At 47.3% G+C, this 143,050-nt stretch overlaps 6 protein-coding genes across 7 annotated transcripts in view; 2 read left to right on the plus strand and 4 right to left on the minus strand.

The window, feature by feature from the left end:
* The first annotated feature begins 7,736 nt into the window (after nucleotides 1-7,736).
* On the plus strand, nucleotides 7,737-12,291 carry LOC116968639 (zinc transporter 1-like). Its single transcript, XM_033015400.1, has 2 exons — nucleotides 7,737-8,384; nucleotides 11,266-12,291. Exons 1-2 carry the CDS (start codon nucleotides 7,904-7,906, stop codon nucleotides 12,018-12,020), a joined length of 1,236 nt encoding a protein of 411 aa, XP_032871291.1. The 5' UTR covers nucleotides 7,737-7,903; the 3' UTR covers nucleotides 12,021-12,291.
* A 2,414-nt stretch (nucleotides 12,292-14,705) lies between these two features.
* LOC116968640 (histone H3.3A) lies at nucleotides 14,706-30,546 on the minus strand. 2 transcript variants are annotated; one of them, XM_033015401.1, is made up of 4 exons: nucleotides 30,424-30,546; nucleotides 22,968-23,124; nucleotides 20,861-21,014; nucleotides 14,706-17,970 (listed from the first exon to the last, which is right to left on the minus strand). In XM_033015401.1, exons 2-4 carry the CDS (start codon nucleotides 23,093-23,095, stop codon nucleotides 17,842-17,844), a joined length of 411 nt encoding a protein of 136 aa, XP_032871292.1. In that variant the 5' UTR covers nucleotides 23,096-23,124; nucleotides 30,424-30,546; the 3' UTR covers nucleotides 14,706-17,841. The 2 variants fall into 2 exon arrangements, with proteins under 2 accessions (XP_032871292.1, XP_032871295.1); XM_033015404.1 differs by having other exon boundaries at nucleotides 30,441-30,470.
* A 10,865-nt stretch (nucleotides 30,547-41,411) lies between these two features.
* Nucleotides 41,412-46,582, minus strand: LOC116968472 (LRRN4 C-terminal-like protein). Its single transcript, XM_033015239.1, has 3 exons — nucleotides 46,392-46,582; nucleotides 44,673-44,989; nucleotides 41,412-43,881 (listed from the first exon to the last, which is right to left on the minus strand). The coding sequence occupies exons 1-3, from the start codon at nucleotides 46,435-46,437 to the stop codon at nucleotides 43,321-43,323; spliced, it is 924 nt and encodes a 307-aa protein (XP_032871130.1). The 5' UTR covers nucleotides 46,438-46,582; the 3' UTR covers nucleotides 41,412-43,320.
* A 15,680-nt stretch (nucleotides 46,583-62,262) lies between these two features.
* On the minus strand, nucleotides 62,263-100,313 carry fermt3 (FERM domain containing kindlin 3). Its single transcript, XM_033015162.1, has 16 exons — nucleotides 100,162-100,313; nucleotides 99,856-99,969; nucleotides 89,616-89,775; nucleotides 82,321-82,554; nucleotides 80,372-80,506; nucleotides 77,815-77,980; nucleotides 75,522-75,624; nucleotides 74,298-74,405; nucleotides 73,389-73,520; nucleotides 72,835-72,884; nucleotides 70,948-71,069; nucleotides 69,762-69,868; nucleotides 67,611-67,832; nucleotides 66,572-66,696; nucleotides 64,477-64,618; nucleotides 62,263-62,497 (listed from the first exon to the last, which is right to left on the minus strand). Exons 3-16 carry the CDS (start codon nucleotides 89,761-89,763, stop codon nucleotides 62,318-62,320), a joined length of 1,974 nt encoding a protein of 657 aa, XP_032871053.1. The 5' UTR covers nucleotides 89,764-89,775; nucleotides 99,856-99,969; nucleotides 100,162-100,313; the 3' UTR covers nucleotides 62,263-62,317.
* Nucleotides 100,314-112,900: 12,587 nt separating this feature from the next.
* stip1 (stress induced phosphoprotein 1) lies at nucleotides 112,901-138,393 on the minus strand. Its single transcript, XM_033015163.1, has 14 exons — nucleotides 138,307-138,393; nucleotides 132,475-132,684; nucleotides 131,303-131,444; nucleotides 130,456-130,597; nucleotides 127,111-127,282; nucleotides 126,888-127,014; nucleotides 126,081-126,183; nucleotides 123,473-123,593; nucleotides 122,554-122,650; nucleotides 120,164-120,288; nucleotides 118,784-118,820; nucleotides 116,812-116,915; nucleotides 114,656-114,828; nucleotides 112,901-113,323 (listed from the first exon to the last, which is right to left on the minus strand). Exons 1-14 carry the CDS (start codon nucleotides 138,319-138,321, stop codon nucleotides 113,251-113,253), a joined length of 1,641 nt encoding a protein of 546 aa, XP_032871054.1. The 5' UTR covers nucleotides 138,322-138,393; the 3' UTR covers nucleotides 112,901-113,250.
* Nucleotides 138,394-142,077: 3,684 nt separating this feature from the next.
* macrod1 (mono-ADP ribosylhydrolase 1) overlaps nucleotides 142,078-143,050 on the plus strand; it is a 369,433-nt gene continuing 368,460 nt past the window's right edge. Inside the window, exon 1 of the mRNA XM_033015165.1 lies at nucleotides 142,078-142,394. Within this exon, the coding sequence (XP_032871056.1) occupies nucleotides 142,151-142,394 (244 nt within the window). The 5' untranslated portion in view covers nucleotides 142,078-142,150. The remainder of the gene's footprint in view (nucleotides 142,395-143,050) is intronic.

Consider the following 143,050-nt stretch of genomic DNA (forward strand, 5'->3'; position numbering starts at 1 on the left):
GGCTTGTACACTCTGGAGTTTAGAAGGATGAGAGGGTATCTTATTGAAACATATAAGATTATTAAGAGTTTGGACATGCTAGAGGCAGGAAACATGTTCCAGATGTTGGGGGAGTCCAGAACCAGGGGCCACAGTTTAAGAATAAGGGGTAAGCCATTTAGAATGGAGACGAGGAAACAGTTTTTCTCACAGAGCGTTTTGAGTGTGTGGAATTCTCTGCCTCAGCGGGCGGTGGAGGCAGGTTCTCTGGATGCTTGCAAGAGAGAGCTGGATAGGGCTCTTAAAGATAGCGGAGTCAGGAGATATGGGGAAAAGGCAGGAACGGGGTACTGATTGGGGATGATCAGCCATGATCATATTGAATGGCGGTGCTGGGTCGAAGGGCCGAATGGCCTACTCCTGCACCTATTGTCTATTGAGCATTGGAAAGAAACAATTAAAACCTAGATAGACACAAAGTGCCGGACTAACTCAGCAGGACAGGCAGCATCTCTGGAGAGAAGGAGAACGGTGCCAGTTGGGGCCGAGACCCTTCCTCAGACTGAGAGTCAGGGGAGATGGAAGATAAAGCTACACAATATGATAGAACTTTATTTATTTATCCCAGGAGAGAAATTGATCAATTGAAGGGTAAGGTGTGAACACGACTGATCAAAGCAGGAAGGGTCTCGAGCCAAAACGTTATTCATTCTTTCTGTCTGGAGGTGCTGTCTGTCCCAGTGTGTTACTCCAGCAATTTGTGTCTTATCTACAAGATACATTTATTTGTCACATGTGCCAGATGGCACAGTGAAATGTGATTACCTGCAGTGTAAACCAGCACCTGCAGTTCCTTCCTCCATATTAAAACCTCCCATTGTTTCCTACGTGAAGGAGAAGGAAATCCTGGCCTGGAATAGCTCGGGGCCTAGTAGCGAGCAGGCTGATGGACTGAGCAGGAGTAGCTCAGACACCAGGATCCCGCGGAAGTGCGAGGGCTTTGGGGAGCAGCCCCTGAAGATCCACAGGCTCACCCCGGAGGAGTACAAGATGGTGTTCAGCGCGGTGGTGGGCAAAGCCCTGACCAACACTGCCTCCCGGCCCACCCGCAAGTGCAGCCTGGAGCTGGCCAGGAAGATCAAGGAGCAGCTGTACAACGCGGTCAACCGGCCCACCTTCAAGGAGATCGTGCACACGGACGGCAGGGTCGAGTTCATCGAGCGCTACAACACGTCCAGTCGCAAGAGGGTCCCGCCACACTTTGAGCTGGACACCACCGGAGAGCCCGACTCCGAGGAGAAGGCCTCGGAGTGGTCGGAGTTTCCCGGGAAGAACTTATGAGGCGGAAACTGCTGCCCTCAGTCTACCCCCTCTCTCTCCATCCCCAAAATCCTCCCTTCCAAACTGGAAGCTATCTCCCACAATCTCTCCCCCCCTCCGTCCCTAACCCCCCTCTCCCCCCACCCAAACTGGAAGCTGTACCCCTCAGATTCCCCCCCCTCACTTTCTGCCCCCCCCCTCCACCCAAATTCAAAGGTGCCTCCCTCCATTCCCCCCCTAACCTGGAGCCACCCCCCCCCCAGACTCTTCCCCCCTCCATCCTCACCTCTATCTCCCCCTTCTGTACCAACCCTCCCCCTAAAATGTAGCTACATCTCTCAAACCCCATCCATCGCCACCTCCCCCCCCAAACTGGAAACTGCCTTCCTCAGTCTCCCCCCTGTTCCCTCTCCCAAACCAGATTCCCACCCCCACTCCTTTCCCCCCAAACGGGAAGCTGCTTTCTTCTCCACGCCTCCCCACAGCCTCCCCGCCCCCCCCCCACCAACCCCTACCTACCACCTTCTCCCCTCCCCCCCTCCCCCCCACCAACCCCTACCCACCACCTCACCCACCCCCCGCCCTTCCCCACCCCCCAAACTAAGCACCAAATGCAATCATTTTTTTAAATTGTATTTGATGGTCCAGAGTTTATTAATTGATTAAAGCTAAAATTTAAAAAAGGTTTTCTGTTTTTCCTCCACGGCGCCACTTTTGATTCTGTCATGGGGAGGGGAGAAGATTGAAATGAGCGGGGTCGTACAGCACAGGAAGAGGCCCTTCGGCCCAGAATGTTCGTGCCAAACACGAGGGTGGGTGAATGTGGAATTCATTGCCACAGACGGCAGTGGAGGCCAAGTCATTAGGTATTTTTAAAGCGGAGACTGACGGGTTCTTGATTAGTATGGGTGTCAGGGGTTTTGAGGAGAAGGCAGGAGAATGGGGTTGAGAGGGAGAGAGATAGATCAGCCATGATCGAATGGCGGAGTTGACTTAATAGGCTGAATGGCTTAATTCTGCTCCTATGTCTTATGAACATGTGATGCCAAGTTAAACTGTTCTCATTTAGTTTTTTAGGGTCTATAGAAGGGACCCGACCCGAAACGTCACCCTTTTTCTCCAGAGATGCTGCTGACCCTCTGAGTTACTCGAGCACTCTGTGTCTATCTTCGCATCTAGGTTTCGTTTTGTTTTCATTTTGGAGATATAGCACATAAACAGGCCCCTCGGCCCACGCCGACCGACCATCCCATACACTAGCACTGTGCTACATATTAGGGGCAATGCACAATTTTTACCGAAGCCAATTAACCTACCAACCTGTACGTCTTTGGAGTGTGGGCGGAAACCGGAACACCTGGAGAAAACCCACGCCTGTCACGGGGAGAACGTACAAACTCCGTACATACAGCAGCCGCAGTCAGGATCGAACCCGGGTCTCTGGCGCCGTAAGGCTGCAACTAAGGCCGACTCGGTTTGTACACGCTAGAATTTAGAAGATTGAGGGGGGATCTTATAGAAACTTACAAAATTCTTAATGGGTTGGACAGGCTAGATGCAGGAAGATTGTTCCCGATGTTGGGGAAGTCCAGAACAAGGGGTCACACAGTTTGTTTAAGGATAAGGGGGAAGTCTTTTAGGACCGAGATGAGAAAATCATTTTTTACACAGAGAGTGGTGAATCTGTGGAATTCTCTGCCACAGAAGGTAGTTGAGGCCACAGTTCATTGGCTATATTTAAGAGGGAGTTAGATGTGGCCCTTGTGGCTAAAGGGATCAGGGGGTATGGAGAGAAGGCAGGGATGGGATACTGAGTTGGATGATCAGCCATGATCATATTGAATGGGGGTGCAGGCTCGAATGGCCAAATGGCCTACTCCTGCACCTATTTTCTATGTTTCTATGACCCGAAACGTTGCCCTTTCCTTCTCTCCAGAGATGCCGCCCGTCCCGCTGAGTTACTCCAGCATTTTTGTGTGTGTGTGTGTCTATCTTCGGTGTAAGCCAGCATCTGCAGTTCCTTCCTGCACAATTCAAGGAAGAGGCGACCGAGAAGTCCCAGTATAGATGTCAGTTTGTCAGGCTGACAGGCCACAGCATCCTGTCACACCGCGTATACAACAGCGATAGCTGCACCTATTTTCTATGTTTCTATGTTTACCGATGCGCCAAAGTGCCGCCTGTACATGATCCATCTGTCTGTACATGAACTATATCCCTTCCACGTTGCCCCATCTAATGCATTTCAGGTCCCCACCAATCTCGGTGTTAAAAAAAACTTGCCCCGTACATCTCCATTAAACTTTCCCCCAATCACTTTATAGCTGTGCCCTAAACTAAACTCTGGCAGTCCGGTCGTTAAGATCGAATCTCGACCCTGCTGGAGAATTTAAATATACCATTAAATAAATCTCCGTGACGATGTTAGTAACCATGGTAACAGTGACCAAGTAACTCTGGACTATCGTAGAATAACCGTCCGGGTCACTATTGTGCCCCAAGAAAAATAATGAGGCATTCACTGCCTTGGAGGTTTTACGATCCATTGGACCGAGGGCAATTGTGGATGGGCAATAAACGTTGGTGCAGCCATCTCTGTCCGGGGAACACCATAAGGGGAAAGACAAAGTGTTTAAGAAGGAACTGCAGATGCTGGAAAATCGAAGGTAGACAAAAGTGCTGGAGAAACTCAGCGGGTGCAGCAGCATCTATGGAGCGAAGGAAATTGGCAACGTTTCGGGCCGAAACGTTGCCTATTTCCTTCGCTCCATAGATGCTGCTGCACCCGCTGAGTCTCTCCAGCACTTTTGTCTGCAATAAGGGGAAATCAGTTTTCAACAGCTTCAGCAGTTTGCATTTGGATGCCAAGTTACCGGATTATCAAAGACTGCTTGGCCCCGACTCAAGAGGTTGCTCTTGGAGTGTTTTAAAAAGAAAAAAAAAGGATAGAGATGTGTAGAAAGGAAATAAATGTGCCTTGCCTGTTTGTGTGTATGAGAGTGTGGGCGGTTCAGTGTGATGTTGATCAGAACTGGTTCACCTACAAACCATAGAACACACACACACACACACCCTCACTAACACACACCCTTACCCACATACATGCACACCCTCACTCACTCACACACACACACGTACCCTTACTTGCACACATGCATGCACACCCTCACACTCATATCCTCAACACTTATACATACACATATATACACACACATACCCTCAACTCTCACATACCCTCACACACACCCACACCCTCAATTGCGCTCACAAACACCCTTTAACTCACTAGCACGCAGATACACACACGCACACAAACTCATTCGCACACACTCACTCACATAGTATGTCAACTGCTATCATTCACATTTGGTAATGCCGCAAGTGTCAAACTTCACACGGGTAGGTATAGGAGAGAGAGTGGGGGAGAAAGAAAAAGAGTGAGAGAGATTCTGGGAGGGGCAAGGATAGAGCAGGAGAAAGAGAAAGGAGGGGGGGAGAGTGAGAGGGAGGTAGGGGGAGGGAAGGAGAGAGGGGGAAAGAGGTAGAGAGAGATGGAGAGAACGAGAGAGAGCGGGAGGCAGAGAGGGGGAGGGGCAGGGAGAGAGGGGGGGAGGAGGTAGGGGGAGGAGGTAGGGAGAGACTGAGAGAGGTAGGGGGAGGCAGGGAGAGAGGGGGAGAGAAAGAAGGGGGAAGGCGGCAGGGAGAGAGGATGAGGGAGATGGAGAGAGGGAGGTAGCAAGAGAGAGATAAAAGAGAGAGAAGGGGGAGCAGTACCCTACATTCTGGAACGTTCCGTGCAGCATTAATGAGGAAACACATTGCTACCATTGTGCTCTCTGTTCCACTGACAGAGCACACAATATCGCACTGTGAATTAGCTGACCCATTCAGGCAGACCTCCCAGCTGCTGCTGACGTCACTACAGGCCTCGTACTTAACCCCTTCACGCAGTTTCTGGACCGCATCCCTTCTTTTGTTGGCTTCATGCTAACTCAGCAGAGACAGAGCATGTACATGAGCCCTGGGACAGTGAAGAGAGAGCTGCATTCTGTGTGTCCGAGCGCAGGAGCGTGTGACGTTCAGGGAAGAGAGAGCTGGAGTAATGCGTGTGTCTGACCTGTGTCCTGGGAGGCTGTGGCAGGGAGAGGATGTTTCCACTAGTGGGAGAGTCTAGGATCAGAGGCCATAACCTTAGAATAAAAGGACATACAGTGCCCGCCATAATGTTTGGGACAAAGACCCATCATTTATTTATTTGCCTCTGTACTCCACAATTTGAGATTTGTAATATTTTTAAAAAATCACATGTGGTTAAAATGTACATTGTCAGATTTTAATAAAGGCCATTTTTATACATTTTGGTTTCACCATATAGAAATTACAGCAGTGTTTATACATAGTCCCCCCATTTCAGGGCACCATAATGTTTGGGACACAGCAATGTCATGTAAATGAAAGTAGTCACGTTTAGTATTTTATTGTATATCCTTTGCATGCAATGACTGCTTGAAGTCTGCGATTCATGGACATCACCAGTTGCTGGGTGTCTTCTCTGGGTGATGCTCTGCCAGGCCTGTAATGCAGTCTTCTTTAGCTTATGCTTGTTTTGAAGGCCAATTCCCTTCAGTTTTCTCTTCAGCATAAAAATGTGATTTCAGGTAAAAATTGTGAATTGTCCCTAATATATAGGATAGTGCTAGTGTGCGGGAATCGCTGGTCGGTATGGACTCGGTGGGCCGAAGGGCCTGTTTCTGTGCTGTATCTCCAAAATTAAAACTAAACTAAAACTAGATGAGAAGATAGACACAAAGTGCTGGAGCAACTCAGCGGGTCAGGCAGCATCTTTGGAGAAAAAGGCCAGGTGACTTTTCTGAGCAGGACCCTTCTTTAGTGTTTAAGAAAGAACTGCAGATGCTGGAAAATCAAAGGTAGACAAAAGTGCTGGAGAAACTCATCGGGTGCAGCAGCATCTATGGAGCGAAGGAAATAGGCAACGTTTCGGGCCAAAACCCTTCTTCACACTGATGGGTTTCAGCCCGAAACGTTGCCTATTTCCTTTGCTCCATAGATGCTGCTGCACCCGCTGAGTTTCTCCAGCACTTTTGTCTCCCTTCTTTAGTGTGTCTACTGAAGGCTGAGGAAGGGCCCCGACCCGACCCAACCCGACCCGAAACGTCACCTAGCCTTTCCCTCCAGAGAAGCTGCTTGACCTGCTGAGTTACTCCAGCACTTTGTGTATATTCTTGGGAATAAACCAGCATCGGCAGTTGCTTGTTTCTACATTCTAGGCAACGGAGGGACTTAAAGAATGAATTAATGAATGAATAAGTTTATTGGCCAAGTATTCACATACAAGGAATTTGCCTTGGTGCTCCGCCCGCAAGTAACAACATGACATACAGCGACAGTTAGGAATGACACATAAAGCATTAAACGTACAAAGGTATGTATACAAAAAGGATGTTTGATGAACAGCTGGATCTTGGGGTCCAAGTGATGTTTAACAGGCTTTTTGAGAGGCACATTGATATGCAGGGAATGGAAGGATATGGATCACGTGCAGGTAGTGAAGAATAGTTGTTCACATTTTTGGCAACATGTTCAGCATGGACATGGTGGGCCGAAGGGCCTGTTCTTGTGCTGAACTGTTCTATGTAGAAACAAGGAATTGCAGCTGGTTTATGCAAAAGGCTTATTCAGTCTGAAGAAGGTTTGACACCTGAAACGTCACAAATTCGTTCTATCCAGAGATGCTGCCTATATCCCGCTGAGTTACTCCAGCATTTTGTGTCCATCTTCGATTTAAATCAGCCTCTACAGTTCCATTATATAAAAGATGGAGGGATATATATAGATGACGTGGAAGCTGGATCAGTGTAACTTGGCATCTTGTTCGGGACAAATATTGTGGGCCGAAGATCCTACTCCTGTGATGTGTTCAAGAAGGAACTGCAGATGCTGGAAGATCGAAGGTGCACAAAAATGCTGGAGAAACTCAGCGGGTACAGCAGCATCTATGGAGCGAAGGAAATAGGTGACGTTTCGGGCCGAAACCCTTCTTCAGACTGACGCATCAGACTTCAGCATCAGTCTGAAGAAGGGTTTCGGCCCGAAACGTCACCTATTTCCTTCGCTCCATAGATGCTGCCTCACCCGCTGAGTTTCTCCAGCATTTCTGTCTACCTTCGATTGTTCCAGCATCTGCAGTTCTTTCTTAAACACGAAGTGCTGGAGTAATCTCAACTGGTCAGGCAGCATTTCTGGAGAGCATGGGCAGGTGACGTTTCGGGTCGGCACCATTCTTCAGACTGCACTGTTTTTGTTTCGAAGTTACACACAGCGTAAAGTTCCCGCGAGTTGGAGATGGGTTAAATATTTTAATTATCTGGGCTGGTGAGTAGGAGTTGCAAGCTAGCAGAGGCGGAAAATCACAACCTTGGAGGAAAAGGATGAAGTTTTCAATGCACGAAGGAACTCCGTGATTTGGTTTTGCAAGTGTTGTTATTTACTCCGTCCTGAGCCCTGGTTTCGTGCGGAGAGGGCTTGCTTTGGACCCGTGTGCATCCGACACCGGGTGCATAAACTTCGAAGGAGAGAGTGGAGAATGCAAAAGAGGCACCGCTCGTGTTCGGGCGCCGTGGCTCTGCATCTGATGCTTGCATTTACGCTGGCGGTCTGGCTGTTGCAACTGAGTGCGAGCAAAGTGTGCTGCTCCCTCGCCCTGCTCTCTCAGTCCTTTCACACCTTCTCCACGCTGCTGGGTCTGAGCACGCTGCAGGTGTCTCGGAGGCTCAACGGGGCCGGCCGGGTCCACAATCGGGCCAAGAACACCTTCGGCTGGCTGAGGGTGGAGCCGCTGGGCGCCCTGGTGCAAGGCGTGTTCCTCACTGGCCTCTGCTTCACCGCCCTGGGGAAAGCGGTGGAGAGCGTGTTGCAACCTCGCCCAGTCCGGCGCCCCGAGGTCCTAGTGGGGGTCTGGTTAACCAGTCTCCTGATCGACCTGGGCAACTTCTACATCTTCAGAGGAGCAAACAACGCACAAGACTGGCCCTCCGCAGACACGGATTGCAAGCGCGAAAACAAAGGTCAGATTTTACCGGGGGAAATGGTTAATCGCTGTTACTTTTAACACAATAGACAATAGGTGCAGGAGTAGGCCATTTGGCCCTTCGAGCCAGCACCGCCATTCAATGTGATCATGGCTGATCATCCACAATCAGTACCCCGTTCCTGCCTTCTCCCCATATCCCCTGACTCCGCTATCTTTAAGATCCCTATCTAGCTCTCTCTTGAAATCATCCAGAGAACCGGCCTCCACCTGAGGCAGAGAATTCCACTGACTCACCACTCTGTGTTGAGTTTGGTTGAGTTACAAGTCACACCACACGCCGCCTCGGCAAGGCTAGCAGCATAATCAAGGGCCAGACCCACCCCGGTCACTCCCTCTTCTCCCCTCTCCCATCAGACATGATGTACAGAAGTGTGAAAACGCACACCTCCAGATTAAAAACATAGAAAACAGGTGCAGGAGGAGGCCATTCGGCCCTTCAACCCCTGATCTTTCACTCCAGCATTTTGTGTCTATTTTCCATGTTCATTCTGTTGGGTTGTAATCTACCCAAGTGGAATACCAGACGCAGTCCTTCCAGTTTGCTTCACTCTGGCAATGGAAGCGACCCAGGACAGAAAGGTCAGTGTGGGTAGACAAAACGCTGGAGAAACTCAGCGGGTGCAGCAACATCTATGGAGCGAAGGAAATAGGCAACGTTTCGGGCCGAAACCCTTCTTCAGACTGATGGAGGGTGGGGGGCGGGGAGAAGAAAGGAAAAAGGAAGATGAGGAGCCCGAGGACTGAGGGAGAGCTGAGAAGGGGAGGAGACAGCAAGGGCTACCGGAAATTGGAGAATTCACTGTTTATGCCGCTAGGGTGCAGACTGCCCAAGCGGAATATGAGGTGCTGCTCCTCCAATTTCCGGCGGTGCTCACTCTGGCCATGGAGGAGGCCCAGAACAGAGAGGTCGGATTCGGAGGTCGGAGGGGGAGTTGAAGTGCTGAGCCACCGGGAGGTCGGGTTGGTTAATGCGGACCGAGCGAAGGTGTTCGGCGAAACGATCGCCAAGCCTACGCTTGGTCTCACCGATGTAGATCAGCTGACATCTAGAGCAGCGGATTCAATAGATAAGGTTGGAGGAGGTGCAGGTGAACCTCTGTCGCACCTGGAACGACAGCTTGGGTCCTTGAATGGAGTCAATGGGGGAATGTATACAGCAATTCGTTCTTGCAATTAAAGCATGGAATAATCTCCACTCAACTATAGTTACCCAACCAGATGCAACTAAATTTAAAGTAGCTCTTTCTTCCCAATAACCCTTTCTGGCTTAAGCCCTCCCTCCACCACCTCCAGTTTAAATTCCATTTGGAATATTTTGGAGGTGCAAGAAACCAAGAACCAAGAGGTAAAGCGACAAGTGTAGCATTCTCTAAGGTACACAAAATTGCTGGGGAAACTCAGCGGGTGCAGCAGCATCTATGGAGCGAAGGAAATAGGCGACGTTTCGGGCCGAAACCCTTCTTCAGACTTCCATCCGGCACTCCAATACACCTGGACGATTTCCGACACTTCCCTACCATTCCTTGACCTCACCATCTCCATCGCAGGTGACAGACTCCTGACCGACATACATTACAAACCCACTGACTCACATGGCTATCTGGACTACACGTCTTCCCACCCTGCCCCCTGTAAAGACTCCATCCCCTACTCCCAATTCCTCCGCCTACGCCGCATCTGTTCCCAGGATGAGACATTTCATACCAGGGCATCGGAAATGTCCTCGTTCTTCAGGGAACGGGGATTCCCCTCCGCCACCATAGATGAGGCTCACACCAGGGTCTCATCCATACCCCGTAACACTGCTCTCTCTCCCCATCCCCGCACACGCAACAAGGGCAGAGTCCCTCTGGTCCTCACCTTTCACCCCACCAGCCGGCAAATACAACACATAATCCTCCGCCATTTCCGCCACCTCCAACGTGACCCCACCACTCGCCACATCTTCCCATCTCCCCCCATGTCTGCCTTCCGCAAAGATCGCTCCCTCCGCAACTCCCTCGTCAATTCTTCCCTTCCCGCCCGCCCCACCCCCTCCCCGGGCACTTTCCGTTGCAACCGCAAGAAATGCAACACCTGTCCCTTCACCTCCCCCCTCGACTCCATTCAAGGTCCCAAGCAGTCGTTCCAGGTGCGACAAAGGTTCACCTGTATCTCCTCCAACCTCATCTACTGCATCCGCTGCTCTAGATGTCAGCTGATTTACATCGGTGAGACCAAGCGTAGGTTGGGCGATCGTTTCGCCGAACACCTCCGCTCAGTCCGCAATAACCTACCTGACCTCCCGGTGGCTCAGCACTTCAACTCCCCCTCCCATTCCCAATCCGACCTCTCTGTCCTGGGTCTCCTCCATTGCCAGAGTGAGCAACAGCGGAAATTGGAGGAACAGCACCTCATATTCCGTCTGGGGTCCTTGCGTCCTTATGGCATCAACATTGAATTCTCCCAATTTGGCTAGCCCGTGCTGTCTCCTCCCCTTCCTTAACCCTCTAGCTGTCTCCTCCCATCCGCCCGCCCTCGGGCTCCTCCTCCTCCTCCCTTTTTCCTTCTTTCTTTCCCCACCCCCCATCAGTCTGAAGAAGGGTTTCGGCCCGAAACGTCGCCTATTTCCTTCGCTCCATAGATGCTGCTGCACCCGCTGAGTTTCCCCAGCAATTTTGTGTACCTTCTTCAGACTGATGGGGGGTGGGAGAAAGAAGGAAAAGGGGAGGAGCACAGTGTAGCATCTCTTGCGGTTGCAAGGGAAAGTGCCCGGGGAGGGGGTGGTACGGGAAGGAAGGGAAGAATGGGAATGAAAATGGTTCGCAACCGGGAGACACGGTAGGCCTGACGTCCCCGCTCTGCTGTTGTTGCAGAACTTCTCAGTGAGACGCTGACCGATGTCCCGGGACGAAGCAAGAGCTGGTGGGGAGAGGATTTGGAGGAGCCCGGGGCCGTGGGCGAAGAGCTGCGCCTGGATTGTCAGAGGGCTTCACCGCGGGTGCTGGGGGATGCTCCGATCTCGGTGCTGTTGCTGTTGAACGCGTTGGCTCATTACACAGCCTGGTCCTCCTGCTCCGTGGGACAGTGCAAGGGGGAGGAGGAGAGTGCCTGGCCCTGCTGGCTGCTGCTGTACCTGGACCCGGCCCTGGGTCTCGGTGTGGTCTCCAGGGCCATGTGGGTGTCCTGGCCCCGGCTGAAGGAGTCGGCGCTGCTGCTGATGCAAGCAGTGCCCGGGGGGCTGGATGTGCGGCGGCTGCGGGAGCTGCTGCTGAGACAGGACGGGGTGGAGGCCGTGCATGAGTTGCATGTGTGGCGGCTGGCTGGCAGGCGGCTGGTGGCCATGGCCCATGCCCGGTGCCGGGAAGCGGGCACGGCCGGGAGGCTCGCCGCCTTCCTCCGGCGGGAGGGGATGGCGGCCGTCACGGTGCAGCCGGAGGTGGGCGAGGACTGGGGGCTGGGGCTGGGGTGTGAGCTGGCGTGCGGGCAGCGCTGCGCCCACAGGCTGTGCTGTGCGGGGGACCGGCAGCCCCACCATGACGGGGGAAGCCTGGCATCGAGGCACAACTCACTGCTCGCCGAGTCTCCTCTCTCAGCCTACAACAGCACTGAGTGTGAGACAACCGTCTAATGCAGCACCAGGGCACTCGTGGGGATATGGAGCAAGTATATTCAAACTAACAATGCACACATGCAGAATTGGAGCACATACTGTCCCACTGTTTAGTTTCCTTATGATTCAACCCTCCCCCTCAAACAGTGGCAGCTTCTAGATGAACTACCGTAACATTTTTCACACAGAGTGGTGAATCTGTGGAATTCTCTGCCGCAGATAGTAGTTGAGGCCAGTTCATTGGCTATATTTAAGAGGGAGTTAGATGTGGCCCTTGTGGCTAAAGGGATCAGGGGGTATGGAGAGAAGGCAGGTAATCAGCCATGATCATATTGAATGGCGGTGCAGGCTCGAAGGACCGAATGGTCACCTCCTGCACCTATTTTCTATGTAACCCAAAATGTTGCCGACAAATTTCCCTGAAATCAGATGCTGCCCTAATCAGCCGAATTCCATCAGCTGTCCTCATAATCATACATGGAAACAGGCCTTTCAGCCCAACTTGTCCATGCTGACCAACATGCCTCATATTAGCCCCTTCCATTTGCTCCCATTTGGCCCACATCCCTCTAAACCTTTTCTATCCGTGTACCCGTCCAAGTGTTTGCGGTTTCTTGTGCCACCAGTTTTCTCATTATTCTGATTAAAGTGGATAACCTCACATTATACTCCATCTGCTAATTTATTTTTACCCATTCATTTAAACTCTGAATGCACTTGCGCACTTTTGTAGCCTGCTTCACCAGCCACCTTTATACCACTCGATTTCAGTCGCTTCCTCTCCATCATTAACGTTGATTGTACATAGTTGAAGGTACCATCACATCCATCACTGTGGCACCTCACTTGCTACAGCTCGTCAACTTGGAAAATAACCAATTCATCCCAACTTTCACTTTTCTGTCGGTTATCCAGTCATCCATTCATGCTGATATATTACCCACAGCACACTCGAGTTCCTTACCTTGAATAGTCACCTAAGGTCACAGCCATACAGTATGGAAACAGACCCTTCGGGTCAACTAGCCCATGCCGGCCAACATGCCCCATCTACGCTCGTCCCAACTGCCCCGCGCTTGACCCATAACCCTCTAAACCTGCCCTATCTATGTACCTGTCCAAATGTCTCTTAAGCGTACGATAATATCTGCCTCAACTACCTCTTCTGGCAGCTCAACCCATATACCCGCCACCCTTTGTGTAAAAAAAGTTACCCCACAGGTTCCTATTAAATCTCTCTCCCCCCCCAGGTTCCTATTAAATCTCCCCTGCCCCCACCCCACCCCCAATTTAATCGGATGTCCTCTTGTTCCCGATTCCCCCAATCTGGTTAAAAGACTGCATTTGCCCCATCTATTCCTGTCATGATCTTGTACATCTCTGTAAGATCACCCCTCATCCTCCTGAACTCTGGTTATATAGCACCTAATGAAATTGTTTTTAGAATCCAATATACTTATTAGTTTACTGACTCCCTTTTCATATACCTTGCAACGTGTTCAAATAATGCTAATAAACTTGTCAAATATGATTTCCCTTTTATAAAAACACACCGACTGATTGTTATTTTAATAATGGGTTGCACATTTTTGCCTTTGGCAGATATCAAGCTAACTGGCTGTGGTTTCCCAAGAGCAGGTTGGAGACCCTCACCACATTTAACACCATGGCTTTGTACCCAAAGAGTGTCCATCTACTGACTGCCGCAGACCAAGGAGGATTAGGCTGGACAGCAAATGTTCTCAATTAGGATGAACCTAATTGTTCTCAAATAGGCTGCACCTATTTTCTATGGGTACAGGTTATTGATTGGTGCCGATCAGCCATGATCACAATGAATGGCGGTGCTGGCTCGAAGGGCCGAATAGCCTCCTCCTGCACCCATTTTCTTTGTTGCACACAATGGTCTTTCAGAAAGTTTCACGCCCCCCTGCACTCTGAAGGGTCCCAGCTCGAAACGTTATCTATCCATGTTCTCTAGAGATGCTGAGTCACTCTAGCATTTTTGTAATTCTTAAGTGATAGGATTTGTGTAAACCAGCATCTGCAGTTCCTCGTTGCTATAGAAACCGGCAGCCCACCGAATCCACGCCAACCGTCTGTCAGTTCTATGTTATCCCACTTTCACATCCACTCCCCACACGCAGAGCAATTTACAGAGGGCCAATTAACCTACAACCTGCACGTCTTTGGGATGTGGGAGGAAACCAGAGCACCCGGAAGAGATCCACACGGTCACAGGGAGAATGGACAAACTCTGCAAAGGCAGCAATAGAGGCAGCAAATTGAACCTAGGTCTCTGGTGCCATGAAGCAGGCAGCTGTGTTGGTGCTGGAAATCTGAAAGACTCTATAGAGTCCCTACTCAAAACGTGTATTCTCCGGGGATGCTGCCTGACCTGCTGAGTTACCCCAGCATTGTGTCTTTTAGAGAAACCTGAATATACTCAATATAGCAGGCAGCATTTGGGGGAAAACTAACCTTGAGTTAATGTTTCAGGTCTTAATATAGACTTATTTTCATTGTTTATCAGGTAGGGCGAGCCCCAGACAGATCCTGATCTAGTTTGATGGCAGGAACAGGTCAAGTTTTGATGGGATGGGAGAGGGAACGACAAGCTCGAGCAGTGGTTGCAATCTCAGTGTCGAAGAGCTTGGGGAAAGGCGATTGAACGGGTGAAAAATAACGGACCACAACTCAGCCTTCAGATTTCACGCTTTTAATAGTAATGTGTACAAGATAGTCAGAGGAAGAAGACAGCAGTCAAAGAAGAGAGAGCAGACAGGTCATGAATACGAATGAAGAAATCTCTTCAGAAAGACATACAAACAGGTTTAGATTTTTCTTCTTTTAAAACACAAATAAAACCCTTTCTACAAACATTTTTCTTTTTCTACAGTGTAGTTGATATGAAAGATTTAAAGACTGGATTATAAAATACCCTGGACTGTGCTGTGAACTAGAGAAACTCGTGCTGCAAGTGTGGGAGGCGTTTTAATCTTTTTTTCCACTGTAGAGGGAAGGGAGCGCGGGCAGGAGGGGAGCAGCCTAGAGGCGAGATGGCAGACAGTATTCTTTAAAACAATGGTTATGCTTGCTCAGCAATCATGATGATGATGGGGGGGGGGGAGAGTTTCGCAAAGCAGAGACAAAACTACACCTCTCTCTCTACTCAGTCCCTGAATGCATTCCCAAGGCAGAGATAGAACACAGGTTAGATAGAGTAATGGTTCTTGTACACTTTCCTAGGGCAGAGATAGACTAAATACTATCCCCCGCACCTTGATTCAGCTCTAATCTCGTTTCCACACTGCCAAACACCATCACTAATAAACACTGGGTTTATGCTGATAAACCCATGCCCAACTTGAACCATGATCACACAGTTTCCTCATCAGTGCAGCCCGAACAGTCAGCAGACCAAGGAGACCTCCATTTTATGTGCAAGGGGCTCACATCCATTCAGGACCCTAAATGGTGGGATTATGGCTGATCTTGCCCATATCTTGCTGAGCGACCCCCCGAGAGACACTCACACACTGTGCATCTGGTGGGCGAGAGATTTTCTTTTAAAGCCAATCAACCACACAGTCAAAAGTTTACAGACAAGCTTGGGTAATCCAGATTCTGAAATAATCTCATTCAACAATGAAGAACTAGGTTCTTTGCTCCCCAACCACCACAGAATTCAGACACTGGTTTCACATAGGAAACAGTAATTTTGAATGAATCGCTTCCCCCCCCCCAGAGATTTAGTTCACAGAGAGAAAGGGGAGGGGGGGGGGGAGGTGTTAAAAATATATTGGGACGAGCCGCCCTCGAAAAAGAACTCTTCCAAACAAAAACAGAAGAGAGAGAGAGGCCGAAATGTTTTTTAAAAAAAGTCCATGCAACAGGTTTCATTAAAAAAAAACCCGGCACGAATAGAAACTCAAATATTATCCCAGTCCACCAGACCTATCATGGCGGTGGAACGAGCAGATGGCCATGAGAAGCAGTTTAAAAAAAAAGCTTTGTCATCCCACGGCTTGGAGGTAAAATGTAAGCACCATTTGTCATTGCTTTTTTTTTTGTCCCTTTAAATTACCGCAGTTAATATCAGCAATGGAAAAAATAGTTTTTGCTTTGCCATAGTATAAAATTTATTATAAAACTCAAGGTGGTACTTTGGGCCCACTTCACCATGGCGAGAGTGACAAATCTGGGCAAAATAATTTGGTGCTGGGGGTGGGGGAAGCGTTTCTGATTCTTGGGGTGTTGAGGGGAGGAAAATGCAAGGATAGACATCCTGTTGACATCTACTTTCCCTTCCCGACTAACATCCCACTAAGGTATGATTGAATGCAATGTGCAGCTCTGGGGGGGGGGGGGGGGGGGGCGCAGATGCTTGTTTACACAAAAGGTAGATATAAAATGCTCGAGTAACTCAGCGGGGCAGGCAGCATATCTCTGGAGAAGGTGGAATGGGTGACGTTTCAAGTCTGAAGTAGGGTCTTGACCCAAAACGCCACCCATTCCTGCTCTCCAGAAACGCTGCCTGTCGTGAGATCCTCCAGCATTGTTTGTCTATCTGAGGAGGAATGGCATGAGATAAGATATTCAATGCCCCAGCTCAGACTTCTTGATGGCCCTCCAATGCATAGGGTATGGGATGGGAAGGGGGGGGGGGTGAGAGGAAAGAAGGGGATGCATATACATCGAGGGCAATAGCAAAGGGGGGGGGGGTGAGAGGAAAGAAGGGGATGCATATACATCGAGGGCAATAGCAAGGGGGGGGGAGGTGAGAGGAAGGAAGGGGATGCATATACATCGAGGGCAATAGCAAAGGGGGGGGGGGTGAGAGGAAAGAAGGGGATGCATATACATCATGGGCAATAGCAAAGGAGGGGGGGGTGAGGAAGGGATATTGAACCATCCAGATTGGCCTCCCTCCTGCAGTACTGACCCCGGCCAGTGGATGTCTACAGCGAGCATCCACACACACGCGCCCTCACATGGCGGGGCCGGGGTACTGCGCCCTGGGGGATCACGTGAGGCGCCGCTCGTCCCCGTCCCTCCCCCCCTCAACTCGCCCACCGCCGCCGCCATTGCCGAGCTGCACCCCGACTCACCCGCCCGGCGAGAGAGAGCGACGAGGGTTGCAAGCAGAAGGGGAGGAAGGCCTTAAACCCCCCCCCCCCCCCCTCCTCCGTCTTAACAATCCCCAGGAGGAGGTCTCCATCCGTCAGACGACGACGACGGGAGCGTGTCGTCTCCTCCACCTCGGGGCCAAAATGGCGGCCGGAGCCGGCGCAAGCGCGGGGAGTTGGCAGTTGGTGATGGCGGGAATGGGGCGCGCAGGCGCATGCGCAGACGGCGAGATCCCCGCGGGGAGGGTGCTGAGCGCACGCGCGGGGAGCTGGCAGTTGGCGATGGCGGGAACTGGGGCGCGCAGGCGCAGAAGGCCGGCCCGCGAGTGCAGGGCGCATGCGCAGACGGCGAGATCCCCGGCGGGGGCGCTGAGCGCATGCGCGGAAGGCCGGGGGGGGAATGGCGGGAACTGGGTTTGGGGTGCGCGCAGGCGCAGTGGGCGGCCCAGCACGACGACCCCCCCCCCCCTCACACTTGGGCCGAAGCACCGAGCCCTAATTCACCAGCGTGGACAGACAGAAAAAGAGAGAGAGATAAAAATAAAAATCATACAATTCAGCCCCAAACCCCAACCCCCCCCCCCCCCCCCAAGGAAGGAGTTTCCTCAGAGAGAGGGGGGGGGAAATATTCTAGAACAGTCGACAGAACTACTGGACGAGGGCGGGAGGAGGAAAGGCCACCCCGGCCTCCTCCCCTCCTGGGAGCCGCCTCAGGCCCGCTCGCCGCGGATGCGACGCGCCAGCTGGATGTCCTTGGGCATGATGGTGACTCGCTTGGCGTGGATGGCGCACAGGTTGGTGTCCTCAAAGAGGCCGACAAGGTAGGCCTCGCTCGCCTCCTGCAATTTGTGGGGGGAAGAGAGAATAACACACCATGAATGAAACTCAAAACATAAACATCGCAGTGTGGCACGGGGGCACAGTGGGTAGAGTTGAGGCCCCTAAGTGCCAGAGGCTCGGGTTTGATCCTGACTACGGGTGCTGTCTATACGGAGTTCTACGCTCTCCCTGTGAAAGTAAGGATTTCATTGTTCTATCTGGGACATATGACAATAAAACACACTTGACCGCGTGGGTTTGCTCCAAATTCCTCCCACACTCCAAAGACGTACAGTTTGTAGGTTAATTAGCTTCGGTAAAATTGTAAATGATCCCTAATGTGTGTAGGATAGCAATCACATGTTGGCGCAGACTCAGTAGGCCAGTTTCCACGCTGTCTCTAAACTAAACTGCAAGGAAAAGGTCATTCGTCCTTTCGAGTCTGCCCCCCAACACCAAGCAGCCCACATTCTGGAGTATCGCCGGTAACGTTCCACCCTTTGCAACTCAAAAATCTGCCTTAAAGGTATCTAAATACTTTGTTTCAACTAGTCTTTGAGGAAGAGAGTAGTCGAGGCAGGTACTATGAAACAGTATTTAAAAGGCATTTGGACAGCTACATGGATAGGAAAGGTTTAGAGTGATATGGGCCAACAGCAGGCAAGCAGGAGCGACTAATTTAGATGTGGCATCTTGATGGGCATGGATAAGTTGGGCTGAACGTCCTGTTTCCGAACTGTATGACTCTTAATAAAGCCCCCCCCCTCGTTCTTTGAACCACACCTCTGCAAGGCGCACACAAATGAACTAGACAGCATTTTTTTAGAATCGGTGCATGGAATAAGGTACGTGCAATTTCTGGCATTGAATGTACATCTCGAGTTGTCCCTTGCTCTAATGGCAGTTAAAAGTGACATCAAGCTAATTATCTTGGAGTTTGCAAGTTCTCTTCTTGGCCGCTTGGGTTTCCTCCCATGTCCCAAGGACATGCGGGTTTGTAGGTTAATTAGCCTCTGTAAATTGGATGCTTTCAAGAGAGAGCTAGATAGCAGAGTCAGGGGATAAGGGGAGAAGGCAGGAACGGGGTACTGATTGGGGATGATCAGCCATGATCACATTGAATGGCAGTGTTGGCTCGAAGGGTCGAATGGCCTACTCCTGCACCTATTGTCTAATGCTCTAATTGTGTCGGGAGTAGATGCGAAGGTTCAAAACGGAACTAGTGCAAACAGATGATCGATGGTCAGTGTGGGCTGACTGGCCAGTTTCCATGCTGTATCTCTAAAGTAAACATTCGTGAACAAGATTGTATTTTACAAACATCTGGTAGTTGCCGAAACTTTTCAACAGTTCCAGACGTATATTCAAATACTTAAATTTAGAAGTTGCAGCTGCTCTGGTGGGATTTGAACTAATATTACTGGTCAGGAATGCTGGCTGTCAGCCACCACCTACGCCACCCTATCCCCTACGGTGCTGCGTTTGGAGACGTTTAATTCCCAGTCAGACATGTCAGCCAAAAATTGCTTACTCGGGTCACGCCAGAGAACCTTCATGGCTTGGCAGATCTGACATTCTGGGGATCTGACATTCCAGCTACGTTCTTTGGCAGGAAGTAGTTTCCATCCAACCCAAACAATGAGAGTACAACAGAGAAAGCCCCAGAACTTGAATGGAAAGATGCAACAGATCGGAGACTTATTCAACAGTCTCCGAATTCATTCATTTTTCTAATTTTTAAAATCAGTGCTGGAGAAACTCAGTGGGTCAGGCAGCGTCCCCAAAGAACATGGAGAGGTGACATTTCAGGTGGGGACATTTCTGTGTGAAGAAAAGTCCAGACCCAAAATGTCATTTATCTGTGTTCTCCTGGGATGCTGCCTGTCCTGCTGGGTTATTTTGCAATTTATTTTGTAAGCCAACATCTGCAGTTTCTTATTTCTTTATTTCTAGTCAACTTTGATTAAGATACGAGAAGTTCTCAGTTCTTCTACCACACATAATCCACCCCAGCCTAGACCCCAAGGGAATCAAACTCTTCATTGTTTTAGTGCTGTGATGGAAACAGGCCCTTCGGCCCACCGAGTCATTCACCCATTAATACTAGTTCTGTTATCCCACATTCGCATCCACCTCTTCACACCACGGGCATATTTTTAGTTTACAGAGACCAATCAACCTACAAGCCCAAAAGGACACAAACCACTGGAGTAACTCAGCAGGTCGGGCAGCATCTCTGGAGATAAGACTCAAAAAAGCTGGTGTAACTAAGCGAGTCAGGCAACATCTCTGGAGAAAAGGAATAGGTGATGTTTCGGATCGAGACTCTGGAGAACTTGGATAGGTGCATGTCGTTTGTATGTGTGAGAGAACCTGGAGCATTCCGAGGAGCAGGGAAAATGAGCAAACTCTACACAGACAGCACCCGATGTCAGAATCCAATAATGTTTCCCGGCGCCGTGAAGCAGCAGCTCTATCGCCCTCCTACGCACTAGGGGCATGTTTTTAGTTTAGAGGCCAATTAACCTACAAACCCAAAAGGACACAAACTGCTGGAGTAACTCAGCAGGTTAGGCAGCATCTCTGGAGAACTTGTATAGGGGAGGTTTCGGGTCGAGACCCTTCTTCAGACTGACAACAACATTCCTTGTTTCTACAATCTACAAACCTGCATGTCTTTTGTATTTGGGAGAGAACCTGGAGCACTCTGAGGAGCAGGGAAAATGAGCAAACTCCACGCAGACAGCAACAGAGGTCAGAATCCAATCCAGTTCTCTGGTGCTGTGAAACCGGCTGCAGCACTCCGCCTCCCTCCATGACCACCTCTAGACCGACAGTGGAAGGAGTGTACAGCCCACCCAGGAATGGGTCAGTCAGTCCCCACCCCAACCCCAGGGCTGAGCAATGTACCTGGAGGGCGCCGATCGCTGCACTTTGGAAGCGCAGGTCCGTCTTGAAGTCCTGGGCGATTTCACGCACCAGGCGCTGGAAGGGCAGCTTGCGGATCAGCAGCTCCGTCGATTTCTGGTAACGGCGGATCTCGCGCAAGGCCACAGTCCCTGGCCTGGGAAAGACAAAAGGAGATTAAAAGCAACAGGCCACCAGAGGTCCACCACTCCACCCGTGGGATAGCCCATCCACACCATCCCGTAGTCATTAGATTCCAACAGCCGCTTGGCTGAAGCATGGCATTCATCTCATTCATTCACCATCATTGAAAACATTAGCGACGCAATGGTGCTGGTTTCCGACGGGAACGGTGACGGGCGCACCACACATCTCTGTCCTCCTGTTCCTGCGGACTTCCGCCGCTGGAAGTATCGGATTTTGGTGTGTGTGTGTGTGTGTGCTTTATCATCATTCCTTACAATGCTATGTACGACAGTGATCGCAACTTCTACTGAAGTGTGGATGGCTGTTGGCTTGCTAGAAGCTCATCCGCCCTTTGACAGGTCGTGTTTTTGGTCCTGCTGGGGATCCAGTCCCCTCCTCAGCCGGCAAACCAGGTGCGGGAGACTGTTTAGTGAATAGACAATAGGTGCAGAAATAGACCATTGGGCCCTTCGAGCCAGCACCGCCATTCAATGTGATCATGGCTGATCATCCCCGTTCCTGCCTTCTCCCCATATCCCCGGACTCCGCTATCTTTAAGAGCCCTATCTAGCTCTCTTGAAAGTCGCCGTCTATCCAACCATGGAGCAGGTACCATGTAATCCCGTGCAACCTGAAGCATGGCGGGCAACAGTAAATTATCAAAACCTTTAGTAATTGTGCAGGCCAAAAATGTTTGGTCTAATCCTTCAATATGTAGCCATGCTAGTCTCAACTTTTAAGCAGTGAATTCCAAATTCCCGTTAGTCTCTGGATTAAATTTATTTGCTCGTCTTCCCCTCTAATCTGTCCACCCTATTGACATCCCCTAGTTAAAAGACTGATGAACGATAGGACCCTCTTCACCTCATCTAGCCCTCTCAATCTTATACTCCTCAATCAAATTATTTCTCAGTCTCCTGTGTCTTCCCCTCTTAAAATAAGGAAGCTGAGTTAATCTTCTTTCGTGACTGCAATTCTCCAACTTGCAACACATAAATCTCCTCTGTAGTGCTAACACCCCCTTCCTGTGGCGAAGTGACCAGACCAATATACAGTGCTACAGTCGTAACTACTGTTATTTTATACTGGTCCTTCATGACCTCCTTGCATTCTGTGCCTCAACCATTAAAGACAAACACCCCTGTTTGTCCTTCCAACCACCTTGCCCACCAAACCCATTACATTGTGACCTCTCAGCAATTACTCCAAGATTCAACTATCCCTTGCACATGCTCTCCTCATTTGTCATCAGAAAACATGAAATACCAATGTTATCCTGCATTCTTGAAATATCATCCTCCAGCTAAAATTCCATTAATCATGTTTGTCACAAAAATAAATTCCTGTTGCTCCGACCATGTTAATCAGGCCACGGGCCCTCTAGATTGGTCATCAGAGTGATCAAGAGTTTGCTAAGAGGTCACGAACAATAAAAAGGATTGCAATAGCTCAGTAATTACAGGGAGGAGCTATCCCTTTCTATTGCCCAGCAATGAGGGCAATAAATAAGGAGAATTTACAGATTATTTTGCCCAGCTTGCCAGGGTACCCAGGGTAAGTAAATCAAGAACCAGATGTCATAAGTTTATGAGGGGAATGATTTAATAGGAGCATGAGGGGCAACATTTTCAGAGGGTGGTGGGTCCGTGCAACAAGCTGGAGGAGGCAGATGTATAACAAACAGCATTTAAAATGCATTTGGACAGGTACTTGGGTAGGAAAGGTTTTCAGGGATATGGGCTAAAGGCAGGGACTAGCGTAGATGGGGGCCATTTTGGTCGGCATAGGCAAGTTGAGCCGAAGGGCCTGTTGCCTGGTATGACTCTATGTTGGTACAAAGTGGGCTCGATGTTTTTTTTTGCTCTTGTAACGGATCACTGTCCGGCCTCCTAGCCCCACAAACCAAGCCAGCACCGTGCCTTACCTGTAGCGATGGGGTTTCTTGACACCCCCAGTTGACGGCGCACTTTTGCGCGCTGCTTTGGTGGCCAGCTGCTTGCGAGGGGCCTTGCCGCCGGTAGATTTACGAGCTGTCTGCTTGGTACGTGCCATGTTCCACCTTCAGTATTCCACACACCTTCCTACGTAAGCGCAAGGAGAGGGAATTAAAGAAAGAAAGCACCACTGGCACCCCCTCCCCCCCCTCATCCAAGCACCGATCCAAAAAGCAGCAAACAGCATCATGTCAGGGGAAAACAAAATCATGGATTTTTGTGCTCCTTCCAAAAATAGTTACGCTGAATTGATACAAATGCATTAATTTGCACACATTGGTATTTCAAGTCATTTGATGTCGAAACGGGTATTAGATTTCAGAGTTTTTTTTTTAATATAGTCATTCACATGATGTTGATGTCACTACTCAAGCCTACATTTATTGTCCACCACTATTGCCCTTGAACTCGGTGGCAAGGAACCAACCAGGGTCCGTATTCACCTTAGAGCGCTTCGAGCGGCTAGAAACCGCAGATTTCCATCTTTAAAGGATCGTGCGGCAGATGGCTTTTTCACAACGTGCAGGTTTCATCGTTACATGTACTTAGTCAGAGAGTCTTTCAGCGTGGAACTTGCCCACACTGGACAACATGTCCCATCTACACTCGTCCCACCTACCTGCGTTTGGCCCATACCCCTCCAAACCTGTCCAAATGTTATTTAAAAGTTGCCTCAACCTCCTCCTCTGACAGTTTGTTCCATACACCTACAACCCTTTGCATGAAAGTTACCCCTCAGATTATTATTGAATCTTCCCCCCCCCCTCACCTTAAACCTGCTTCTCGATTTCCCTACTCTGGGCAAGAGACCGTATGCGTCTACCAAATCTATTCCTCTCAAGATTCTAACTAGTAAATTAGCTGAATTTAAATTCCCCGAGTGCTGAATTTGTTGTTGCTGCAATATCATTGTGGCAAACTGACGAAAATACGAGATAACCCACGGTACCAACTATGATCCTGGTGTAGGACATTCTTCTCCAAGAAATCTAGTTTAGAGATATAGTGTGGAAACAGACCCGTGGCCCAAACGAGGCCGCATCGACCAACAATCACCCCGAACGCCAGTTCTATGCTGGACACTAGGGACAATATGCAGAAGCCAATTAACCTACAAACCTGGTAAGACACAAAATGCTGGAGTAACTCAGCGGGACAGGCAGCATCTCTGGAGAGAGGGAATGGGTGACGTTTCAGGTGGAGGAAAACTAGTGACATGGACGGGTAAGGTGTGAAAAGAACAGATCAAAGCAGACGAAGATCAAGGAGACGTAGAATGGTTCATTGTTGCCCGAGGGGAAGGACAGGAGGACAGTGAAACTAGTCGGACAACTAGGGTGGAGGAGGGAAAGCAGGGTTACTTGTAGAGAAATCAATATTCATACCACTGGGTTGTAAGCTGTCCATGAGGTGCTTTTTCTCCAATTTACATTGGGCCTCAATCTGACTGTGGAGGAGCACCAGGACCGAAAGGTCAGTGTGCGAATGGGAGGAGGAGTTAAAATGGTTAGCAACCGGGCGAGATCGCGTAGGACTGTTCAGCGTAACGATTGTCAAGTCTGCGTTGAGTCTTGCTGATATGCAGGAGCCCACACCTGGAACAGTAGATGAGGTTGGAGGAAGTGCAAGTGAACCTCTGCCTCACCTGTAAGGACTGTTGGGGTCATGGATGGAGTAGGTGTTGCATCTCCAGCGGTTGCAGGGGAAGGTTTTGTGTGGGAAGGGAAGGGATGAGTTAACCAGGGAGTTGCAGAAGGAACGATCTCTGCAGAATGGGATGGAGATGGGAAGATGTGGCTCGTGGTGGGATCCGTTGGAGGAAATGCAACCGATTGATTTTGTTTACAAATTTAAAATAAAGACAAGCATCGAGGGTTGTGCCTCACCCTAACCCGACATCCAACGTTGGTCTAGTTTTAGTTTAGAGATACAGTGCGGAAACAGGCCCTTTGGCCCATCAAGTCCACACCGAACAGCAATCCCTGCACACTAACACCATCCTACACACACCAGGGACAATTTACAATTATACCAAGCCAATTAATCTACAAACCTGTACATCTTCAGAATGTGGAAGGGAACCAGAGCACCCAGTTAAAACCCACACAGGTCACTGGGAGAATGTACAAACTCCATACAGCATAGCTGCAGATGGCACCATTGGCAGCGATTGGACTTCCCAAGACTGCGACAAGAGATCCAGGATAATCGCAGAGCAACACGAGCCAGTGACAGGCACCGCCAACATCTGGCAGTGATAACAGTTTAACCCTGCCCCACCCCCCGTCAGCATTAGTCAGCCAAGATCAGCACTGGTCACAACGCAGAAAAAACTACAGACCATACAGTTGGTTTCAGTTCCACCGTTATGCACAGGGGTGGGCCTCCTGCTGTTAGATAAAGAGGGCATTTCTAGAATGCTCTATTAAAATGTCACGAGTAGTGCCAAAAAAGATTGAGGAAGCAAGACACTGTCGATGTAGTGGCGAGGAACCGACTGTGGGGCGAGGGCAGGAGATGGGGGCCAATCAACAGTGATACTCCAAAGGCCCCAGCTACTCTGAACTATGTTTATTACACAAGCAAATTGCATTAATCAGGCTGCCTTGCGAAATCGGCCCCACCCAGCCTGCAGCAAAACCTTCTGCGTAGACACCATGGAGACTTGTGCAATTGAAACAACTGGGAGCAAACACCTCCCTCAACACCAAGAGGCAACCCGATTGGCCAAGCTGGCCATCCGCGAGTCACGGCGCCAGACGGTGGAGGGCTCTACCCGAGCCAGCTGCCTGCCCCTTTTCCGGGGTTACGTCCGTGCCCGGGTGGGATTAGAAAGGGAATACGCCCTGTCTGCGGGCACCCTGAGGGAGTTCCGGGACCGCTGGGCTCCGCAGGGTGTTGAATGTATCCTCAATAAGGATTGTATCATAGTTGTATAGTAGTTTATTACACGTTTGTATTGTATTATGGTGGTGGGTTCTGGCTTGTTTTATTGTAGTGTAATATTATTTTTTAATAATTGAATAAATTTATTAAAAAAAAAAAAAAAAAAAAAGAGGCAGCCCGACTTAATGACAAGAGAAACTGTATTGCCTAGCTCCACCCTTGTGTCGGATATTCAACCCAATCACACTTGCAACACCTGCCAGTTTATTCTTTACTCGTGGTCCCCAGACTGGTTTAGTTTATTGTCACGTGTACCGAGGTACAGTGAAAAGCTTTTGTTCTATCCAATTAACAATGACCCAAGGCACTGCAGATGTTGGTTTACAAAAGAAGTGCTAGGCGTCACGATGGCACAGCGGTAGAGTTGCTGCCTCACAGCGCTAGAGACCCAGGTTCGAACCTGACTACCGGCACAGTCTGTACGGAGTTTGAACATTCTCCCCGTGACCTGCGTGGGTTTTCTCCAGGTGCTCCAGTTTCCTCCCACACTCCAATTATAGTAACATAGAAAAATAGGTGCAGGAGTAGGCCATTTGGCCCTTTGAGCCAGCACCGCCATTCAATACGATTATGGCTGATCATTTAAAATCAGTACCCCGTTCCTGCTTTTCCCCATATCCCTTCATTCCTTTAGCCCTAAGAGATGGATGTACTGGTATGTAGGTTAATTGGTTTGGTATAATTGTAAATTGTCCCTAGTGCATGTAGGATAGTGTAAGTGTGCGGGGATCGCTTGTCGGCGTGGACTCGGTGAGCCAAAGGATCTGTTTCCACGCTGCATCTGTAAAGTAAACTTAGCAGGTCAGGCAGCATCTTTGGAAAAGCAATATTTCTGGTTGGGACCCTTCAAGAATCGTGTCCCAGCATTTATTCCCTGGAGACAATATTAATGGACATGTGTCCCATGAGCATTGCATGTTTCCCCTGTGAGTTTCCCCTGGGTGCTCCAGTTTCTTCCCTTACTCCAAAGATGTACAAGTTTGTAGGTTAATTAGGCTTCAGTAAAAATGATAAATTGTCCCTAATGTGTAGGATATTGTCAGTGTACGGGGATTACAGGTCGAAGCGGACTCGGTGGGCCGAAGGGCCTGCTTCCGGGGCTGTATCATGAAACTAATCTCGGGAGTGCTGCTCAATGAATGGACAAACATTCTTGCCTATTTGAAACCCGCTACGTCTCTCAGGTGGATAGATGACCGGTTTCATGGAATTGATCTTTATCCCTCAACGTGGCCACAACCCAAGATCTCAACTTGTGGGAGTCATGTGCAAGGCAGTTGCCGCATTCCCCGACCACATTCTAACAACCATTTCACCTCGTTTCTCTGTCTCTAAAATCAGTTCCGATAACTTTCCACGCCAGTGCTGCCGAGAAATATTTTTCCTTAACCATAGTCGACAGGGCTTTCAGCTGCGTCGCCTCTATTTCCCAGTCTTCTGCTTTCAACTACGGCAAGGACGGGAGTCTCCATTGTGTTCACCTGCCGCCCTCCACATTCTGCAGCTTTTCCTTCGGTATTTCCATCACCTTCAATGTTATTCCACCAGCAGACACGTTTTCCCTGCCCTTCCAGTCCCATAGGAACCATCGCCTCCATAACTCTCCGATATACACTTCCACATCCACCCATTGCTGCCTGTCCCATGTCACTGCAGGAGATGCAACACCTGCCTTGTTACCTCGCGTTCTTGCATCATCCAGCGAATCAAACAACCCTTTTGGGTTGAGCAACAAGTCGCTTGCCCCAATAATTTAACGTGCAGCATGCAATGCACACAATGCGCTCTCCTGCACCTTGGAGAAACCAACGGCCTAGCTCATCACATTTCCAAGTGCCGGTCACTTCACATCTCCGTCCTATTCCTAAGGCAAATCTTCTTTGGCCACCAACACTGCCCCTTATGAAGCCCAATGCAAGCTGGGCACACTAGAATCCCGAGGTTTGGCACAAAATGTTGGAGTTACTCAGAGGGTCAGGCAGCATCTCTGGAGAGAAGGTACGGGCGACGTTTTGAGTCGAGACCCTTGTTACAGAATCCGACACAAGATAAATTCCCCCGATACATTTTTAAATGGGTTTTCAAGAGAGTAATGGTAACTAATAATATTTTGTGAGCAGGGAAATAGGCCTTCAGCCCAACATGCCCATGCCAACCAAGATGCCCCATCTACACTAATCCTATCTGGCCACATTTGGCCTATTACCCTCCAAGTCTTCCCTGAGACGAGGATCCATGTCTTCTTAGAGTGGCGAAGCTGAGCAATTCACTACCTCAGAAGGCCATGCAGATCAAGACACCAATTGGACTTTAGGAGGTTGTTACATTTCAACAAAAGCCTTCAAGGGAGAGCAGACTGTAGTATTGAGATAATAAACCAATCGTTGTAGTGAATGGCAGAACAGGCTTGAAGGGCCAAATGGCCTACTCCTGGCCCTCTTATGTACCTTGTTTAAGAAGGAACTGCAGATGCTGGAAAATCGAAGGTAGACAAAAGTGCTGGAGAAACTCAGCGGGTGCAGCAGCATCTATGGAGCGAAGGAAATAGGCAACGTTTCGGGCCGAAACGTTGCCTATTTCCTTCGCTCCATAGATGCTGTTGCACCCGCTGAGTTTCTCCAGCACTTTTGTCTACCTCTTATGTACCTGTTCAACGGGACAGTTTGGAGGGAGCTCTACTTTGTATCCAACTCGTGCACACCCCGGGTGTGAATCTGGACAACTCTACTCCAATTTACAAGACCGTGCACTCGGGGAATTTAACTGCCTCATACAAATCTCGAGATCTCTACACCTGGTTTGTGTGCCTTGCGGTTTCATCCGCCACAGAGGGGTTAATCCAAAAGCGGCGTTAGTTCTCACTTGACATTAGACCGGACCTAAAATTAATCCGGCCACAGAGACTCTGTTCCTGTCCTCACGCAAGGAACCCGCAACATGTGTCCCGACAGACTCAACACGATAAAAAAACATCTATTTTCCATCTCAGAAAATTTGTACCGCGATGGAAATTCCTGAATATTTGCAAATGTCTCCCATACTTGATATTGGGAAGAATCACCAGAACTGACCCGTATTCCTGAAAATCCCATACAACATTTTCTGGAGTATTAAAAAATAAAATCACGAGTAAACGACAAACGCGTAAAAAGAGGGTTAAAAATATCAGTAGTAGTAAAAATCAATAATTGACTTTGTTGAGCGAAAGTTTTTAGTGGAACCGCGAATTGAAAACATCTCAGGGTTATTTTTTGCTTCCAAAACGCAAGCGCGGAAAACTCAGTCGTTGATTGTGATATTGCAGGCCTGAATTATTCCAAAATGTTGCCATATGCCTTGCCTCCTTGGTCTATCCCGCCAATATTAGTACATTTTGACCCCCTTCCGTTCAATTGAAATTTACAAATCCCCGCCGTTTGCGCGCACCACGTGAGGAGGAAACGCGATCAGCCATAACAACAAACACACACACATTCACAGCAAGAACTATAAAACACGAATTTAAAAATAACCCCGAAAATAACATTCTCCCGATAGAAAATTCACTCTGGTATCAACAGCCACGATAGCTCAAGATACAAACTTAAAGGCTGCGCGGTAAACTCGACTTGCATTAAAGCACTCAATAATCGTTTTTCTTAAAAAATGCTTATAAACAAAATAAAATGTAGATTCAGTGGTAAAATTAATCCACCAAGAGTCGATATAAACAGGTGATGAGCCTCTTATCCTCCCCTTTTTTTTTCAAAAAACAGAGCGAAAATGAGGAACACAAACATGGAGACTCGATCTCTCCTCTAGAAGTCGTTTGTTTCTACTATTTTAAATCGGTTCTAAATTCTGGCGTTAAAACCGACAAGGAGAGAGCGAGAGGGGGGATAAAACTTATTTTTTTCAAGTGCATGAGACCAAATGCGTGAGGGGAAAAACATAAACACACGCACACCTCGTCTTCCAGGGCAAATTCTTTACTATTCTCTCACGTTTTATGGGCGATTGTGTGTGACAGAGTCACTCTCTCTCACACATACACACAAAAGGACAAAATGGTGATCGAATCCAAACCCCTCCAGAGCTCAGGCACCAAAGCACCAAGATAGTATCACGGTTTAAACAGCCAGTCTGCCAGTCAGCTCAGGACGGAGCCACGTTTAATAAACAGGAAAGAACGAGGATAAAATGTATCAGTACAACCGGACACTAATTAGACACAGCAACATGTAACGATTTAAAAAAAATACAATTTGGCTCCACGCAGAAACAACAAGAGCATTCAATGTAACAAGTCCGTCCATACACGCAATAATAATACAAAAAAAGCCGCAGACTCAGAGTTAAAGCTGAAGAAATAACCCCTCAAACATCCACGCTGAAAGGTGGGGATTGGGGGGGTATTGAATAGATTTGTTTTGGGGAGGGGAGAGTAAATAAGCTGCTCACCTCCCTCGCCGCTGGATCTCCCTCGTCAGTTTCCCCCTCAATTGCTGCATACACAATGGCAACGTTCTGCCGTCTCCCAGCGACCCACTCGCTACTCACTCGGCCCAATCAACCCGGGGGAGGAGGGAGAAGCTCGCCAGCCAATGTCGAGCGGCGGAAACCCAGCTCCATTCATAAAGCTGGCGACAAGGCGCGGGCAATTCAAATTCTCATCACTCGAAATATTTTTTTTGTCGTATGTCCTGAGCGAAAGACGCTCTTCGGCCCGCCCAAAACTTGTTGTCCTCCCAGCAGAGCGAGATGCCAAGTCATATGTCCCACCTAGAACAATGACATTCTTACTTGCAGCAGCACAACAGAATATAATAATAATAATATATTTTATTGTCATTGCACATAAGCGCAACGAGATTCGGTATGCAGCTTCCATCCGATGTCATAACATAAATAAATAATAAAATTTAGATTTAGATTTTAGTAACAAGAACAGTAAAATAGTCAAAACAATGTAAACAATATAATAAATGAGAAAAAAAAGTTCAATGTGTGTATATATGCACTATTATTGTTTGATTGTTTTTTATGTGTACATATGTGTGTGTGTGTGCATATTGAATTGAATTGAATCCTTTATTTGTCATTCAGACCTTTCGGTCTGAACGAAATGTCGTTGCCTGCAGCCATACATGTAATAATAAACAACACACAATAAACACAAATTAACATCCACCACAGTGAGTTCACCAAGCACCTCCTCACTGTGATGGAGGCAAAAGTCTTAGGGTTGCTGTCTCTTCCCTCCTCTTCTCCCTCTGCGCTGAGGCGATACCCCACCGGGCGATGGTAAGTCAGTCCCGCGGTTCAAGCATATGGCAGTTTACAACCCAGCGGTATGAATATTCTCTAACTTCAAGTAACCCTTGCTTCCCTCTCTACATCCCTCCCCTATCCTAGTTCTCCAACTAGTTTGACTGTCTTCCTGATTAAATTTTAAATTAAAACTAAATGTGATCTTTCTATGCCTCGTTCTCAGCTTCCCCTAGTAAACAATGATTTATTCCACATTTCTCTTGATCCTCATCCTCTTTTATCTCTCGTCACACCTTACCCTTCCATATCTCTGTCACCCTCTCTCCTGACTCTCAGGTTGAAGAAGGGTATATCTATCTATCTATCTATCTATCTATCTATCTATCTATCTATCTATCTATCTATCTATCTATCTATCTATCTATCTATCTATCTATCTATCTATCTATCTATCTATCTATCTATCTATCTATCTATCTATCTATCTATCTATCTATCTAGTCTGAAGAAGGGTCTCGACCCGAAACATCACCCATGCCTTCTCTCCAGAAATGCTGCCTGACCCACTTACTCCAGCTTTTTGTGTCTACCTATACATTTATTCATATACACACACACACACATACGTACATCCAAAAACAAACCATCAATGATATTTTGAAAGCTCATTTTTCAAATGCTATCAAAGATCACACTGAGTCTCCTCAGCTGGGTAACATACAGTCGGAAGAAATGAAATACAAGGCTGTTCGTCCAGCAGTGTGGTTTTTTTTTGCTGCAAAACTACCAGATTGTCACAAACGCATTCCAAATTCACTCAGAAGGGTCTCGACCCGAAACGTTGCCTATTTCCTTCGCTCCATAGATGCTGCCTCACCCGCTGAGTTTCTCCAGCATTTTTGTCTACCTCCAAATTCACTCATGCAGTTTAGGGGATGGGATATCTTAGACTCTTAGAATAAAGGGGAGGTCATTTAAGACTAAGGTGAGAAAAAACTTTTCACCCAGAGAGTTGTGAATTTATGGAATTCCCTGCCACAGAGGGCAGTGGAGGCCAAGTCACTGGATGGAATTAAGCGAGAGTTAGATAGAACTCTAGGGGATAGTGGAGTCAAGGGATATGGGGAGAAGGCAGGCACGGGTTATGGATTGGGGACGATCAGCCATGATCACAATGAATGGCGGTGCTGGCTCAAAGGGCCGAATGGCCTCCTCCTGCACCTATTTTCTATGTTTCTATGTTTCTATGTTTCTATGGATCAGCCTGCCCTACCTGCTCTGTTATCTGTCACTCTAGACCCACCAGTACAATTGACTCTTAACTGTCTCCTCAGTTCAGGGGCCATGAACAATAAAAGTTGGCATAGGCATTAATGTCCATGTCTTTCTCTGCCTTTGGAACATATAACAGCCTGTCCAACCTCTCTTTGTAGCTAATGCCTTCTAATTCATCAGGCAGCATTCTGATGCACCTCTTCTGCACATTCTTTAAAGCCCCCGCCCCCACATCCTTCCTGCAACGGGGCGATCAGAACTGCACACACAGTGCTCCAAATGCACACTTTCCAAAGTCTTATAAAGTTGCAACATGACTTCCTAACTCAATGGCCCCGACCACTGTGGTGGCACGGTGACCGCATGGGTTTCCTCCTGGTGCTCCGGTTACCTCCCACGTGCCAAAGACGTACAGGTTTGTAGGTTAATTGCCTTCGGTAACATTGTAAATTGTCCCGTGTGTGTGTAGGCCAGCGCTGGTGTACATGGTGATCGCTGGTCAACGCGGATTCGGTGGGCCGAAGGGCCTGTTTCCGCTCTGTCTCTAACTTCTAAGGTGTACATGTATTTCCTACAAATAAACAGTTCTTTGATTGAAGCAGCTTGATCTGCTGAGGTATGGAACAGTGCTTAACCGCGGGACTAGGTTGGTAATCTCTTTCTCAATCAGTATGGACATGGTGGGCCGAATGGCCTCCTGCTGTGTTGTAATGATTCAAAGCACTTGTGATGATATATAACTGCTACTTGAGCTTGGCCCTATTGAGGCCAAACCTTAGAAAACTCTTCAGAGGAGGCTAGGGAATATGGTTGGATGTGACTCACAGGAGTTAATCAAGAAAGTTAATGTGATATGGCTGTTAGCAAGATTTAAAATTACTGGCTTGAAGGCAAGTTAACGACTAAACTGTTAGATTGGCTGACAAAATGGAGGGATAAATTGCCAGATCGGTAGCATTTGGCTCAATGTTTAGTTTAGTTTAGAGATACAGCACAGAAACAGGCCATTTGGCCCACCGAGTCTGCGCAGACCAGCGATCTCCCAACATTAACACTATCCTACCCACACACACGTGGGACAATTTACAATTTTACCCATCCAATCAGCCTACAAATCTGTACGTCTTTGTAGGGTGGGAGGAACCTGGAGCACCCGGGGAAAACCCACGCAGGTCACGGGGAGAGGGTATAAACTCCGTACGGACAAGCCCACGTAGTCAGGATCAAACCGGGGTCTCTGGCGCTGTAAGGCAGCAACTCTACCACTGCGCCATCCAGTGCAAAGCATCCAGTGAAAGCTGTAGCTCTTGACTCTTTGTGAACAAGTCCAACACAAGGAGTGGAAACGTTTCCAAGTTTCCATCGATACTAACTCTTGCTATTGTTTTTTCACTGTTGCAGAGGCATTGGATAAGTGGCTGTAAAGTTAACTTTGTGCAGAGCCAAAGGCAGAGGGGGGGGGGGGGGGGGGGGGGGGGGGGGACCTGCGGCCATCTAGGCCATTAAGTGCGGCCTTTTGAATGAATCCAAATTTTATAGAACAAATCATTTTATTTTTATTAATATGTTTTTGTTCGTCTTCTACTATTTTCATTTTAATCTTAAAATGACGTATTTAAATTACCAAAGAGTAAAAGAAAACTCAACGAAATAATCCTCCCAAACTGACGGTCACAATTAAAACATTAGTATGTCATGAGGGTTATTTTACCAAAATAATGTACATTTTGAAGTATATCTACTTGAAGTTTCTTGGATGAGGCTTTATTAGATTACAGCTAACTTAATGCGGCGTTCCTCCATGCAAAGGTTCCCCGCCCCTGGCCAAAGGGAAAGGTGAGGGATTAGGAGAGTTTCTAAGGCCTTCTCCTAAGTGCTAATTAATGTAGGCTGTTTGACAAAGCGGATTGTGGGCTTGAATGATAGTTGACGTTGTAATTGGAACATTAATTTACCGAAAGATATTAGTGTTTAGTTTAGATTTACTGCGTGAAAAAAGTCCCTTCGGCCCACCGAGTCCACGCTGACCATCGATCACCCACTCACGTCTAGTTCTACGTTATCCCACTTTCTCATCCACTTCCCACACGCCTGGGGCAATTTACAGAGGGCCATTTAACCCACAAAACCTGCACTTTGGTCTTTGAGATGTGGGAGGAAACCGGAGCACCTGGAGGAAACCCACACGGTCACGGGGAGTGTTGAAGAAGGAACTGCAGATCGAAGGTAGACAAAAATGCTGGAGAAACTCGACGGGTGAGGCCGCATCTATGGAGCGAAGGAAATAGGCGACGTTTCGGGTCGAGACCCTTCTTCAGACTGGGAGGTCACAGGGAGAACGTGCAAACTCCACATAGTCAAGGGCAGAGTTTGCAACTCTATAAGGACAGTTTCTACCAGGCAACTGAACCATCCTACTACAACAAGAGAGCAGTCCTGAACTACTATTTACCTCATTGGTGGCCCTCGGACTAGCCTTGATCGGACTTTGCTAGCATTACCTTGCACTAAACGTTATTCCCTTATCATGTATCTATCTACACACTGTAAATGGCTGGATTGTAATCGTGATGTCTTTCCGCTGACTGGTTATGACGCAACAAAAGCTTTTCCCTGTACCTCGGTACACGTGACAATAAACTGAACTGAAAAGAACTGTACAATGTCAGTGTGGACTGAAGGGCATGCTTCCAAGCTGTGTCTCTGCACTAAATTACATAGGGAAAACTAGTGTGATGGTGGAATGCGCAGTGAGTTAGAATGAGAGTCACTGGCTGAAGTGGCCTCCTTCTACGTAGAGGTATAGATAGTCTGAACTGTGCTCTCTGAAGGGTGAATTGCTGGGGCCAAATATGTATGGATCATTGGATGAAGTCATGGAAAGAAGAAGAAATAATTATAAAGGCGAATGGAATTATAAATATATTCCTCCAGACATATTTTTTGACAAAACTATACTTGATTCATAAACTTTGCAAATAAATAATAAGGGATATTCATATCCTGCCGTTCCCTTCACCAGAGCATTCCATTTGCTGCAAGGTTTACATTATATCAGCATGACATCAACGTTGCTTGCTCATCTGCACCATGAGCAATAGGAAGTGTTCCAGCTCCTCATTCACAGTGGCGTCTGATGCTGAGAACTCGATCCCCAGTGAAGGGGTGGCACAGTGGCGCAGCGGTAGAGTTGCTGCCTCACAGAGCCAGAGACCCGGGTGCGATCCTGTCTATGGGTGCTGTCTGTACGGAGTCTGTACGTTCTCTAAAACCGCGTGGGTTTTCTCCAGCCTTTCCGGCCTCCTCCCACATTCCAAAGACGTCTGGGTTTGTAGGTTAATTGGCTTCGGTAAGTTGTAAAATGGTCCCTAATGTATGTAGGTTAATGTACGGGGTGATCGCTAGTCAGCACAGACTTTGTGGGCCGAAGGGCCTGCTTCCGCACTGTCTCTCTAAAGTCTAAAAAGCATACATGCTCCCTGCTCCAAGTTTCTGTGCATCCCTCAGCATGTACTCCAGCAACCTGGAACAGCATGGAAACAGGCACTTCGGCCCACCGAGTCTGCGCCGACCAGCGATCGCCCATATACTAGCTCTATCCTACACACTAGGGACAATTTACAGAAGCCAATTAAACGACAAATCTGCACGTCCTTGGAATGTGGGAGGAAACAGAAGTACCCGGAGAAAACCCACGCAGCTACAAACGTACAAACTCCATATAGACAGCAGCAACCATAGTCAGGATCGTACCTGGGTCTCTGGCGCTGTATGGCAGCAACTCTACTGCTTTTCCACTGTGCCGCAGTAGTTGCCAGCAATGCCTTTCGTCAGTAGTTGCCAGTCAGTCTGAAGAAGGGTCTCGACCTGAAACATCACCCATTCCTTCTCTCCAGAGATGCTGCCTGTCCCGCTGAATTACTCCAGCATTTTGTGCCTCTTCGGTTTAAACCAGCATCTGCAGTTCCTTCCTACACATTAGCCTAATTAATTCCCGTTGCTCTCTGGAGTGTCTTTTGGAGTTCTGCAGCAAACCACAGGGTGGTGCCAGCAACCAACTACAGCATCAACCCAGAGAGGATGTCCTCTCACTGTGGTCCTGCTGGAGTCCTTCAAACAATCGTACGTCTTGAACAGGTCAATGACCGCACATGTTTATCCAACATCTTCCCATAATAGCTGCATCTCACATCCCTAAAGGACAGATTATCTGGTTATTATCATTGCTGTTTATGGCAGCTTGCTTGGAACAAATTGGCTGCTGCATCTCATTTATTACACCATGGGCTATATTTCAAGTCAAGTCAAGTCAAGTTTATTTGTCACATACACATACGAGATGTGCAGTGAAATGAAAGTGGCAATGCTCGCGGACTTTTGTGCAAAAAGACAAACAACCAAACAAACTATAAACACAATCATAACACACATATATCTTTACATAATAAATAATGGAAGGAAAAACGTTCAGTAGAGTTAGTCCCTGGTGAGATAGGCGTTTACAGTCCGAATGGCCTCTGGGAAGAAACTCCTTCTCAACCTCTCTGTTCTCACTGCATGGCAACGGAGGCGTTTGCCTGACCGTAGCAGCTGGAACAGTCCGTTGCAGGGGTGGAAGGGGTCTCTCATGATATTGTTGGCTCTGGAGTTGCACCTCCTGATGTATAGTTCCTGCAGGGGGGCAAGTGAAATTCCCATAGTGCGTTCGGCCGAACGCACTACTCTCTGCAGAGCCTTCTTGTCCTGGGCAGAGCAATTCCCAAACCAGATGGTAATGTTCCCGGACAAGATGCTTTCCACCGCCACTGCGTAGAAGCACTGGAGGATCCTCGGAGACACTCTGAATTTCCTCAATTGCCTGAGGTGGTAAAGGCGCTGCCTTGCCTTACTCACGAGTGTTGAGGCGTGTGATGCCCATGTCATATCCTCGGAGATGTGGACTCCCAGATATTTAAAACAGTTCACCCTATCCACAGGATCCCCATTTATCCTCAATGGAGTGTACGTCCTCGGATGATGTGCCCTCCTAAAGTCCATGATCAGCTCCTTCGTTTTTTTGATGTTCAAGAGGAGGCTGTTGTCCTGGCACCAGAGTGCTAAATCAGCCACCTCCTCCCGGTAGGCCTTCTCATCGCTGTCTGAGATTTCATTGGCATTAGAGAGATTTGTTGTCCTCTAATCTAATGTTCCCTCTTTTGTGTGTGTGTGTGCGTGTGTGTCTATTGTACATGTGCGTGTGTGTGAGCATGTGTCAATGTGCGTGTTTTGTGTGTGTATGTATCAGTGTGTTTTGAGTGTGTGCATGTGTGTGTCTTGTATGTGTGTGTATATGTGTGCGCATGTATCAATGTGTGTGTAAATGTATCTGCGTGTCTATTGTGTGTGCGTATATATGCGTGTGCGCATGTATCAATGTGTGTATATTGTGTGTGTGTGTGTGTATACATATGTGTGTGCGCATGTATCAATGTGTGTGAGTATTGTGTGTGCATGTATCAGTGTGTTTGTGTGTGTGCATGTGTGTGTCTTGTATGTGTGTGTGTGTGCGTGTTTCAACGTGTGTGTATTGTGTGTGCGCATTTATCAATATGTGTGTTCATGTATCAGTGTGTTTGTGTGAGTGTCTATTGTGTGTGTGTATAAGTGTGTATGCATGTATCAGTGTGTTTGTGTGTGTGTGTCTGTCTATTGTGTGTGGGTGTGTGCGCGCATCTATCACAGTGTGTGTTTGAGTGCAGTGTCCATGTTTGAATGCGTTCCATGTTTGTCTATGTGAGTGTGCGTGCACGTGTGCTTATCTGGACGTGTGAGCCAAGTACGGCCAAAACACACAATGAGTCAAAGTCACACGGAGAAACATCTGGCTGGAAAACTGTTTGCACTTCTCCCAACGGGGCATGAAACTTCCACCAGAGAAGCTGGACAAGTGATTTGCTCTGAAGATAGACACAAAATGCTGGAGTAACTCAGCGGGACAGGCAGCAGCTCTGGAGAGAAGGAATGGGTGACGCTTTGGGTCGAGACCCTTCTTGAGACTAGTCAGTGCATTGCTTTAACTGATCTCATTTGCCTGCACATCATCCATATCCCTCAATTGTTTACACACAAGCCTATCTAAGGGCGGCACACTAGAGTTGCTGCCTTACAGCGCCAGAGATCCGGGTTCGATCCTGGCTACGGGTGCTGTCTGTACGGAATTTGTACGTTCTCCTCGTGACCGCATGTGTTTTCTCCGAGATCTCCGGTTTCCTCCCACACTCCCAAGATGTACAGGTCTTCAGGTTAATTGGCTTGGTATAAGTGGTAATACTTGGTATAAGTGATGGTGTTAATGCGCGGGGATCGCTGGTCGGTGCGGACTCGGTGGGCCGAAGGGCCTGTTTCTGTGCTGCATCTCTAAACCAAACTAAACCAAAAGCCTCTGAAACGCCACTATCTGCCGATCTGCATCCACCATCTCCCCCGGCAGTGTGTTCCAGGCCCTCAACACTCTGTGTAAAAAAAACTTTCCCCCTCTCACCTTATAGCTGCGCCCTCCAGTGTTGGACAAGTCCACCCTGGGAAAAAATGTTCTGACTGTTTACCCTATCTATGCCTCTCATAATTTGATATACTTCTATCACATCTCCCCTCAACCTCCAACGTTCCAGGGAACACGATCCAAGTTTGTCCAAAGATAGATGCAACATGTTGCAGTGACTCAGCGGGCCAGGCAGCATCTCTAGGGAAAGGGAATAGGTGACGTTTCGGGTCATGACCCTTCATCTGACTGGTCTGATAGCAGTTTGATGAAGGGTCTCGATGCGAAACGTCACCGATGCATTTTCTCCAGAGATGCTGCCTGGCCCACTGAGTGACTCCAGCTTTTTGTGTCTATCTTTGGTGTAAGCCGGCATCTGCAGTTCCTTCTGACACACCACGTTTGTCCAACCTCTCCTTGTAGCTGAAACTTTCTAAATCAGGCCACAAGGGCAGTCACGGTGGTGCAGCGGCAGAGTATGCAGTGCCGGAGATTCATCCCGTTTACCGATGCTGTCTGCACGGAGTTTGTACGTTCTCCCTGTGACCTTGTGGGTTTTCTCCGAGATCTTCGGTTTCTTCCCACATTCAAAAGACGTACAGGTTAGTAGGTTAATTGGCTTGGTAAAATTGTCCCTAGTGGGTGTAGGATGGTGTTAATGTGCGGGGATCGTGGGTCGGCGCTGACCCGGTGGGCTGAAAGGCCTGTTTCCGTGCTGTATCTCTAAACTACCTCTCACGACCATACAGGTGATCCCTGGCGACATGTCGCGGGTGACCTCTCACGACTATAGGAGACCTCTCATGACCATACAGCCTGTACAGTCGTGAGAGGTCTCCTATGGTCGTGAGAGGTCTCCCAAGAGTCGTAGCGTCTTTCTGGTCGCCGCTGAATTTTCAACATGTTGAAAATTTCGGCGACTTATCACGGGTGCCGGCAGTCGCCTGTAAAGGTTGGGAAAGTGGGACAGGCTCTTTATAGAGCTGCCGGAGGGAGTCCCACATGTTGGATGTATCCTTCAGGCAAGAATTAAACTTCATCTAAACTTCATATGAACTTCATATGAACTCCCTCTGAACCACCTTGGCCATTATACCAAACAATGCCTGGAAATAATTATCATCTTGCCAGTGATATTTATCCCCCAACTAACAATAATGAAACAAATTAGCTATAATAAAGTTGGTATTTATGGGATTTGGCTATTGCTTATCTCACTTTAAAACTGTTTCTCTCTTCCTGTGCCAGGAACAAAGTCAAAATGAAAAGAATTCACGGGAGAGAGAGAGATATACACAAAAATATGTTTTATTTCATTGAAACTGTATAAAAAGATCAATTAGGAAACAATATCATTTCCAGATCATACAATAATTACAAACAATAATATATACCTACTGAGAAATCATTGTAATTTAAATCAGAGGCCAATTTGACCCATTGCATCCATTCTTGCTAACAGTGCATTGCAGATTAAACTAACTGTCTCCGCCGAGATCCGACAGGTTCCAGTTCTGTCCCTATAGAGTGATAACATGATTCTTGACACTACTGTTCTGAGAATTACATGGAGGGACTCAATAGATCTCTTTATTCCACCCCTATCACCACCTCAACTGAAGAAAGCTAATGGCAAGTTGGCCTTCATTGCGAGAGGATTTGAGTTTAGGAGCATGGAGGTCCTACTGCAGTTGTACAGGGCCCTGGTGAGACAGCACCTGCAGTATTGTGTGCAGTTTTGGTCTCCTAATTTGAGGAAGGACATTATTGCTATTGAGGGAGTGCAGCGTGAGTTCACCAGGTTAATTCCCGGGTTGGTGGGACTAACATATGATGAAAGAATTCATCATACTGGGCTTGTCTGGGCGACTGGGCTTGTATTCACTGGAATTTAGAAGGATGAGAGGCAATCTTCGGGAAACATATAAAATTATTAAGGTATTGGACAGGCTAGATGCAGGAAAAATGTTCCCGATGTTGGGGGAGTCCAGAACCAGGGGTCACAGTTTAAGAATAAGGTGTAGGCCATTTATGACTGAGATGAAGAAAAACCTTTTCACCCGGGGAGTTGTGAATCTGTGGAATTCTCTGCCACAGAAGGAGGTGGAGGCCAATTCACTGAATGTTTTCAAGAGAGAGTTAGATTTAGTTCTTAGAGCTAACGGAATCAAGGGATATGGGGAAAAAGCAGGAACGGGATACTGATTTTGGATGATCAGCCAATGGCTCGAAGGGCCGAATGGCAAACTCCTGCACCTATTTTCTATGTTTCTATAAACTCCCAGTATATGTAGGACAGTGTTAATGTGCGGGGGTTGCTGGTCGCGGCATGGACTTGGTGGGCTGAACGGCCTGTTTCCGCGCTGTATCCCTGATCTAAACTAAACAAAGCAAAGGTGGCACAGCATGGAGTGGCTGCTAGAGCTGCTGCTTCACAGCGCCAGGGTCCTGGGTTCAATCCTGACCTCTGTTGCTGTCTGTGTGGAATTTCTAAAATGTAAAAAAAGTACTGATGCAGCTCAATCCATCTTCCCTGTGTATACTTGCTGACTGTTGCAAATGACTACAATTCATGTCAGCCAATGTCAATTTTCCACAACTTTGGCCGATTTTGAAATTTGGCCAACATTTTCAGCAGCAGCCTATGAGTCAGGGTGAATATGGAACACATCACACATAAACACACACGCCAGACATGCCGTCAGATGCCAGCTTCCACACTTCTGAGCCACGCTCTTGCTCACCGAGTTGTACTTTGTTTCCCTCTGCTCTGTCGATTGTCTCAGGTGCAGACAGACTGACTAATCAGATAAGAATGTGTGCAATAACCGGGCCCTAGGAGAGCAGGCATGCAGGAAGGATTCATAAGTTCATAGGTGATAGGAGGAGAATTGGCCGTTCGGCCCATCAAGTCTACTCTGCCATTCAATCATGGCTGATCTACCTTTCACTCTCAACCCCATTTTCCTGCCTCCTCCCCATAACCCCTGACCCCCGTACTAATCAAAAATCTATCTCTGCCTTAAAATTATCCATTGACTTGGCCTCCACAACCTTCATTACCCATCACCCATTAACTAATTAAATTCCTCTGTTTCAGGCCAGTGTCAGTCTGAAGAAGGGTCCCGACCCGAAAGTCACCCATCCATGTTCTCCAGAGATGCTGCCTGACCCACTGAGTTACTCCAGCACTTTGTGTCCTTTTTTTGTAAACCAGCACCCGCTGAGTTTCTCCAGCATTTTTGTCTACCTTCGATTTTCCAGCATCTGCATGCAGTTCCTTCTTAAACTTTTTGTCATCTCCAATTCTTTCTTTCTACAGCAAAGGCATTGAAATTCTTATAGGACTTGATCGACTGGTTGCAGGGAAGATAGACATAAAGTGCTGGAGTAACTCGGCGGGACAGGCATCATCTCTGGAGAGAAGGAATCGGTGGCGTTAAGGGTCGAGTCCCTTCTTCAGACTGAAGAACGTTTCCTTCAGCTAAGGGGTCACAGACTCAGAACATGGAGTCAGAGGTTCAGGAGAAATACCTTCAGATAGAAAGTGGTGAACCTCTGGAACACTCCACGCCAGAAGACTTTTGTGCTGCTGCCAGTAAGAATTTCATTGTTTTGTTTCGGAACATGGGACAATTAAACGTTCTTGATTCTCTTGACTTGTCGAGGCTTGGTCACTGAGAAGAGTTAAAAAAACAGTAGGTTGTTGATTATTTGAGGAGTTAAGATGGAGAGAAGGCAGGTACAGGATACTGAGTTGGATGATCAGCCATGATCATATTGAATGGCGGTGCAGGCTCGAAGGGCCGAATGGCCTACTCCTGCACCTATTTTCTATGTTTCTATGTTTCTATGTAAGGACAATGAGGTAGAAGTTCTGACGTGATCTTAGTTGAGTTTAGTACCGAGGTACAGTGAAAAGCTTTTGTTGCGTGCTAACCAGTCAGCCGAAAGGCTAGGCATGATCACAATTGAGCCAATAATGGCCTCTCCAGCATTTGATGTCTATCTTCGGTGTAAGCCGGCATCTGGAGTTCCTTCCTACATAATAAGAGAAGAGGCTCGAAGGGCCTGCTCTTAGGGTCCCATCTGATCTGCAGTCTTCTAGGAGGCTTCTCCTGGCGTTCGATATTAGTTTGTCCAGGATATTGTTCCATGATATGAGTTGCAGCCCCCCCCCCCACCCCCCCATCCTTCTTCTCTGCCTCAAGGAGCAATGGCGGCATTCAGCAGGGGAGGCTCGCTCGGTAGGGGGGGAATGGTGGGGGGGGGTTCAAAGTCCAACTACCACCCTAGGACGGCGGCGAGCTGCTCTTGTCTTGCTCGTAGGTGGGGTTGCGAAGACCAAGAGGCATCGAGGAGGGGGAAGGAGGGGAGGGCGAGGAGGAGTCGAGACTGCGGCGCCTGGCGCAGTAACACTTCAGCAAGACACAAACGACGCTGAGAAGGACAAGCGTGCAGACACTGAGGCCGAGGTAGAGGATCAGGCGGCGTATGGAGGTGGTGCTGAAGGTGACACAGGGGCGGGTGCCCGGCAGGGTGCTCTTCCCGGACGGGTTGAACGCCTGGACGCAGACCACGTAACCGGTGCCCGCAAGCAGCCCGTCCAAAGTGTGTACGCGGTAGAGGCTGGGGAGGGGGGGGCTGGTGGTGGTGTTGTCCGGCGAGCTCTCCGCCCAGTACACCAGCTGGTAGCCCCCCACCATGGACGGAGGCTCACACCAGTGCACAGTCGCCCCGTGGTCCGTTATCCCAGTCACCGGCTCCACCCTCGGCTGCTCCGGCGCGACGGACTGAAAAGTCATCCCGGGGCATAGGCACTGCTTTTCCTTCTGCAACTCCGCACAGGGCACCTGCATAGAGTCATAGAGAGAGGCAGAGAGTGATACAGTGTGGAAACAGGCCCTTCTGCCCAATTTGCCCACAACGGCCAACATGCCCCATCTACTACACTAGTCCCACCTGCCTGCGCTTGGTCCATATCTCTCCAAACCTGTCCTATCCATGTACCTGTCTAACTGTTTCCTAAAAGTTGGGATAGTCCCAGCCTCAACTACCTCCTCTGGCAGCTTGTTCCATACACCCACCACCCTTTGTGTGAAAAAGTTACCCCTCAGATTCCTATTAAATCTTTCCCCCTTCACCTTGAACCTACAGTATGTCCTCTGGTCCTCGATTCCCCTACTCTGGGCAAGAGACTCTGTGCATCTACCCGATCTATTCCTCTCATGATTTTGTACACCTCTATAAGATCACCCCTCATTCTCCTGGGCTCCAGGGAATAGAGATCCAGCCCGCTCAACCTCTCCCTATAGAAACATAGAAACATAGAAAATAGGTGCAGGAGGAGGCCATTCGGCCCTTTGAGCCAGCACCGCCATTCATCGTGATCATGGCTGATCGTCCCCCATCAATAACCCGTTCCTGTCTTCTCCCCATATCCCTTGACTCCACTAGCCCCTAGAGCTCTATCTAACTCTCTCTTAAATCCATCCAGTGACTTGGCCTCCACTGCCCTCTGTGGCAAGGAATTCCACAAATTCACAACTCTCTGGGTGAAAAAGTTTTTTTCTCACCTCAGCCTTAAATGACCCTTTATTCTAAGAGCTCACACAAGAGGTCAGTCGTGGGAACATCCTCATACCTGCATGTGGGTGCAGCGGTCGTAGTTGCACTGCTTCAAGGGGTGCAGACGGTGGGGGGGCATCGTGGGCTCCTCCTCCTCCTCCTCCTCTGAACCATCGTAGTCCGTCTCTCCCACCTCGACGGGGACGAACCACTTCCGCGGCGTCCTGGAGTTTACGGTCACCGGACCCGGCCACCCCCGGCTCTGGTTAACGCCGGGCTGCTCCGGAGAGGCCGCCGGCTGCTCGCTGGGACCCTGCCTCAGGGGAACAGACGCCGCTTCCTTCCAGATGAGCAGCAGGACAAACACGGCCGTGCATCGCATCAGGTCGACACCTGGAGAGAGAGACAGCAGTCAGTCAAGTGTGGAGTAACTCAGCGGGACAGGCAGCATCACTGGAGAGAAGGAATTGGTGACGTTTCGGGTCGAAGAAAAAATACCCATTGACTTGGCTTCCACAACCGTCTGTGGCAATGAATTCCACAGATTCATCATCCTTTATTCCTACTGCCAAAATGCATGAATCCACAATTTGCTGCGCTGTATTCCATCTGTTACTTACCAGCCCACTCTTGTTTTTGTTTGTTTATGAAGGAACTATAGACGATGGTTAATGCACAAAAGGACACAGAGTGCTGGTGTAACCCAGCAAGTCAGGCAGCATCACTGGAGAACGTGGACAGGTGATGTTTTGGGTGGAGACCCTTCTTCAGACTGGAGAAGGGTTCTGACCGGAAACGCCACCAATGCTGCCTGACTTGCTGAGTTACTCCAGCATTGGGTGTAAACCAGCATCTGCAATTTCTCCCTACACATACAGAAACGAGAAATGACAGATAGAACACAGCGTAGCAAAGTGTGGAGTCGTGCATTTTGGCAGTAGGAATAAACTGTGGTGAATCTATGGGATTCATTAAGTTGAGGCGGATATTGACAGATTCTTGATTAGTATGGGTGTCAGGGGTTATGAGGTGAAGGCAGGAGAATGGAGTTAGGAGGGAGTGATAGATCAGCCATGATTGAATGGCAGAGAAGTCTTAATGAGCCAAATAGCCTAAAGGGCCTGTCCCACTGTACGAGGTAATTCAAGAGTTCTCCCGAGTTCTCCCCTGATTCGAGCTTGTGTAATGTACGTAGCGGGTACGTAGCGGCTCGTTGATGTCCCGTAGCGGCTCGCACAAGTAACGGTAGGTACTCGGGAAATCCGGTAAACTCGTGACATTTTTTCAACACTGTGAAAAATGTCCACGAGTAAAATAATACTTGTGATGAAATAAATTGTTACTTTTTACTCGTACGAGCCGCTACGAGACATCCACGAGCTCCTACGTACCCGCTACGTACATTACACGAGCTCGATTCAGGGGAGAACTCGGGAGAACTCTTCAATTACCTCGTACAGTGGGACAGGCCCTTAATTCTACTCGTAGAACTTATGAACAAGGAACTGCAGATGCTGGTTAACACAGAAAAGAACGCAAAATGCTGGAGTAACTCAACGAGTTTTTGAGGCAGCGATCCGGTAAATCCCTTCGATGATGGGGAGGTCACCAAGAGATGCATTTATTTAATCAAAATAAAACCATTTGAAAGACCAAAAAAACCCAGTAACAACACCACTAATAACGTAAGCACTGTTCAGCACTTTGAAAGTGAGTGCCGATCTTTCTTTCCTCAGTGTTATATCACTGCTGTTTTCAGCACAGGATTGAAAGAGTTAAAAACAAATGGGCTTACCGATAGATAATCTGCTTCTCTGCAACTTTGTTAGTATCCCTTCCATTGCCTGTCTGAGCGCAGTCAAATAACACTCCTGGAGGCAAATATCAGTTGGGATGTATCGCCGTCTATTCCTCTCTCTTCTTCTCCGTCTCACACTCTCCCTGCTCCCTGTAATTCAGCTTGGTTTATATAGAACACAGGCTGCTGACGTAACCCAGAGCTCCCCGCCAAGGCTCAAAGAATTGCTTAATCAAGGATTGGGCGGAGGTGGGGGGTGAAGGGGGGAGGAAGGGGGAGGAATGTGAATCAGGTCAGTTAACTGGTGGGAAGAAAACACTGGATGGATTCAGCTTTGCCAATTCTTCGCTGTGTTTCTCTGCGGACACGCATTTAATAGCACAACAAAGGGGCCTGTAACCAATTTCAAAACAGGACTGATGCCGAGAAACTGTGTCTATTGGCATCAACAGCCCTCCCACATCTGCAAGGGCTGTAGATTTTAACGGGCCCATCACCGGTCTCTGACCTTCCCCACCATCGAAGGGATTTACCGGAATCGCTGCCTCAAAAAGGCAGTCAGCGTCATCAGAGACCCACACCACCCTGGCCACACACTCATTTCACCCCTGTCATCGGGAAGAAGGTACAGGATCCTGAGAACTGTAACGTCCAGGTTCAGGAATAGCTTCTTCCGTACAGGTTATTCCGTACAGCACTACAACATCCAATAAGCTCTGAACTGCATAGACTCTTATTGTTATTATTGCACTATTATTGTTTGTTGTTAGTTATGTGTATTAATCTGTATATATATGTGTGTGTATACACACACTGAACTTTGTTCTCTATTATATTGTTTACAGTGTACTATGTTTACATATTCTGTTGTGCTGTTGTAAGAATGTCATTGTTCTATTGGGACATATGACAATAAAACACTCTTGACTTGACTCTCTTGACTCTTGGTTAGGTGGGATGGGGGGAAAGGGAGGGAACCGGTGAGACTGAAGTCACATTCCCCCATCCCACTGACCCCAGCAACCGATCCCGTTCACCGTCCCCTCCACCATTCAGCCATGCCACTAAGACGCTCTCACCGTCTTCAAAATGGATGCCAAAGGGCCACCTGGGTGTTGGCGTCCATTTTGAATGCAGGGTTTACAGGGAGCTTTGGACTTACAATCTTACAGCACACCAACGCCTCCACTTCCTGAGAAGGCTTAGGAAGTTCGGCACGTCCCCAACAACTCTCACCAACTTCTACGGATGCGCCGTGGGAAGCATTTTATATCGGGATGCATCACAACAAGGTTTGGGAACAGCTCCATCCAAGAGCGCAAGAAATTGCAGAGCATTGTTGTGGACGCAGCCCAGATCACCACACAAACCTACCTCCCTTCCATTGACTCCATTTATACCTCAGGTTGCCTTGGCCAGGCCAGCAGCATGATCAAGGACGAGCCGCATCCGCGGTCACTCCCTCTTCCCCCCTCTCCCATCATACAAAAGATAGAGAAGTGTGAAAATGCACGCCTCCGGATTCAGGGACAGTTTCTTCCCAGCTGTTATCAGGCAACTGAACCATCCTACCACAACTAGAGAGCTGAACTACTATCTACCTCATTGGTGACCCTCGGACTATCTTTGATCGGACTTTACTGGCTTTATCTTGAACTATTAAAAAAAAAAATATGTGCAATAACCCATACTGTATATAGGAATCTTATTTATTCACTCTATTCATCCATTGTCTTTTTATAGATATGTATATAGCGCCGCAGAACTGTGCACCTTATCCCCCCCCCCCCTTGTTTTGTTTTTTTGCACTAATTACATGTCTGCACTGAGTAGGAGCTGCTTTTAATCTCATTGTACATGTGTATAGTGACAATAAAATGGCATTCTATTCTATTCTATTCTATTCTAAATGTTATTCACATTTATCATGTATCTGTGCACTGTAAACGGCTCGATTGTAATCACGTATTGTCTTTCCACTGAATGGTTAGCATCCAACAAAAGCTTTTCCCTGTATCTCGAAACACGTGACAATAAACATAGAAACATAGAAAATAGGTGCAGGAGTAGGCCATTCGGCCCTTCGAGCCTGCACCGCCATTCAATATGACCATGGCTGATCATCCAACTCAGTATCCTGTACCTGCCTTCTCCCCATACCCCCTGATCCCTTTAGCCACAAGGGCCACATCTAACTCCCTCTTATAGCCAATGAACTAGCCTCAACTACTTTCTGTGGCAGAGAATTCCACAGATTCACCACTCTCTGTGTGAAATTTTTTTTCCTCATCTCTGTCCTAAAAGACTTCCCCCTTATCCTTAAACTGTGACCCCTTGTTCTGGACTTCCCCAACATCGGGAACAACCTTCCTGTCCAACCCCTTAAGAATTTTGTACGTTTCTATAAGATCCCCCCTCAATCTTCTAAATTCTAGCGAGTACAAGCCGAGTCTATCCAGTCTTTCTTCATATGAAAGTCCTGCCATCCCAGGGAATCAGTCTGAATCAGAAACTAAGCTGAAACTTCTGAAGGGAAAGATGACTTGATTATTTATAAAACCCAGTGGTGTGGGAGCTAATACTTGGCAAGGATAGGAGGATTTGTTCCTTTACACATGTCCCTTGCCATGGTTACATGTTGACAAACAGCCAAAGCCAAAATGGCTCAAAACAGAATGAAGGGGGTTGGGTGCAATAGTTTACCCGCTGGGTCCAATCATGTATTGACACATCTGTTTTCATTCCACATTTCCTCTCGCTTGGATTTTCAATGCATATTTCTGGAAAGACAAGCCGATCTTACCGAGATCTCTCTGCATATCACAGCTTCAGGCAGCAAAATTTATATATTCGGCCCTGCCGCGCCCTCCATTTACCCTGGAGCTTTGGCCAAAGACATGTTTGCAGTCTTTTGACATGAGGTTTAGATTAGTTTAGAGATGCAGTATGGAAACAGGCCCTTCGGCCCACCGAGTCCACACAATATTACAATATTACAATATTTTATTACATGTCATTTGAACCTCAGTGAGGCTCAAACAAAACTCCGTTTCCACAGCCATACAAAGACAATTCCTACAAGACATGCAAACAATTCAACTTACACAAACATCCTTCACAGTGAATCTCCTCCTCGCTGTGATGGAAGGCAACGTCTTTTCTCTCCCCTGCACCATTTCTCTCCCGATGTCGATGATAAGTCCCACGGCCATTTAAGGCTGCGCCGGGCGATGTATGGCCCCACTCCAGGCCCAAAAGTCACAAAGTTGGAGCCCCCGGCGGGCGCTGGAATGCCCCGCGGCCATTAAAGCCGACCAGCGATCCCCGCAGACTTACTCTCCTACACGCTAGGGACAATTTACACTTATACCAAGCCAATTAAACTACAGACCTGTACGTCTTTGGAAGTGGGAGGGAACCGAAGATCTCGGAGAAAACCCACGCAGGTCACGGGGAGAACGTACAAAACTCCATACAGACAGCGCCTGTGGTCAGGATCGAACCCCGGTATCTGACGCTGTAAGGCAGTAGATCTAGGCCGCCGTGCATCCCCATGAGGTTAAGTTTAGTTTAGTTTAGTTCAGAGATGCAGCAATGAAACAGGCAGTATCTCTGGAGAACATTGATAGGTGACATTTCGGATCGGGATCATTCTTATGTAAACCAGCGTCTGCAGTTCCTTGTTTCTATGTTATTCATCTACTGGCGATGTACAGAGGCCAGTTAACCTGAACACCCGCACGTCTTTGGGATGTGGGAGGAAACCGGAGTGCCCAGAGGAAACCCACCCAGTCACAAGTAGAACGTGCAAACTCCACACAGACAGCACCTGAGGTCAGGATAGAACCTGGGTCTCTGCCGTGTGAGGCAGTGGCTCTACCAGCTGCCCCCAAAGCACACAAATATAAAGATAGCCGTGAGGCAAATGAACCTGCTCAGACAAAATGGTGGATTGGGCTACCTCTAGTCAGCCTGCTTGTTAAAATGGCCGCCTGCTGGCAACCATGTTGTGAAGGTCATGCAACTCCATTTGTCTTTGGAAGATTATAAATCTCTCTGGTTCCCCATAGTTGCTGGGGAATTGACACCCCATCCAGATGAAACACTTAGTAAGATTGCTTTTTGAATATTGAAAAGCAAAAAATGCTGCATTTGCTGGAAATCCAAAATGGAAAGAGAAAATGTTGGAGACACTCAATGGGTCAAGCAACAATTGTGAAGAGGAAAACAGAGTTGAAGACACTTGATCACAGCTGGAGTGAGTTTCATGTTGTAGAATGCGGGCAGACTGAAGGCAAGGGAATATTTGTAGACCACGGTTGTCAGGCGTCCCGAAGATAGACACAAAATGCTGGAGTGACTCAACACGACAGGCAACATCCCTGGCGAGAAGGAATGGGTGACGTTTTGGGTCAAGACCCTTCTTCAGACTTATGGGGAGAAGGCAGGAGAATGGGGTCAGGGGGAAGAGATAGATCAGCCATGAGTGAATGGCGGAGTAGACTTAGATGGCCTAAATGTCCTAATTCTGCTCCTATTACTTATGACCTTATGACTTAGGTATCCCATTTGCTGTCAGTCCACTCAGGTTAACCATAGCTGGTCTTTCAGGAGACATCAATAGAAGGCAAATTTTAAATTGCTGGATCAAGGGGGAAGCTAAGTTCGCATTTGAGCATGCCTGGGACGTATACTCTTAAACCAGCACTTGTTGGCATTAAACAGAATGGACTGCAGGATTTGCTATGTTTCTATGACCAGGGTGGGGCAAGTCTGATTATGTTGGCTGCTTTTCCGAGGCAGCGTGAAAACGGAACAGGAGGGAGGAGGGCGAAAATTGGGACCTCCCTTACAGATGGGCCCAGATGGTAGAAAAACCTCAAGGGGCCGAACGGCTTCCATTAGGAGGCAGGGCGAAGAGTTAATTCATAATCCGCCTGTTGGAAGCAGTTGAGTCAGATGTAGGGGAGAGGTTACACACCACCACTTCTTGCCTCGGACGCATACTGAAGGTGTGATGGTAGCTTTATCCAGCTCGCCTTTTTTGGGCTGTGTTGTCGCAGCAGAGGCTGAGTGGGAGTGAACGAGTGCACCCTTTACAACTAGTTGCAGAGGTATGCAGCATCTGGCAGAACCAAACACAGTGGAACAACTTTTTCATTTTGATTCACCCAGTCCCGAAAAAGAGTAAACGAGATGCTTACTTAAGCATGCGGGCGTGTTAAATAGAGCTTTAGATGCCAGTGTCAAAGTACCTCTGTGTAAGAGGGAGACATAAATGCTGGAGAAACTCAGCGGGTGAGGCAGAGAGAAGGAATTGGCGAAGCTGCCTATCTCCTTCGCTCCATAGATGCTGCCTCACCCGCTGAGTTTTTCCAGGAATTTTGTCTACCTGTCTGAATCATGTGTCATCTTTCCGCTGACTGGTTAGCAGGTAACAAAAGCTTTTCACTGTAAACATGACAATAAACTAAACTAATCCAGATCTTCCAGGTCTGAAGCAGGGTATCGACCCGAAACGTCACCCATTCCTATCCAGAGACGCTGCCTGTCCCGCTGAGTCACTCCAGCACGTTGTGTCTATCTTCGGTGTAAACCGGCATCTGAAGTTCCGTCCTACACATTCCCGATTTACCTACTTGGTTGCTTAGCTGCCAATGAGAGGATTCATTGTAGATTGTCTACAGACATAATCTGTTTTGTAAGGAATGTTATGTTGCGATAAGTACTCAACAAACACACAGTTTGTAACCAAGGGACCTTGCATAAGTATGCGATGAACCACGTACAAATCTGGCGAAAAACTACCTTGGCTGCATAGTCAGTTTCAGTTTAGTTTAAGAAGGAACTGCAGATGCTGGAAAATCGAAGGTAGACAAAAGCGCTGGAGAAACTCAGCGGGTGCAACAGCATCTATGGAGCGAAGGAAATAGGCAAAGTTTCGGGCCGAAACCCTTCTTCAGACTGAAATAGGCAACGTTTCGGGCCGAAACCCTTCGTCAGTCTGAAGAAGGGTTTTGGCCCGAAACGTTGCCTATTTCCTTCGCTCCATAGATGCTGCTGCACCCGCTGAGTTTCTCCAGCACTTTTGTCTACCTTCAGTTTCGTTTAGTTTGAGTTTAGATTATTGTCACGTGTACCGAGGTACAGTGAATAGCTTTTGTTGTGTGCTAGCCAGTCAGTGGAAAGACAATACAAGATTACAATCGAGCCATTTACAGTGTACAGATACATGATAAAGAAATAATGTTTCGTGTAAGGTAAAGCCAGTAAAGTCCGATCAAAGATAGTTCAAGGGCCACCAATGAGATCGATAGTAGCTCAGGACCGCTCTCTGGTTGTGGTAGGATGATTCAGATGCCTGATAACACCCGGGTAGAAACTGTCCCTTGAATCTGGAGGTGTGTGCGTTCGTTTTCACACTTCTGTACCTTTTGGCCCGACGGGAGAGGGGAGAAGAGGGAGTGGCCGGGGTGAGACTGTTCCTTGATTTATGCTGCTGGCCTTGCCGAGGCAGCGTGAGGTATAAAGGGGGTCAGTGGAAGGGAGGTTGGTTTGTGCGATGGGAACGAGATTGTGTGCAATGGGAGTACATGGAAGGGGTTTGAGTTTGGTGGAACTGGTGGACAGTGAAGGTGAATAATGTGGACATTTAGATCGATCGGGACCATGAACAGTGGGAGTGAAAGGGAAGAAGTTGGATCCATTAGGATTGGGTGAATTGGAAGGGATTTGAGTTTATTGGGATTGTGGGCAGTGGTCGTATTAAGGAAGAGATTGTATCCATTGGGAATAGACCCAAAATGCTAGAGTAACTCAGCGGGACAGGCAGCACCTCTGGAGAGAAGGAATGGGTGACGTTTCAGGTCGAGACCCTTCTTCAGACTGAGAGTCAGGGGAGAGGGAAACTAGAGGTATGAAAAGGTTTAGAACAAATCAGAGCCAGCATCGATGACCAAGGGAAGGTGGAGCCCACAATGGTCCATTGTTGGCTGTGGTAGAGGTGATAACAAAGGGAGATATGGATGCGAACAGTGAAGCTGGCAGGATGACTAGGGTGGGGAGAGGGACGGAGAGGGAGGGAATGCAAGGGTGACTTGAAATGAGACATGGATAGAGTAGATGTAAGGGCAGAGGATGATTCCCTGAGTGGGAGAGTCTAGGACTAGACTAGGACTAGACCTAGGACTAGAGGTCGTAGCCTCAGAATTAAAGGATGATCGTTTACGAAGGAGATGAGGAAGAATTTCTTTAGTCAGAGGGTGGTGAATCTGCGGAATTCATTGCCACTGAAGGCTGTGGAGGTCAAGTCAATGGATATTTTTAAGGCAGAGATGGATAGATCCTTGATTAGTGCGGGTGTTAGGGGTTGTGGGGAGAAGGCAGGAGAATGGTGTTAGGAGGGAGAGGTAGATCAGCCATGTCTGAATGGCGGAGTAGACTTGATGGGCCGAATGGCCTAAAGGGCCTGTCCCACCAGCATGCGCCTGCATGCGGCAAGCACGACCTAATGTGGTCGCTTGATCCGTACAGCATACAGCAAGCGCGACCAAACCAGAAGCGGGAGCCGTGCGGAGGTCGAGTGAGTGACACGACGTCGAGGCGGCTGCGGGCTGGCAAGCCGTTGCCGCGCGGAATTTTTACACGTGGTCAGTTTTCCGAAGCCCCGCGCGATGTCGGGACCAGCTCCGCGCAACTCCATACGGCTCCGGCAATCGAAGTGGGACCGGCCCCCCGAAGGCCGTACGGCTCAAGTGACAACGCTAGGTCGCGCTTGCCGCATGCAGGTGCATGCTGGTGGGACTGGCCCTTTAGGTCGTACTTGGAGTCGGATGCTCGTGGGACAGGCCCTTAATTCTCCACCTATCACTTATGACCCTTATGACCTCACACTGTTGGGTTGTAAGCTGCCATTGGGATTCTTCTCTCAGGTGAGAGTTGCCTGGGATTATCAAAAGCTCATGGCTCCCCAAGTAGATCTCATCCCTGTGATACGGGCAAGAAACCCCAAGAGACCTCTGCTCATCGTCCCCAGGCGTCGCTGAGGATGTAATGGAAAACCCCCTAATTATTTCCTTTGTCCTTCCACTGATCTCTGTACGTGATAAAGTTCAGCCGAGAGAGCCTGGTGCAGTTTAATTGCCATCTGTACCGGGAGCAGAATGTTCATCTTTTATTTATGTATTTATTTAATTCTTTATTTCGAACAGAATAAAAGAATAAAAAGCAAGTGTGAAACAGCATTACAAAAAACAAAAAAAACAAAAAAACAAGAATATTTATAAAGTGTCATAAGCAATATCGATATAAACCGGCAGCTATATGTACACCAAATTATTTACATTTATACACTAATCAAATATTTACAAAGCCATACAAAAAAAAGAGAGAAAAAAAGAAAAAAGGAGAAAAAGAAAAAACCCTCATATACTATATTTTTCACACAGAGAGTGGTGAGTCTCTGGAACTCTCTGCCACAGAAGGTAGTTGAGGCCACAGTTCATTGGCTATATTTAAGAGGGAGTTAGATGTGGCCCTTGTGGCTAAAGGGATCAGGGGGTATGGAGAGAAGGCAGGTACAGGATACTGAGTTGGATGATCAGCCATGATCATATTGAATGGCGGTGCAGGCTCGAAGGGCCGAATGGCCTACTCCTGCACCTATTTTCTATGTCTATGGTTCTTTACAGTATCTCTTAGTCATATATATACAATCCATCACCCTATAATTGCCCTTCCCAATACAATCAGTATAACAAATATCCCACTCACAATCTTCTATCCTCATCCCAATATCCTTTAAAAAAAAGTGGTTTTGTACATCTTGTTAAACTGAATTATGTTTATGCTAAGTTTTATCTCCTGTTCCAGACCGTTCACCACAAATTCACCCCACAGATTCTTACTTGCACATTAAACGTCTCAACGCGACAAATAAATATATGATAAGTCGTCGGTATTCTAGTAAATCAGATGACAGTAGAGCAAGCCACAGTACATGGTGTGTCCTTAGCAGCACAGTGGCGCAGCGGTAGAGTTGCTGCCATACCGCGCCAGAGACCCGGGTTCAATCCTGCGCCGTCTGGTCAGAGTTTGACCGTGCTCCCCGTGACCGCGCGGGTTTTATCCGGATGCTCCGGTTTCCTCCAACACTCCACCGAGTCCGCACCGACCAACATTCGCCCCGTACACGAGTTCTATCTTACGTGCTCGGGACAATTTACAGAAGCCAATTAACCTACTCCTGCACCTATTTTCTATGTTTCTATTTAAGAGAGAGTTAGATAGAGCTCTAGGGGCTAGTGGAGTCAAGGGATATGGGGAGAAGGCAGGCACGGGTTATTGATAGGGGACGATCAGCCATGATCACGATGAATGATGGTGCTGGCTCGAAGGGCCGAATGGCCTCCTCCAGCACCTATTCTCTATGTTACCAACCCGCAACCCGAACCTGAGAGGAACCAGGTGCACCAGGAGAAACCATCTCAAAATCAAATCTAAATCTATTGTGACAAGGACCCTAGCACCGTCCTCCAGACCTTTTAATTTGCTTCATAAGTTCGTAAGTTAAGGGCCTGTCCGAGGTAATTGAAGAGTTCTCCCGAGTTCCCCCCTGATTCGAGCTAGTGTAATGTACGTAGTGGGTACGTAGGGGCTTGTATGAGTAAAAAGTAAACATTTTTTTTATCACAAGTATTTTCTTTACTCATGGACATTTTTCACAGTGTTGAAAAACGTCACGAGTTTACCGGATTTCCCTGAGTACCTACCGTTACTCGTACGAGCCGCTACGGGACATCCACGAGCTCCTACGTACCCACTACGTACATTACACGAGCTCGAATCAGGGGAGAACTCGGGAGAGCTCTTGAATTACCTCGTACAGTGGGACAGGCCCTTTAGAGGAGAATTAGGCCACACGCCCGTCAAGTCTACTCCGCCTTTCAGACATGGCTGATCTATCATGAGGAAAGCTGGCAGAGCCTTCCTCAGATATGAGGCCCTAATAAAAACTACGTAAAGGTTCATGCAGAGCACAGCGTAACAGACATTCTTTCACCTGCATCGAGGAGACAACTGTGCAGGAAGGAACTGCAGAAGCCGGTGACCGGAATTCGATCCCGACTACGGGTGCTGTCTGTACGGAGTTTGTACGTTCTCCCCGTGACCTGCATGGGTTTTCTCAGAGATCTTCGGTTTCCTCCCACACTCCAAAAGCGTGCGGGTTTGCAGATTAATTGGCTTGGTGTAAGTTTAAATTGTCCCTCAGTGCGTGTAGGATATGTCTACAAAGCCCTCACTGGGCTTGCCGCCTCCTACATTAAAAGTCTTCTCACCCACCACTCCACCTCCAGGTCCCTCAGATCGTCCGACTCGGGGCTGCTGAATATCCCGCGGTCTAGGCATAAGCTTAGGGGCGACCGCGCCTTTGCGGTTGCAGCTCCTCGACTGTGGAACATTGGCCAACGAGAGTTGTTTTTTAAATGTGCTATATAAATAAATGTGACTTGACTTAATGTGCGGGGATCGCTGGTCGGCACGGACTGGGTGGGTCGAAGGGCCTGTTTCCGCGTTGTATCTCTAAACTAAACTAAAGTAGATGAGGTTGGAGGAGGAGCAAAAAGAGAACTGTTCCTTATAAAGAAAACAATAAATTGGACTTGCGGCCCAGCAGCTGTGCCGAACCGCTCCTACAACCACATTCCTGCCCTGTGACATACAACGGGAGGAGCTGGCAAAAATCTAAGATGTTTTCGTGAGGAGTAGACTCATCTTTCAGCAGGAGGAATGCTGCTGGTGGCTGTGATGTACTCGGCGATTTCTCCTGTAGCCCCATTGCCATAAATCTCCCCAAACCTCCCTGCACTTATGCTTCCACGTGTGGGAGAGTTCCAGGACCGGAGGCCATAGCCTCAGAATGAAAAGGACTTTCCTTCAGAAATGAGATGAGGAGGAATTTCTTTAGTCAGAGGGTGGGTGAATCTGTGCAAGTCAATGCATGGAGGCCAAGTCAATGCATATTTTTAAGGTTGAGATTGATAGATTTTTGATTAGTACGGATGTCAGGGGTTTACGGGGAGAAGGCAGGAGAATGGGGTTGAGAGGGAGAGATAGATCAGCCAAGATCGAATGGAGGAGTAGACCTGATGGGACGAATGGCCTAATTCTGCCCCTAGAACTTATGAACTTGCAGATATCAGATCGCCCCTCCCTGCCATTTGCCAACAATCTCAAAGAGATCCTGGAGAAACTCAGACTTTAGAAGGGTCTCGACCCGAAACGTTGCCTATTTCCTTCGCTCCAAAGATGCTGCCTCACCCGCTGAGTTTCTCCAGTATTTTTGTCTACCTCCGATTTTCCAGCATCTGCAGTTCCTTCTTAAACATCTGTCAGCACTGAGCTCTTATGCAGGTTCAGCTTTCATGGGAGTAGCGTTTACCATCAGTTTAGTTTAGTTCAGAAATACAGCATGGAAACAGGCCCTTCGGCCCACGCCGACCTTCAATCACTAGTTCTATGTTATCCCACTTTCTCATCCTCTCCCTACAAACTAGTGGCGGCACAGTGGCGCACAAGAAGAGTTGTCGCCCTACAGCGTCAGTGATCCTGGTTCGATCCTGACCACGGGCGCTGTTCTCATGGAGTTTGTACCATCTGCCTGTGACCTGGGTGGGTCACACACCACACACCAAAGACATACAAGGTTGTAGGTGAATTGGCTTCGGTAAAAATAGTAGAAATTGTCCCTGTTGTGTACGATAGTGCGAGGATACGGGGTGATCGCTGGTTGGCGCAGACCCAGTGGGCCAAAGGGCCTGTTTCCATGCTGTATCTCCAAATTAAATAAGCCAGAGGCGATTTACAGAGTGCCAATCAACCTTCATGTCTTTGGAATATGGGAGTAAAGTAAAGGATCAGGTAAAAACCCACGTGGTCACAGGGATAACGTGCAAACTCAGCACAGGCAGCATCCGAGACCCGAGCTGGAAGAGCTGCTAACTTGCAACGCCAGAGACCCAAGTTCAAGATTCCAGATTCAAGATTCAAGAGAGTTTATTGTCATGTGTCCCAGATAGGACAATGAAATTCTTGCTTTGCTTCAGCACAACAGAATATTGCAGGCATAAATAAATACAGAACAGATCAGTGTGTCCATATACCATTGAATATATATAGACACATAAATAAGCATATAAAGTGCAATAGGCTAATAAAGTTCAGAGTTTATTTCAGTTGAGTTTAATAGTCTGATGGCTGTGGGGAAGCAGCTATTCCTGAACCTGGAGGTTGCAGTCTTCAGGCTCCTGTACCTTCTACCTGAAGGTAGCAGGGAGATGAGTGTGTGGCCAGGATGGTGTGGGTCCTTGATGATGCTGCCAGCCTTTTTGAGGCAGATCCCCTCGATGGTAGGGAGGTCAGAGCCGATGATGGACTGGGCAGTGTTTACAACTTTTCACACCTGACCTCGGGTGCTGCCTGTGCGGAGATTGCACGTTCTCCTTGTGACCGCCCGGTTTCCTCCCGCTTCCCAAAGACTTGCTGGTTTGTGGGTTAATTGGCCTTCTCCTCTGTAAATGGCCCCTCGTGTGCAGGGAGTGGGTGAGAAGGTGGAATAACATCGAAGCAGTGCGGACGAGTGATCGGTGGATGGATTAGCATGGATTTGATGGGCTGAAGGGCACAGATGAAGGGCGGGGGAGAAAAGGGAGGGAAGATTCTTTGGAGGTTATATCAAATTGTAGAATATAACATCAATGCCTTTGGGGTGGAATATGAGGTGTTCTTCCTCTAGTTTGTGTGTGGTCTCACTCTGGCAATGGAGGGGGCCCAGGACAGAAAGGTCAGTGTGGGAATGGGAAGCGGAGTTAAAATGGGTAGCAACCGGTAGGCCTTGGCATAGCCAGCATGAACTTGGCGGGCTGAAGGGCCTTTTCCTGTGTTGCACCATTTTGTGACTCTCGATGGCCAAACCAGCTTGGCCTCAGAGAAGGGAACAGTGAAATTTCCATGTAACAGACTTGCTAAAGTACGGAGCAGTTTCCAGTAAATCCCCCGGCTGGGTTTCTTATCCTGTAAGTATCCAGGCAGCTGTGGACTCAGCTACTAATGATGTGAAAGGTCTTAGGCAAAAGTCCAAACCCGTCCTCTCCACGGTCGGAAGGAACTCAACAGGGTTGTCAGTGATTAGTTCCATTGGTGCTATGGCAGGGCCAGGGCGAGGCTGTACTGGTACTGGTTGCCAACGCATTAACATAGAAACATAGAAAATAGGTGCAGGAGTAGGCCATTCGGCCCTTTCGAGCCTGCACCGCCATTCATAGAAACATAGAAAATAGGTGCAGGAGTAGGCCATTCGGCCCTTCGAACCTGCACCGCCATTCAATATGATCATGGCTGATCATCCAACTCAGTATCCTGTACCTGCCTTCTCTCCATACCCCCTGATCCCTTTAGCCACAAGGGCCACATCTAACTCCCTCTTAAATATAGCCAATGAACTGGCCTCAACTACCTTCTGCGGGAGAGAATTCCACAGATTCACCACTCTCTGTGAGAAAAAAGTTTTCCTCATCTCGGTCCTAAAAGATTTCCCCCTTATCCTTAAACTGTGACCCCTTGTTCTGGACTTCCCCAACATCGGGAACAATCTTCCTGCATCTAGCCTGTCCAACCCCTTAAGAATTTTGTACGTTTCTATAAGATCCCCCCTCAATCTTCTGAATTCCAGCGAGTACAAGCCGAGTCTATCCAGTCTTTCTTCATATGAAAGTCCTGCCATCCCAGGAATCAGTCTGGTGAACCTTCTCTTAGGTATCGTTCTCTGGAATTAGATACGTAACCGCAGGCTATAGATCCCCGTCTTGAGCTCTAGAGAGAGGTTGAGTCGGTATTCCTTGGAGCGCAGGAGGATGAGGGCTGATCGTACAGAGGTGTACAAAATCATGAGAGGAATAGATCGGGTAGATGCACAGAGTCTCTTGCCCAGAGTAGGGGAATCGTGGACCAGAGGACATAGGTTCAAGGTGAAGGGGGGAAAAGATTGAATATGAATCTGAGGGGTGACTTTTTCACACAAAAAGTGGTGGGTGTAAAGGGTCTGTCCCACTTGGCTGTTATTTGCGCACGAAGGTTTTGTGAATCATAAAATCCTGGGGCGCCGTACTCGACAGCTCGTCACTGCCTACGTCACCACGCATCACGTGCACATCACGACACAAATGATGTCGCGTAAATGACGCCCGAGTGGGACAGGCCCTTAAGGAACGAGCTGCCAGAGGAGGTAGTTGAGGCAGGGACTATCACAATATTTAAGAAACAGTTAGAGGCACATGGATAGGACAGGTTTGGGGGGGGATATGGGCCAAACGCAGGCAAGTGGGATTAGTGTAGATGGGACATGTTGGCCGGTGTGGGCAAGTTGGGCTGAAGGATGTATTTCCACGCTTATGGCTCTATGCAGCACATTGCATCTTTTATTACCCTGATTCACCGAGTTCCTCCAGCACTGTGTTTGGTTTAGTTTAGAGGTGCAGCACGGAAACAGGCCCTTCAGCCCACGCTGACCCGTACACTAGCACTATCCTACACTCCAGGGACAATTTATAGTTTTACCAAATCCAATTAAACCTGTACGTCTTTGGAGTGTGGGAGGAAACCAGAGCTCCCGGTGAAAACCCACGCAGGTCACGGGGAGAACGTGCAAACTCCGTACTGACAGCACCTGTAGACAGGATCGAACCCTTGCTGTGAGGCATCAGCTCTACCGCTGCACCCCCATGCTGCCCTAATACTTTGTGTTTTGCTCTTAAATTCCCTTAACATTTCACAGACGCACAACCCTAAAATTCAGAGAGTAAAGAAGTTTATTGTTTAAATATAATCTAATTACAGGTTACCCTCTCAGGTTAGGGCTGGTGAACTCATTGCAATTCACCCTTACAAAATTCATAAATCATAACCTAACAATTTGAGATCGTTACGGAATATATGTGTGTTAAAAAAAAGTGAACAAACGGACATAAAATTAAAATTTTAACTCGCGTTGCTTAATACATGCGTTGAGACGCGGACTTGTGTTACGGTGTATATAACGTTAGCGGAGAAGGTAGATGGCCGAGGGTGTCCTGGTTGGGTTTGCTCCTGGGCATTTCTCCTTCCATGCTTCTTCCCCCCCTCACATCAGTCTGAAGAAGGGCCTCGACCCGAAACGTCGCCTATTTCCTTCGCTCCATAGATGCTGCCGCACCCGCTGAGTTTCTCCAGCATTTTTGTCTACCTTCGATTTTCCAGCATCTGCAGTTCCTTCTTAAACAGAATGGGGTTTAATGTCTGGCGGCTTGTGAGTGAGAGGGGAAATAGGGGGTAGATGTTCCTGCTCGTAGACGAATTCCCGCAGTAGAGGGCACAGCCTCAGAATTAAAGGATGTTCTTTTAGGAAAGAGATGGGGAGAAATGTCTTTACAGTCCGAGGGCAGTGAATCTGTGGAATTCTTTGTCGCAGAGGGCGTCAGTGGATATTTATAAGGCCGAGATGGACAGATTCTCGATTAGCATGGGTGTCAGAGGTTATGGGGAGAAGGCAGGAGAATGGGGTTTGGAGGGAGAGATAGATCGGCCACGATTGAATGGCGGAGTAGACTTGATGGGCCGAATGGCCTAATTCTAGTCCTGGTCTGAACCAGGGCACCTCCCCTTACAGTGGTAACATCAGAAATACCCCCTGGTGTCCAGAAACATCAGAGCACGGCCATCTCACTCTCTCTCTCTCTTCGCCTTCAAAGCTGTGTGCTGTGCAGTTTGCTGGATTAGTGGGATTAATTTAGTTAGCATTCAAAGTTGAAAGGCAACTATTGTCCGCATTTTGTTTGTTCTGCTCAATACTCGGTGTGACCAGCCGACTGTGTTCTTCGAGCGGGAGCACGTCAGAGGGCCTCGTGCCCCCCGGTGAGTTTGTGGAAGAGTTCCTCGTTCAGGGTCTCACTCTGGTCTTTACCGCGGGTGGACAGGAAGATGTAGCCTCCGATGTACTCGTGGACGATCTTGCAGTCCGCCGTCAGGCAGCTGAAGGCGATGTTGATGTTCTCATCAAACTCGATGGCCACCTGAGGACACAATGACCAAGACTTAGACAGACGCAAAAAGTTGGAGCAACTCAGCGGGACGGGCAATCCGCGTCACTGGAGAGAAGGAATGGGTGACGTTTCCGGGTGAAAGGAGCCCCCTCTTCAGACTGTTCCTTCCATAAACCCCTGTCCCACGGTACGAGTTCATTCCAAGACTTCACCCAAGTTTGCCCTGATTCGAACTCGGAGATTTACGGTAATGGCCACTTGTCGGTACTCGGGGCTCTCGTGGACATTTTTTTTATCATGTTGAAAAATCTTCACGAGTCTTCCCGTGCTTACCCGCCGTTAGCGAGTCTTCCCGAGTACCTGCCGTTAGCGTAACGAGCCGCTAAGAAACGTCCCCGAGCTCCGACGTACCCGCTACGTTCATTCTCCGTGCTTACCACGAGTTTGATTTTTTTTAAACTCGGGAGAGCTCTTGGAAGGAACCCGTACCGTGGGACAGGGCTTATACTACGAGTTAGACTTAGACGGCTAGCACCCAACAAAAAAGCTTCTCACTGCACCTCGGTACACGCAACAATAAACTAAACTGAGTTGAGTCAAAGAGCATGGGAAATAGGTTGATGTGGTGCTGCAAGGGAGCAAGAGAAAATCTAACCAGGATAGAGTCAGAGAGTGACACAGTGTGGAAACAGGCCCTTCGGCCCAACTTGCTCACACCGACCCACATGCCCCATCTGCACTAGTCCCACCTGCCCACGTTTGGTCCATATCCCGTCAAACTGGTCCTATCCACGTACTGGCTCGATTGTAATCATGCATTGTCTTTCCGCTGACTGGTTAGCACGCAACAAAAGCTGAGAGAATGGAGCAGCTGGGCTTGTACACTCTGGAGTTTAGAAGGATGAGGGGGATCTAATTGAAACATAAGATTGTTAAGGGTTTGGACACGCTAGAGGCAGGAAACATGTTCCCGATGTTGGGGGAGTCCAGAACCAGGGGCCACACACACAGTTTAAGAATAAGGAGTAAGCCATTTAGAACGGAGACGAGGAAACACTTTTTCTCACAGAGAGTGGTGAGTCTGTGGAATTCTCTGCCTCAGAGGGCGGTGGAGGCCGGTTCTCTGGATGCTTTCAAGAGAGAGCTGGATAGGGCTCTTAAAAATAGCGGAGTCAGGGGATATGGGGAGAAGGCAGGAACGGGGTACTGATTGGGGATGATCAGCCATGATCACATTGAATGGCGGTGCTGGCTCGAAGGGCCAAATGGCCTACTCCTGCACCTATTGTCTATTGTCTATAAAAGCTTTTCATTGTACCCTGTCTAAATGTTTCTTAAATGCTGCCTCAACAACCTCCTGCCTCAACAACTTCCTCCAGCAGCTCATTCCATACGCCTACCTCCCCTTTGGTTAGAAATTTACCCTGTTATAAAAAAGTAAAGTCCTTCACTGGACTTTATCTTGCACTAAACGTTATTCCCGTTAATGTGTTTCTGAGCACTGCAGACGGCCGATTGTAATCATGTATTGTCTTTCCCGCAGACTGGTTGGCACGCAACAAAAGCTTTTCACTGTACCTCGGTACACGCAACAGTAAACTGAACTAAAGTTTAGTTTAGTTTACAGATACAGCACGGAAATGGGCCCTTCGGCCCACCGAGCCTGCACTGACCAGCGATCCCTGCACACTAACACTATTCTACACACACTGGGGACAATTTTACATTTCTACCAGGCAAATTAACCTACAAACCCGCACGTCTTTGGAGCGCGGGAAGAAACCGAAGATCTCGGGGGAAAACCCACGCAGGTCACGGGGAGAAGGTGCAAACTCCACATAGACAGCGCCCGTGGTCGGGATCGCTGCAAGGCAGCAACTCTATTGCAGCGCCACCTTGTGGCCCAGCACCGAATCACGCTTCATTCACAGTCTTTGGGTCTCAATGCTGGAACTCTACCCAGCCCCCCCCCACACACACACACAACCCCTCTCCAGCCTCCCTCATACCTGCCGGATGTCCCAGTTGACGTTCCACTGCCTCATGTTGTTGAACCTCCAGGTCTTCACCACGTCGCCCACATTGAGATCAATGCGGATCAGCCGGTTGGGCGCGATGCCCAGCACCTCCTCCTTCTTGCAACCTTTGAACCTGGCCAGGCAGAGAGAGAGAGAGTCAGAACCGCCGCAGAGTGCTAGAGTAACTCAGCGGCTCAGGCAGCCACTCCGGAGAGAAAGAATCAGCGACGTTTCTACAATTCCTTGAGCATCGTCTGCTTTGATGTCCTTTTTCACACCTTACCGTTCCACGTGTCTGTCTCCAGTCCCCCTCTCCCCCTGACTCTCAGTCTGAAGAAGGGTCTCGACCCGAAACGTCACCCATTCCTTCTCTCCAGAGATGCTGCCTGAGCCGCTGAGTGACTCCAGCATTTTGCGCCTATCTTCGGTATAAGCCAGCATCTGCAGTTCCTTCCTAAACCATTCCACCAAATGCAGCCCCCTCAGCACGGAATTCCCCTTTGTCCCAACTCTACAATGTTCACCAGAGGAGAGGAATTGAGTATAGGAGCAAAGAGGTCCTTCTGCAGATGTACAGGGCCCTAGTGAGACCACACCTGGAGTATTAGTTCCTCCCTAATTTGAGGAAGGACATTCTTGCTATTGAGGGAGTGCAGAGTAGGTTCACCAGGTTAATTCCCGGGATGGCGGGACTGTCATATGCTGAGAGAATGGAGCGGCTGGGCTTGTACACTCTGGAGTTTAGAAGGATGAGAGGATATCTTATTGAAACATATAAAATTATTAAGGGTTTGGACACGCTAGAGGCAGGAAACATGTTCCTGATGTTGGGGGAGTCCAGAACCAGGGGCCACAGTTTAAGAATAAGGAGTAAGCCATTTAGACCGGAGACAAGGAAACACTTTTCCACACAGAGAGTTGTGAGACTGTGGAATTCTCTGCCTCAGAGGGCGGTGGAGGCCCGTTCTCTGGATACTTTCAAGAGAGAGCTAGATAGGGCTCTTAAAGATCGCGGAGTCAAGGGATATGGGGAGAAGGCAGGAACGGGGTACTGATTGGAGATGATCAGCCATGATCACATTGAATGGCAGTGCTGGCTCGAAGGGCCGAATGGCCTACTCCTGCACCTATTGTGTATTGTCCAAGATGGCCCATCTATGCTGGTCCAGTTTGCCCATGTTTGGATAGTCTTTCCTATCCATGTACGCATTTTCTAATCCAGGCAACATTCAGTCTGAAGAAGGGTCCAGCCCTGAAACGTCACCAACCTGTTTTCTCCAGAGATGCTGCCTGACCCGCTGAGTCACTCCAGCACTTTGTGTCTATCTTGGGTGTAAACCAGCATCTATAGTTCATTGTTTCTATCATTTTTAGTTTAGAGGTCACAGAGATAGGGGGCTGAAACAGTCCCTTCGACCCAACAAGTCCACACTGACCAGATGGTCACTCTTACACTAGTAGAAGGTAGTCAAAAATGCTGGAGAAACTCAGCGGTGACGTTTCTGGTCGAGACCCTTCTTCAGACTCGATCCGAAACGTCACCTATTCCTTCGCTCCATGGGCGCTGCCTCACCCGCTGAGTTTCTCCAGCATTCTTGTCTGCCTGCGATTTTTCCAGCATCTGCAGTTCTTTCTTAAACTTTCCCCGTACACTAGTTCTATTCCACACTCCAGGGATAATTAGCAGAGGCCAATTGACCTACAAACCCGAAGGTAGAGGGAAATAGGCAACGTTTCGAGCCAAAACCCTTCCTCAGACCTACAAACCCCCGACGTCTTTGGGATGTGGGAGGAAACCAGAGCACCCGGAGAAAATCCAGGCGCGGTCACGGGGAGAACGTACGAACTCCGTCCAGACAGCACCCGTGGTCAGGATCGAACCCAGATCTCTGGCGCTATTAGGCAGCAACTCTACTGCTGTGCCACCGTGTCGCCCATCTCTTCCGTACCTTCTCCAAAGCCTCCCACATCCTTCCTGTAATAAGACGACCTGGAGCGCGGTTCTTTATTTCTCTCTCTGTGGTAAACATTTAGTTTGGAGGTAGAGAGAGACAGAGAGACGGCAACGAACATGGCCAGCACTCACCTCACTACAAAGTAAGCCAAGCCGAACTCGGGCAGAGATTGCCAAGCCTGGATGAACTTCATCTTGGTCTCCATGAGTGACAGCTGGGCAATGTTCTGGTAGGCCTCCAGGATGCGAGGGGTTAACTGCAAGAGGTCACAGGCCAGAGGTTATCACAGAAGGACGACCCCCTCACCCACCGCTCCCCTTGTTCAATCGAGGGTCTCCCCTTAAAATCAGACCATTGGGGGGTACAGAGGCTCAAATGGCCCCGGGCCTCAGAACCTCCTGGCAAACGCGTGCCTCTATCAGAAGGACAGGGGGACCCAGGGGTGAGGGATGGTACACACACCCTCCCACCAAGAAAGTGAGAGGGGAAGCGAGAGAAAGAGAGGGAGGGAGGGAGAGAGGGAGAGAGGGAGAGAGGGAGGGTGGGAGGGAGAGAGGGAGGGAGAGAGGGAGAGAGGGAGAGCGAGGGGAGGGAAGGAGAGAGAGAGGGAGAGGGAGAGAGAGAGGGAGATAGAGGGAGGGAAGGAGAGAGAGGGAGAGGGAGAGAGAGAGGGAGAGAGGGAGGGGGGGGGGGGGGAGGGGGGGGAGGGAGGGAGGGAGGGAGGGAGGGAGGGAGGGAGGGAGGGAGGGAGGGAGGGAGGGAGGGAGGGAGGGAGGGAGGGAGGGAGGGAGGGAGGGAGGGAGGGAGGGAGGGAGGGAGGGAGGGAGGGAGAGAGGGAGAGAGGGAGAGAGGGAGAGAGGGAGGGAGGGAGAGGAACATCCAAAGGTATCCAAACCTGGCCCTGAATCTCGTTCACATTCTCCATCCCACCACCCCCCCTCCAATCCTAGTGCAGGGCATGAGACCCTGACAGACCCCACCCCAGAGAGGGGGATCAGTTACAGATAGCCCAGGGAGGGTTACCAGTGACAGATCCCACCCCAGGGAGACACAGTCAATGACCACCCCAGGGATTGGGTTTCAGCCACAGACATTAGTCCAGGGAGGGGTATCAAAGACAGACGTCGCCCCAGAGAGACAGAGACAGTCCCCACCCCCAGAGAGCGGCACCTGTTTGATCTTGTACTTCTTCTGGTATCTGTGGGAGACGAGCGACTTGGTGTTGATGTCCTCGGCGCCCGACTCGTTCGCAGCCTGGGGCTTGGAGTTGGTCCTCTGCATGGTGAGGAAGGAGTGGATGTTCTGCACCTCACTGTTGTACGAGCTGTCCGCCATGGTCTTGCTCTTGGCCGCCAGCCTGCAGGCTGCCATCCACTTGGCGTACTGCTCCTCCTGCACCCACACAAACGCCCCGTTCACACACAACATCACAAGAAACATAGACAATAGGTGCAGGAGTAGGCCATTCGGCCCTTCAAGCCTGCACCGCCATTCAATATGATCATGGCTGATCATCCAACTCAGTATCCAGTATATGGAGCCTTCTCTCCATACCCCCTGATCCCTTTAGCCACATCTAACTCCCTCTTAAATATAGCCAATTAACTGGCCTCAACTACTTTTCTGTGGTAGAGAATTCCACAGATTCACCACTCTCTGCGTGAAAATTAAAATTCTCATCTCGGTCCTAAAAGACTTCCCCCTTATCCTTAAACTGTGTGACCCCTTGTTCTGGACTTCCCCAACATCGGGAACAATATTCTTGCATCTAGCCTGTCCAACCCCTTAAGAATTTTGTAAGTTTCTATAAGATCCCCCCCTCAATCTTCTAAATTCCAGCGAGTACAAGCCGAGTACAAGAGCAATTATAAAAACCGTGAGGGGTACAGATTGCGCAGACGCAGAGAATCTCTTGCCCAGAGCAGGGGAATCGAGGGCCAGAGGACATAGGTTTAAGGTGATGGGGAGAAAGATTTAATAGGAATAAGGTCATAACTGATAGGAGCAGAATTAGACCATCAAGTCTACTCCGTCATTCAATCATGGCTGATCTATCTCTCCCTCTCAATCCCATTCTCCTGCCTTCTCCCCATAACCCCTGACTCCCGTATTAAACGTTGCCTATTTCCTTCGCTCCATAGATGCTGTTGCACCCGCTGAGTTTCTCCAGCATTTTTTGTCTACCTTCAATTTTCCAGCATCTGCAGTTCCTTCTTAAACATTAAATCAAGAATCTATCTATCTCTGCCAGAGAGAATGCTGCTTGCTTACTCGACTAGCTTAGTTTAAGAGACGTTTGGACAGACACATGGATGTGGATGGAGGAGATTCGACCTGAAACGTTGCCCAAGTTGGGACAGTCCCAGCCTCAACTACCTCCTCTGGCGGCTCGTTCCATACACCGCCACCCTTTGTGTGAATAAGTTACCCCTCAGATTCATATTCAATCTTTTCCCCTTCACCTTAAAGCTATGTCCTCTGGTCCTCGATTCCCCTACTCCGGGCAAGAGACTGTACATCTATCCGATCTATTCCTCTCATGATCTTATACACCTCGAAAAGATCACCCCTCATGCTCCTACGCTCCAAGGAATAGAGACCCAGCCTACTCAACCTCTCCCTATATCTCAGACACTCTAGTCCTGGCAACATCCTCGTAAATCTTCTCCACACCCTTTCCAGCTTGACAACATCTTTCCTGCAACAATGGTGCCCAGAACTGAACAAATGTGGCCTCACCGATGTCTTGTATAACTGCAATATGATCTGACAACTTCTCTACTCATATTTCTGTTTGGGACAAATAGCAATAATCCCGGTTTGCCAAACACTTTAACTCCCCCCCCCCATTCCCACACTGACCTTTCTGTCCTGGGGCCTCCTCCATTGTCAGAGTGAGGCCCAGCGCAAATTGGAGGAACAGCACCTCATATTTTGCTTGGGTAGCTTACACCCCAGCGGTATGAACATTGACTTCTCTAACTTCAAGTAACCCTTGCATTCCCCTCCCTCCCCCACCCAAGTCTTCAAACTTGTCTTGTTGAGACTCATTGTCTGTAATTCATTTTCACCTCAGCCACAGCTAACAATGGCCAGTTTCCTTTAGCATTGTTACATGTTTTTGCATATCTTTCATCTATTTGTTACACCTCTCTCTATATCGCAGTCTACATCTCTCAATTCCCTTTCCCCTGACTCCCAGTCTGAAGAAGGGTCTCAGCCCTTATCGTCACCTATTCCTTATCTCCAGAGATGCTGTCTGTCCCGCTGAGTTACTCCAGCATTTTTGTGATAATAGCACTCTTGGCTCCCACCACTCACATTCTCACAGCGGAGGACAACTTCGTTCATTCCTTCTGGAGCCGGGATCAGCAGCTTGATGCAGAACTTCTGGGCGCCAATGTTCACGTCAGGAGCAACCTCACAACCTGCGGAGAGGAAACAACGGTCGCGGTTTAAAGGTGGGAGGAAAATGGCAGAGATCCCCACATCCACTCTATCCAGGCCTTTCACTCTTCAGTATCACCAAATCCACAACACCTGCCCTAGAGTCACAGTCACATAGAACAGAAACCTTCGGCCCAACTCCTCCATGCCGACCAAGATGCCCCATCGAAGTTGGTCCCATTTTGCGTCCGTTTGGCCCATATCCCTTGAAATCTTTCCCATCCAAATGTACCCGTCCAAATGTCTTTTTAAAGTTTTTATTGTACCCATCTCTACCACTTCCTCTGGCAGCTCGTTGCATATACCAATTGATCCCACTTGCCCCTCAGCTTCCTATTAAATCTCGCTCCTCAAACCCCGGCCACTCCCTCTTCTCCCCTCTCCCATCAGGCAAAAGGTATAGAAGTGTGAAAACGCACACCTCCAGATTCAGGCACAGTTTCTTCCCAGCTGTTATTAGGCAACTGAACCAGCTGTTAGGCAACTGAACCAGACTGCATGCTATCCAGTTAGCGCAAAGACAATACATGATTGCAATCCAGCCATTTACAGTGTACAGATACATGGTAAGGGAATAACGTTTAATGCAAGGTAAAGTCCGATTAAGGATAGTCCCAGGGTCACCAATGAGGTAGATAGTAGTTCAGGACTGCTCCCTGGTTGTGGTAGGATGGTTCAGTTGCCTGATAACAGCTGGGAAGAAACTGTCCCTGAATCTGGAGGTGTGCCTTTTCACACTTCCACACCTTTTGCCCGATGGGAGAGAGGAAAAGAGGGAGTGCGACTCGTCCTTGATTATGCTGCTGGCCTTGCGAGGTATAAATGGAGTCAATGGAAGGGGGGTTCGGTTTGTGTGATGGTCTGGGCTGTGTCCACAATTCGCTACAATTTCTTCGAGCTGTTCCCAAACCGTGCTGTGATGCATCCCGATAAAAATGCTTCCCCTGGTGCACCTGTAGATGTTGGTGAGAGATGGGAGGGGACCTCCTAAGCCCCTTGGTCGTTGCTTTAAGTCAAGGACCCGAGTCAAACTCTCAAAGATCCACTGGAGGTGCTTTACCTTTGAGGTTCATCTGGTGAATTGGCTCCCCAAAGGATTCCTGATTTTTATAGCAGGATACGGACATCTCTTTAAATATACACCAATATAGCTTGTAGCCTTTCAGCGTTAGCTTCTTGGGCCTGTGGAAATAAGGTCAGAAGGTCAGAAGGGATAGGAGCAGAATTAATCCATTCGGCCCATCAAGTCTACTCCACCATTCAATCATGGCTGATCTCTCTCTCCCTCCTAACCCCATTCTCCTGCTTTCTCCCCACAAACTCTGACACCTGTACTGATCAAGAATCTATCCATCTCAGCCTTAAAAATATCCACTGACTTGTGGCCTCCACAGCCTTTATTGGCAAAGAATTCCACATTGTCAATTTGGTCAGCTTGGTCAAGATGGGCTGAAGGGCCTGTTTCTGTGTTAGAAACATAGAAACATAGAAAGTAGGTGCGAGAGTAGACCACCAGGTCCGTCGAGCCCGCACCGCCATTCGCTCATGGCTGAACACTAAACAGACACACTTACCCACAAACAGTAAACACAAGACACAGAACACAAGACACTACCCTCCCCTTTATACCGCTATCACCCCTCTCCACCCCAAGAACCTCGTGATCTCCTGGGGGAGGCAAAAAACCGGATAAAAACCCAGGTCCAATTCGGGAAAAAAATCCGGGAAATTCCTCTCCGACCCCAATCCAGGCGATCGACACTTGTCCAGGAGATCACTCAGGTCTTACTATACTAACCATACCTAGGTCCATATCCCTGCCCTCTCCCCGTAGCCCCTTATCCCCTTGGCAGCTAAAAAACCATCTATTTTAGTCTTAAATATATTTAAAGTTTCTGCTTCCACTGCTCCCTGGGGCAGTGAATTCCATAAATTAACCACCCTCTGGGTGAAGAAGTTCTTCCTCATCTCAGTTTTAAAAGAGCCCCCCCTTATTCTGCAACTATGTCCCCTAGTTCTAGTTTCCCCGATCATTGGGAACATCCTCGGTGCATCCACCCGATCAAGGCCCCTCACGATCTTATATGTTTCAATGAGAACGCCTCTCATTCTTCTAAACTCCAAAGAGTAGAGTTCCAGCCTACTTAACCTGTGTTGGACAGCTTTGATTCTCAGCAGCTCATCAGACCATGGGTTTGAACTATGCTTCATATCAGTTTTGTAATGATTTCATTACATTCTGCCTTCTCCCCATAGCCCCTAACAGCCGTTCCTCCAATCAAGAATCTATCTCTCTCTGGCTTAGAAGTATCTACTGACTTGGCCTCCACAGCCGTCTGTGGCAAAGAATTCCACAGATTCACCACCCACTGACTAAAGAAATTCCTCCTCACCTTCCGAAAGGAATGTCCTTTAATTCTATGGTAGACAAAAATACTGGAGAAACTCAGCGGGTGAGGCAGCATCTAGGGAGCGAAGGAAATAGGCAACGTTTCGGGCCGAAACCCTTCTTCAGACCTTCAGCTCCCATTAATGGAAACAACCTCTCCACATCCACTCTAACCCAGCCACTCTATCCAAATAAAGGGCATGTTGGAGGGTGGGGAGAAAAAGGAAACCACACAACAGTATAATGGTCCCAGTAAACTTAGTCCCTGGAGAGATAGGAGTTTACAGTCCGAATGGCCTCTGGGAAGAAACTCCAGAGATGGGGAATGTTGTAGTGGCTGGAGAGGGTTACCGAGACAGGGGAGGAGCAATGGCCATGGAGATAGTCACTGGGCAGGGATTTGGGATGCAGGGGCGATGGGAGTGTCCACAACGCTCTCCCCGCTACACCCCGATATTCTCCGTTCCAGTTGGTGTCCCAGGGCCAGAGGTCCCCCTCGTCACCCACTGCCTCGAACGCTACAGTCTCTTCTCCCACACCCCTGGCCAGCCAGCTTACCTGAAGAGCTTGAGGTTGTCTCGTAGCTCTGGAATCGAGGTGATGCTGTCCTGAAAAAATGGCAGTCAGAATTACATTGCATTCCTGGAGAACGTTCCTCCACTTTCCCACCCACCTTCCTTACACTCCAGAGATACAGCGCGGAAACAGGCCCTTCGGCCTACCAAGTCCGCGCCGACCAGCGCCCGTAGTCAGGATCGAACCTGCATCTTGCGGGTGTGAGGCAGCAACTTAATCGCTCCGCCAGAGTAAATTACAACTAATCACGAACCTTGCCCTGTATCCACCACCCTCTGTATGAAAAACTTGCCCTTTAGGTCCATTTTAAATCTTTCCCTGATTATCTAAAGCGCAGGCTCTCTAACTGCCTCGCCCCCCCACCCCCCCCCCCCCCACTCAATCTTTGCACATCCCCCAAGCCTTTCCACTCGTCACTTTCATTTCATGTTTCATATATTTTGTGTTTTGTTATGATTGATGGCAGATCAATTTCCCTCCTGGGATAAATAAAGTTCTATCGTATTATATCGTAGACATAAGGGCAGTATCTTTACCAGGACGTCCTTCGGGTTCGATCCCTCCAGCTTCACCTCGAGAGTGGAGAGAGCTGCCTCCACTTCATCCAACTCAGAGTCTTTCTGCGTTTCCTCGATCTCCCCAGACTGCGATCGTTTGTTTATGTGGTACTGCAAGGGAGCAAGAGAGAGAATTTGACCTCAACCCACCTGGTCCAGTTAAATGTTTAAGAAAGAACTGCAGGTGCTGGAAACTCGAAGGTTAGACAAAAATGCTGGAGAAACTCAGCGGGTGAGGCAGCATCTATAGAGCGAAGGAAATAGGCGACGTTTCGGGCCGAAACCCTTCTTCAGACTGATGTGAGGGTTGGTTGGGGGGGGAAGAAGAAAGGAAGAAGTGGAGCCAGTGGGCTGAGGGAGAGCTGGGAAGGGGAGGAGAAAGTAAGGACTACCTGAAATTAGAGAAGTCTCATATTTCGCTTGGGCAGCTTACGATATGAATATTGATTTTTCTCACTTCAGGTAGCCTCGACATTCCCACTCTCTCTCCATCCCTCCCACATCCAATTCGCTTCTCATTTCACCCAAAAAACAGCTAACAATGGCCTGTTTCCTTTATCATTACATTTTTCGCATATCTTGCATGGGGTCCAAGACGACCGGAGACCCTTTTCTGCCGCAGCCTTCATCCGCCTTCCCAGCCGTTGTGACTGTGAAGGTCAGCCATCGTCCTCCGCCTGTTCCACCGTTGAGGTCTTGGTTGGATTGGCTCTTTGTCGGGGACTTCCCCCCCCCCTCCCCCTCGACCTTACCGCCATGGGTGGCCCCTACCAGGAGCATCGCTCCAGACGGCATCGCTCTCAGGACCACACAAGCTCCTCCGCCACGACAAGGTGCATGACCCAATGACGGTGTGGAGGGAGCTTCACTCGGTGTTATCTCTCCTACCTGCAGAGCTCCGAACATCATCATCTCCTCTTCTGTGCACTCGATCTCCTCGAGAAGGACTGCCCAGCGGGCTTGTTCGTAGAGCTGGTTTATCCTCACCACATCGTACTGCAGGGGGGGGGAAGGCAAGAGGTCGGTCAGAGGAGAACACGGGACACCTCATGGCTGTACGACAAACTCCTCATCAATCAATCAATCAATCAACCTTTATTGTCATCTAGCAAAGCAACAGCTGTACAGTGCAAAATGAGAAGACGATTCAGATGAAACTTAAAACATTTCGCACATAATAACAATAAAAACAGTCCCTGATGAAACAGTATAAATAGTTAAAAGCAGGTAAAACAGCAAACATTAAAATACAGTAAAACCAATCATTAAAATGTCCAGGGCAGCTGATTTGAGTGGCCAGTGCTGGAGTTATTAAAATGTCAGTGCAAAGCCGCAGAATCAGGTGACTGTGAGTACAGAGTGACTGTTTAGCAGCCTCACAGCCTGTGGCAGGAAGCTGTTTAGCAGTCTGGTAGTCCGGGCTTTGATGCTACGGTATCTCTTGCCTGGTGGCAGGAGATCCAGGTGTGCAGTTTGGAACGGCAGGTGATACAGGCACTATCGTATCTGCGCACACCACCACCCTTTAGACTGGGTGGCACGTTGGCACAGTGGGTAGCGTTCGTTGCTACCTCACAGCGCCAGAGACCCGGGTCAAATCCTGACCATACTCGGGGCGAGAGAAGCCAATCCGTCTCTCCCCGTGACCTGCGTGGGTTTTTCTCCGGGATACCTCCCGCACTCCAGAGACGTACGTGCGGGTTTATAGGTTATATGCAGCAAGGGACGGCAGATGCTGGTTTAAACCGAAGATAGACACAAAAAGCCGGGGCAGAGGAAGAATGGGTGACGTTTTAGACCGATGTGGGTTTGTTGGTTTAAGAAGGAACTGCAGATGCTGGGAAAATCGAAGGTAGACATAAATGCTGGAGAAACTCAGCGGGTGAGGCAGCATCTATGGAGCGAAGGAAATAGGTGACGTTTCGGGTCCCGAAACGTCACCTATTTCCTTCGCTCCATAGATGCTGCCCCACCCGCTGAGTTTCTCCAGCATTTTTGTCTCCCTTAGGTTTGTAGGTCGATTGGCTTCTCTCGCCCCGAGTATGTAGGGTGTGAAGCTGGGATAACACAGAACTAGTGTGAACAGGTGAGCGATGGTCGACGGGGCCTTACCTTGGTGTCCAGGTCAAAGAAGCTGAAGTACTTGAAGCGGAGCAAGAGTCTGCCATTCTCCTTGATGCCCTGTGACATGAGGGAGCGAGAGGAGTCCAGCCACCTGGGTAACGGGAGGGGGGGGGGGGGGGGGGGGGGGACAGGGGAGAGGAGAGAGGGACAGGGGAGAGGAGAGAGGGACAGGGGAGGTGAGGGGTGGGGGAGTGAGGGGGAGGGGGAGTGATGGGAGGGGGAGTGAGTGGAGGGGAGGTGAGGGGGAGTGAGGGGAGGTGAGGGAGTGATGGGAGGGAAAGTGAGGGGAGGGGAGGGGGAGTGAGGGGAGGGGAGGGGGGTGAGGGGAGGGGGAGTGAGGGGAGGGGAGGGGGAGTGAGGTGAGGGGAGGGGGATTGATGGGAGGGGGAGTGAGGGGAGAGGAGGTGAGGGGAGGTGAGGGGAGGTGAGGGGAGGGGGATTGATGGGAGGGGGAGTGAGGGGAGGGGGAGTGAGGGGAGGGGAGGGGGAGTGAGTGGAGGTGAGGGAGTGAGGGGAGAGGGAGTGAGGGGGAGAGGGAGTGAGGGGAGAGGGAGTGAGGGGAGAGGGGGTGAGGGGAGGGGAGGGGGAGGTGAGGGGGTGAGGGGAGGGGGGAGTGAGGGGAGGTGAGGGGAGGGGAGGGAGTGAGGTAGAGGAGGGGAGGGGAGGGGGAGTGAGGGGAGGGGAGGGGAGGAGAAATGAGTGGAGGGGATGTAAGGGGAGGTGAGGGGAGGGAAGGGGGAGCGAGGGATTGGGGAGGCAGGGGAGATAGTGGCAATGAGATGAGAGTGAGGAGAGGGGAGGGGAGAGAGTTGAGCAAAGGGGAGAGGGGAGGGGGGAGGAAGGGAGGGGAAGAGAGAGGGGTTGGGGAGAGAGGAGGACAGTGAGGGGTGGGGAAGGATGGGGAGCAGGGGGGGGGGAGAAGAAGTCAAGAGTATTTAATTGTCATATGTACCAAAACCAGAACAATTAAATTCTTACTATAACTGGTCTGTTACTCAAATAACACTAAAAAGACTGACGTCTCGTGAGCAACTAAGGCATTCATCGTTCGGTGTTTGCACTGTTTAATAGCTTGGTGGCTGCAGGGAAGGAGCTGTTCCTGAACCTGGACGTTACAGTTTTCAGGCTCCTGTACCTTCTTCCCGACGGCAGGGGTGAGACGAGAGTGTGGCCAGGGTTGGTGTGGGTCTCTGCTGACGCTGGCTGCCTTTTTGAGGCACCACTCTCTGTAATCTCAAAGACAGACACAAAAAGCTGGAGTAACTCAGCGGGACAGGCAGCATCTCTGGAGAGAAGGAAAGGGTGACATTGGGGTCGAGATGAGGAAGGTTCTCGACCTGAAACGTCACCCATTCCTTCCCTCCTGAGATGCTGCCTGTCCCGCTGAGTTACTCCAGCTTTTTGTGTCTTATCTTCGGGTTAAACCAGCGCCTGCAGTTCCTTCCACAACACTCTCTGTAATTTCCTTCGATCCTGGGCGCCCGAGTCGCCGAACCAGGCCGTGATGTGAAACCAGGCAGGGGAGTGGAGGTTAGGGGCGGGCGGGGGGGGGGGGGAATGCAATGGAGAGTGGGAGAGAGAGGTGAGAAAGGGTGAGGAGAGAGGCACCAGCAACAAGAGGAGGAGGGAGTGAGTGAGGGGACTGTGAGAGGCGGGGGGCAAGGGCGACATGAGGGGGCAGGAGTGAGAGGCGGGGGAGGGAGGGAGGGGGAATGAGAGGAAGGGGAGAGAGAGTGAGAGACAGGGGAAGGAGGGAGAGTGAGGGGGGGAGTCAAGAGATTCAAGATTCAAGAGAGTTTATTGTCATGTGTCCCAGATAGGACAATGACATTCTTGCTTTGCTTCAGCTTACAACAGAACATAGTAGGCATGAATACAGAACAGATCAGTGTGTCCATATACCATTATATAAATATATACACACATGAATAAATAAACAGATAAAGTGCAAATAAACAGATAATGGGTTATTAATGTTCACAGTTTCGTTTGAGTTGTGTTTAACAGCCTGATGGCTGTGGGGGAAGTAGCTATTCCTGATCCTGGATGTTGCAGTCTTCAGGCTCCTGTACCTTCTACTTGAAGGTAGCGGGGAGATGAGTGCGTAGCCAGGGTGGTGTGTGGGTCCTTGATGATGCTGCCGGCCTTTTTGAGGCAGCGACTGCGAGAGGGGAGGGAGAGAGAGTGAGAGGGGAGGAGGGAGAGTGAGAGGGGAGGAGGGAGAGAGCGGGGAGAGAGAGAGAGGGGAGAGAGAGAGGGGAGGGAGAGAGAGATAACTAACCTGCTGTGCATCTGGGCCTTGTCGGTGACGGAGTCGGGCCGCTGCATCTTGGCCAGCACTCCGGGGGCCACATTGGGCTGGCTGACGGCCAGGATCCTGTAGCCTGCTTCCCCCTCCTCCGTCTCCCGCATGTAGTGGGCACCATTGGGGTGGTGGAACCGGTGGTCTGGGCAATGAGGGAGGGCAACGTCAGATAGCTCACCGCAGATACAACCCCCCTCTACCCACTCCCATACAACCCACTCCCCACCCACCCCACTCCCCGTCCACCCCACCCCACCCCCCATCCACCCCACCCCACCCCTCTCCCCACCCACCCCACCCCACGACCCACAACAGCCCTCTCCCACACATCACAACGCTGATGAGGCTGCATTGCGAGATTGTTGTGGGAAGGAACTGCAGATGCTGGTTTAATAATAATAATAATAATAATAACTTTATTTATAAAGCACTTTAAACAACTACAGTTGCCACAAAGTGCTGTACATGAGAACTCATGAACAAAAAGCTATTACAAACAATTAAAAACCATTAAAAACCGTAAAACGAAGGACTATAAAAAACACACTAAAAATTAAAAGACATTAAAAGCACTAAAAACAGGAGCAATGCCTCAGCCAGTGTCGAAAGCCAAAGAATAAAAATGTGTTTTTAGGGAGGATTTGAAGATGGACAGTGAGGGGGCCTGTCTGATGTGCAGCGGCAAGGTGTTCCAGAGTGCCGGAGCAGCAACAGAAAAGGCTCTATCCCCTCTGAGCTTCCGCTTAGACCTTGGTACCTCAAGGAGCAGCTGATCAGCTGACCTGAGGCACCGGGCAGGAGCATATAGGTGGAGCAGCTCAGAGAGGTAAGGCGGGGCGAGCCCATTCAACGATTTAAAAACAAATAAAATAATTTTGAAATGAAAGTGCACCATATTGTTTAAGAAAAAACTGCAGATGCTGGAAAAAGTAGACAAAAATCCTGGAGAAACTCAGCGGGTGAGGCAGCATCTATGGAGCGAAGGAAATAGGCGACATTTCGGGGTCGAAACCCTTCTTCAAATGCTGAGTTTCTCTAGCATTTTTGTCTACCTTGTTAAACCATATTGTGTTCAGTTCTGTGCACCATGTAATAGGAAAGATGTTGTCAAGCTGGAAAGGGTGCGGAGAAGATTTACGAGGATGTTGCCAGGACTCGAGGGTCTGAGCTACAGGCTGGGTCTCTATTCCTTGGAGCGCAGGAGGATGAGGTGAGATCTTATAGAGGTGTATAAAATCACGAGAGGAATAGATCGGGTAGATGCACAGAGTAGGGGAATTGAGGACCAGAGGACAAAGGTTTAAGGTGAAGGGGGAAAGATTTAATAGGAATCTGATAGGTAACATTTTCACACAGAGGGTGGTGGGTGTATGGAACGAGCTGCCGGAGGAGGTAGTTGTGGCCGGGACTATCGCAACGTTTAACGAAATGCAACGAAATTTCGTTCAAGGTGCACTGTGTCTAGGTGTATATCTGAATGACAATAAAGTTTTCATTCATTCATTCATTCATTCATTCATTCATTAAGAAACAGTTAGACAGGTGCATGGATAGGACAGGTTTGGAGGGATATGGACCAAACGAGGGACTAGGTGGGACTAGTGTAGCTGGGACATGATGGCCAGTATGGGCCAAAGGGCCTGTTTCCACGCTGTATCACTCTATGAGCAAGTTGCCCTTGTTCAGGTCTCTCGGCTGTCACACCCGCCTGAGCCTGCAGGTGGCAATGCTGAGTCCGTGAGCTCAGCGCTGCCGCCTGTTGGGCTGCAATGGCACGACACCATCCAAATATCAAATCCCATTCTGGATACTGAAGAAGGGTTTCGGCCCGAAACGTCGCCTATTTCCTTCGCTCCATAGATGCTGCTGCACCCGCTGAGTTTCTCCAGCTTTTTTGTCTACCCTGCATATTTGAATGTGTAGGAAGGAACCGAAAATGCTGGAGTAACTCAGCGGGAGAGGCAGCATCTCTGGAGAGAAGGAATATGTGTCGTTTCGGGTCGAGACCCTTCTTCAGACTGAGAATCTGGGACGAGGAGAGATATGGAGAGATATAGAACGACTGAATGAAAGATATGCAAAAATGTAACTATGATAAAGGAGTTTGTGCACGTTCTCCCCGTGACCTGCGTGGGTTTTCTCCGGGATCTCCGGTTTCCTCCCACACTCGAAAGACGTACAGGTTTGTAGGCTTAAGAAGGAACTGCAGATGCTGGAAAATCGAAGGTACACAAAAAAGCTGGAGAAACTCAACGGGTGCAGCAGCATCTATGGAGTGAAGGAAATAGGCAACGTTTCGGGCCGAAATGTTGCCTATTTCCTTCGCTCCATAGATGCTGCTGCACCCGCTGAGTTTCTCCAGCTTTTTTGTGTACCTTCAGGTTTGTAGGCTAATCGGCTTGGTAAAATTGTAAATTGTGTGTAGGATAGTGTTAGTGTGCGGGGATCGCTGGACTCGGTGGGCCGAAGGGCCTATTTCTGTATCTCGAAACAAAACTAATCCACCATCAAATAAAATCGCGGGTGGGTTTACTTTTAGAGATCTGCGTGGTGAAGCGCTCCAGATCCACCACCTCCTCTTCCTCGTCTCCCTGCCCTTTCTTCTTCTTCTTCTGACTGGGGTCGTCAGCGGGCCGGAGGAGGGACAGTTCCTCGGGGTGCCGGATGTCTGGCAAGCAACACAAGAGAAGACAATGAGCGAGAGGCTTGAATAAGACCATCGTGCAAGTTTAGTCTCGTTTACTGTCACGTGTACCGAGGCACAGTTAAAACTCGGCTCGAATTCAGAAGATTGAGGGGGGGGATCTTATAGAAACGTACAAAATTCTTAAGGGTTTGGACAGGCTGGATGCAGGAAGATTGTTCCCGATGTTGGGGAAGTCCAGAACAAGGGGCCACACAGTTTAAGGATAAGGTGGAAATCCTTTAGGACCGAGATGAGAAAATCATTTTTCACACAGAGAGAGTGGTGAATCTGTGGAATTCTCTGCCACAGAAGGCAGTTGAGGCCACAGTTCATTGGCTATATTTAAGAGGGAGTTAGATGTGGCCCTTGTGGCTAAAGGGATCAGGGGGTATGGAGAGAAGGCAGGGATGGGATACTGAGTTGGATGATCAGCCATGATCATATTGAATTAGATTAGATTAGATTAGATTCGTTTATTAATAATAATAATAAATTTTATTTAATGGGCGCCTTTCAGACATCTCAAGGACACCTTACATAGTAATCGGAATAAAAACATATAATCGGAATAGAACAGGTAAAAAAGACATCACAGAGACACAAATTAAAAACAGAATTCAATCCAAAAACAGAAAATCAAAAACACAGTGTGAAGAGACTTTCGGTCGGAACGAAATATCGTTTCCCTGCAGTCATACATATAATAAAAAATGACAAAAACACACAAATGTATCATCCACCACAGTGAGTTCACCAAACACCTCCTCACTGTGGTGGAAGGCAAAATCTTAAAGCCTCTGTCTCTTCCCTCTTTGTGATTGGGGATGAATGGCGGTGCAGGCTCGAAGGGCCGAATGGCCTATTCCTGCACCTATTTTCTACGTTTCTATGTTTCTAAAACCATTTCGTTGCTTGCCAACCAGTCAGCGGAAAGACAATACATGATCACAATCGGGCCGTCTACAGTGTACAGATACATGATAAAGGCATTTAATGCAAGGTAATATGAAATTGTTAAGGGTTTGGACACCGAGAGAGCAAGAAACCTTTATAACAAGAGGAATCGAATATAGGAGCAAAGAGGTCCTTCTGCAGTTGTACAGGGCCATAGTGAGACCACACCTGGAGTATTGTGTGCAGTTTTGGTCCCCTCATTTGAGGAAGGACATTCTTGCTATTGAGGGAGCCCAGCGTAGGTTTACAAGGTTAATTCCCGGGATGGCGGGACTGTCATATGCTGAGAGAATGGAGCAGCTGGGATTTGTACACTCTGGAGTTTAGAAGGATGAGAGGGCATCTCATTGAAACATATAAGATTGTTAAGGGCTTGGACACGCTAGAGGCAGGAAACGTGTTCCCGATGTTGGGGGAGTCCAGAACCAGGGGCCACACACACAGTTTAAGAATAAGGAGTAAGCCATTTAGAACGGAGACGAGGAAACACTTTTTCTCACAGAGAGTGGTGAGTCTGTGGAATTCTCTGCCTCAGAGGGCGGTGGAGGCGGGATCTCTGGATGCTTTCAAGAGAGAGATAGATAGGGCTCTTAAAAATAGCGGAGTCAGGGGATATGGGGAGAAGGCAGGAACGGGGTACTGATTGGGGAGGGGAGGGGAGGAGAGTGTGAGGGGAAGAGTGGCCAGGAGGGTTATGAGGGGAGGGGAGGAGAGGGGAAGGGAGGGATGGGTGATGGAGGGGAGGCGTGGCCAGGAGAGTGATGAGGGGAGGGGAGGGTGATGGAGGGGAGGGGAGGAGAGGGGAAGGGAGGGAGATGGGTGATGGAGGGGAGGATACTTACCCAGTACTTCACAGATGCCGATGACGGAACGGAAGAGTGGGCTGGAGAAACTTGCCTTGATCCTCACACTCTTCATGTTAGGCACTTGCAGGCGGATAGACTTGCACTGACTGGTGAAGCGCAGCTTGGCATCAGCCTGGATCCCATACTTGTCCAGGGTCCAGTTGGTCTTCAGCAGCCAGCCGTTCTTCTGCTCCCACCAGAGCGCGTGGTCCGACCAATTCTTCTGGATATCTGCAAAAAAAGGTGCGGAGAGAGGATTCACCAGGATGCCGAGAGTCCGGCACAAAGAGCTGGAGTCACTCAGCGGGACAGGCAGCATCTCTGGAGAGAAGGAATGGGTGATGTGTCTGGTCAGACCGATTCGCCAGGATGCGAGGGGCCTGAGCAACAGGGAGAGATTGAGCAGGCTCCTAAATTCTGGGAGTAGAATTAGGCCATTCGGCCCATCATGTGTACTCCGCCATTCAATCATGGCCGTTGCAGGAGCAGATCGCCTCGACGCGGAGGGCCCGAATGCCGGGAGTTAAGATCATCCCGTCAACAGGGGCTCAAGGCCCACGACCGGGGAAGAACTAAGGTAAGGACTTGAACTTTATTTCGCCTTCCATCACAGTGAGGAATGTGTAGGAGTCACTGTGGTGGATGTTCATGTTAAAATGTGTTTTTTTTTCAGCGATCTGTTGCTTTTAATTGTATGACTGACCTGGCCGATGAAATTCCTGGTATGTTACAAAACATACTTGGCAAATAAAGTGTGATTCTGATTCTGATTTATCTTTCCTTCTCAACCCCATTCTCCAGATCCTATAGCGGAGCAAGATAGATCACTCCTGCTAAATGCAATGGGCTGACGTGTAGTACGCAACGGAGCGGAACGTGCATCCATTTTAGTAACCCGATCCGACCCGACCCGCGGGGGAACAGCTTGTGTTAATAAATTATAATTCTGAAAATGAGAAGATTTTTAACAAATAACTTTTATATTTACGAGAATGTTTCCGTAACCGGCTTCCGTCTCCGCACTAGTATCCTACGGGATCTTTGGTGCCGAGACGGAAGCCGGTTACGGAATTGGGGCCAAAAATGACCCATGGATCTGCCCATGACCGCACTACATCTTTTTCGTCGAGTGGACCATCTTGCTCGCTGTAGGATCTTTGCTCCTGCCTTCTCCCCTTGACACCCGCTTGAGTTTGCGCAGAGAAACTAAACCAGAGCATGAGAGGAGTAGATCAGATGATGGTGAATCTGCGATCGTGTCGTAAAATCATGTGATAAGCAGAGAATTAGGCCATTCGGCCCATCAAGTCTACAATGCCATTCAATCATGGCCGATCTATCTTTCCTCCTAACCCTATTCTCTTGCCTTCTCCCCATAACCTCTGACATCTGTACTAATCAAAAATATATCTATTTCTGCCTTAGAAATATCCACTGACTTGGCCTCCACAGCCTTCTGTGCAATTCATAGCCACAGACAGCTGCGGAGGCCAAGATATCTTTAAGGTGGGGATTCCTGATTAGTGCGGGTGTCAGGGGTTACGGGGAGAAGGCAGGAGAATGGGGCTGAGAGGGAGAGATAGATCAGCCTTGATTGAATGGCGGAGTAGACTCGATGGGCCGAATGGTATTATTCTGCTCCAGAAACCTATAAGGCTAGGACACTATTCCTTGGAGCGCAGAAGGGTGAGGGGCGATCTTACAGAGGTGTACAAAATCATGAGAGGAATAGATCGGGTAGACGCACAGTCTTTTACCCAGAGTAGGGGTCTTAAGAACCAGTGGTTTAAGGTGAAGGGGGAAAGATTTAATGGGAACATGAGGGGTGCCTTATTTTACACAGAGGGTGGTGGGTGTATGGAATGAGCTGCTGGAGGAGGTAGTTGAGGCTGGTATTATCGCAATGTTTAAGAAACATTTACAGTGCTGGAGAGAGACAGAGGGAGACAGAGAGAGAGACGGAGAAAGAGAGACACAGAGAGAGACAGAGAGACGGAGAGAGAGAAAGAGAGAGAGACAGAGAGAGAGACACAGAGAGAGAGAGAGACAGAGAGAGAGAGAGACAGAGAGAGAGAGACAGAGAGGGAGACAGAGAGGGAGACAGAGAGGGAGACAGAAACGGAGAGAGACAGAGAGAGAGAGAGGGAGAGAGACAGAGAGAGAGAGACAGAGAGAGAGAGAGACAGAGAGAGAGAGACAGAGAGAGAGAGACAGAGAGAGAGACAGAGAGAGAGACAGAGAGAGAGAGAGAAAGATGGAGAGAGAGAGAGAGAGAGAGAGAGAGGGAGAGAGAGAGATAGAGAGTACACAGAGGAAGATGACCGAGAGATACAAAGGAGAGAGACACAGAGAGAGACACAGAGAGAGAGACAAGAGAGAGGACAGAGAGAAGACAGAGAGGAGAGACAGAGAGAGAGAGAGAGAGAGCGAGAAGCAGAGAGAGAGAAGAGAGAGAGACGAGAGAGAGAGAGAGAGACAGAGAGAGAGACAGAGAGAAGAGGAGAGAGAGAGAAGAGAGAGAGAGAGAAGAGAGAGAGAGAGAGAGAGAGAAGAGAGACGAGGAGAGAGAGAAGCAGAGCAGAGAGAGAGATACAGACAGAGAGAGAGACAGAGAGAGAGACAGAGAGAGAGAGAGACAGAGAGAGAGACAGAGAGAGAGACAGAGAGAGAGACAGAAAGAGATAGAGAGAGACAGAGAGAGAGACAGAGAGAGAGACAGAGAGAGAGAGACAGAGAGGGAGAGAGACAGAGAGGGAGAGACAGAGAGGGAGACAGAGAGAGATACAGAGAGAGATACAGAGAGAGAGAGACAGAGAGAGAGACAGAGAGAGAGACAGAGAGAGAGAGACAGAGAGAGAGAGACAGAGAGAGAGACAGAGAGAGAGAGAGACAGAGAGAGAGAGAGAGAGAGACAGAGTGTGTGTGTGTGTGTGTGTGTGTGCGCGCATGCATGTACGCAGGCAAGTGTTAGTGTGGCAAGTTGTGACACAGTCAATGTTTCCTCTGCAGCCACCACAGTACCACGTTACAGAGGTTAAACCCCGCTGCTGCTGCTGCTGCTGCTGCTGCTGCACATCGTGGGGTCAGAGTGAGGGGGAGGGAGGGTGGTCCCGTGGTTGTTGCCGCCTATTGCCCGTGAGGGTGAGGACCGACGCCCATACGCGTCGCTTGCAACGACGGCGGCCAGAACTGAGCCGACAAAAGCGTGGCTGGAAGGCAGACATTCCAGTTTGGCATTCATCACCAGGGCGTGTTCTGGCAACGACACAAGAACACTCAGAACTCTCCAGATCCTGTGGAATTCTCCGCCTCATAGGGCAGTGGAGGCGGGTTCTCTGGATGCTTTCAAGAGAGAGCTAGATAGGGCTCTTAAAGATAGGGGAGTCAGGGGATATGGGGAGAAGGCAGGAACGGGGTACTGATTGGGGATGATCAGCCATGATCACATTGAATGGCGGTGCTGGCTCGAAGGAAGGGCCGAATGGCCTCTACTCCTGCACTTATTGTCTATTGTAACATCACCTTCCTTGCTCCCCGCACTGGGAATCTCTCCCCACACTTTGTAACGTGCCGAATAGTCAAAGTCCTGGATAGAGTGGATGTGGAGAGGATGTTTCCCACTAGTGGGAGAGCCTAGGACCAGAGAGCGCAGCCTCAGAATTAAAGGATGTTCTTGTAGGAAGGAGACGAGGAGGAATTCCTTTAGTCAGAGGGTGGTGAATCTGTGGAATTCTTTGCCACAGAAGGCTGTGGAGGCCACAAGTCAGTAGACAATAGGTGCAGGAGTAGAGGCCATTTGGCCCTACGAGCCAGCATCGCCATTCAATGTGATCATGGCTAATCATCCCCAATCAGTACCCCGTTCCTGTCTTCTCCCCATATCCCCTGACTCCGCTATTTTTAAGAGCCCTATCTTACTCTCTCTTGAAAGCATCCAGAGAACCGGCCTCCACCGCCCTCTGATGCAGAGAATTCCACAGACTCACAACTCTCTGTGAGAAAAAGTGTTTCCTCGTCTCCGTTCTAAATGGCCGACCCCTTATTCTTAAACTGTGGTCCCTGGTTCTGGGCTCCCCCAACATCGGGAACATGTTTCCTGCCTCTAGCATGTCTAAGCCCTTAACAATCTTATATGTTTCAATGAGATGCCCTCTCATCCTTCTAAACTCCAGAGTGTACACCACTGTCACCAGAGTCAAACCACTGACATTAATCCTTAATGTGTAGATAGATAGATAGATATAATTTATTTGCCACACAACCAGGGTTGGTGGAAATTTGGGAGGAACTGCAGATGCTGCTTTCCACTGAAGAAAGCCACAAAGTGCTGGAGTAACTCAGCAGGACAGGCAGCATCTCCGGAGTGAAGGAATGGGTGACGCTTCGGGTCGGAGTCTGAAGAAGGGTCTCGTCCTGAAACGTCACCCATTCCTTCTCTCCAGAGACGCTGCCTGTCCCGCTGAGTTACTCCAGCATTTTGTGTCTACTGACATTAATCCTTAATTCGGGATCATCATCTTTGGAAGCATTAAGTGGCCTCTAGGTTTGGATCCCGACCTCATTGACTGGCCCTTACTTTGTGATGGGATAGCACAGCGCTAGAGTCGCTGCCTTACAGCGCCAGAAACCCGGGTTCGATCCCGAATATGGGCGCTGTCTGTACGGAGTTTGCACATTCTCCCCGTGACCTGCGTGCGTTTTCTCCGACACCTTCGGTTTCCTCCCGCACTCCAAAGACAAACAGGTTTATCGGTTAATTGGTTTGGCATAAATGCAAAATTGTCCCTAATGTGTGTGTGTAGGGTAGCATTAATGTGTGGGGTTCGCTGGCCGGCACGGACTGGGTGGGCCGAAGGGCCTGTCACCACGCTGTATCTCCAAACTAAACTAAATCAGTCTCCCCTTTCCAGCCTCAAGGCAAAATAGCCGAGGTGTCGGGGCAAGATAAGATTTCAGTATAGGAGTAAAGAGGTTCTTCTGCAGTTGTATATATAGGCTCTGGTGAGACCACATCTGGAGTATTGCGTACAGTTTTGGTCTCCTAATTTGAGGAAAGACATCCTTGCGATTGAGGCAGTGCAGCGTAGGTTCACAAGATTGATCCCTGGGACGGCGGGACTGTCACATGAGGAAAGATTGAAAAGACTAGGCTTGTATTCACTGGAGTTTAGAAGGATGAGGGGGCATCTTATAGAAACATATAAAATTATAAAAGGACTGGACAAGCTGGATGCAGGAAAAATGTCCCCAATGTTGGGCGAGTCCAGAACCAGGGGCCACACACAGTCTTAGAATAAAGGGGAGGTCATTTAAGACTGAGGTGAGAAAAAACCTTTTCACCCAGAGAGTTGTGAATTTGTGGAATTCCCTGCCACAGAGGGCAGTGGAGGCCAAGTCACTGGATGGATTTAAGAGAGAGTTAGATAGAACTCTAGGGGCTGGTGGAATCTAGGGATATGGGGAGAAGGCAGGAACGGGGTACTGATTGGGGACGATCAGCCATGATCACAATGAATGGCGGTGCTGGCTCGAAGGGCCGAATGGCCTCCTCCTGCAACTATTGTCTATGTTTCTAAGATGGCCCCCGGCAGGAATAAGGACATCTCCTCGCTCTGCCTGCTTTCTCTACAGACTGGAGCGTTCATCGGTCGATGTTCCGCTGCTCAGCCATGCAGTGTAACTTCCTGCCTACATCTTACTCAGCCCAGTACCAGAGGCCCAGCTAACCACTTCCTTCTGCCTTGCTGCAAGAGGGCGGGGGGGGGGGGGGGGGAAGGAACCGTGCAGGGCGACGTTTCGCTCGAGGGTTGGCAATCAACCAGAGATCGCATTCAGGCTCAGGCAGTGGCTTAGAACAAGATCAAACCTTTTCATTACACAAGTCTCTTTCCATCTCCACACCAGTGACTTAATTATGCTTCCTGCAGTCAATGTTTGCACTCATAGAGACATCGTCATGGAAACATGGGGCGTGGAAACAGGCCCTTCAGCCCAACTTGCCCACGCCAACCAACATGCCCCATCTATACTAGCTCCGCCTGTCTGCGTTTGGCCCATATCATCGAGTCTCACAGTGTGGAGACAGGCCCTTCGGCCCAACTTGCCCACGCCAACCAACATGCCCCATCTATACTAGCTCTGTTTGTCTGCGTTTGGCCCATATCATTGAGTCTTACAGTGTGGAGACAGGCCCTTCGGCCCAACTTGCCCACGCCAACCAACATGCCCCATCTATACTAGCTCTGTCTGTCTGCGTTTGGCCCATATCATAGTCTTAGTGTGGAGACAGGCCCTTCAGCCCAACTTGCCCACGCCACCCAACATGCCCCATCTATACTAGCTCCGCCTGTCTGCGTTTGGCCCATATCATTTAGTCTTACAGTGTGGAGACAGGCCCTTCGGCCCAACTTGCCCACGTCGACTGACATGCCCCATCTATACTAGCCCCGCCTGTCTGCGTTTGGCCCATATCATAGAGTCATAGAGTCTTGCTGGGGGGGGGGCAGCAACTCTACCACTGCGCCTCTGTGCCAGATGGCCTAAGTCTGCTCCTATAACTTGAGAACTTGTTTATACATCTCTGGCCTTTGTCCAACCATCTCCATTTCCAACCACCCCCCCACCACCACCACCCCCTTGCCTGTGTTCACCCAGGACCTGCCACAATTTGCCCTCTCCCCAGACATGAAGGGACAAAAACGTGTACAGTTTTGTTCTCCTAATTTGAGGAAGGACATCCTTGTGATTGAGGCAGTGCAGCGTAGGTTCACGAGATTGATCCCTGGGATGGCGGGACTTGTCACATGAGGGAAGATTGAAAAGACTAGGCTTGTATCTGCTGGAGTTTAGAAGGATGAGGGGGGGATCTTATAGAAACATATAAAATTATAAAAGGACTGGACAAGCTAGATGCAGGAAAAATGTTCCCAATGTTGGGCGAGTCCAGAACCAGGGGCCACACACAGTCTTAGAATAAAGGGGAGGTCATTTAAGACTGAGGTGAGAAAAAACGTTTCCACCCAGAGAGTTGTGAATTTATGTAATTCCCTGCCACAGAGGGCAGTGGAGGCCAAGTCACTGGATGGATTTAAGAGAGTTAGATAGAGCTCTAGGGGCTAGTGGAGTCAAGGGATATGGGGAGAAGGCAGGCACGGGTTATTGATTGGGGACGATCAGCCATAATCACAATGAATGGCGGTGCTGGCTCGAAGGGTCGAATGGACCTGTTGTCTATGTTTCTCTGTTTCTCTGACACCATGAAGTGGCCATGTCGAGCATCACGCGGTACTTACTGATCTTCTCCACCAGCTGCAGGATGGTGCCACCGATGTGTATGTCGCCCGTCACTCTCAGGGTGATCGGGTCGGCGTCCTCGCCCAGTTCATCCACGGCGATCTTCAGCTCCCAGGACGCGTCCACGTTGATGCCCCGCAGCGCCATCCTCCAACATGCCTGCCAACGGGAGCAAACGATAATGCCTGCCACTGAGAAACGATAGCGGACACACGGCAGCGTGAAGGATCGCGGCGGGAACAGGAGGGGAGAGGAGCAAAGCCCGCCAGCACTCGAGGTCAGATACAAGATGCTGGGGTAACTCAGCCGGGACAGGCAGCATCTCCGGAGAGAAGGAATGGGTCGAGGCCCCTCGTCAGATGATATTTTGGATCCGACTCTAGAGAAGTTTCGGTTCTTGACCCGAAAAGGTCACCCATTCCTTCTCTCCAGAGATGCCAATAGACAAGACACAGTAAAATAGGCCATGGTCAATAGTTGGTCATGGTTACGGAGGGAGCGGTCTCTGCGGAAAGCAGACAGGGGAGGAGATGGGAAGATGTGGCGAGTGGTGGGGTCACGTTGGAGGTGGCCAAAATGTCGGAGGATTATTTGTTGTATGTGACGGCTGGTAGGGTGGAAGGTGAGGACAAGGGGGGATCTGCCCTTGTTACGAGTCGGGGGGATGGGGAGTGAGAGTAGAGTAACGGGGTACAGAAGAAACCCTGGTGAGAGCCTCATCTATAGTAGGGGAGGGGAACCCCCGTTCCCTAAAGAATAAGGACATCTCCGATGCCCTGGTGTGGAACGCCTCATCCTGGGTGCAGATGCGGCGTAGACGGAAGAATTGGGAGTAGGGGATGGAGTCCTTACAGGAAGCAGGGTGGGGAGAAGTGCAGTTTAGATAGCCATGGGAGTCAGTGGGTTTATAGTGGATGTCGGTCAGTAGTCCATCCAGCGTTGGAGATAGTGAGGTCTAGAAACGGTGGGGAGATGTCGGAAATGGTCCAGGTGTATTTGAATGCCGGATGGAAGTTAGTGGTGAATTCCCAGCCAGCATCAGTTTGGGAAGCCTGCCCAACCCCTTAAGACTTTGGGAAGCTATGACCTAATTTTCATTCCCTAAGATTGTGTGCAAGACATCGGATTCTCGTTTAGTTCAGTTTAGAGATACAGCGTGGAAACAGGCCCTTCGGCCCTCCTAATCCTCACCCTCCACACTAGCACTACCCTACACACACACACACACACACACACACTGGGGACAATTTACAATTTAGCCAAGCCAATTGACCGACAGACCTGCACGTCTTTGGAATGTGGGAGGAAACCGCAGCACCCGGAGAAAACCCACGCGGTCACGTGGGGGGAACGCACAAACAAGCTCCGTAGTCAGGATCGAACCTGGGACTCCGTGAGGCAGCGTAGATGTGTGCCCTGCCTTGCAACCAGTTCTGTTTATCTCGACTGCAGCTTCCAGCCATCGACCTTCATTTGTCTTCCTTAAGGGTGTGTGACCCTGAACGTCAGTGAAACACAACCTGCCTTATTTATGCCCCTGTCCCACTTAGGAAGCCTGAACGGAAACCTCTGGAGACTTTGCGCCCCACCCAAGGTTTCCGTGCGGTTCCCGGAGGTTTTTGTCAGTCTCCCTACCTGCTTCCACTACCTGCAACCTCCGGCAACCACCTGCAACCTCCGGGAACCGCACGGAAACCTTGGGTGGAGCGCAAAGTCTCCAGAGGTTTCCGTTCAGGTTTCCTAAGTGGGACAGGGGAATTTTTATAGTACGACACACACACCAACGCTCACTTCCCCAATCTTCTAAACCCTGTCAGCATGCACAGTTATTAGAACCTTTGCCTCACAGCGCCAGAGACCCGGGTTCGATCCTGACCACGGGTGCTGCCTGCGTGCTGTTTGAACATTCTACCTGGGACGGCGTGGGTTTTCTCCGGGTGCTCCAGTTTCCTCCCACAGTCCAAAGGCGTACAGGTTTGGAGGTTAATTGGCTTGGCCTAATTGTAAATTGTCCCTAGTGTGTGTAGGGTAGTTCTAGTGTAGTGTGTGTAGGATAGTGCTAGTGTGCAAGCGATAGCTGGTCAGCACGGATTAGATGGGCCGAAGGGCTTGTTTCCACGGTATATCTCTAAACTAAACTACAATCCGATGTCCTTAGGGAATGAAAATCGTGTGTGTGTGTGTGGCAGTGTGCGTATGCAGGCTTGTACTTGCTTGAATTTAGAAGATTAAGGGGGGATCTTATAGAAACTTACGATCAGCCCTCATCCTCCTGCGCTCCAAGGAATAGAGACCCAGCCGACTCAACCTCTCTCTAGAGCTCAAGACGGGGATCTATAGCCTGCGGTTGCGTATCTAATTCCAGAGAACGATACCTAAGAGAAGGTTCACCAGACTGATTCCTGGGATGGCAGGACTTTCATATGAAGAAAGACTGGATAGACTCGGCTTGTACTCGCTGGAATTCAGAAGATTGAAGGGGGATCTTATAGAAACTTACAGAATTCTTAAGGGGTTGGACAGGCTAGATGCAGGAAGATTGTTCCCGATGTTGGGGAAGTCCAGAACAAGGGGTCACACAGTTTAAGGATAAGGGGGAAGTCTTTTAGGACCGAGATGAGAAAAACATTTTTCACACAGAGAGTGGTGAATCTGTGGAATTCTCTGCCACAGAAGGTAGTTGAGGCCACAGTTCATTGGCTATATTTAAGAGGGAGTTAGATGTGGCCCTTGTGGCTAAAGGGATCAGGGGGTATGGAGAGAAGGCAGGTACAGGATACTGAGTTGGATGATCAGCCATGATCATATTGAATAGCGGTGCAGGCTCGAAGGGCCGAATGGCCTACTCCTGCACCTATTTTCTATGCTTCTATGTTTGTACGTTAATTGGCTTCTGCTAATTGTCCACAGTGTCTGGGATAGCACTAGTGTTGGTTGGCATGGACTAAGTGGGCTGAAGGGCCTGTTTCCTTGCTGTATCTCTCAATTAAACTAAACTTCTTGGAGAAGAATGCCCTAGTCCGATCAAAGTTGGTACCGAAAAAAGACTGGGCAATCTCGCTGTGTCTCTCAACTCTCATAACAGGAGCGTTGATCTTGATAGAATGGCCGTTTTAGTCCAGTTACAGGCACTTAAAATGAGAATTACAACTGACACAAGGGAAAGAGGCTGTTGCAAAGGGATTGGGCAAGACAAATAGTTACCGAAACTCAACCATCTGGAGTTGTCTCCAGTGTTCAGCGGCTGGCCTGCTGCTATCGCTGTTGTATACGCGGTGTGACAGGATGCTGTGGCCTGTCAGCCTGACAAACTGACATCTATACTGGGACTTCTCGGTCGCCTCTTCCTTGAATTGTGCAGGAAGGAACTGCAGATGCTGGCTTACACCGAAGATAGATACACACACACACACACACACACAAATGCCGGAGTAGCTCAGCGGGACGGGCGGCATCTCTGGAGAGAAGGAAAGGGCAACGTTTCGGGTCATAGAAACATATAAAATAGGTGCAGGAGTAGAGGCCATTTGGCCATTCGGGCCTGCACCGCCATTCAATATGATCATGGCTGATCATCCAACTCAGTATCCCATCCCTGCCTTCTCTCCGTACCCCCTGATCCCTTTAGCCACATCTAACTCCCTCTTAAATATAGCCAATGAACTGTGGCCTCAACTACCTTCTGTAGCAGAGAGTTCCACAGATTCACCACTCTCTGTGTGAAAAATGTCTTTCTCATCTCGGTCCTAAAAGACTTCCCTCTTATCTTTAAACTGTGTGACCCCTAGTTCTGGACTTCCCCAACATCGGGAATAATCTTCCTGCATCTAGCCTGTCCAACCCCTTAAGAATTTTGTAAGTTTCTATAAGATCCCCCCCTCAATCTTCTAAATTCTAGCGAGTACAAGCCGAAGTGTGCAGTCGAGACCCTTCTTCAGACTGAGAGTCAGGGGAGTGGGAAACAAGGAAGGGCAAGGTGTGAAAACGGAACAAGGTGATGGTGATCAGGGAAATGTAGAATGATGCATTGTTAGCTGAGGTGACAATGAGGCTTTCAATCAGTAATATTTAATCAGGAGGTCAACAAACTAGGATGGGGAGAGGTGGAGAGAGAGGGAAAGCAAGGGTTACTTGAAGTTAGAGAAGTCAATATTCGTACTGCTGGGTGGAAAGCTGCCCAATTCTAGCTATTGAGGGAGCCCAGCGTAGGTTCACCAGGTTAATTCCCGGGATGGAGGGACTGTCATATGCTGAGAGAATGGAGCGGCTGGGCTTGTACACTCTGGAGTTTAGAAGCATGAGAGGGGATCTCATTGAAACATATAAGATTATTAAGGGTTTGGACACGCTAGAGGCAGGAAACATGTTCCCGATGTTGGGGGAGTCCAGAACCAGGGGCCACACACAGTTTAAGAATATGGGGTCGGCCATTTAGAACGGAGACGAGGAAACACTCTTTCTCACAGAGAGTTGTGAGTCTGTGGAATTCTCTGCCTCAGAGGCCGGTTCTCTGGATGCTTTCAAGAGAGAGCTAGATAGGGCTCTTAAAGATAGCGGAGTCAGGGGAGAAGGCAGGAACGGGGTACTGATTGGGGATGATCAGCCATGATCACATTGAATGGCGGTGCTGGCTCGAAGGGCCGAATGGCCTCTACTCCTGCACCTGTTGTCTATTGTCTATTGAAATATGAGGTGTTGTTTATCTCCTTTCCCACCGCGCTCTTTTCCTTTCATCCCCGTCACAGTCACAGAGGGAGGACCCATCTTCAGACCTGAAGAAGGGTCTCGACCCGAAACGTCGCCTATTTCCTTCGCTCCACAGATGCTGCCTCACCCGCTGAGTTTCTCCAGCACTTTTGTCTACCTTCGATTTTCCAGCATCTGCAGTTCCTTCTTAAACATTCAGACCTGATGTTTTGGGTTGGGATATCGTGTAACCTTACGCCTCTATCCGTTAAGTTAGCTCCTCCTTGTCTTATCCAGGATTCCATGTTAAAACTGCCCTCTCAGATCATTGTAAAGTGTCCAATTTTAATAACAGGATTGTTCTATGCCGGGTAAACTCTGGAGCTAAGTATATATTTTATCTGCTCTTTGTGTGAGCTTACTGTGTGTGTATATCGGGTGGGGACATGTTTAAGTTGCTAAAACAACAGGATGGAGGTAACATAGAAACATAGAAAGCAGGTTCAGGAGGAGGCCATTTGGCCCTTCGAGCCAGCACCGCCATTCATTGTGATCATGGCTGATCGTCCCCAATCAATAACCCATGCCTGCCTTCTCCCCATATCCCTGGACTCCACTAGCCCCTAGAGCTCTATCTAACTCTCTCTTAAACCCATCCAGTGACTTGGCCTCCACTGCCCTCTGTGGCAGGGAATTCCACAAACTCACAACTCTCTGGGTGAAAAAGTCTTTTCTCATCTCACCTCAGTCTTAAATTTCTAAGACTGTGTGTGACCCCTGGTTCTGGACTCACCCACCAACATTGGGAACATTTTTCCTGCGGTATAAAAGAGACTGCAGGTGCAGGAATCTGGAGCAAAAGACAAAGTGCCGGAGGAACTTTAGCTTTGGTTTCGTTTAGAGATACAGCGGGGGAAAACAAATTCTTCGGCCCACCAAGTCCACGCCCGACTAGCCAGACCACCCCGATTTAGCTCTTAGGGGGTAACAAAAGCAAGGGATGTGGGGAGAAGGCAGGAACAGGGCACCGATTCTGGATGATCAGCCATGTTCGTATTGAATGGCGACGCAGGGCCGAATGGCCTACTCCGGCATCTATTCTTCTGTTTCTAAACCCACTTATTCCTGGGATCATTCTCCTCTAAAACCCTCTCAATCCAATGCAAGGTAGACAAAAATGCTGGAGGAACTCAGCGGGTGAGGCAGCATCTATGGAGCGAAGGAATGGGTGACGTTTCGGGTCGAGACCCTTCTTCGAAAAACTCAGAGGGTGGGGCAGCATCTATGGAGCGAAGGAATGGGTGACGTTTCGGTGACGTTCGACCCGAAACGCCACCCATTCCTTCGCTCCATAGATGCTGCCTCACCCGTTGAGTTTCTTCAGCATTTTCGCCTACCTTGGATTTTCGGGCATCTGCAGTTCCTCCTTAGTCAATACAACGCATGTTGCGATCCAAAGTCCCTTTTTACCTTGATGTCTGGGTTTGTCCGTAATCATTAACTAGTGATTAGCTCCTGACTCACACAATAGACGTCTCAGATGAGGCCTCTTGTGAGGAACTAGCTGATCATAAACCTGGCAGCTGCCGGACATCATCCCGAGCAAATCCATCCCTCAAGTTTCAGAAATTAAGAAATAAAACGATCTTTAAAAGATAGCCAGCGAAAGGGCGAATGTAGGGCTGACAATCGGGGAACATCGATGGAAGATAACTGTCCGAGTTTGTTTCGTAAGCGTAATGTTTCTGACAATCAACACTGCCGGTCACTAACTTTTTCGAAAGTTGCCGATTAAAGTTTGGGGGCAAACACGGTGGCTCAGCGGCAGATTTGCCGCCTCACGGCGCCAGAGACCCGGGTTCAATCCTGACCGCGGGTCTGTCCTCCCCAGTGACCTGCCCGAGTGCTCCGGTTTCCTCCTACACTCCAAAGACGTGCGTTGGTTTGTAGGGTTCATTGGCTTGGCATAAATGGGCATCCCGCGAGTCTCGGGGAAGATGGGGCTCGTCAGCCTGGGAAGGCGGTCCATCTAGGAGAGGGAAAACTCTGATTTGAAACCTCCACTGCCTTGTGGCCGTATCCGGTCATGGAAAAGGCTCCTGGAGTAAACCTCGAGAAAATCCGGAGTCGGAGCCCCTAAGGCAGTTCGTCGTTGTCTACAACCTCGCTCTGGCAGCTCCTGCGACGGCGCTGGTGCCAAATTGTAACGGCCCTGCTGTTCCTTTGGATCGATCAGCGACGTGGAGAGGGGGGGACGTGCTGCATGGGCAACAGCCTGTCCTCCATATGACATCGATCGCCCAGGCTTGCATCCGACCAGGATGCATCACCCATGGCCAGTCATGACCGAGAGGGGGCCTACAAAATGGTGTGTGCAGGATGGTGTCAGTGTGTGCGGATCGCTGGTCAGTGCGGACTCGGTGGGCCGAAGGGCCTGTTTCTGTGTTGTATCTCTAAACTAAACTAAATAGTTGAAAGATGAGCCAACAATGGGCCAAATGTTCGCTCCTTGATTCTGGACAGAGTGGACGTGAAGTGGATGGTTTCCACCAGTGGGAGAGTCCAGGACCAGAGGGCGCAGCCTCAGAATGAAAGGACGTTCCTTCAGGAAGGAGATGAGGAGGAATTTCTTTAGTCAGAGGGTGGTGAATCTGTGGAATTCATTGCCACAGACGGCTGTGGAGGCCACAAGTCAGTGGATATATTTAAGGCAGAGAGATAAAAGGAAGAAGGGTTTCAGCCCGAAACGTCGCCTATTTCCTTCGCTCCATAGATGCTGCTGCACCCGCTGGGTTTCTCCAGCATTTTTGTCTACCTTAGATAAATTCTTGATTAGTACGGGTGTCGGGGGTGAAGGGGAGAATGGGATTGGGAGGGAGAGATAGATCAGCCATGATTGAATGGTAGACTTGATGGGCCGAATGGCCTAGTTCTTCTATCACTTCTGATTCAAATTCAAAATGAGGTTTCAAGTGTTTTTTCCTCCCACGCGCTGGTTATCGCTCTGACAGTTACTCACTGTTTGATTGCTTCCGTCTGCTGCCTTCCCCTCACTGAGAGGTTATTGCATCTCAAACTGAGCAAACTAATCTAGCAATGACTCAAAACTGTCGTCCCCAGGAGGTTGGTGAGTCCCACGCTGCAGTGAGATTCAGGTCCTGCATAGACCATATCATGTCCTAACGGGGTACAATGTAGTGGAAATATCAACAGCCCCCACAGATTCAGCGTGTGATACATCATGGAAACAGGCCCTTCGGCCCAACTTGCCCACACCGGCCAACATGCCCCTGCTACACTAGTCCTACCTGCCCATTTCTATCGAAAACCTGTCCTACCCACGTACCTGTCTAACTGTTTCTTAAACGTTGGGATAGTCCCAGCATTGAATTACATTGAATGGTAGACTTGGTGTATCTGTGGAACTCTCTGCCACAGAAGGTAGTTGAGGCCGGTTCATTGGCTATATTTCAGAGGGAGTTAGATGTGGCCCTTGTGGCTAAAGGGATCAGGGGGTATGGAGAGAAGGCAGGTATGGGATACTGAGTTGGATGATCAGCCATGATCATATTGAATGGTGGTGCAGGCTCGAAGGGCCGAATGGCCTACTCCTGCACCTATTTTCTATGTTTCTGTTTCTATGAATGGCGGTGCAGGCTCGAAGGGCCGAATGGCCTACTCCTGCACCTATTTTCTATGTTTCTATGAATGGCGGTGCTGGCTCGAAGGGCCGAATGGCCTACTCCTGCACCTATTTTCTATGTTTCTATGTTTCTATGAATGGCGGTGCTGGCTCGAAGGGCCGAATGACCTACTCCTGCACCTATTTTCTATGTTTCTATGTTTCTATGAATGGCGGTGCTGGCTCGAAGGGCCGAATGGCCTACTCCTGCTCCGATTTTCCATGCTTCTATAGACACAAAAAAGCTGGTGTAACTCAGCGGGACAGGCAGCATCTCTGGAGAGAAGGAATGGGTGACGTTTCGGGTCGAGACCCTTCTTCAGACTGAGAGTCGGGGGAGAGGGAGTCTAGAGACATGAAAAGGTACTCAGAGGAGGAGGAGGAACAAAAACGTATAAACTTAAACTAGAACTTTAAATAAAAAATAATTTAAACAGTTAATTTAAAGAAAGGCACACAGAGTGGAAACAGGCCCTTCGGCCCAGCTTGCCCACACCGGCCAACATGTCCCAGCTACACTAGTCCCACCTGCCCGCGTTTGGTCCATATCCCTCCAAACCTGTCCTATCCATCAGTCTGAAGAAGGGTCTCAACCTGAAACGTCACCCATTGTTTGTTTCCAGAGATGCTGCCTGACCCGCCGAGTTACTCCAGCATTTTGTGTCTATCTTTGGTTTAAACCAGCATCTGCAGTTCCTTCCTACACTATCCATGTACCTGTCGAACAGTTTTTTAAACGTTGGGATAGTCCCAGCCTCAACTACCTCCTCTGGCAGCTCGTTCCATACACCCACCACCCTTTGTGTGAAAAAGTTACTTCTCAGATTCCTATTAAACCTTTCTCCCCTTCACCTTAAACCTATGTCCGCTGGTCCTCGATTTACCAAACTCTGGGCAAGAGGCTACCTGATCTAATTCTCTCATGACTTAATACACAATGGGTCGATGGAGGAGCGATTGGGAAATAATTCGAGAAATTCGAGATTAGGACATAATTCGAGAAATGTGTGAATCGAGAATCCTTCTAAAGAGTTAGTACAGGTTTTAAAGTAGGCATATCAGCTGGAAAGCATGAGGAAAGGGTCTGAAGAAGGGTCTCGACCAGAAACGTTGCCTATTTCCTTCGCTCCATAGATACTGCCTCACCCACTGAGTTTTCCAGCAGTTTTGTCTACCACAGGTTTTAAAGGGTTACTTCGAAAGAGTTAGTACAGGTTTTGTGTACAGTTTTGGTCTCCTAATTTGAGGAAGGACATCCTTGTGATTGAGGCAGTGCAGCGTAGGTTCACGAGATTGATCCCTGGGATGGCGGGACTGTCATATGAGGAAAGATTGAAAAGACTAGGCTTGTATTCACTGGGGTTTAGAAGGATGAGGGGGATCTTATAGAAACATATAAAATGATAAAAGGACTGGACAAGCTAGATGCAGGAAAAATGTTCCCAATGTTGGGCGAGCCCAGAACCAGGGGCCACACACAGTCTTAGAATAACGGGGAGGCCATTTAAGACTGAGGTGAGAAAAAACTTTTTCCACCCAGAGGGTTGTGAATTTGTGGAATTCCCTGCCACAGAGGGCAGTGGAGGCCAAGTCACTGGATGGATTTAAGAGAGAGTTAGATAGAGCTCTAGGGGCTAGTGGAATCAGGGGATATGGGGAGAAGGCAGGCACGGGTTATTGATAGGGGATCACAATGAATCTGGCTCGAAGGGCTGAATGGCCTCCTCCTGCACCTGTTGCCTATGTTTAATGGGCCCCCACACTCCCTAAACCTCCTTTTAAAAACATTACTGTGATACATTCTCAGCCACAACGACACGGGGACCTCTGTTAGAGATCACATTTGTACACAGTGTAACTTTAGCTCTCACCAACTAGCGCGCAGTCCTTGTCCCACTTGTTACAGCAGCAAATGTCTGTCCGTCTCAGACCCGTCTCTTGTGTCTCTTGGCTTGGCTGCTCTTCAGGGCGTCACCGACTTGCAACTGCGAGTGTTTCCGTTGAGTAAGAAGATCGAGTCACACTTCTGCTGTGAAACAGACACAGAAACACACACACACACACACACACCTACTCGGCCTCTGGCAACTCCTACAGTGTGACTGCCCTCTGCATTCACCACCAACCCATTCACAACGTGGGCAGCCCCAGCTGGCTCCACCTTCCCGAGAAAATACCTGTCGATGCACACACAGTCTGGGAAGAAATGCATTCACTTGGACCTGTCTACTGTGCAATGTTGTAGAGAGATGTCCCCTGCAGGCAATAAGCTGAAGTAGCAACACTCTCACTTCACTAGGCTGTAGTTCCTCTCTCTTTCTCTCTCTCTTTTACACTCCCTCTCTCTCTCTCTCTATCATACACTCCCTCCTCTCACCCCCCTCCTCCTCTCTCTCTCCCCCCTCTTTGTCTCTCCCCCTCTCTCCCCCTCCTCCTCTCTCCCCCTCTCCCCCCTCCTCCTCTCTCCCCCCTCCCCCCTGTCTCCCCCTCCTCTCTCCCCCTCCTCTCTCCCCCTTCTCTCTCTTTCTCCCTCCTCTCTCTCCCCCCTCTCCTCTCTCTCCCCCTCTCTCTCTCTTACACTCCCTCTCTCCCCCTTCCTCTCCCCCTCTCTCAACCCCCCTCCTCTCCCTACCCCCTCCCCACCCCTCTCTCTCTTTTCCCCTCTCACTTCCCGTTTTGCCCGTGACCACTGAAATGTTCCCCTAATTTGGTCGCCCATTTAAAACTACAAGCTCGCAAAGCAAATTTGTTTGGGGAGAAGCATTGCGGAGGAATGCAGTGTAGGTTGGGACTTGTAAAATGGATCGCCTCGTCCGGGCTTGCACTGTGGGGTTGTGACGAATTCTGGTTACCCTAATGTTAGCGGCTGTGTGGCGTGTAAGCTCAGGTCTATGGCCTAACCACCACTGGCAGCTTGTGTGGACTGTGCATGTTGTAATGTGCTTACTGAGGGAGGAAGGGCAATGGAAGTCAAAACAAGGAACTGCAGATGCTGGCTAATACATAGGACACAAATAGCTGGGGTTGACCTGAGTGGATCAGGCAGCATCTCTGGAGAAGGTGTTGCAAAGAACCGCAGATGCTGGTTTAAATCGAAGATAGACACAAAGTGCTGGAGTAACTCAATGGAGAGAAGGAATGGGTGATGTTTCAAGTCTGAAGAAGGGTCTCGACCAGAAACGGCACCCATTTCTTTCCTCCAGAGATGTGCCTGTCCCGTGGAGTTACTCCAGCGTTTTGTATCCAGCATCTCAGGAGAACTGATCAGTCTGCAGGAGGATCCCGACCCGAAACGTCACCTCAGTCCCAGAGTCATGCAGTGTGCAAACAGGCCCACAATGGCCAACATGTCCCATCCACACCAGTCCCACCTGCCTGCACCTGGCCCTATCACTCTCCTATCCATACACCTGTCTAACCGCTTCTTAAACATTGCAACAGTCCCAGCCTCAACTACCTCCTCCGGCAACTTGTTCCATACACCCACCACCTTATGTGTGGAAAAAGTTACCCCTCAGATTCCTATAAATCTTTCCCCCTTTACCTTAAACCTATGTCCCTGGGCAGGAGAATCTGCATCTACCGAATCTGTTCATCTGATGATTTAATACATCATGTTCTCCACAGATGCTGCCAGACCGGCTGAGTTACTCCAGCCTCTTTGTAATGTTCAATGGAATTACAATATCTCCAATTCTGGTAGTGCAGAGACTTGTGGACACAGCCCAGACCATCGCACAAACCAACTTCCCTTCCATCGACTCCATCTACACCTCACGCTGCCTCGGCGAGGCCAGCAGCATCATCAAGGACCAGTCTCACCCCCCAGTCACTCCTTCTTCTCCCCTCCCCCATCAGGCAAGAGGTACAGAAGTGTGAAAACGCACACACACACCTCCAGATTCAAGGGACAGTTCTTCCCCAGCTTTTATCATGCAACTGATATCCAATCAACTTGTCCTGTCACCAACTACAGAGCAGTCCTAGAAACCTAGAAACAGAAAATAGGTGCAGGAGTAGGCCATTCGGCCCTTCGAGCCTGCACCGCCATTCAATATGATCATGGCTGATCATCCAACTCAGTATCCTGTACCTGCCTTCTCTCCATACCCCCTGATCCCTTTAGCCACAAGGGCCACATCTAACTCCCTCTTAAATATAGCCAATGAACTGTGGCCTCAACTACCTTCTGTGGCAGAGAATTCCACAGATTCACCACTCTCTGTGTGAAAAATGTTTTTCTCAATTCGGCCCTAAAAGATTTCCCCCTTATCCTTAAACTGTGTGACCCCTTGTCCTGGACTTCCCCAACATCGGGAACAACCTTCCTGCATCTAGCCTGTCCAACCCCTTAAGAATTTTGTAAGTTTCTATAAGATCCCCCATCAATCTTCTAAATTCTAGCGAGTACAAGCCGAGTCTATCCAGTCCTGAGCCTACTATCTACTGTCCCTCATTGGAGACCCTCGGACTATCCTTGATCGGACTTTACTGGCTTTATCTTGCACTAAACCTTTGTCGTGTATCTGTACACTGTAGATGGCTTGATTGTAATCAAGTATAAGCATAGAAACATAGAAAATAGGTGCAGGAGTAGGCCATTCGGCCCTTCGAGCCTGCACCGCCATTCAATATGATCATGGCTGATCATCCAACTCAGTATCCTGTACCTGCCTTCTCTCCATACCCCCTGATCCCTTTAGCCACAAGGGCCACATCTAACTCCCTCTTAAATATAGCCAATGAACTGTGTGGCCTCAACTACCTTCTGTGGCAGAGAATTCCACAGATTCACCACTCTCTGTGTGAGAAAAATGTTTTCCTCATCTCGGTCCTAAAAGATTTCCCCCTTATCCTTAAACAGTGTGACCCCTTGTTCTGCAGTAATCATTTGCTCGCTGGTTAGCGAGCTTTTCACTGCACCTTGCTGCACGTGACAATAAACTAAGCTAAAACTATTTACAAGGTCGTTAAGATGGCTTCAAAAGCAGGCGAGTTGTTCATAGAATCACACAGACGAGGCTATGATACCATACACTGCACATCATGCACTGATTGGGAGTATTTCCTGATCCTCTGTCAATCAATCAATCAATCAATCAATCAACCTTTATTGTCATCTTGCAAGCAACAGTAAGTACAGTGCAAAATGAAAAGACGTTTCCCAGGGAATACCGGAGCATCGCACATGAAATTTAAAACATTTCACACATAACAACACTGAAAACAATCCAGTCCCTGATGGAACAGTATAAATAGTTAAAAGCAGGTAAAACACAACGTTAAAATACAATAAACCAATCATAAAAATGTCCGAGGCAGCTGATTTGAGTGGCCAGTGCCAGTTATTAAAGTGTCCGTGCCAAGCCGCAGAATTAGGTGCCTGTGAGTACAGAGTGACTGTTTAGCAGCCTCACAGCCTGTGGTAGGAAGCTGTTTAGCAGTCTTGTAGTCCGGGCTTTGATGCTTCGATATCTCTTGCCTGATGGCAGGAGATCCAGGTGTATGTGGAGGGGATGCAGTTTGTCCTTAGCAATTCTATGAGCTTTTTTCAGACAGCGGCTCTGGAACAGTTCTTGTACCGAGGGTAGGGAGACGCCAATGATCCTCTCTGCTCCCCTCACTACCCTCTACAGAGCCTTCCTGTCCGAGCAGTTGCAGGTGGAGTACCACGTATTTATGCAGTACGTGAGTACAGACTCCACCGTACCCCTGTAGAAAGTCCTGAGGATGTTGGTGGGGAGTGAGGCCTGTTTTAGTTTCCTCAGGAAGTGCAGTCGCTGATGGGCCCGTTTGACGGTCCCAGTGGTGTTCCTGGACCAGGTGAGGCTGTCTGTAATTTGCACACCGAGGAACTTTATGCTCTCCACTCTCTCCACTGTGGTGCCACTGATGTTGAGGGGTGTATGCTTTGGCTGCGCCCTCCTGAAGTCGACAACCATCTCCTTCGTTTTGTCGACATTTAATTCTAGATTATTTTTGCCGCACCAGTCCACTAGTTGTTTTACTTCCTCCCTGTACATTGATTCGTCATCTCCGCTGATGAGTCCCACCACTGTTGTGTCATCCGCGAATTTGATGATCTTATTGTCCCTGAATCTGGCAGCACAGTCATGTGTGAGCAATGTGAACAACAGCGGGCTGAGCACACAGCCTTGAGGGGGGCCGGTGCTCAGCGTGATCGAGCCTGAAGTGTTCTTGCCAACACGGACTGACTGCGGTCTCTCTGTCAGAAAGTCCAAGATCCAGTGACACAGGGTGGTGTTGAGGCCCAGCAGGGTTAGTTTCTCCACAAGTCTCTGTGGGATGATGGTGTTAAACGCTGAGCTGAAGTCAATGTACAGGATTCTGGCGTATGTGTTTTTGTTTTCCAGATGCGCGAGTACTGTGTGCAGTGTGGTAGAGATGGCATCCTCTGTAGAACGGTTGGGGCGATAGGCAAACTGGAGGGGGTCTAACGATGAGGGGAGGCTGGCAGTAATGTGTTGTTTCACCAGGCGTTCAAAACACTTCATTATTATTGGGGTCAGGGCGACAGGGCAGTAGTCATGTGTCCTGTGATGCTGATCTCTCAAAATAAAACTCGAGGGGGTGACTGTTCACTTCCTCTTGTGGATTGCAATATTCTTAGTGGCTGAATAAGGTCATAAAAACATGAGATTTGAAATGGACATAGCAAAGGATGTAGATGATGGAATCCGGAGCAAAGGAAAAACAAAACTGCTGGAGTAACTCAGCAGGTCAGGCAGCATCTGTGGAGGGAAATGGACAGTCGACGTTTCGGATCGGGACTGTTGGAGAGTGTGTATGAAAAGGACACAAAGTGCTGGAGTAACTCAGCGGGTCAGGCAGTATCCTTGAAGAACACGGATAGGTGACGTTTCGGGTCGAGACATTCGCTGCCTGACCCGCTGACTTTATGTTCATTTGTATATGACCCGACATTCGCAATTCTTTGTTTCTACACTTGGGAAAAAGTGAGCTCTTGCCAAACCCTTTCCCCACACCTCATTTTACCGGCTATCTCTGCTATACTCAGGATGGCGCAGCCTTGCAGCGCCAGAGACCTGGGTTCAACTGCGGGTGCTGTCTGTATGGAGTTTGTACATTCTCCCTGTGACCTGGTGGGTTTTCTCTGGGTACTCCGGTTTCCTCCCACAATTGAAAGACACACAGGTTTGTAGGTTAATTTTACTTCGGAGTCACGTGAGTGGCTACGTGAAGAAGCCCGCCAGGCGCATGCGTGTCATTGCGCTACATGTCCACAGTGCTGCTAGTGAAGCTGGCTGGGGAAGACAGCTGAGTCGCAGGCAGCCGGCAGCAGCAGCCAAAGGAACGTTTATCTCCCGTTATAAGGAGAGCAGTGCCGACTTTTGGCCTCGCGCCGGCCAGAACACCACGGCCGGGCGGGAGACCATTCAAATAATAATAATAATAATAAATTTTATTTAATGGGCGCCTTTCATACATCTCAAGGACACCTTACATAGTAATCAGAATAAAAACATATAATCGGAATAAAACAAGTAATTAAAGACATCACAGTGACACAAATTAAAAACAGAATTCAATCCAAAAACAGAAAATCAAAAACACAGTGTGAAAAGAGAGCAGCGGCAGCCAAAGCGTGCCAGCGTCCACTCTCTCTTCACGGCAGCCATCTTGGACACAGACCTACAAGACTACAATTAGACCAAAAAAAAAAAAATCATCCCCCCACAGTGGATAGCACTGTGGAGGAAGGCACAATGTCCAGTCCCCACCCCATGATCACCCCAAAGTCAGGCCTATTGAGGCCACCGCAATTGCCTGTACGGAGGCCCGATGTCCCTGGCCGTTCTCACCGGGTGGTCTTGCCCCAGCGTCGGGAGAGTCCTTTCGGCGGCTGGGCCACTTGGAACGGCCGCTTCTTGGTTGGAGCCCGCGGCTGCCGAAGCCGACAAGGCCGCGCCGGTTTGGCGCTCCTAGGCTCCAGATGAAAAAGTCGGCGCCCGCTCTCCGCACTGCCGCCTTGCCGCCTCTACGCACGCCGTCTCTCCGCACGCCGCCTCTCCGCTCCGCAAACCCGCAGCCCGGAGATGTTGCTCACGGCGGTCCATCTCGCCAGAGCTCCAGCGCGGCGACCCAGGCAAGGCATCGCCCGCTCCGCTCCGCTCCAGCGCTCCAATGCTGTGCCGCCACCCAGGCCGAGGTGCTGGGTGGTTCCCGCCAAGAAACGGCGCTCCAAGCCCGCTGGTAGGCCACGAGGACGGGTCGACGGGCAGCCCGGAAAAAAGGCTGCCACACCGACCAGGTAGGGACCTATAAATAAAGTAACACCTACCCCCCCACATTAAAAGACCATATCCCCTACAAACAAAAAAACAGGACTCACTAAAAACTATTAAAAAAAACGAATTTAAGACGGACGGCTGCTGGCTAGCAGCCGTTCACCAAGATGGCTCCTCCTCCTCATGGGGCCGTTGACTTGACCAGTCATTAACGGCAGCAGACGGGGTAGAATGCCGCTCACCCGTAGCAACGATTTAAACTTGGACCTGCAGGTAAGAGCTGCGGTCTTTTTTTTTTTGCATTTCTATGCTGATTGCAGGTGCAGAAACAACGGGCTGCGACAAAGCTGGTGGGCTAGATGGAATCAGCTGTGCCAGATGTCCTCCACACCGGCCATATCCACTCCACGGAAGGACAGTAAGGGGCAGTACCTCTTTAAGGGCTGCACAGTGCTTCTACCTCATCAGAAGGAAGCACTGCGGGTCAGTTCTGGGCTGACCTGGAAGAGGGGTCCGCAGTAGAAAGTGTGCAAGGGGATGCAGGAACAAGAGAACCTACTGGAACCTATCACTCCCACGCACCCACCAGCAAAACTGGTGAAAGCTCGAAGGACCGGTACTCAAAAACATGAGTCTTTTAGGCCATGGCCCAGACCGGCCTTCTCGGAAGATGCGGGACCTCCAACGCAAACCAACCGTAAATCCAGACCCCAGCGCTACAACAGCGAAGAACCTACAAAAAGGTAAACCTGCCACTGCTAACTATGGAGGTAGGTGGGTCTGGTTCCCTACAAACAGTGGGCACGGAGATTGGGTGGAGATAACACTCTCTTCTGAATGCATGGAGCATGATAACAACCGATATCTACATCTTAAGCAGTATCCAGGGATATACAATAGAGTTTATACACAAGTACAGCCCTCCAGTTCAACATATACTGAACCGAATGTTCGTGCTCTCTGATAAAAGAAATCAAAAGCGCAAGCTGAACTGAAGCGGCTTTACATAAAAGGTGTAATTGAGAAAACTCACCATTAAAATTCGTGTCCGATATACAAACAAAAAGATGATGGTCATCGCATCATCATAGATCTGACAAAATAGATACCTTTGTTACTGCTTAACAATTAATTCCCAAAGGTTACTTCAATGGCCAGCATCATTTTTAAAGATGCTTACTATTCAGTGCCTATACGAGGTGACCACAGATGTTACTTAAATTCAACTGGATGGGACAACTCTAGCAGTATAAAGCACTACCAAATGGGTTATCATCAGCCCAGGCTGTTCACAAAATTTTTTGAAACCAGCCCAAGCGTTTCTACGGAAACGTATACTCATGGTCATGGCATATTTAGATGACATACTCATTATGTGCAAAAACTTTGGAATTGGCCAAACAAACTGTAACAGCCACAAAAAAGTTATTTGGGGAACTGGGATTCATTTCATCCAGTTAAATCTAAACTAATGTCTTCCACTACTATGGACTACCTGGGGTTTCACCATTGACTCAGTTCACATGTCGGTGACTCTGCCTAAAGGAAAGGCTACAGATTTAATAGAGGCTTATAAAAACCTCACTGACATCAGCAAACCATCCATCAGATTGGTAGCCAAAGTAATTGGCATAATGATGGCTGCCTTTCCAGCCACACAATTTGGACCTCTACATTACCAAAACATACAGAGAACAAGCACTCTAAATTATGCAGGTCACTTTGACAGATCTGTGAAACTACCAATCAGGCTAAAATGGAACTAAAATGGTGGATAGATAACTCTGGCCTTGTTCCTATCCAAGCATTGTCAGTAACCTTTTCCATGGTACTACAAACTGATGCCAGTACAATTGGTGCGGAGTCACCAATACCAATACCACCGTGGTAGCATACATTAACCACAGGGTGGAAACAAATCGACATCATGTGACAATCTGGCCATACAAATTGGCAATGGTGTCTCCAGAAAGATATTTGGATATCAACCACTTATCTACCAGGAAGACTAAATTCAGTGGCAGACACCAGGTCCCAGTTATCAAGTTATGTTACACAGGAACCAGACCCTGGGGCAGCGGCGACAGATGCATTTTTCGCTGCATTGGAGGGGAGGGGAAATTGTTTATTTACGCATTCCCTCCTTTCCTGCCTCATCAGTCGGGTATTAAGGAAATACAACAGACTCTGCATCTGGAATTGGTAGTACCCGATTGGCCTACACAACCATGGTTCCCAGAGGTATCAAACATGGAATCAGAGACATGAACATCCCATCTGTTCTGGAATATCTGGCAGGCCTCCACTACGATGAGGGGCTCAGTTACAGTGCCATCAACTGCGCCAGAAGTGCCCTATCGACTTACCTATGGCAGGGGACAGACCACTACACTGTTGGGACTGACCCACTGGTACAAAGCCTATGAGGAGTACCAGATACTCCCATATATGGGATGTGAGTATAATCCTGAAGATGCTCAGGAGTGGTCTCCAGCAACAGTTCAGTCCTTACACAGACTGACATTAAAACGGTCATGCTAATGGTATTGGTCACGGCACAGAGGATACAGTCACTGCAAAACAAGACTGGACAACATGACTTTCTCAACGGAAAATATTACGTTTCATATTTATGAGTTGGTAAGCAGAACAGAAAAAGGGATCAGCAGGCCTCTATATACAATTAGGTCATACCCAACAGATGACCTTCTGTGTATAATAAAACATCTGTCGTTACACATGGAGAAAACGAATATCCTAAGAGGCAATGAAAAGGCACATTTTTTATCAGCCACTAGCAACCACACCAAGAGTGACAGTCCAGACCATCTCAAGGTGGCTGAAACAGTTGCTAAACACAGGCTGGGGTGGATACTAAAATTTAAAAAATCTCTTTCCACCAGGGCTGCAGCTACATCGGCAGCGATACAGTTGGATGTACCAATGGACCAAATCCTCAAGGCAGCAGGATGGTCTGGAGGGGAAAAACATTCCAATTATTTGTAATAAACCAGTAATGAAACCTGGAACATTTGCAGAAACAATTTAAGTTCTGTAAATTAATTTAAACCCATATAAAGGGGTTATAAACTTGTGTTAAAAATGTTATGATTTCAATGTCGAACTCATGTCCAAATTATGTTAACACAATCCTCCCAACAGTCAAGGCAGACGTGATGCATGGACTCGTTCCACGGCATGAAATCAGAGCTTTAAAATCTTCACGTAGTCACTCACGTGACTCCGAAGTAAAATAGTAAGATTAAACGAGAACTTACCAGTTTGAAGTTTGATCTGTGAAGGTGATGTTACAATAGACAATAAGTGCAGGAGTAGAGGCCATTCGGCCCTTCCTTCGAGCCAGCACTGCCATTCAATGTGATCGTGGCTGATCATCCCCAATCAGTACCCCGTTCCTGCCTTCTCCCCATATCCCCTGACTCCGCTATCTTTAAGATTTGCGCCTGCATTGCTGACTCTTACAGTAAATGTTACACCCACCAGGCTGTGGTTTTCAACTTCTGCTCCTGCTGCAATGTTTTATCCATCGTCAGTGATATTTGTGAGGCCTCATTTCTCAACAGCTGGGCCGAGGAAAAAGTCTCTCCACTGCTGCTCCCTGTAATTTTTTCTGCAATTCGTGTGTGAGTGGGAGGGCCAAGGACAGTGTTGCAGTGGCTGTAGTTACTACCCTACATAGAGACAGCACCACAGCGGTAGAGTTGCTGCCTCACAGCGCCAGAGACCCGGGTTCCATGCTGTCCGTATGGAGCTTTTACATTCTCCCTACGACCTGCAAGGGTTTTCTCCGGGCGCTCCGGTTTCCTCCCACACTCCTAAGATGTAGTTTTGTAGGTTAATAGGCTTTGGTGAAAATTGTCCCTAAAGTGGAGGATAGCATTAGTGTTAAGCAGGGGTCTTCCAAACTATGGCCCGCGGGCCACATCTGGCCCACCACTAGATTTTATCCGGCCCGCAGCAAGCTCCGTGCGGCAGGCTATTTAGCGGGTTCTGTGGTGGCCTGGGAACTTACACGTCAGTTTGCCGTAGGTGATCACGTTTGGGGTTTGTGTGCAGTTGCTGACAGGTTACAGTCGATGGCCCCGGGGAGACAGTGAAGATCGGCAAAAGGGGCGGCATCAGTGAGCGGCCCTCAAAATATGCCAAATATATAATGTGGCCCTCATGCTGAAATGTTTGGAGACTCCTGGCGTAAAGGGGATAACTGGTTGGGGCAGGCTCCGCGCTGTATCAATCCACTAAAAGACAATCAGCAGTTGGTGGGGAAAGTTCAAGGAACAAGCCTGTGCAGCCTATGGGAGATATTCTTCACGTGAAACATAAGGTTGTGTTTACTGCCTCAAGCTGATGGAAGAAGCAAGGGAATTTCCCCCTCTTTATCACGTAATGAGCATCCAAAATAGTGGCCGAGTGGATCTTTCACCGGCAAGCAGGAGACTTTTGTCTATTCACATACAGGAACAGACAGCCAGAAGTACCGGAGTGAGAAATGGCTATCTAGTTGCACCAACTCTAGTGAGTAGTTTCCCAACTAAGTACTTATTCCCGACTCTAGCGAGTACATCTTGTCCCGTCTCTCTATCCCTCCCCCACTCAAGCTTCTCATTTTCACCCTACAAACAGCTATCAATGGCATTTCCTTTATCATTATTTTATTTGCATATCTTTCATTCAATGTTCTTTATCTCTCCACATCACCATCTATCTCGCTAGTTTCTCTTATCCCTAACCAGTCTAAAGAAGGGTCTCGACCCAAAACGTCACCCATTCCTTCTCTCCACAGATGCTGCCTGTCCCGCTGAGTTACTCTGGCTGCACTTAAGTAACTGTTCAAGAAGGAACTGCAGATGCTGGAAAATCGAAGGTACACAAAAATGCTGGAGAAACTCAGCGGGTGCAGCAGCATCTATGGAGCGAAGGAAATAGGTAACGTTTCGGTCCGAAACGTTACCTATTTCCTTCGCTCCATAGATGCTGCTGCACCCGCTGAGTTTCTCCAGCATTTTTGTGCACTTAAGTAACTGGTGTTTTATGTTCAATAGTGACCTCCAATGGAAGATGGTAGTAGTGTTCCAAAGGTTTTAGTGGCTCTCAGTCTGAAGGGTCTCTAGACCCTATTCCTTTTCTCCAGAGATGCTGCCTGACCTGCCAAGTTACTCCAGCTTTTTATGTCTTGGTTTCTCCCGTGGAATTTGAACTTTGCTTGGTCATTAAGGTATCTGCCATTTCTCAAAATTACTTTTACTGTGTTTGCCAAGAGCAGTATTCCTAACGAGATGCAAGTTCTATCTGACAGATTTGGGTGATTTTATGTTCTTAAAAAATAGCAGTCTATTGCTGTACATATAATTCTTCCAAATGCTTTTGAAACCCAGGATTGCAATATCCAGACAAAATACATATGAACTTTTCTTAACTTTTTAGAGGAAATAAAATAGTTTGAGGTTTATCATTGAAAATACTTATTCCCAATTGGAACAGGTTGGACAAATTCAATCAATTTTACATTCTAATGGCCTTGTTTTGAGAAACTGTAAACAGGCCCCTCAGCCCTCGCTGAGTCCGAACCGAACAGCGATTATCTCGTACACTAAAATGTTCTTACAAACCAGGGACAATTTATAATTGTTTTCATAGAAGCCAATTGACCTACAAACCTGCATGTCTTTGGAGTGTGGGAGGCCAGAGCACCTGGAGGAACCCACACGGTCACAGGGAGAATGTATAAATTCCATACGGACAGCACCCATGGTCAGGATCGAACCAGAATCTCTGATGCTGTAAGACAGCAACTCTACCACTGCACCACCCCTTGTTCTTTCAGGCTTACGATGGTCCCATGACCCAGCCAAACCTGGTACTAGAGTCAAATAACAAGTAATTTGAAGAAAATCAGTAAACAATTTCAAACTTTCAGATGACCAGAATATCTTTTGAGACAAGTGGGCATGCAAATTTAACAGCATCATATTCAGCATGGACATTGTGGGCCCAAGAGCTTGTTACTGTGCTGTAGTGTATCAATGTTCTAATAATGAATAATCATAGAAATATTAGTTAGCACAGAAACAGGCCCTTCAGCCCACCTCCACATCAGCCATCAAGTCCCTATCTACAATCATCCAGCATTTGATCAATAATCTAGCTTTGGTGATTCAAGTATGTAACCCATGACACTCACATGCCTGTTTTGAAAGTGATCTGAATAACATGGTCTGCCCATCAGACACCCAAGTATAATTAGAGCCTTGACGTCCAGGTTATTATCCTGGGAGGAGATAATGAGATGTTGGGTTTATTTAACCTGCTGATTTTGTTTGGAAATGGTGGAACTACTCAAGTTGTGTGCGAGAATGTGGATTCCTAAAGTGGTTAGATAAACTGCTCATTAGAGGATTAATTTTGTGCTCGGTTTAAGACTTAATCTACAAACACTTCTTCTCTCTCAGACGGTCAAATGCCATCCTGGCATCACCAGATCTGTCTTCCACAAGCAATGGCTTCAAGAAATGTCTTCAAAAAAAGTTTAATGGACTGAAAATACTCCTCCGCCATTGTTTAAGGCAGATTGTGGTCTGAACTGCCAGTTTAACAGCAGCAGAAATGAATAAAGAAAGACTGGAAATATGGTCAGATACAATGCTTTATTGCAACTCTCTGCATGCGAGAAACTGCAAAACCTCTGAAAACCAACATCTCTGCAAGTTGACAGCAGAGATGCGCATTTCACAGTCACCTTACAAATGAAAAGGAATTAAAATTACAAGTGCACAAGCCATTTTTTTAATATCAAGATAACACTAAATATCAGATCTCATTAAATAATTTGATGTTACAAGATGAGATGTTGTAGTTTGTTTTGGCTGTTTAGTTTTTTTTTGTATCATGGTCTTCCCCTACCCACCCCACCATCAACTCCAAAATTCTTGGAGGCCATGTTCCTGAAGAACCGTCTTGGCAAAATCTAGATAGTCATCACCGGATTGCAATGAGACCGACATCAATGAGTTTTTGAATCTTCTGGGCTATAACAGGATTCTTCAAATGGCTGGGGAAAATAGAAGGGAGAACATTAGTAGTGGGTACAATAGGAGAGCAATAAGCAGACTTGAGGCACAAGGAACTGCAGATGCTGGTTTACAAAAAAAAAGTGCTGGAGTAACTCAGGCCAGGCAGCATCTCTGACGACATGGGTAGGTGACATTTCAGATTGAGACGCGATCTGAAACCGTGCATGTCTCCCGAGATGCTGCCTGACCAGCTGAGATACTCCAGCACTTTGTATTTAATATCTTTCTTTCCACATTAAAGATTACAACACCATTATAAAATCGATCGAAATGAAATAATTCAGCACTTTAGAATAATAGCCAGTAATTAAACGAAGCATAATAAAAAGAGGCCCCAAACCCATCCAGGAAATTGAAAAGATGACATGGATATGCAGGGAATGGAGGGATTATGGATCATGTATTTGCAGGCAGATGAGACCAGTTTATTTCAGCACCATGATCAGCATGGATATTGTGGGCTGAAGGGCCTGATCCTGCATTGTATTGTTCTATGTACTGTGCCCTCCATAATGTTTGGGGCAGACCCATCATTTATTTATTTGCCTCTGTACTCCACAATTTGAGAATTGTAATAGAAAACAATCACATGTGGTTAAAGTGCACATTGTCAGATTTTAAATAAAGGCTTTATACATTTTGGTTTCACCATGTAGAAATTACAGCAATGTTTATACATATTCCCCCAATTTCAGGATACCATAATGTTTGGGACACAGCAATGTCATGTAAATGAAAGTAGTCATGTTCAATATTTTGTTGCACATCCCTTGCATGCAATGACCAGTGCTCTCTTTCTTCTTAATGATGTTCCAAACAGTTGATTTTGGTAAGCCTAAGGTTTGGCTGATGTCTCTAACAGTTTTATTCTTGTTTCTCAGTCTCATAATGGCTTCTTTGATTTCATTGGCACAACTTTGGTCCTCATGTTGATAAACAGCAATAAAGGTTTCCAAAGGTGATGGAAAGACTGGAGGAAAGACTAGGTGCTGAGATCTCTCTTATACCTGCATGAAGGAGGCAATTAAACCCACCTGAGCAATTACAAAAACCTGTGAAACCATGTGTCCCAATCATTATGGTGCCCTGAAATGGGGGGACTATGTATAAACACCACTGTAATTTCCACATAGTGAAACCAAAATGTATTTTTTTAAAAAGGCCTTTATTAAAATCTGACAGTGTGAACTTTAACATGTGATTTTATTCTATTACAAATCTCAAATTGTGGAGTACAGAGGCAAATAAATAAATGATGGGTCTTTGACCCACACATTATGGAGGGCACTATACATTAATTCACAACTTACTCGCTTAATGCCTGTGGGTCTTTCTGCATTTGCTCCAAGATCAGTCTCATTGCAGGGTCACTCATGATCTGCTGCACCTCTGGGTCACCCATAGCACGTCGTTTTACTTCCTCTGGAGTATCATTTCGGTTGTACTGTGTCATAAGGCATCGCTGGTAACCTTCGGAAGCTTCCTGTGGAAGTGGCAAACAAGATATTCTGTTAGGTCATCTTATCAACAGTAACCTCTGCCCGTCACATTCTCTGGGAAATTTAGTACAGCACCAGCACTGATTATTCATCCCCCTTTGTTTCAGAACTGTGCCCGATTATCAGGTCATACAGTACCCTCCATAATGTTTGGGACAAAGACCCATCATTTATTTGTTTACCTCTGCACTCCACAATTTGAGATTTAAGTACTTAAATGAGCAACCACAGTTCTGGAAAAAGGACTTGTGGACAGATGAGACAAAGAATAACTTATATCAGAGTGATGGCAAGAGCAAAGTATGGAGGCGAGAAGGACTGCCCAAGATCCAAAGCATACCATCTCATCTGTGAAACACGGTTATGGCCTGGGCATGTATAGCTGCTAAAGGTACTGGCTCACTTATCTTCATTGATGATACAACTGCTGATGGTAGTAGCATAATGAATTCTGAAGTGTAGAGACACATTCTATCTACTCAAGTTCAAACAAATGCCTCAAAACTCATTGATCACAGCAAGACAATGATCCCAAACATACTGCTAAAACAACAAAGGAGTTTTTCAACGCTAATAATGGTCAATTCTTGAGTGGCCAAGTCAATCACATGATCTGAACCTAATTGAGCATGCCGTTTATATGCTGAAGAGAAAACTGAAGGGGACTAGCCCCAAAAACAAGCATACGGTAAAGATGGCTGCAATACAGGCCTGGCAGAGCATCACCAGAGAAGACACCCAGCAACTGGTGATGTCCATGAACCGCAGACTTCAAGCAGTCATTGCATGCAAAGGATGTGCAACAAAATACTAAACGTGACTACTTTCATTTACATAACATTGCTGTGTCCCAAACATTATGGTGCCCTGAAATGGGGGGGGGGGGAAGGAACTATATATAAACACTGCTGTAATTTTTACATGGTGAAACCAACATGTATAAAAATTGCCTTTATTAAAATCTGACAATGTGCACTTTAACCACATGTGATATTTTTTCTGTTACAAATCTCAAATTGTGGAGTACAGAGGCAAATAAATAAATGATAGGTCTTCGTCTCAAACATTTAGGAGGAGCAGATTTAGGCCATTCGGCCCATCAAGTCTCCCCATAACCCCCGACACCCACACCAATCGAGAATCTATCGGTCTTAAAAATATCCATTGACTTGGCCTCCACAGCCGTCCGTGGCAAAGAATTCCACAGATTCGCCACATTCTGACTAAATAAATTCCTCATCTCCTTCTTAAAGGAATGACCTTTAATTCTGAGGCCATGACCTCTAGTCCTAGACTCTCCCACTAGTGGAAACATCCTTTCTACATCCACTCTATCCAAGTCTTTCGCTATCCGGTAGGTTTCAATGAGGTCCCCCCCCTCATCCTTCCAAACCCCAGCGAGTACAGGCCCAGTGCCGTCAAAAGCTCATCATATGTATCCGTTTGGCTGGACCAACAGAGGTCACGGCTTCAAAGAGTAGTTGAACAGCACTAGGCCGCTGGGGGAGCAGAGATAGCAGCAGCAAAGTCAGCCTGTGAACAGATCCATCGTCTCCAGCCGGAAGTCCAGAAGGACAAATTCGTTCTGCCGCAGAAGCTCTGATGAGGAAGAGATCAGCCACATCACCCGGCCTAGGCACCACATTTTCCATGTAAAGTATGCACTCTATATTGGCAATTTCAAACTCCACTCATATCTTGAAAATTGATTTTGAAAGTTTCAAATGCTCACCATATTACACCTGCCCATACATTGCAGCACCTCCCGCCTGTCAAAATGTAGATTTTAACTAGTCCACTCACTTCGCAATCAGGTTTGCTCTTATTTTGAGAAATCCAGTTAACTTCTCGCATACATTCTCCCCTCTTCCCTCCCCAGAATAGTCAAAGCTATCTTGGTACCCAAAGCTGGGGAGGTTTCTCACTACAGGAACACAGAAGAGGAAATATGGATATTTTAGCCATACCTTGGAGTTAGAATCCAGTTCAAGTGCTTTCTGGTAAACATCCACGGCTTTAGAGAAATCCTTCAAGGCCTCCAGGGCTGCACCTTTCCTTGTGTAGCCCTTGACTACAAAAAACAAGCGTGATCAAAAATAAAACTCACTTGTAATACTCATTGCCATTAAAAGCAGTCGTCTTTTCCAATCAGAAAACATAATTTATTTAATCCTTTCCTTCATTGAACACGAATTAAAAGCACGTGAAAACCCCATTCTTGCACCAGAATTCTGACCAACTCTCTGCTTGCTCAGCATAGCTTACCTTAAATATTATGTAGGTCTTATTAATCTTGTTTTAAAGACAGCCCACTCACTCAAGTAGGCTATGCTCATCACTCAATACCAAATATATTACATATCCCCCATAGCAAAGAGGAAAGATCTTAGATGCCAAGTATATAAATGGGTCTAGATAAACTGTACTTGCAAGGATCATGGACACCCACATGGCACTTCCACACCAATTAGATGGTTTATAATTCTATACTGTAGTGGAAACATGGAAGAGCGTTCAATATAGTCCAAACCATTCTGCTGAGGTGATTATTACATTGAGGGCAGAAGATTTAAAATACTTCAGCTACTGAGGAGTGCCAAATACATACATACATGTCAAGGTAGTTGGGGCCACAGTTTATGAACAAAGGTTGGAGGTACCCTCAGGCAGAAGGTACTGGAGCATCAGCTCCCGTACCACCAGACACTCAAACAGCTTTTCCCCCCAGGCAATCAGGTTGCTGAACCAACCAGCCCTGAAACTCACCTGAACTGGACTGTCTATAATTTAATGTTTAAGAAGGAACTGCAGATGCTGGAAAATCAAAGGTAGACAAAAATGGGTGGGCGGCACGACCGACGTTGCAGCGGCCTCTGCAGTCTGTCTGTGTATTTTTTATTTTTTTGTCCTGTTGAGGGTTTAGTTTGTAGTGGGTTTTTAAATGTGTATGTGTGGGGGGTGGGGGAAACTTTTAAATCTCTTCCCTGCATGGAGACCCGACCTTTTCCCTGTCGGGTCTCTGTTGCCGTTGGGGCCTAGCGCCGTGGAGCGGCCTCAAACCGGAGCGACCTGGGGGCTGAAGTCACGGAGCCTGTGGAGCTGGGGAGCTGCGGACCTACCGCTGTGGACCTACCTCCGTGGAGCTAGCCAGCTTCGGAGCGTGGAGAGCTGCGGCGGCGAGCTGCTGCGACCCGACTCAGGTGGATGGTGACATCGGGAGCTCGTGGGTCCCCGGTGGGAGACTGCTTTGCGGGGCACTGACAACGGCGACTTCTCCCGCCCGAATTGCGGGGTTGAGAGTGACCTGGAGCGGGGCCTTACAACGCCCGGCGCGGCTGTAAATTGCCGCGGACTTGCTAGCGCCCGCCTGGGGCTCTAACATCAAGACCCGGGGCAGGGCCCTACATCGCCCGGCGTGGCTTTGAGTGGCCGCGGACTTGCTAGCGCCCGCCGGGGGCTTTGACCTCGACTTCGGGAGAGGAATGGAGAGCAGGGGAGAGACAAGTTTTGCCTTCCATCACAGTGAGGAGGACTCACTGTGATGGATGTTTATGTGAATTGTGTTGGTGTGTGTCTTGGTTCTTTTTTTGTATGGCTGCAGAAACCAAATTTCGTTTGAACCTCATGTGAGGTTCAAATGACAAATAAAAGGTATTGCATTGTATTGAAAATGCTGGAGAAACTCAGCAGGCGAGGCAGGGTTTCGGCCCGAAACGTTGCCCATTTTCTTCGCTCCATAGATGCTGCTGCACCCGCTGAGTTTCTCCAGCATTTTTGTGTACGTTCGATTTAACAGCATCTGCAGTTCCTTCTTAAACAAAGTGTGTCGGGTAATAGGCGGACACAGGTGAAGGTTGGAACAAAGGCTAGCGATAACCAGCATCACCATTCCCTTGCAAGGAAACAGGACAATGATCCCAGAACACAACAGCTACTCACTGAATGTGGGTTCGAGGCGGATGCAGTCCTCACAATCCTGTCGAAACAGAAAGTGAAATGATTTGATATTGTGATTTGCACATGAACACAGGTGGAATTAAATTCCAAGAAAATGTAATTTATTCACTTCCATTGATTGAGAAATACGAATTACTTAAAATTCCACACATGCATTTCTTTTAAACATTCAAACAAAAAGGAAGCTTTGTTTGTGATTACAATGACATACGGAAAGAGGATTTCTGCACTATTCCCAGTGGTTGTGTTTGGTTATAACTTGACTCACAAGATCAGCTACAGCCACACAAATTTAGCTGTGGCTGAGGAATTGTTCCCATGGCTAAATGGTATTTATTGATCAAAAGTTGCAACATTGGAAGTGCCTACATGACAAATTTTCCGTCCAATTGCAGACACCCACCAATATCCACTCTTCATTGGTGTTCAATAAGGCAGAAAGCAGCAGCTTGTGAGGCAGTTCCATTAAGACAGAAAATCCATCATACTGTCAAAGTTGATTACAACTTTATAGCAAGCACTCGTAAGCCAGTGGGGGGTGAAATCCCTCAAGTGTAGGGTGCTGTTTTCTTCCAATAAAGGATCAACTTTAAAAACAGCTGTTTCTTTTCCTCTATTCTTCTGTGACCTTGATATCAGTTTCCTGAAGCTCACTCTCCAACTACAAGAGTAGAACATTTAAGTGTTTGATCTTTTAAAACTGATACAACTGAGAAATTGAATGCATCAGCTTTCCAGCATTACATATTTATCATCTTAATCTGTGGAGTCCAAACCAAAGCCATTATTCCTAATTCACATGCACACCTGTTCTTCAAAACTTAAATGGACAATTAAAAACTATGAATCCCACATCGCCATCTCAGATCTAACAGTAATCAGACTGCTTTTTCTCTTCTGCAATTCGCACCGACTCACTATGTGGAATCTACTGTAGAGAAACAAAATAAATCCCTAGACCTATTTTTATGGAGCAAATGTTGCCTCATATTCTGATCACCTTTCCCATCCTGTTCCAGGTACTTATGTTTTTCTTCATTATGCATTCAGAATGGTACTGGAAAGGCTTCAAAATTATAAAATCAGCCATCATAGCAATGAAATTGCACTCCTGTGCAAAACATATTTTCATAATTGCCTGCGATTAGGTATTTTATGAAGGCCTCCTACATTTAAAACAGTTTCCTTGTACCCAATTTATAAATCCCTTTCACAACTAAAGATAAACCAAGTATTAAACTATAACCTGTCTAACCTGCATTATTCTGATGCACAGCTAGTATTACTCTGAAGCATATTAGCAATCTACTAGTGGACAACTGCGGATAAGCAAGGAGAAGCATTCCTTTAAAAAAATATTACCTTTAGAGCTAGCTGGAATTCTAAGAGCTTGGTATAACAGGCAGCTCGATTGCTATAGAGTTTAGCATCATCAGGATTACGTTTAATAGCTTCTGAGTAATGCTTCATAGCCTCTGGGTAAACACCTGTGAGAGAATCATCCATGTTAGATGCCATATACACAGAAGCAAATGCACAAAATTTATTAGATCTTAAGAAAAAATCTCAGGCTTAATATTGCTTAGGCATCATCCACTTCCATGCTGAAAAAAAGGTTTCTGCATTTACAGGTAGCAGCTAATAAATACCAAATAAAGAATGTAGAAACAAAAAACTGCAGATGCTGATTTATACCAAAGATAGACAAAGAGTGCTGGAGTAACTCAGCGGGTCAGGCAGCATCTCTGGAGAAAAGGGTTGGGTAATGTTTCGGGTTGGGACCCTTCTTCACCCACATTTCAGGTTGGGGCTCTTCTTCAGATTATTTTACCATTACTGGCAAAAAGTTGTATCTGCTTTTCATCCCTTGCACTTAAGAGTTTCAAGTAATTGGAGTGGAGATCTCATAGCCCTGGGGATCACTGAACGAATATTGCACAGAGTACCTCCTCATCTTCAATCTTGGCACGTTGCAGCCCAAGAGTCTTAATATCGAATTCAGCCGTTTCAGATAGACAATGTTTCTAGTTTGTGTCTGAAATGACCAGTTTTGATACAAGGCAAGTCAATATTGTTAAAGAAGGAACTGCAGATGCTGGAAAATCGAAGGTAGACAAAAATGCTAGAGAAACTCAGCGGGTGAGACAGCATCTATGAAGCGAAGGAAATAGGCGACGTTTCGGGTCTTGACCCCGAAACATCACCTATTTCCTTCGTTCCATAGATGCCGCCTCACCCGCTGAGTTTCTCCAGCATTTTTGTCTACAGTCGATATTGTTAACTCCGTTTTTTCCTCTCCAAGGATGCTGCCTGTTTTATACATTTCCAAAACTCAGTATTCTTGTTTGGTCCCAGTTTCCCTGCTCCCTGCAGGCAGGTGGGAAGAGATGGCCAGTGTGGGCAAGTTGTGCTGAAGGGCCCGTTTCAACACTGCAAAACTATGCTCCACCTCATCACTCAAGTTCTTTCAATTTATATCATGGTATATGGACACATTTATCTGTTTTGTAGTAAATGCCTACTATTTTCTGTGTGCTTAAGCAAAGCAAGAATTTCATTGTCCTATACAGGGACACATGACAATAAACTCACTTGAACTTCCCTTTCTTTACACGTCCTTCAGACACATCAGTAATGATTAACAAGCTTTTATCACCCACGCAGAAGGCATCAGCACCATCTAGATTCTCAGTTCAGTTTCAGTTTAGTTTATTGTCATGTGTACCGAGGTACAGTGAAAACATTCCCTTTGTTCTTTCACTCAACTTTTCGGCAACTTGAAGCATATCTCAGTTGCAATGAAAATCCATTGCTCTGCTCACCAGATGCTGCCTGACCTGCTGAGTATTTCATGCAAACTGCTTTTGTTCCAGATTTCCAGCAACTACCTTTTTTTGCTTTTAGATCTGCTGTGCCTATTTCCCTGTTTCTTCACTCAAAATAAAACACTTAAAGAAAACCAAGAATCTATTAAATTGAAAACTAAGATTTTTTCATAATAACAAAGGGAGACTGCTTCCACTTCCAAATTGGCAAGAAAGTGCCAAGTTGGAAACTTAAAAAAATCCCAGGGCATGCGATGACTTGGAAACTCTCTGAAAAAGGGTGGCAGAGCAATTGACAACATTTATGATATCTGTATGCTTTGTATAAACTCGTAAGTCATAGGAACAGAATTAGACCACTTAGCCGATTGAGTCTACTCCGGCATTCAATCATGGATATAACTTGACACACAATTGAAAATATACGGTTTAACTCCACAGATAAAGATCAAACGGGAATTAAATTAATTGGATGATTCCATCAAATAGCTCCAGGTGATATCTGGTATGTTAGGCCAAATAGTCCTCCCTTAAGCCAAGATTACAAAACTGTGTTAATATCACTACATCCCCACCAACACAATGTCTATCTTCGGTGTAAACCATCATCTGCAGTTCCTTCCTACACAATGTACATAGACTTGACCCTGGATTCCAGTCCCAATTTAAACTGCTTCAACTAAAAAACAATTTTACTTTATTCTCAAGATGCAAAAAGAATGACCTGTTCAACTAACTTGATATTTGGAGCAACATGTTCTTCAGCAGCTCCCTCTAGCGTTAAAGAATCCCTACTACGCGATTACTGCAACAAAACTTCAATATGTTTTGCAGCAGAAATGAGGTAACTATTAAACAGTGGAATTGATTGCACGTTTTCATCTGCATTGTAATACCATCAGAACCCAAATTTTAATTTGACATTACCATCCTGGAAGAATTCATTGCCTTTGCTTTTCTCTTCCAGAGCAAGTTCTGGATTAATGTACGCTGCCTTCTCCTCATCCTTCAGGATCTTCTCAGCCTGAAAAACAGCAGGTTATTTTGTAAGTTAGATCCCTGAGCTAAAGGTAAGCAGGTACAGGTCAATAAAGGACTCTTGTAACTGAGGAGCAGGCATACCAAGTGCAACAGTGCACTGGAAGTGAGACTCTCCCTGACAGCACAGTGGCACAGCTGAAGCTGCTGCCTTAGTGCCAGAGACCCCGCATTCAATCCTGGCCTTGGGTGTTAGTACGGAGTTTGTGCATTTACTTTAGTACGTTAGTTATTTTAGAGATCACATGTGGAAACAGGCACTTCGGCCCATACTGACCAGTGATCCCCGTACACTAGCACAATCCTACACAATAGTTTATAATTTACATGCTTGTAGGTTTTTGGTGTGTGGGAGGAAATCAGAGCAATCATAGAAAACCAATGAGGTCATGGGGAGAATGTGCAAACTCCGAAAAACAGCACCCATAGTCAGGATCGAACCTGGGTCTCTGGCGCTGTAAGGCAGTAACGCTACCGCCAGGTTTTGTGTGTGAATTGATCTCTAAATTGCTCCTGGTGTGTAGGGAGCGGATGGAAAAGTGGGAATTACATAGAACTAGTGTGAGCGGGTTGGTGTGGACTCTGCCTGCTGAAGGACCTGCTTCCACCCTGTATCTCTAAACTAAATCGATTTGAAACACCCTCTTACCCATTAAAAAAGCCGTGGGATGTAGCAGTGGAAAGAAAAAAAACTCCTAAGCCAAATCATGTAGCACAAAAAACAACTGCTGTAGTATTGATTCCCACATTATCTTTTTAAAGCTGCCCAACTTCAACACAACAGTGAAGATAAGAACAAAACGCTTACTTGGTGACATTTCTTTATGACCTCAGGAGTTCTTTGCTCTGCGAGGGATTTGTTGTAGTATTGAACGGCTTCTTTACATTTCCCTTGCTTAAAATAGGAGTTGCCAATTCGTGCATATGCTCTAAAAAGATGCAGGAGAATAAAATATTTTAATGGTTCACATTAAAATTTTAAAAATACTTGCATATTTGTTTGCATTTCCCACTATCACCCCCTGTCAATAAAAAACATCCAACCAATGTCAGTGTTCTCCCCCATGTCAAGATCTCTAGAATTAAGGCCCTTGTTACATTTAATCAGTGACATTGGGCAGGCCATATTGTTTGTACAGTGGACAATGAACTGTCAAAACCAACTCTTATTCCGTCATGGGAAAAGATTTGTTAGGAGGGCAGAGGTGCTCAGTGCTTCTCTGAATAAAGATAACAGATTTCAAGGGAGTTAGATTTAGCTCTAAGGGCTAAAAGAATCAAGGAATATGGAGAAAAAGCACGAACAGGGTACTGATTTTAGATGATCAGCCATGATCACATTGAATAGCAGCGCTGACTCGAAGGGCTGAATGGCTTACTCCTGCACCTATTTTTCTCTTTCTATGCAACATCTCCCTGGCTCCAAGGACTCTTTAATCCACGATTGCTAAGAAAAAGAACATTTAGAAAGGAACTTAAAGCCATGCACTTGGAGGGTTCAGAGGTCTTAATCAACAGAGTGGTCCACTTAACAAACAACTCCAACACGCAGTGTGTTTGCAGTTCCTGTAATGACCTTCATTAGCTTCCTCCAGTGGATGCAAGTCATCCTCAATTCAAAAACAAATGCCCAAGACAACACTTCCCTACAAAGTGCACCAATACCCAGTATCTAAAAATTGACAATCAGTGCAAGAAACACAGTGCCCTCCATAATGTTTGGGATCATTTATTTGTTTATTTGCCTCAGTACTCCACAATTTGAGATTTGTAATAGAAAAAAAATCACATGTGGTTAAATGCACATTGTCAGATTTTAATTAAGGCCATTTTTACACATTTTGGTTTCACCGTGTAGAAATTACAGCAGTGTTTATACATAGTCCCCCCATTTAGGGCACCATAATGTTTGGGACACAGCAATGTCATGTAAATGAAAGTAGTCACGTTTAGTATTTTGTTGCATTTCCTTGACATGCAATGACTGCTTGAAGTCTGCGATTCATGGACATCACCAGTTGCTGGGTGTCTTATCTGGTGATGTTCTGCCAGGCCTGTATTACAGCCATCTTTAGCTTATGCTTGTTTTGGGGGGCTAGTCCACTTCAGTTTTCTCACAATTGGGTTCAGATCGGGTGATTGACTTGGCCACTCAAGAATTGACCATTTTTTAGCTTTGGAAAAACTCCTTTGTTGCTTTAGCAATATGTTTGGGATCATTGTCTTGCTGTAGAATGAACCGCTGGCCAATGAGTTTTGAGGCATGTTTGAACTTGAGCAGATAGGATGTGTCTATAGACTTGAGAAATCATTATGCTACTACCATCAGCAGTTGTATCATCAATGAAGATAAGTGAGCCAGCACTTTCAGCCCCATACATGCCCAGGCTACGACACCCCCACCACCGTGTTTCACAGATGAGGTGGTATGCTTTGGATCTTGGGCAGTTCTTCTCTCCTCCATACTTTGCTCTTGCCATCATTCTGATATAAGTTAATCTTTGTTGCATCTGTCCACAAGACCTTTTTCCAGAACTGTGGTTGTTCTTTTAAGTACTTCTTGGCAAACTGTAGCCTGGCCATCCTATTTTTGCAGCTAACCAGTGGTTTGCATCTTGCAGTGTAGCCTCTGTATTTCTCTTCGTGAAGTCTTCTGCGGACAGTGGTCATTGACAAATCCACACCTGACCCCTGAAGAGTGTTTCTGATCTATCGGACAGGTGTTTGGGGATTTTTCTTTATTATAGAAATTATTTTTCTGTCACCAGCTGTGGAGGTCTTCCTTGGCCTGCCAGTCCCTTTGCAATTAGTAAGCTCACCAGTGCTCTCTTTCTTCTTAATGTTCCAAACAGTTTATTTTAATAAGCCCAAGGTTTGGCTGATATCGCTTAAGAGTTTTATTCTTGTTTCTCAGTCTCATAATGGCTTCTTTGACTTTAATTGGCACAACTTTGGTCCTCAAATTGATAAACAGCAATAAAGTTTCCAAAGGTAATGGAAAGACTGGAGGAAAGACTAGGTGCTGAGAGCTCTCTTATACCTGCATGAAGGAGGCAATTAAACACACCTGAGCAATTACAAACACCTGTGAAGCCATGTGCCCAAATATTATGGTGCCCTGAAATGGGGGGGGGGGGGGGGGGGGGGGGAAGGAACTATGTATAAACACTGCTGTAATTTCTACATGGTGAAACCAAAATGTATAAAAATACCCTTTAATAAAATCTGACAATGTGCACTTTAACCACATGTGATTTTATTCTATTACAAATCTCAAATTGTAGAGTACAGAGGCAAATAATTAAATAATGGGTCTTTGTCCCAAACATTATGGAGGGCACTGTATACAATGTGTTTAGATTATCATTATCATCAATTTTATAGATAAAATTTCGACTGCATTAATGGTCACTTACTTTGCAATTTGTCTGTAATCTTCACGGTTTTCTCTTCCCACTTCAACAGCTTTTTCACAGGTTTCACGGCATTTGTCAAATTCATCCTGCTCAAAGTACACAGCTGTGTAAAAAGAGCATGCATGCAGCTGATTCTCATGGAAGATTTTTTAAAATTAAAATAAGATGGATATAATTTTGTCCCCCAAGTCTTGGAATTTTAGACATGACACAATCTAATCAAGTGCACCAAGTAACTTGTTCCCGAGTTTCTATGATTGCTACTTTAAAACTGGTAAATGAACAAGTAAAATAAAATCCATCCCGCTTCAAGGAGCAAGTATCCAGTCACTTCCTCATTACGGAAGTTGAGAAGGGGTTGAATGCTCAAGAAACTTGCAGTAATTTCCCCATTCTTCTCTCAGAGAGTAACAAGTCTCTGGAATTCTCTGTCTGAGGTTGGAGGGGGATATAGATAAATATGTGAAAGATCAAAGAGCCTTATGGGGAAGTTGAGGCCAGCTGAGGTCAGCCACAATTAGACTGAATGTTTGAGGGAGCTGGTAACCCACATGCGTTTTTAGAAAAGTGCAAGTGCAGATTATGTAACATCCACCTAAAATGGATTCCTTCGTTACTTTCCACCTCTTTTAAAGGTCCTGGAATACAGCAAGATTCCTTACGAAAGCAGAGATGTCCTGGCCTTTGATGGAATACAAGTTGACCAGAGCAGAAATAAGATGCAAAAAGTCACTGCTACAAATTTCATTTGCACCAAATTCATTTTGTTCAACAAAACCCTTAAAAAAAATGCAATGCTTTTCTCACCTGATTTGTTGCTTAAATATGTCATACTTGTAGGATCATGTTCTGCTGCCTGATCATAATGTTTTATTGCTGCTGCAAAGTCCTTCTTTTTATAGGCTTCATTGCCCAATTCTTTCTCTTTAAATGCCTAGAAATTAATTAAAAATACTTGTTTCATAATGGCTGAGAAAAGTTGATTTTGAATTCCAAGATTGGCAGAGAGCAATTTCATTTGGTGTTGTACCTTTTTCTTATTTTCAGGAAGATCCTCTTCCATAGGCTCTGGTTTAGTTGCTTTTTTGGGCTGACGAGGTGGTGGAGCAGCAGTAGGTTCGTCTTCATCGTCCTCTGTAGATTGCAAATCAATTCCAAGCAAAACACTTAGAGTCGTCATAACTCTGGGATCTTGTAGTTTCCTGAGAAAACACAAACAGCTGCTTTCAATGCATGTTTAACACCTATAGTCTGCCTATATTTTTAGGGATTTCGATCTTCTACTCCACCCAAATTCTTTGCCTGGAGTACTTGTGCAATGGATGTGCACTACAAGCCGGTCATTTAGATTATGGATCTACTACTGCAAAACGCCATTAAAAACACATTTTATTTTCAAGTCTAAAGCTGAGTTGAGCATGACACTTGAGATAGAAAATTAACAAGTAAACAAAGTGCTGGAGTAACTCAATGAGTCAGGCAGCATAACTGGAGAACAAGGATAAATGGTCCCAACACAAATTGTCACCTATCCATGTTCTCCAGAAATGATGCCTGCTCTGCTGAGTTACTCCAGCCATGTAATAATAATAATAATGGATGGGATTTATATAGCGCCTTTCTAATACTCAAGGCGCTTTACATCGCATTATTCATTCACTCCTCAGTCACACTCGGTGGTGGTAAGCTACTTCTGTAGCCACAGCTGCCCTGGGGCAGACTGACGGAAGCGTGGCTGCCAATCTGCGCCTACGGCCCCTCCGACCACCACCAGTCACTCACACACATGTACTCTCTCTGGTATACCATCATCCTCAGTGCCGTGTTTCTAGAAAACCAATAACATAAGATAGCTGAGAGTTGGTCATCTAACCGAAAGGTGAAAAATCCTAAGAGTAGATGTCAAGATTTTTTCACGTGGGAGAATCTTGAATGCCAACGTAGTTTCACGATGAGGGGCTGGTCATTTTTAAACCAAAGTATGGAGAAATTTCCTCTCAGAGGATGGTGAATCTTTAGAATTCTGACTCAGTTGTGGGGTTTGACCAAGTGGAACAAATAATTAAAATTAATGAAGTGCTGGCTTTTATGTGCAGATAGTTGAGTGTTTAAATACTGCTCGAGCTATATTAAGCCATAGTTAGACCACACCGGGGTACTTGAGCACATTTGGAAGGCTATATATTGCCCTAGATGAGAAGCAGGTAAAGTGGAAGCAGATCATTTATTGAAAGGTCAGGATATTCAAGGGCTATAGGAATCTGGCACAGCCTAACAGGCAGTCCTAAATGCAAGGTCCAAGTTCTTTCACTATATTCATGTGAGACACAGAATTGTGTCATCCCATACACTAATGTTACGTGAATTACATCAGGTGCACAAGGGCGAATCATATTGGAATGTTTTTGGCTAAATTTCCAGAAAGATAAAAAGTCCCAAAGAAAGTTATTTTAACATCCCAGTCAATGTAATGCCAGTCTTCAAAGGGCATACAAGCAGTTAAAAAATGTGCATTTCTAGGCCTCCTTGGAAGCTGGGATTGACATTTCCTGAATGTTTCAGATAGGTAACAAGTGAAATTCCAGAAGGAAAGGAAGATCCAGTCATAGAAACATAGAAACATAGAAAGTAGGTGCGAGAGTAGACCACCAGGTCCGTCGAGCCCGCACCGCCATTCGCTCATGGCTGAACACTAAACAGACACACTTACCCACAAACAGTAGACACAAGACACAGAACACAAGACACTACCCTCCCCTTTATACCGCTATCACCCCTCTCCACCCCAAGAACCTCGTGATCTCCTGGGGGAGGCAAAAAACTGGATAAAAACCCAGGTCCAATTCGGGGAAAAAATCCGGGAAATTCCTCTCCGACCCCAATCCAGGCGATCGACACTTGTCCAGGAGATCACTCAGGTCTTACTATACTAACCATACCTAGGTCCATATCCCTGCCCTCTCCCCGTAGCCCCTTATCCCCTTGGCAGCTAAAAAACCATCTATTTTAGTCTTAAATATATTTAGCGTTTCTGCTTCCACTGCTCCCTGGGGCAGTGAATTCCATAAATTAACCACCCTCTGGGTGAAGAAGTTCTTCCTCATCTCAGTTTTAAAAGAGCCCCCCCTTATTCTGCAACTATGTCCCCTAGTTCTAGTTTCCCCGATCATTGGGAACATCCTCGGTGCATCCACCCGATCAAGGCCCCTCACGATCTTATATGTTTCAATGAGATCGCCTCTCATTCTTCTAAACTCCAAAGAGTAGAGTTCCAGCCTACTTAACCTTTCCTCATATGTCAATCCCCTCATTGCAGGAATTAATCTTGTAAACCTTCGCTGCACTGCCTCCAGGGCTAGTACATCCTTTCTTAAGTATGGACCCCAGAACTGTACACAGTATTCCAAATGTGGTCTCACTAATACTGTGTACAGCTGCAGCAAGACCTCCGTGTTTTTATACTCAATCCCCCTAGCAATAAAGGCCAAAACTCCATTGGCCTTCCTGATTGCTTGCTGCACCTGCATACTAACTTTTAGTGATTCATGTACTAATACCCCTAGATCCCTTTGCGTTGCATTACAACGCAGCTCCTCCTCATTTAGAAAATAACTTGCCCTATCATTTTTTTTCCCCAAAGTGAATGACTTCACATTTATTAGTATTAAATTTCATCTGCCAAGTTGTTGCCCACTCACCTAGCTTATCTATATCCTTTTGCAGACTCTTCCTATCCTCCTCATCCCCTACTTTTCCTCCCATTTTTGTATCGTCCGCAAATTTTGATATATTACACTTGGTTCCCTCCTCCAAATCATTTATATAAATTGTGAACAACTGGGGTCCCAGCACCGACCCTTGCAGTCCAATTCATAATTGGTCATCTTATTTTTGGCAAGGGCAAATGGCTCCACGATTAGGAAAGAAAAAATTGAATTATTCATCTCAATGAGTGATCCCTTAAGGAAGTGTAGACAGACAATTCCCACTCCCCCATGGACAAGTTAATGGCTTGCCGAAAGTTTAATGTTTAAGCACAAGAACTATGAGCTGAAAATTACACTTTGAATCATCCTTCTGAAATTCAGCACTTTCCGCAGAGGAGGCAAGATAGGTAAAGAGATCAAAATTTCTTTACAAGGGCTTACAATTATTTCAAATTAGTTTATTGCCTTCAATATCAACCAGATGGTAATTGTGTCACCAGATGTAATTGTTTCTTCCATGGCCATGTATTTAGAACTAGATTTAAATATTCATTTGACATGAATTGCAAGTTAGAAAAACATTTACAAGTCATCCCAAATGTAAACTTATTTCAAGTGAAAACCTCCCGCATAATAATGTAACACCTTGAATGCAAGACAACACATACGTGGCTAAGTCAGCTGGTTTACTTTTCAACTGTTCAATCAATTCTTTGTAACTTGGGTCATTGAGTAATCCCTTTGTCCTGGGATCACTCTCCAGTTTTTGGTACAGGTTTGGAGAAGCAAATGGGTTCATGAATTTATTTTCTGAAAAGAAAACAAGCTGGATTACTACAGGACCCAGTAGAATCATTTTTCTGCAAGTATTTTGACTATAACAATGAATCATTCAGCTAAGTTAATTAAGCAAAGCATCACAAGAGGATCTTCAGATTTCAAATAAACTATGATAATTAATCCTAATAAGGAGACAGGAATAGATCATAAATAGCAATTCATGTGTGCAGATTTTCACCTCTTCTCCCTCATCAGTAAGGCATGACTAGCGCAATTTTAATTCCACCAATTGAGATGGGATGACAATCAGTTGATTATTAATTCTTGCTACTCAAGCATTGAAGACAGACATCTACACATTGCATCAAAACAGCATAAAATCATGTTGCATAATGACCTGCTTTAGTATCTTGACCTCCAACTGGTTTCAAATCTAATGCAATGTAAGATTTAATGATCCGTTTCAAGGCACTTGGGAAAAGCACAATTAAACTTGAGGAATTTTTTTGCAATGAAGCTTGATTGTCACCACTTCATTTCTGAAGTCAGGTCAACTTCAAGAATGAAACCAAAACTGAAGAATGATCTATTCTATACCTGACATTAGAATTTCACACTTAATCCATTTTTGTGACAATCTTGCAACTTTTTTTTGAGAGCTGGAAGGAATTAAATAAAAAGATACTGCAATCCTGATCAAACATTGAGGTCGTAAAATCCCACTTGACTTCTTACCTGCTAGCCTGGCATCCACGTTTTGCATGCCATCTTTTAGCTGTTGGTTTCCTGGTTCATGCTTTAGTCCCTCCTCATAGGTTTTCTTTGCTTCTTCAAAACGATTGAGGAATTCCAAGGCTGCAGCCTTTCTAGAGTAACCCTAAATGGCACAATTATAAAACAAGTTTCAGGGATCTAAAAACAAGCGACTGCTAAAGTTTGAAGGAACAACATAACTTTGTGCATGTTCATCCACCAACTACTCTACACCATTTGGTTTTAACCTGAGGCTAGTTAAGTTAGGGTCCCTGCAGCAGTATTCAATGTAATATTTATACAATGTGAATATTTATGCAAGCTTTTGAAAAAAAGATTGACTGTTAGGGTTGAGTGAACAAAATTTACACATTGATTTTGAGATGGTTTCCTATTCATCCAAAAAAAAAATTAAGCAGTGTTTATTTGCGGGTGATATTGGCCTAGACAAGGGATAATTCGTGCTCTGAAGTATCAGAATCCTTTTAGTCAACAGAACAGGCAGATGGACAATGCACACCAATAGCAGCAGTCATCATTTAAGAAATTTACACTGATACTCAATGGGGTAGATACTTAATATTCTATTGATGATCAGTTAGTAGCACTCTCACAAGTAGTAGGAATATAATTCAAGTCCCATGTCTAGAATAATGTACCCCCATAGTTTTAGGAATAAGTCAATAGAAACAGACTTTACAGCTTATCTAGATTGTTCCATCATTCAAGAGCTTGAATGGTCTGCGGTCCGACTTCTCATAGCCAACTTTATCCTATACTCTTAGTATCTTTGCTTCACAGAAACTTTTCAAGTTAGTTTCAATCCGCCAGTTAACTTTAAGTTTCAATCTTTCACTGTTATCAGACTACAGAATGGTCCACCATAAGCTAGGATGTAGTCCTGATCTTCCAATCTACCACGTTGCAGACCTTGTAGTTTTCCTTTTATCCACATTTTCTCTGTAACTGAAACACTAGAATGCTGTAAGACAATATTTTGCACATTGTTATGTATATATTTGCACCACGTGTTGTACTCGTAAAAGGCTTGATTTTACTAATGCACAGTATAATTAATGATAGCACGCAAAGCTAGACACCCCACAGACATCATAGAAATGTATTTTTCTCACTCTCCCCTTGCGATAGCTTACCTTGCCCCATTCTGGTTTTATTTCTACTGTTTTGCAGCCATCGTCGTAGGCCTTTTGGTAATTCCCTTTTTTGGCATAAGCAGCTGATCTGTTGCTGTAAAGTACATGGTTCTTGGGGTCTAGCTTGATGGCTTCACTATAGCATATGATGGCGTCGTCTATCTTCCCAGCACTGAGGGCTTGATTACCCTTCTCCTTAAGTTCATTCACCTAAGAGGAAAGAAAAATAGTATTGTTTTAGGATAACGTTTTGTGCTTTTATTTTAAATTTACCAGCTTGGCATCTGCTACTATTCAACCATATTGATCAATTCTTTAGCTTTAAACTGAAATTTATACAACTGGTATTTTAATCTTACCCTCCGTTAAGGTTTAATGCCTATTGTAACAGTACCTATATATTCATAAGCCTATTGCTTTAGGACACATTGCCTTACAATGAAGGCACAATACAGCCAAATGAAGATATGTTTCAAAATTACCGGTATCCACTCTTACCAGGGAGCAGACAAAGAATGATTAACATTTACCCCAAAACCATAGACTGGAACTCACAAATTCATTGATAGAAACACACCGTCACTTTAAAGACAGACAATTTTAAGTGCTCACTCTAACAGGCATGGGTATTAATTGTGCGTTTTTTTTTGCAGGAAGATGATTTTGGCTACCGGTCAACACAGCAACCTGAAATACAAGGAAAAATGCACCTGGGTTTTGACAAAGCCGCTTGCAGTTGTTATACTGGGGTCCTTTGGGATCACTGAGAGATTTTATTGCAACAAAGCTTCCAGTGAACAGGTGATTTAAACCACAAACACAATTGTTTCTGTGCTCAAGAACCATGACAAACATAAGGTGTAGCTGTGTAAAGACGTTAATTATTTAAATTCAAAGACCCGATTCCAGTCTTGCTGTTTATTGTTACAACTTATCCTTCGAGGCCATTTATGTTTCTGGAACAATATTACGTACATTCATAAACACCATTGCTTACGCACATTCCTGGATATTTATCTTCAAATGTAACCAGGTCAATGGATGAAAGTTAGAAAGCTTTTGTACCTTTCCTAACAAAATATTGTGTCCTGCTGATTCTGACACATCTAGCCCAGCAACTCTATTTGATCCAGCACAATGCTCTCAGCTAACAATTAAAACATTGACATTTGTTAACATACAAAACTTGAATCTATTTTAATGGCAATTGTATCATTAAGCTTCCTCTTACATTTGACTGAACTTGAAGCAAAACTGTATCTTTGGTTTGTACATTCATATCTATTTCTTTATAATCAGATGGAGAGAGGTTTGAGCAATATAAACACCGTCATTCTTAATGTCACTTTATGAACCAAACACGTCCAATGTGAAAGTTACAGTGGGGCAGGGCTACAAATGTAAAAAAACGTGCACTTCAGACTGTACCAGTGCCTATTCGATAATTGCAATAAAAAAAAACATGTGCGTTAGGTGTTTTATATTAAACCTAAACATGGAAGGAAACAGATGGTTGGTTTGACAGAGGGCAACTCAAGAACATGATTTAAACCCATAATCACACTTGGCAGGAAATTCAATCTCTGACTGCAAACTATCAAACTAAATCCTAAACCATTTTTAACAGCTGTGTCACTTTAATATGAATAAACACTGCATAAAATAAAATTAATAGGCTTAGACATAAACAACTGTAAATGCTGTTTAAGGTGCATTACTATATTAAGCCAAATCATATAAGTTTTTAAGATTTAAATGATATTCTTCTACCACGTGCGATATAATAAATAATTCTTAATCTGCCTACTAGGTTTGAGAAGGGTGTCGTTCACGTTTTGTGGGTTCAGAGACGACCAATATAGGAATTTGAGCACTTTTACAGATGGGACCGGACGGAGGTGTAAAATGAGGGCAGGTGGATGGGCAGTTAATTTGCAAGGTGCAGTATTCCTTCAGCAATTAACGCAGGGCTTCTGATGTTTGACTCTCTATACAATCCCAAGTGCTTCTTCCTCACTTGGAAATGTCACGGGGCAGCGATCTCCAGGAGTCAGTGGGAGTACTGCATTTTTCCCCCAATGAGGTTTCAATCCACAAGTTAAAGGCCTAAATTGGGGCAAGACAAATTTAGACAGGAACTAGCAACGGGTGATTGGGAACAGCTTTTTGCAGGTAAAGGGACATTTGGCAAGTCGGAGACTTTTAAGAAGGGGAGAGGGTCAGAATGTTCCTGTTAGAATGAAGGGCAAAGTTGGCAGAATTAGGAACTTAGCTCATGAAGTGAGATGGCAGGTTACAACTGATGTTGGTAAGATCACATTGTGTGCAGTTATGATCACCAAATAATAGGAAGGATGTTATTATTAAGCTAAAGGTGCAGAAAAGATTCACGGGGATGTTGCTGGGACTGGAAGGCTTGAGTTATAAAGAGAGATGAAATAGTCCAGAACTGCTGTGCCTGAAGTGAAGAAAGCAAAGGCGTGACCAAAGATCATATCGCAAGCAAGATAGCCCACTTGATTAAAAAGACGTAGTACGGTCATGGGCAGATTCATGGGTAATTTTCGGCCCCATTTCCGTAACCTGCTTCCGTCTCTGCACCAAAGATCCCATAGGATACGAGTGCGGAGACGGAAGCCGGTTACGGAAACGTCCTCGTAAAAAAAAAAAAAGTTTTTTGGCAAAATTCTTCTCCTCATTTTCAGAATTATAATTTATTAACACAAATTGTCCCCCCGCAACGTTGATTACACTGCGAGTCGGGTTACTGAAATGGATGAAAAAAAGGCCCACGTTGTGTACTACACGTCAGCCCATTGCATTTAGCAGGAGTGGTCTATCGTGCTCCGCTATAGGATCTTTGGGCGTGACCTTTGCCTGAGGGGGTTGTGGCCTGAGAGGGTTAAAAAAAAATCATGAGTGGCATAAATAAGGTGAATGACCAGTCTTTCTCCCAAGATAGATGCAGCTGGTACACGCGCGAGTTCGATTCAGTTTTCTGGTACTGTGTCTGACCACATTGCCTTCCCCATGCACTCTCGTTTATACCCACAGCCGTGCTTATTGCTAGGTTAATTGGCTACTGTAAATTGCCCCTCGAGTGAGTGGTAGAATCTGGGCGAATTGATGAAAAAGTTGGGGAAATAAAAATATGGTATTAAAGCTAGATTCGTGTAGACGAATGGTTGACTGAAACAGGAAGGCCAAAAAGCCTGTTTTTCACGTTGTATCTCCCTCTGACACCAATACTGTGTAGCATCTGAATTAAGTGCGTTGGGATTAAGCCAGGCTGCATATCTGTGCATATATCAAGAAACACGAGTTGAAATAAAGCTTTAAAAACAAAATCAGCAAACTTTTGTAGTAATTCAAATAACCAGCAATAAATGTTTTCAGTCCCGTGTAGAGCACGGCGATGGGATAATTGGAAGTTTCTCGTTAAATTGATATTTCACAAGTGAAATAAACAGAAAATGCTGGATACATTCAGCATGCTGGCATCTATAAAGAAAGTCAACATTTTAGGCCAATGCCACTTCCAAATAATCTAAGAGTAGAAGTACAAGCTTCAAGTTGTTCTGAATGGGGGATGAATAGATAAGGCAACAGGAATATCTCACATATCCTCTACATCATTAAGTTTGGATCATGAAACTCTGACCGTAAAGCATGAGGTGGAAGTGGCTAATTTTAACAACATATTAGTTCACCTTTTAAAAAAACTGAAACGATAACATCAGCAATAATAAGGGAATATGATCACACTTTTACAATTTTCTACTATTATTTAATATCTAACTACTATTTAAGATCATCCCAAACCACACCGAGCTGATGAAATATGAAACTCCTCGTATTTTTTCCAAAAAAAGTGTAGCAGCAATCATTCACAATTATGATTTTTTCATGTTCTCTTCTGACAGTAGGAAGACAATGAACACCAATTTTATGCTGTGCATTTACAACAATGAAAATGTCAAAGCTGCTGAGGAAAGGGATGCAGGATTTATATCAGGAAAAGCCGCCAATCAAATTAATCAAGGGCCAAGAATCTACACCGGTGGTTCTTAACCTGGGGGTCGGGACCCCCATGAGGGATCATTTGGGGCTTTACCGAGAGACATGAAGGGGTGAATGAATACCATATCCATTTGTTGAACCCATTTTTAGGAACCTAACAAAGGTACATACCACATACAGTATTTTGTTCGCGAATGCACATACGTATGCCAAAAAGGTTAAGAATCACTGGCCTACACAGTTAAGGTGTGTTCAAAACACATAATTCACCTGGAATTTATGAAAATGAAGTCATATGGCACACTCTGAATTATGGATAATTTTTGATATCAGCTTTTTAGAAGCGAGAGCATTCAAACTCAGTTAGATAACATGAGCGATATTTCTGCCAAGGGAAATCTAGAATGTATAGGTCTCTCCAAGGATTTCCTGAAAACATTAGCAATGAAACATCTCAATCTAGTGTGCTGCTATTGTTGGTCAAAAGCTAGATTAGAGAGCATTATCTACAAGGAGAGGTCGGACCAACCTGGATTAGTCACTCCAATGTCAGAGGTTGAGGGGAAACCTGCTAGAAATATAAAGATCAGAGGCATAGATGGTCAGAACCTTTCTCCTAGTGTGGAAGTTTCAAGGAATAGAGGGCATAGCTTTAAGGTGAAAGGGGCAAGGTTTAAAGGAGATGTGTGGTGCAGGGTTTTTTTAATTTTTAAACAGAGTGGTGGGTGGCTGGAAAAAAAACACTGCCAGGAGCAAATGTGAAGGCAGATATAGTGGGGTTTTTTGATAAACCCAAGGATATGCAGGGAATGGTGATATGGATTACATGCAGGCAGAGATTAGTTAAACATGGCATCATGTTCACGGCAGATATTGTGGGCCGAAAGGCTTGTTACTGTGCGGTGGTACTGTTCTGGATTCGAAAGACCGACGAGCATATATTTGTGGAATTGTACAGCAGGGAATGTTGGGTTGAGATTGGAGACAAGTAAAGTACCATAAATACTCACCATGGACTACCCTTCCCCTCCCTGCGTGCCAACAGTAGAGAGACCCAACTATAAATAGTTTAGAAATTGTTGGGACTGACAATGTTATTCCCTTTACCTTATTCAGTCAAAACAAGGTACAGCAAAGAAAAAAGCTCATCCCACCTCTGGATCAATGGTAGTTTTAACTCTCCTTAACTGTGCACATTCACCATTATCTTTTTACAGCAAACTTGATTCAACCTCCCCACCCCAGTTCTGAGTCATTTACAACTTTTACTCCAAAAAAAAAAAAGGAATGAAGATGAACATCTAAATTTTTATTAAATTTCAATTTAAATCCATAATGCTAACAACAACAAACTTGAAGCCCCAATCACCTCAAAGAAGGGAATCAAGCATGCCTATAAACCCCCCCAAAAAATAATTTAAAACAAAGGTGTTAAAAACCTGTAAAGAAAGGAACAAGTTACAAGTATGGGGGACTTTATGAACCACATTTTCAAGTAGTTTAAAAAAATACAAATAAATTAAAACAAACTCCTGCCCACCCAATTAAAAGCATGACATTAACCCAGGGTGCTCGCCATAAGTTAACTATTGGGCCATGGGCGTTAATTTGAGTGATTTTATATTAATTCAGTTGATCATTTAATTCCTGAACGTGGCTTTTCCTCCACACGCCCCATTTTAACCGTGTAATGCTATAAATCGCGGCTAATCGTTTCCAGTGGCTCTCCCGCCCAACTCAACTCAACTCCGTGCAGTTTATAGTTGTTGGGGGGTTATTTTTGTGACCAATTGCCTGATTTATTCCGCTCACCTTCGCTAGATCCATCTCCAACAGCGAGCCTCACCGACTGACCATGCACCTTCTCGAACTTACTAGAACTCGCCTCGAAAACCCCGCCTCCTCTGCCCGCTGATTGGGCCCGGCTACTGACGGGACCGCCTCTGGTTGGCCCGCCCACCCGTCAATCGGGGTCGACGTGACGCGTCAGAGGGCGGGTTCCGCTGAGCTCCCGCCTCCCCCGGTGCACCCATTGGTTGATGTACGCGCCCGCCGCCGCCGATCACGGGCCGGCGTCCAATGAGAATAGAAGGCCCGTGATCGGCGGCGGCGGGCGCGTACATCAGCCAATGGGTGCACCGGGGGAGGCGGGAGCTCATCGGAACCCGCCCTCTGACGCGTCACGTCGACCCCGATTGACGGGTGGGCGGGCCAACCATGAATAGAAGACCATGCAGGTGCAGTCTCCATTCGGATGAATTAACCAATCAGCGGCGTCTGCTCTCTTCCTGATGGCAATCCCCTACCTGGCCAATTGTGATGGACTTAGGGCCATTGACATCCTTGCTGAGATGTATCCAGGTAGTGCATGGAATTGCAGATGTTGGCTTCCAAAAAAAAAATGCAGATGCTGGATTGTGGATGATCAGCCATGATCACATTGTTTAAGAAAGAACTGCAGATGCTGGAAAAATCGAAGGACGACAAAAATGCTGGAGAGACTCAGCGGAATAGGTGATGTTTCGGGTCGAGACGTTTTGGGTCCGGTCTGAAGAAGGGTCTCAACCTGAAACGTCACCTATTCCTTCGCTCCATAGATGCTGCCTCACCCGCTGAGTTTCTCCAGCATTTTTGTCTCGTCATGGTCACATTGAATGGCGGTGCTGGCTCGAAGGGCTGAATGGCCTACTCCTGCACCTATTGTCTAGTACAAAAAATAAAGAATTAATACGTTTATTGGCCAAGTATTCATGCAAATTCCTCGTATGTGAATACTTGGCCAATAAACTTATTCATTCATTCATTCAAAAGACAAAAAGACTGCGGTGGAGGCCAAGTCATTTGGGTATTTTTAATGCTGAGATTCGTAGATTCTTGTGTAGGAAGGAACTGTAGATGCTGATTTACACCAAAGATCGATACAAAACACTGGGGTAACTCAGTGGGACAGGCAGCATCTCTGGAGAGAAGGAAAGGGTGAATGGCCTAAGTTGCACCTATGACATGAATTTATGAAGTATGCACTGGAGTAATGTAGTAAATCAGGCAGCATCTCTGGAGAACATTGAAAGGTGACTTTGGAATTTGGAAGGGTGGGGAGAAACAGGTGTGTATTTCTCCCCTCCCCACCCTCCTCCTCTTACATTTTCGACGAATGCAATCAACCTGGTGTGCACAATCAAATAAGATCAAATAGAACAAGTTGTCCTACAACTTTAGGCTGTGCGCGCCATACGCAAGAAGAAGAAGATTAAAGGTAGACAAAAATGCTGGAGAAACTCAGCGGGTTCAGCAGCATCTATGGAGCGAAGGAAATGGGCAACGTTTCGAGACGAAACCCTTCTTCAGACTGAAGAAGGATTTCGGCCCGAAATGTTGCCTATTTCCTTTGCTACATAGATGCTGCCGCACCCGCCGAGTTTCTCCAGCATTTTTGTCTACCTTCGATTTTCCAGCATCTGCAGTTCCTTCCTGAAGAAGATTAAAATTGAACCTCCTCCTTTTTCCTTTCTTCTCCCTGCCCCCCCACCCCCTAGCAATCTGAAGAACGGTTTTGGCCCGAAACTTTGCCTTTTTCCTTCGCTCCATAGATGCTGCCGCACCCGCTGAGTTTCTCCAGCATTTTTGTCTACCTTCGATTTTCCACCATCTGCAGTTCCTTCTTGAAGAAGATTACAATTGAACATACACAAAAAAGCTGGAGAAACTCAGCGGGTGCAGCAGCATCTATGGAGCGAAGGAAATGGGCAACGTTTCGGGCCGAAACCCTTCTTCAGAACGTTGCCTTTTTCCTTCGCTCCATAGATGCTGCTGCACCCGCTGAGTTTCTCCAGCTTTTTTGTCTACCTTCGATTTTCCACCATCTGCACAGTTCCTTCTTGAAGTTTAAAATTGAACATAATCCGAGACTACAACTCCCAGGGGCCCCTGCGCCGGGGACCCGCTTTCCTCGCTTCCAATTGGACGTCCGGGCGAACAGGCGAACAGGTGACAGGAAGTAAACCCCACAAGACTTGTCGTGAATACCAAAGATCTTATAGCGGAGCAAGATGGGTTACTCTCACGCAAACGTGTAGTACGCTCATGGGCGGATTCATGGATGATTAATGACCCATTTTAGCAACCATCTTGCTTCCGGTCAAAGATCGGATCTTTGTTTCCGCAGCAAGGAGAGGGAGTGCGGGGCCCGGGGAGAGGGAGAGGGAGTGCGCGGGGAGAGGGAGTGCGCGGCCCGGGGAGAGGGAGAGGGAGTGCGGGGCCCGGGGAGAGGGAGAGGGAGTGCGCGGCCCGGGGAGAGGGAGAGGGAGTGCGCGGCCCGGGGAGTGGGAGTGCGCGGCCCGGGGAGAGGGGAGTGTGGGGCCCGGGGAGAGGGAGTGTGGGGCCCGGGGAGAGGGAGAGTGCGGCCCGGGGAGAGGGAGTGTACGGCCCGGGGAGGGAGAGGGAGTGTGGGGCCCGGGGATAAGGCCTAGTGTGTGTGAAGTTGCGGGGAGGTTTACAATGTTTCTTATTTAATGTCCCTTGTCTAGTCTGAAATAAAGTTCATCATTGGATCAGAAGAAATATAATTGTGTGTGTTATATGATTATATACATTTATATCACATTCATGTATGTGTGTTTATAAACATTTTATTCTTTAACAAGAACTAACAGAATTATGAATCTAACCCTATATCACACACAAAAAGTTCCCCCGCAATGTCAATTACCCTGCGAGTCGGGTCGGTTCCGGTTACTACAAAATCAACTCAAACACTGCTTGTGAGCCATTTAAAAAGAAATTATTTAAAATATATTAAAAAAAGACAATTACCAGAGTTAAATTTTATTCTTGACAAGAAGTATGAACTGACAGAATGATGAATCTAACCCTATATCACACACACACACACAAAGGAAGGCCCTCAGCATCCTTGGTGCCACTGTGTTATGTTGTGTCGTGGACTTTCAGTGTTTGTGCTTTTTTTAAATTTTTTATTCTATTTTATTTTATTTTTAATATGTTTTATTATTTATTTATTTTTATTTTTATGATACTGCCTGTAAGGGAAATTCATTTCGTTGTCTCTAACTGAGACAATGACAATAAATTTGAATACAATACAATAAGGACTCATCACACCCCTGCCACGGTCGAACCTCCAGACTCAGGTACAGTTTTATCCCAAGAGCTATAGCGGCTCTGAACCGGCCCTAATGAGCAAAGATCTTATAGCTATAAGATCTTTGCTAATGAGTGCCCCCCCCACCCACCCACCCCCTTTGGACAGTCTCCCTCAGATGGTCACGTCAATCAATCCAGCTTGCTTATTTATGTATTGTATTTATTTACCTTTCTTGTACACCAGTGGAGCTGCACACTAAATCTCGTTGCACTGACGTGCAATGACAATAAAATATATTATTATTATTAAACTGTTCATTGATTACACTGCGAGTCGGGTCGGCTCCGGTTACTAAAATGGGCGGGGGAAAATGCCCAGGATCCCCTCCGTAGCAAAGATCTTTGCTCCGTAGCGTACTACACGCCAGCCCATTGTATTTAGCAGGAGTAGCCTATCTTGCTATATGATCTTTGGTGAATACTCTTTAAAAAAAAATTATCAATAATAACAATTCAGGCAGTCGTGTGTGTGTGTGAGTAAGGCGTCGTCTCCATGCTGATCTGGGGACAGTTCGCTTGCCTTCTGGCGCGCAGGAGGGGCTGGAAATGGCGCGGGGGGCCGATGCCCGCCAACGCCGCCGGTTGGAACGGCTCGCGAGGCCAACGGCCGCCCGCCCGCGCGCTGCTGCTGCCGCTGCTGCAGCCGCTGTTGTCCGGCGGCTCCCGCCTCTCCGCCGACATGTCCTCGACGGACTTTAACCCGACTCACCCCACCACCGACTGGAAAGTGGCCAAAAGTAAGTTTTGCCCTCTCCTCCTCCCCCCCCACCCACCACAGAAAAAGGGAAACCACACACACACACACACACACACGAAAAAGAAATAAAAAACACGTTATTTTCTGTCCCCCCCCCCTCACACAACAAACGTCAAACTTGCTCTTCAGTGAAACATAGACAATAGGTGCAGGAATAGGCCAAACTGAATTGATATCAACAAATGTTTGGTGGGGTTGAAAATATTTTTATTTCACTTCATGTCAAATGACATTATCCTCTTGCTGATGTATAGCCAAAATAATGTGCAGCTACTTTCTGCAAATGGGCACACAATTAGTTAAGTTTATTATTTAGTTCAGTTTATTATTGTCAAGTTCAAGTTCAAGTGAGTTTATTGTCATGTGTCCCTGTATAGGACAATGAAATTCTTGCTTTGCTTAAGCACACAGAAAATAGTAGGCATTTACTACAAAACAGATAAATGTGTCCATATACCATGATATAAATATATACACACATGAATAAATAAACTGGTAAAGTGCAAAGTGGTTATTAATAATCAGAGTTTTGTCCGAGCCAGGTTTAATAGCCTGATGGCTGAGGGGAAGTAGCTATTCCTGAACCTGGTTGTTGCAGTCTTCAGGCTCCTGTACCTTCTACCTGGTGTTCAAGTC

The sequence above is a fragment of the Amblyraja radiata genome, chromosome 45, assembly GCF_010909765.2.
Source record: "Amblyraja radiata isolate CabotCenter1 chromosome 45, sAmbRad1.1.pri, whole genome shotgun sequence".
In the NCBI taxonomy this organism is placed as follows: Eukaryota; Metazoa; Chordata; class Chondrichthyes; order Rajiformes; family Rajidae; genus Amblyraja; species Amblyraja radiata.

Bases quoted from the DNA above. Each gene is read 5' to 3' on its own strand.
- LOC116968640 (XM_033015401.1), bottom strand. From the start codon at position 23,095: ATGGCACGTACCAAGCAGACAGCTCGTAAATCTACCGGCGGCAAGGCC. The intron at 21,015-22,967 runs GTAAGGCACGGT...TGTCTTTCCCAG, and splicing joins AAGAAACCCCATCGCTACAG to GCCAGGGACTGTGGCCTTGC. The intron at 17,971-20,860 runs GTACATTGCTCA...CACAAATTGCAG, and splicing joins CAGCGATCGGCGCCCTCCAG to GAGGCGAGCGAGGCCTACCT.
- LOC116968639 (XM_033015400.1), top strand. From the start codon at position 7,904: ATGCAAAAGAGGCACCGCTCGTGTTCGGGCGCCGTGGCTCTGCATCTG. The intron at 8,385-11,265 runs GTCAGATTTTAC...CTGTTGTTGCAG, and splicing joins TTGCAAGCGCGAAAACAAAG to AACTTCTCAGTGAGACGCTG.
- stip1 (XM_033015163.1), bottom strand. The intron at 131,445-132,474 runs GTAAGCTATCGC...TGTGCCATTTAG, and splicing joins TAAAACCAGAATGGGGCAAG to GGTTACTCTAGAAAGGCTGC. The intron at 118,821-120,163 runs GTAATATTTTTT...CTGTTTCGACAG, and splicing joins AATTCCAGCTAGCTCTAAAG to GATTGTGAGGACTGCATCCG.
- fermt3 (XM_033015162.1), bottom strand. From the start codon at position 89,763: ATGGCGCTGCGGGGCATCAACGTGGACGCGTCCTGGGAGCTGAAGATC. The intron at 69,869-70,947 runs GTAAAGCACCTC...TCCTCTCCGCAG, and splicing joins TCACCAGATGAACCTCAAAG to GTTGTGAGGTTGCTCCTGAC. The intron at 64,619-66,571 runs GTGAGTGCTGGC...CTGCCTGGCCAG, and splicing joins TTGGCTTACTTTGTAGTGAG to GTTCAAAGGTTGCAAGAAGG.
- LOC116968472 (XM_033015239.1), bottom strand. From the start codon at position 46,437: ATGGAAGGGATACTAACAAAGTTGCAGAGAAGCAGATTATCTATCG. The intron at 44,990-46,391 runs GTAAGCCCATTT...CTCTCTCTCCAG, and splicing joins GAGAAGCAGATTATCTATCG to GTGTCGACCTGATGCGATGC. The intron at 43,882-44,672 runs GTATGAGGATGT...GACTCTATGCAG, and splicing joins ACCGCTGCACCCACATGCAG to GTGCCCTGTGCGGAGTTGCA.